A 139,998-nucleotide genomic window follows, 5' to 3' on the forward strand; every position below is an offset into this window, starting at 1 on the left:
AGACATTTGGGAAGATCCATTCAAAAATACATTGTGCTCAGTTAAAATTAACCATTTCATGCTGATAATTAAGGTTACCACAGAATAGATATTTGTATAATATTTACAGCAACAATAGAGGTTTTACAGAAGTTTAGAATGGAATACATGCCAGAAAAAAACTTGATAAGATATACCAACACATGATACAAAGAGTTATATAAACACTTTACAAATGGTTCATCATTAGCTTGTGAAGAATTTAAATATTCAACACTTTAAATTCAGTTTGGATTCAAAAATTAAAAAGGTTACTATGCTACATCACACCCTTGCCACAGTAAAGTATGGAATTACACTTTGTATTACGGATTATAAAGTCTGTGCAATTAAGAATTTCTACTGATTCTTTACCACAAATTGGATGTTATATCACTCTGGCTTATCCCCATTTTTGTCTCCATGCATGAGCACGGTTCTCAGAGTCACCCTGCCTGAGTCTCCCCAGATAGCCCCTTCAGACTTACTAGAGAGTGAGGAAGCTCGGAATAGTCTTCTAAGTGTGTACAGAGAACCACCTGAAAGTGTGTAGGCCCGTTTGTATAGTTGTCCTAGAGTGTGCGATGTGCAGCTGCAACTAATCCAAATCCCCGTTTCCATAACACCCTTCCATGTCCCAGCTGTGCAGGCGCCTATACCCAAGTTCCACTCCCCATCCCTCCCCGCCTGCCGCAGTGACTGCTGACATTTTCTTCACCTACATGTGGCCACACGTCACCCGCTGGGGTACAAAAGCAGATGCAGTGTTGCTAATGTTATTTTACAGTCTCACCTGTAGATCTCCTGAGAATTAAAAATCAGCCGTTTAATCTCTCTGCTCCTACCCTGCTGCTCTCCTTGCTTTGCGGAGGCCTGAGTTTCTGGCCCGGGTTATTTTCTTTCTCTCTGAAAATCTTCTTCTAACGTTTCTGTGCAAGGTAGCTCAGGGCTAACAATAAATTCCCTCCACCTTTGCTTACTGGAGGCGATCTTCACTTCTCTGCCTTTGAAGGGTAACTTCACAGGATGCACAGCTGTGGGCTGGTGGGTTTTCCCTGTCCACGCTGGAAACACCTCACTTCCCTCCCCTCTGCGGGCATCTTTGTGGAGAAGCCCAGCGCGCCCCTGGCTTTTGATCTACCTCTGGTTTCTGCCGGCACTTCCAGTTCATCCCGGCTCCACTGTACTTTGAAAATACCACGCCTGGTTGTGTTTTGGTTTTGGTTTCTGTTTTGACGTTTGTCCTGCCTGGTGCTCTCCGGCTGTGCCCTTCCTGGCTGTGTGGAGCGCTGTCTTGACACCAGTTTGGGGGGAAATTTCAGTCTATTGTTCCAAACATGTCTTCTGTTCCTTTCCACCGTCTCCTTCCCGCTGCCCCTGACGCGCAGGCCCCGCCTGGGTGACTGTCCCGGAGGCCTGGGGCGCGCTCCTTGTGTTTTTTATTTTCAGTTTTAGACCCTCAGCGCCACAGCGCGCCTTCCGCAGCCGGACACGCGCCCCTCCACGGCTCCCCCGGCCCCGGCCGGCCCCGCCCGCGCCCGCTGACCCCTGACCACCCGCCCTGCCCGGCGAGTTTCCACAGTTGCTTCCCATTCCTGGCCTGATCACTGCGGCATCCCGGCGTGTCCGGGTCTGGTGCTTTCTCTCTGTGTCTTCATCTCCCCGCTTGGCGCGCCGCGTGGCTGTCGCTGCGGAGCGGGGTGCGGGGTGCTGGGCAGGGCGCGGGGAGCCGGGGGAGCCGCTGTCCCCTGCCCGGCCTGGCCCCGCGTGGCCCCGGGCGGTTTTCTCCTCCTTCGAGGCCAGGGCGGGCCGGAGGCTGGAGGCGGGCGCCTCCCTGGCCAGGGGCGTGAGCCCGACCGCCCCGTGGACCCCGCGGGACGAGCTTCTCTTGCGTGCGCCGCGCGCCCCAGGAGCCTGGAGAGCTCCCTGCCCGGGCGCGGAGCCCAGGGCCGCTGCTGGGTCGGCTGGTGGCGCGGCCCTGGTGGACGGCACCACGACGGCACCACGACGGCACCACGACGGCGGGCGCCCCGCCTGGGCCCGGCGCCCCGGCTGCCCGCAGGCCGCGTCCAGCCGCCGCCGTCTCCACGGGTAAGTGGGGCCCGCGCCCGCCTCCCGCCCCCGCCCGGGCCGGCGTCGCGGGGCCCCTCTGGAAGGGTCGGGAAGGATCGGGGCGCTCCCCGGCCGCCCGGCTTCGGCCTGCGCGAGCTGGAGGGGTGCGGGGTGTCCACAGGAGGCCGCTCGCCGCGCGGGCGCCCCGGGACGTGGAGACGCTGACCCAGACTTGATGCGCCCCCGCCCTCCCCCCCCCCCCCGGGCTGCGTCCAGCTCTCCGGCCGCCGGGTCGTCCCCGCTGCCCCCCCAGGTGCTCGGCGCCCAGCCCGCGGCCGGGCTCGTGCAGACCCCCGGGCCGCGAGGCGAGCACGTGCGGCAGGTCACCTGGCCGCCCGCCCGGCCTTCCTGCCGGCGCCCCCGGCCGCACCCCGACTCCGCCAGGCGGTTTCGCGTCTTACCCCCCGCCCCAAGCCCCCGGCGCCATCTCCGCCCGGTCACCGTCCAGGCCGAGGGAAAACGGGCGCGACCCCTGCGCCCCGCAGCCACCCCCACGGGGTCCTTGCGGCCTGCAGGCCCCCGCGCCCCCCTTGTTGTGGCTCCTGTGCGGCGCCCCCTGTGCTCCCGTGCCCCCCCCCCGCGCCGGGGGCGCACCCATGGGGCGCCGGGCCCTGCGTGGCTGCCCCTGCGGCCAGACCCAGGGGTCCGCGCAAAGCCATTTTGGGGGGCCAGGGGGCTGCAGTCCGTCGGGTTCTGTGGCAAAGGGCCGTCCACAAATCCTCTTTCCGCGGCCCCTGGCGGGAGGAGCGCCCCCCGCGTGCCAGCCGGAGCCCCGAAGCTCGCGGGCCCCGGGAGCCGCCCGCTGCGCACAGGCCCCCGCCCGCGGGCTGTGACGAGACAGGCGGGGACCCCCGCCACTGGCCGCCGCTCACTCCGGCTGGCGCGGCAGGTGCGGGCGAGCGGGCAGGTGCGGGCAGGTGCGGGCAGGTGCGGGCGAGCAGGCAGGTGCGGGCAGGTGCGGGCAGGTGCGGGCAGGTGCGGGCAGGTGCGGGCAGGTGCGGGCGAGCGGGCCGGCCCACGCGGGACAGGCCTCCGGCCGCGCTGCAGCGGGGAGAGGGATGAGCTCCGCGGGGCAGAGCCCTGGGCAGCAATTAACGGCAACGTGCCCCGAAGAATTCCAGGCGCTTCCAGGAGCACGGAGGTGTGCGCAGCCGGGGTCCCCAGGGTGCTGTGGCAGGAAGGGGAGAAGCGGGCGGGGCGAAGCGGCGTCTTGCCCGGCTCGGGGCTGCTGGGCCCGGGCCCAGATGAAACCCACTCCCCCTCGGTGCAGCCAGGGAAAGCGCACCCCCGCACCCCCGCACCCCCGCACCCCACAGGCGCACCCACCTCCATAGACGCTGGCCCGGGGCACCCCGCCTGGTCTGCTGCTGCTCCCCTGCGGGTTTTCGGTGGTGAGGTCGGAAGGCCCGAAGGGAGGGACTGGCTTTGGCCTGGATGGGATGGAAGAGAAGCGTCCGGGAGAATAAAGCCAAATGCAGACGGACGCCCTGACCTTTGCGAGAAGGACGGACCTTCCCGCTCAAGTCCCTTCGGGCTGGAGAGATGTTCTATTGAGTTTCTGATACTTTAACGCAATGAAGCCTGAGCGATGCGCTCAAATGCACTTGGGTCGTACATTACATTTCCATATAATCTTGGGTCTGTTTCTGGACTTCCTGTTTTATTCCAGTGATCTGTCTATTTCTAATATGTTTATAACATTTATAATTTGTTTTATATCTGGTAGGGTAAGTCCCTCATCAACAACCTTCATTCTCAGAATTTCATTTGCTGTCCTTTTATGTGATTTATTCTTCCAGATGAGCTATAACGTAATTTTGCCACATTAAAAAAAGGCAGGGTGCTCTGAGGTTGCATGAAATTTAGAGCTTAGTTTGGAGAGAATTGATATCTTTAAATATGGAGTCCGCCTAACCAAGAGCAAGGAGTGATCTGTCATGATTTAAGTATTTTTTCATGAAAAAATACTAAATGTCCCCTGTATGCATTTGTTATTTTTGAAGGAAAAAAACGAAAGCAAGATGCCCATCCCCCAACCCTCTTACCTCTGGCAGCCTCAGTTTGTTATCAAAAGTCCATGACTTTAGGGCCTCCCTGGTGGCGCAAGGGGTTAAGCACCACACTATGAAGCAATCCACAGCCTCTGCAGCATGAGATCGATCCCCGGCTGGCCAGGGAGAAACCCACATGGCGCAGCAGACCTCTCCTGTCTCCCCGCTGCTCCCCTCAGCAGTGTATTTCAGTCAGTCTGCCTGTTCTGCTCCCCACTCTGTCTCTGGTGAATTCTCTTGCCCCCCCCCACATATCTGGACTGCACCCCAGCTCTTATATGCATAAACAAATAAATCTTTTTTTAAAAAAAAAAAGTCTATGACTTTATTTTTCTTCTGCTTTGACAGTTCATTCGAGCAGCCCCTCTACTCGTATTTGTGAAATCTCCTAGTATTTGCCTGGTTTTCTGTCTTACTTCACTTTGCACCCTTGAGTGTTTCCCAGCTCAAGGTTCGGGTGACTGGTTCTTTTCGGCCTTGAGAACTGTCCTGTTCTCTTCCTTGAGTAGGAAATTTGGGCTCCAGGTTCTTGCCATTTCTCCTGTGTTTCTCCAGTTTTGAGGTTTGGGGGAAGGCACTGCTGCCTCCAGACCCATTTCCTTTGTTTACTTTAACTAGGGAAGGTCTTAAAATCGGCACTGTAGTTAGAGCTACGGCTAAGGTAATCTTGGAAGACAAAGGCCACAGATTTGGTGGGTCTGGGTTGTAATTCTGGCTCCAAGGCTGAGCAGAGCCTGTTGATGTATATTGAAACTTTGGTGTGTTTTATGCTGAGGGTGAACTCCTTGGTCTTTGGGGATATTGCAGAGCATGGACAGTAGTTGACTGCGTGTTAGGGATATTAGTGGCTATTGGATTGGGAAGCTTCTAAATTGCTTATTGGACCTGTGAAAAATTCAGACAGATTTAATTCTAAATTTCTTTTTTTTTAAAGATTTATTTTTATTTATTTATACAAGCACTGGGTACAGTCAGGAGCGCGGGAGGGTGAGAGAATTCACCAGAGCCAGAGCGGGGAGCAGAGCAGGCAGAAGGACCGAAGTACACCACTGAGGGGAGCAGCGGGCGGCAGGAGAGGTCTGCGCACCATGTGGGACCCTCCTCCGGTGGCCGGGGAGCAGCCGGGGATCGAACCGGCGCTGCAGAGGCTGCGGGCAACTTCGCAACCCAGCGCTCAACCGCTGTGCCACCGGGGAGGCCCTAATTCTAAATTTCTGATTGGAAAAAAGATTGAATTGGTGGACAAAAGGAAAAAGAAATAGAGATGCCTTTTGGCTAATCCTAGGGAACTTTTAGTCAGTATTCTTAGATCATGGACAGTTCATTCTAGCAGTCCTACTCATATGTGAAATCTCTTAATATCTGTCTTTGGTTTTCTGGCTTACTTCGCTTTGTAACCTTGAGACTTTTCCAACTCAAGGTTTGGGTGACTGGTTAACATGTACTTGTTTGCATAAATTCAGTGTCACTCTCTCTCTGTGACAGGCTCTGTGACAGCCATGGTTGCATGGCTGCAGGTTTGAGTAGAGTGTCACAGGTGACATGAGACCACTTTCAGAAACTCAGGTTGATCTCAGAGGTAACAAAAGAAGATGCCTTGCTCACAAGCTGTCAGGTCTATCAGGAAAAGGGTTAAGATAAGTCACACCTTGGTGCTCCTGAAAAGTCCATGATATTTGGGGGGCCTCATGAAAAGGGGAATTTACCCAGACACACAGGTATGGAGCATGAAATCTGATGATACCTTAGCATAGCCCTGAGCCCTGAGTGGCCATTACAAGTTCAAGCTAGAACATCCAGCGCTATACTGAGCAACAGTGGCGAGAGTGTCCACCCTTGTTCCTAATCTTAGAGGGAAAGATTTCAGCTTTTCTTACTGAGTGCGCTATTGGCTGTGGGTTTGTCAAGGGTGGCCTGATTATGCTGAAGAACATTTCTCCTGTGTCTGTTTTGTTGAGGATTTTTATCATAAAACAATGTTGAATCTTGTCAAATGTTTTTTCTGCATGTATTGAGATGATTGCATGATTTTTGTGCTTTTTCTTGATACGGTGTACACATTCACTGATTCGTGGACGCTGAACCCTCCGTTCATCTCTAGAATGGATTCCCTTTGGTCACGATGTGTGATTCTTTTATTGGATTGTTGAATTTGGTTTGCTGCCATTGTGTTGAAGATTTTTATGTCTTCATTTATATCTTCATACATATATACATAGAGAGAGAGAGATCTTTGTCTGATTTCGGAATCAAGGTATGATGGCTTCATAAAATATGTGTGACGCTTTCCCTCCCTTTCAATTTTATGGAAGAATTTGAAAGTATCAGTTTTATTCTTCCTTGAAGTTTGGTGAAATTCACTAGTGAAGCTGTTCTGGTTTGGAGCTTTTGCTTTGGAAGAGGCTTTCGATTACTATTTCAATTTCCTTACTCATGATTGGTTTGTTCATTCTTTATATTTCTTCCTGATTCAGTTTTCAAATGTATGTGTCTAAAAATTTGTGCATTTTTTTTTAGATTGTCCAATTTGCTGCCATGTAGTGTACATAATAGTATCTTGTCTTTGTTTTTTTTTGAAGATTTATTTATTTATGCATACAAGAGCTGGGGCACAGGCCAGAGATGCTGGGGGTGAGAGGATTCACCAGAGACAGAGTGGGGAGCAGAACAGACAGATCGACTGAAATCCACTGCTGAGGGGAGCAGCAGGGAGACAGGAGAGGTCTGCTGCGCCATGTGGGTAGCTCCCTGGCTGGCTGGGGATTGAACTCATGCCTCAGTGGCTGCGGATTACTTGATAGTGTGATGCTTAACCTCTTGCACCACAAGAGAGGCCCCATAATAGTATCTTGTGATCCTCTGCATTTCTGTAGTATCTGTTCTAACTTCTCTTTAATTTCTGATTTTGTGTTTTCTCTTTTTCTTTGAGTCTTGTGAAAGTTTTGTCTATTTTGTCATTCTTTTCAAAGAACCAGCTCTTCATTTCATTTGCTCTGTTGAATTGTCCTTTTGAGCTCTTTTATTTCTGCTCTAATTCTTACTTTTCCTTCTATTGACTTTTGATTTCATTTTTCTTCTTTTTCTAGTTGATTTAAATATAAAGTAAGAATTTTTATTTGTGATTCTTCTTGTTTCCTGAGATAGGACTCTACTGCTATAAATTTCCCTCTTGGTACCATTTTGCTGTATGTATCCCATAAGCTCTGTTAAGTATTTTCATTTTTATTTGTCTGTTCTTAAATATTTCACCTTTGATGATCTCAGGAACCCAATAGTTGTTCAGTAATGTTATTTATTTTCCACAGATCTGTGCATTCCTCATTTTTCTTCTTTCTTTGATTTCTAGTTTCATATCAGTGTGATACAGAAATATATAATATATATTGATATAATTTCAATTCTAATAAATTTCTTGTAACTTGCTTTATTTCCCAACATTTTGTGGATCCTTGAGAAGGTCCTGTGAGCACTTAAAAAGAATGTGTGTTCTGTTGTTCTGTGTTGGGATACTCTGTAACTATGAAGTTCATCTCATTTAACTCATCATTTAAGGCCATTGCTTGCTTGTTGATTTTTCTATCTGGATGATCTGTCCATTGCTGTAAGTGGGTTGTTAAAATCACATCGTATTATTGTGTTGTCATCACTGTATTCCTAGAGGTCTGTTAATATTTGCTTTATGTGTTGTAGTGCGCCTCTGTTGGGTACTTATAAATTAAAAAATGTTATATCTTCTTGTTAATACCTTTAACAGTATATAATCCCGTCTTTGTCTCTTGTTACCATTATTGGCTGAAAGTCTACTCTATCTGATACATAAGTACAGTGGTTCTTGCCTTTAAAATTTTCCTTTGGTCAAAGTATGATTTTCTATCCCTTCATTTTAAGCCTTTTTTTTTTTTTTTCAACACAACCTAAGGAATATATTTGAACTGGTTGAAATTTTTTTTTTAAGATGTATTTATTTATGCATACAAGAGCTGGGGTACAGGCCAGAGACGAGGGGGGTGAGAGGATTCACCAGAGACAGAGTGGGGAGCAGAACAGGCAGACTGACTGAAACACACTGCTGAGGGGAGCAGCAGGCAAGACAGGAAAGGTCTGCTGCGCCATGTAGGTTTCTCTCTGGCTGGCCGGGGATCAAACTCATGCTGCAGAGGCTGCGGATTGCTTCATGGTGCCGTGTTTAACCCCTTGCGCCACCAGGGAGGCCCTGTCTTTTTCTTTTTTTTTTTTAAGTTGTCATATCTTAATAACAAATTAATGAACTTTTGGAAACAGCAGTGAATTGAGAAGTTGGTATTTAGTTTTAATTTTTCATTGTTTTAATTCATTGGAGTATTTTGTAGTGTGAATCTATGTATTCATAGACATATATTTTTTCTACTTCCAAGTACTTTAGTATATGTCTCCATAAATGCATATTATTGCATAATGAATATAATATCACACTTAAGATAAACAGTAACATCTTAATATTATCTAATATCCATGTTCAAATTATCCAGTTATCTCACAAATATCCTTTTTTTAACAAGCATACATTTTTATAGAAAGTAATTCTTATAAAGTCAATCAAAGTTACTGGAACCTACATTTACTTGGCAATCACTTTTCTCCTGAGATAGAGACTTACATATTATATTTGAAATATTAGAAACCTAAAATGAATTGGTCACATAATCCAGTATATATTTCACAAATATCTTCAAAGCCAAACAACTAAATCCCAAATAATATTTTCAGCCAAAGGACTATAAACATTTTCATTGTTAATCTTCAACTTCATAAGTGGACAACTTACCCCCTACACTCTATGGGTTTTATCTCAGATATCTAGGATTTTTATCTCAAATTCATAAATTTTATGCAAGTATATGTGAATACTTGTGTTTATTAAGTCCATCATTAGCCAACTTTTTGCCTTGTTTTTTAGCATATTCATTCTGATTATTAGGAAAGTGCCTCAAAATATTTTAAATATATCTTACCCTTCTCTAAATTCTTATCATGATCTAAATACAGATTTTAAAAATTGTCTTCAATAAATAATGCAAAAAGATAAAAGTATATTTTCCGGCAAAATGACCATTTCTTATATCCCCCGACCCTCTCTCCCCCACCCCCTCCTGCTCTCCTCAGACATCTCACTTAGGCTTAATGTTTGTCTGGGTCATTCTGGTTTGGTCCAGTGCATACCAGTCCCTGGAGTGCCTTCCATTTTGCTGGAAGTGGCAGCAGGACCATTTACACCTCCAGTCTGTCTCTGTGGCTCAATAGTATTTCACTGAAGACCACATCTCCTCTGTCCAACCCTCTTACCAGGGGCCACTCAAGGTGTTTCCCTGTCCTAACTATTATAAATAGTCCAGCAATAAACATTGTGGAGTATGTCAAGTATATCCATTGATGACTTCTTGTTCTTTAGAGAGATGCCCAAGAGTGGGAATGCTGGGTCATATGACGTTTCCATTTCTAATTTTTTTAAAGATGTATTTATTTATGCATACAAGAGCTGGGTATCGGCCAAAGGTGTGGGGGTGAGAGGACTTCCCAGAGACAGAGTAGGGAGCAGAACAGGTGGATGGACTGAAATCCACTGCTGAGGGGAGCAGCGGGGAGATGGGAGAGGTTGCTGTGCCCTGTGGGTCAGCTCCCTGGGATCCAACTTGTGCTGCAGTGGCTGTGGACAGCTTCCTAGCTGAGACTTAACCCCTTGCGCCACCAGGAGACCCTCCATGTCTAGTTTTTGAGGGTAATTCAGATTGCTTTCTTTGATGACTACACCAGTTCACATTCCAACCAAGACTGTGCTTGGCTTCTGCTTTCTCTGCATCCTCTCCAGCATGTCGTAGCACGTGCCACTCCCAAGAGTATGCGATGCTGTCTATTTGTCATCTATCTCCTTGGAAGTTGTGATTAACATTTTTCCGTGTCTAGTAGACAAGCCTGTTGGACTTGTGAATATCCTCATTGGTGAATTGTGTGTTCAACCCATTTATTAGCTGGATTGTCTTTCTATTGTTGAATTCTATGAGCTTGTTATGGATCCTGGATATTAACCCCTTGTCAGTTATATAGCGTGAGAACATTTTCTACCACCCTGTTGCATGTCTTTTTTAATTTACTTATATTTTCTTTCCTGCACAATAGCTTTTTAACTTGAGGTAATCCCAACTGTTTATTTTTGCTTTTATTTTTCTTGCCATAGGGGTCAAATCGCCAAAAACCCCTATGTCACTGACGTCATGGAACATCTCCCCAGTGTTTTCTTCTATGCATTTTATTGTTGTATGTCTTATATCTTGATCTTTAATCCATTTGGAAATTATTTTTATGCATGGAATTAGCGAGTGATGCGACGTCATTCTTTTATGTGTGGCCTTCCAGCTTTCCCAGCATGACTTATTAAAGAGTCTCTCCCTTCCCCATTGTATTGTCCTGGGTGCTTTCAAATATTGATATGTACGTGGGTTTATTTCTGGGCTTTCAACTCTGTCCCATTGATCCATGTGTCTATTTTTTCCTTGGATTTTAAGAACCCTCCCCCCCATGGCTAGCTGTGCCTCTAATTCAGTATATTAGTGACTTCTGTTTAAGTCCTCGGTGTCCTGAGGCCAGGAGTGGGGGAGTAGGGTTGACTGCAGAGAAAGCGAGAGTGTTATTTGGAGTCAGGTGAAGTATTCTGTCATGTGTGTGATGCTGGCTAGACATATATGCATTTACCACAAGTCACTCCTTTGCATAACTAACATTAGTGTGCTGTTATTTGTATATTAGACCTCAGTTAAGCAGAATTAGAAAGTAAAAAATTGTTGGTGCTTGGTGTTGTGATTGGAAATCAAGGTTGGGCTTCCCGAGTCCTCTTTCCGGATTGGAAATACAGTAGTTTGGAATCTGAATCCTAGCTCTGCTGCTTACTAGACAGAAGATGCTGGATTGGTCCACTGGTCCACAGTAGCTTTGAGACATAGTTTCCTTATTATAAAATGGGGCTGAAGTTGCCATGGTTGAGTGCGTAGCTGACAGGAAAGCTGCAGCACGCATCTGCTACCTGGGGCTACCCCAGAAGTGCTGCCCTCCCCAAGGATCTCTTACAGTCATTTCTGCTGCCCCCCATCATCCCTTACATCCTCTTGTCCCTTCCCCCTTAACCTCAGCTCTGCAGCATGTTTGTAAGTTTTGTTAGTTTTTATATTTTGCTTTGACAAAGTATCCGCTATGCTCATGTCCACTCTGTCCTTGTTGTTCTGACTGGCTTTATAATCCCCTGGAACTCCTTCCATCTTGTTCTAAATGATTCCGTTTCATCTTCCTTTGTGACAGAGCAGTGTCAGTGTGACTATACCAAATCTTCTTGATTCGGTCCCACTGATGGACATTCAGGCTGCTCCCGTGCCCTGGCTGTTCTGGATAGCGCTGCAGTGAGCTCTGTGCGGCATGTAGTTTTGTGCATTGGCGTTTTCATGTTGTTTGGACATGTGCCCAGGACTGGGGCTGCTGGGTCATAAGGTAGTTCATGTTTGTTTGTTTTTATTCCCACTGCCATCCCTCTGTCCCTGTGTCCTTGTCCCTTGCACCTCCCACTTAACCTCAGATCCTTAGGGTGTGTATTGATGTCCACTAGTTTTTGAAAGTGCTTTGCCTTGTCAAATAGCCTGCTCTGTGAATGTCCAGTGTGTTTTATCATTCTGATTTGCACATAATTCTATCAAATTCCTTCATTTTGGCAAAAAGTACTGCATTTCATCCTTTTCATGGCAGTATAATACTCCATGTTGTCTGTGTACAGCATCTCCATCCATCTATCTGAAGGAGATTTAGGCTGCTTCCACCTCCCAGCTATTCTAAATGCTGCTGTGGATAGTGTGGAGCATCCAGGGTCTGTTTTTTTTTGTTGTTGTTGTTGTTGTTGTTGTTGATAGAATCCAATTCTGTGGATCTATGCTGAAGAGCAGGATTGCCATGTGGTACGTTATTTCCATTTTTAATCTTTCAAGATGAATCCAGGTTGCACCAGTTCACATTCTCACCAACAGGGAACTAGGGTTCCTTTTTCTCTGCATTAGTAATTATTGTGTAACTATTTTCACCCATTCAGTAGGGTGTCCAAATTAATTGTTTTGTATTTTCTTTTGCTGTGTAGAAGTGTTTTTTTTTTTTTTTTAAGATTGATTTATTTACACATACAAGGGCTGGGGTACAGGCCAGAGGTGCGGGGGATGAGAGGACTCACCAGAGACAGAGTGGGGAACAGAGCAAGCAGATTGACTGAAACACACTGCCGAGGGGAGCAGTGGGGAGGCAGAAGAGGTCTGCTGTGCCATGTGGGTCAGCTCCCTGGCTGGGGATCGACTCATGCTGCAGAGGCTGTGGGTAGCTCCATAGTGCTGAGACTTAACCCCTTGCACCACCAGGGAGGCCCCTAGAAGTTTTTTTTTTTTTTTTTTAACTTGAGGTAACTGTTACTGTTTTTAATTCCCTTGTCATATTAGTTGAGTCACTAAAAATATCTTTTGTTGACACCATGGAATGGATCACCAATGTTTTCCTCTGTGTATTTTATTGTTGCAGGTCTTATATCTAAATATTTAATCCATTTGGAATGAATTTATTTTTGTATATGGAGTTATAGAGTGGTTGACCTTCATTCTTTTATGTATAGCCTTCCAGTTTTCCAACACAGTTTATTAACAAGACTCTCCTTTCCCCAGTATGTGGCTAGGACTGCTGTGTCAGGCTAGGTGCTAATAGGGATGTGGCTTCTCTTCTGGATTTTTTTTTCTATTCCACTGATCCATGTATCTATCTCTGTGCCAATAAAATAATTGTTAGTACTGTTGCTGTTGGTAAATTTGAAAGTCAGGTCACATGATGGCTCCTTTTTCTCTCTTTTGCTTTTCAAGACCTTTTGTGGTTCCATATAAATGTCAGATTTTGGGCCTCGGGTGGCACAAGGGGTTAAGACGCAACCTATGAAGCTGTCTGCAGTCACTGCAGCACGAGTTCGATTCCCAGCCAAGGAGCTGCCCACATGGCATGGCAGACCTTCCTGATTTGCCCGCTGCTCCCCTCAGCAGTGGATTTCAGTCAGTCTGCCTGTTCTGTTCCCCACTCTGTCTCTGGTGAGTCTTCTCCCCTCCATACACACATACCTCTGGCCTGTACCCCAGTCCTTGTATGTATAAATAAATAAATTTAAAAATAAATAAACAAATGTCAGATTTTCTGTCCATTTCCTTGAAACATGCTGCTGGTATTTTGATGGGAGTTGTATCACATTTACACAGTTCTTTAGGCAGGAGCCTCATCTTGATTGTATGGATTCCCCCATCCATGATCATAGACTGCCCTTCCATCTCTATATAAAAATGTCATAATTTTTTGATTTTACAATCTGCCATGTGGCTGTATTTATCTGTCGTATTTCCCCACACAATGGGGAAAGCTTGTTGGTGGAGTCTTTAAGATTTTCTATATATTATATCTTATCTACAAATAGCAATAGTTTCGTTTCTTCTTTTCCTATTTGGATTCCCTTTATTTTCTGTTTTTGCTTGATAGCTGTGCCCAAAACCTCTAACCCTGAGTGATATAGAGTGACAATGCCCTTGTCTTCTTCCTGATCTTAAGGGGAAATTTTTCTGTTTTCAACATCAAGTATTATGTTAACTGTTTGTTTAAAATGTGTGCCCTTCTTCTGTGAGATGGGTACTTCTGTTCCCATTGTGTTTTCATAAGAGGGTACGGAATCTAAATGAATTCTTTCTCTGCATCTATTATCATGTGAGTTTTATCTTTACTTTTGTTGGTATGATGTATCATCCTGACTTGTGTTTGTTAAACCATTCCTGCATCCCTGGGAGGAATCCCACTTGATCATGATGTGTAATCCTTGTGATATATTGTTGAATTCCATTTGCTAGTATTTTTGGTGAAGATTTTTTTATCAGTGTTCAAAAGGGATATTGATCTGTGATTTTCTTGTGCTGGCTTGAGCTGTTCTAGGTATCAGGGCAACATGGGCATGGAAATGTATTAGGGGGTGTTCCCTCTCCTTGTTGTTTCTTAACACATTTTGAAAAAGAACGTTAATTCTTGTTTAAGAGTTTGAAAATTCATTTGTAAAGCTGCGTTTGGTCCTGGGTCTTTGTTTCCATGAAGAACTTTTATTGCTGTTCTAATTTCTGTGCTTGTGATCCGTTTACCCAGTTCTTAGTTCTGTCCTGGGTTAGTCTTCACAAACCGTGTTCATGTAGGAATTTCCGTTTCTTCATGATTACCAAGTTTATTGCTTTATCATTGTTCGAGGCAACCTGTCATGGTCTTTAGCGTTTCTGTGCCAGCTGTGCTACTTCCCTCCCCTCCATTTCTAATTCTGTTCACTAATGTCTTCTCTCTTCTCTTGTTAGCCTGGGTAGAGGCTTTTTCTACTTTATCTTCTTGAAGATCTCTTAGTTTAGCTGGGGTTTCATTTAGTAGAGTCCTTTTGATTTCCGTTTATTTTTGCCTTTGTTTTTATTATTTCCTTCTTTGGAGGACATTTGGGGCTTGTCTCTCTTTTTCAAGTTGCATTAAGTATAATAACAGGTTATTTGGGGGGAATTTTCTCACTTCTTATCGTGGGTCTGTATTCCATAGATTCTGGTAGCTTGTGTCCTCATTTTCATTAGTTTTAAGGTTTTTTTTGTTTTGTTTTGTTTTAAGTTCCACTTTTATTCCATAGCCACTAAGCAGCATATTATTCAATCTCCATGTATGTGTTCCTTTTCCTGTTTGGTGGAGGTGGTGGTGGTGATGATGATGGTGTTGATTTGATTCCTAGCTTGATGGTCAAAGAGAGGGTACTTGATATGATTTCAGTCTTTGTAGTTTAATCAGCAGTGACTTGTTTCTCAACATATGGCCCATTCTTGACAATGTTCCATGTGCATTTGAAAAACGATGTGTATATGGTGGTTTTGAGGTGCAGTGTTCTGTAATGTTAGAGTTCTTTGTTGTAGCTATTCATTTAAGGCTATTGTATTCCTCTTTATTCTCTGTCTTGTTGATCTGTCCATAGTTGTAGGTGGAATATTTAAATCCCCTAATATTGGGCCTCCCCGGTGGTGCAGCGGCTGAGCGCTCGCTTGTGAAGCTGCCCGCAGCCTCTGTAGCGCCGGTTCGATCCCTGGCCACTGGGTGAGGGTCCCACATGGTGCACAGACCTCTCCTGCTGCCTGCTGCTCCCCCCAGCAGTGTACTTTGTCAGTCTGCCTGTTCTGTTCCCCGCTCTGGCTCTGGTGAATTCTCTCACCCTCCCGCGCTTCTGACTGAACCCAGTGCTTGTATAAAGAAATAAATAAATCTTTTAAAATAAATAAATAAATAAATCACCTAATATTGTTGTGTTGTTGACAATACTTCTTTAGTTTTGTTATTGTCTTCTGTATCTGGGTGCACCATCATTTTGATGCATATATATTTGTGAGGATAATTCTGCTTGTTGCATTAGGATCTTACTCAAAGTGTAATGACCATCTTTCTTACTAACTTTTTAAGTTGAGAGCCTATTTTATCTGATTGTGTATGTTCTTGTCTATTTTTTTTTTATTGCATTTTGCTTCTAGGACTGACTTCTAGCCTGTAACTCTTATCTAAGTTGGTAAGATGAGTTTCATGTAAACAACAGAAAGTTGGACTTCGTTTTCAAATCCATTTAGTCTCTCTATGCTGCCAGATTTGAACCTTTTACAGTTAAGATCATTATTGTAACATAGTGTGCCTAGCCATTTTGCTTTTTGCTATTTTTTTTTTTTTACTTTGTCTTGTCTTTTGATTTTTTGAGTTCTTCCTTTTATGTTTTGTTCAGGTTCCATTTCTGTTGTCTTTTTTTTTTTTTTAAGGATTTATTTATTGTGTAGAAGAACTGAGGTTTAGGCCAGAGGCGTGGGGGTTTTTGGAGAATTCACCAGAGACAGAGTGGGGAGCAGGGCAGGTGGATCTACTGAGACACACTGCTAACGGGAGCAGCGGGCGAGACAGGAGAGGTCTGCTGTGCCATATGTGGTTCAGCTCCCTGGCCGGGGATTGAACTCAGGCTGTAGAGGTGATGGAGCTGAGATTTAACCTCTAGGCCAGCAGGGAGGCCACCATTTCTGTTGTCTGTGTTACTTGTATTGACTTTTGTTTGATGAGTTTACTGAGTCTGTATATGATGGATAGTCTGTGTGACCCACTGGATCGTCTAGTCTCATTCATTCTACTGGGTTACACGGTTACTCTCCTCCTCCCTGTGATATAATTTAGGTGTCTGTTACCACTATATTTGTTGTTCTGTTGCTTTATAATAACCCTTTTAACACTTCTTTCATGTACAGCTTGGTGTTGACGAATTCTTTTAGTGTTTGCTTTTCAGTAAAGCTCCTTATGCTTCCTTATGCCTTGAATGTCAATCTTGGAGGATAATGATTCTAGGCTGGAAATCTTTTTCATTACATAATGCCCTTCTTGCTTGTAATTTTTCTACTGAAAAGTCCTCTAACAGTCTAATTGGTGTACCCTTTATAAAGGTTACCCATTTTCTACTTGATGTTGTTAATATTCTGTCCTATTCATTGGCTTTCAGCAGTGTTATTATCCTGTGTTGGTGTGTATCTGTATCTGTCAGGTATTATTTTGCTTGGAATTGCCTGGGCCTCTTGGATCATAACATCTGCTGTATTTCCAGGTTGAAATGGTTTCCAGCCATTATCTACTTCAATCACCCTTCTATACCTTTCTCTCCATCTTCTTTTCCTGGGTCCCCAAGATACAGATGCTACTTCTCCTTAGGTCATCCCAGGGGCTCTTGCACCATTTTCACAGTTTAATTCTTTTTCTCTCCGTTGTTCTATTTGTGTATTCTCTGACACTGTGCATTCTAACTCAGTGATCCTCTCACTTGCTTGTATTTGTGTGGTTTTGAGATCCTTTATTTTGTTTAATTCAGCTATTGTGTGTTTTAGATCTGTTACTTCTTAGTGTATCTTTGATGTTTGCCTGTGTCCCGATATGTAGTCAGTCCTGGAGAATGATCCATGTGCACTTGAGAAAAATGTGTACCAGATTTTTGGGGTGCAGTGTGCTATAGATGTCTGCTAAGCCCATGCGGTCTAGGTCCTTGTTCAGAGCTTTAGTGTCCCTGCTTATTTTTGTCTCGTTGATCTGTCCATTGTTGAGAGTGGGGTTAGGTCTATTACTTCTAACTGTAACTGTCTCATGTTGATCTTTATTTTGTTCCTGCTTTATACCACCCTTTTTAAAATTTAATGAGACTGTTATACCTGTTACCTTTAAGTTCCCTTCAGGTATATTCCACGGTTCTGCTGGATTGAAACTTAACTAGCTTGTTTTTTGTCTGTTTGTTTTTGTCTCCAGCATCTGCGATAAGTTATTCTGTCTCTTCACTTTCAGTTTTTATGGCTTTTGATTAGGATAAACCTACAAACTGCTCTCTTCACACCTGTTGAAGTGATAAGGGAACTGGCACTGGCATGGGGTAATGGTAGATAGGAACTGGGGTGGCAGACCCCACGAGTCACCTCCAGTGGGCCTCAGGGATTCCAGCTTCCTGCAGAGTTGTGTGGTGCCAACCGGCAGTGACCCCTCCACCAGGCCAGCGCCCGAGTCCAGGTTTCTTGTGTAGTCTCATGTCAGTGTCCGTATCTGGGCTGTGTGTGAGCACCAGGCACAGAGCCGGGCATGGGTTACAGTTTATTCAGCGTCACAAGCCGGGATTGGTTCTCTTTTCTTTAATATAGAGCCTTACCCAGGGTGTTCGCTCTTCTTGTTCACGGGTCCATAAACTCTGGTTAATCAGAGTATTCACTTGTTGTCTCAGTGTTAACCCTGGATGGGGCTGCCCGCTTTTTTAATATCTCAGCCTTCGGCTGCAAGTAGTAGCCTTGGCTATGAGGAGATGTTAGTGATCCAGCTTGGCTCTCCCTACCGGTTCCCCTGCACTGTTGTATACTGGGAGTTTCGGGTGCCAGCTGGTAATCGCCGCTCTGCACCCCTGCTCCTATAATCCTACAGTGCACCCTCCGTCCTGGACACCAGCTCCATGAACCCCTTTCTCTAGAGCAGGCTGGGTCTCTAAACGCTCCAATGTTGGCATGCTCCCCCAAGTCAACACCTGTAGGGGTTCCACACAGCAGGCACCCCTCCCTCTCATGGGGTATACTGCCCTAGCATCACTGTAAGCACAGTCAGGTAATGTTTTTCCTTCCCCTTCCCGCCGGACCGTTGGCCCTGAGGTACGCTGTGTTGTCCACGTGTCTTTCAGAAGTTCCTGACTTTGGCCACAGTTCTGTGAGTAGAAGGTGGAGCTGAGCCTGGTGTCCTCACTCTGCTGCCCTCTTGCTGGACTCCTGCATGCGTCTTTTTTCAGGCCTATACCATGTCGTTTTAAGTCTGGTACTTTAAAGTATAAAGTCAGGTAATGTGATGCTTTCATTTCTCTCCCTTTTTCTCGAGACTGCTTTTGTTATTTTAGGTCTTTTTTGTTTCCACATAAATTTCAGTATTTTTGTTCAATTTCTTTAAAGAATATTGTTGATATGTTGATGGCAACTCTCTTGCGTTTATATATTGTTTTAGTCATTTTTATTATATTGAGCCTCCTTATCTGTGATCGTGAGATGTTGTTCCATCCCCTTCTACCACTACTTAATTCCTTTAATAATGTCTTGCAGCGAGCTTCTTATAGGCAGCGTATATTCGTTTTTAAAAATCCATCCAGTCACGCTGAGCCTTTTGATAGGTTAGTACACGCCACTCATGTTTAGAGTCGTTACTGCTCTATGAGGGCCGGCTCGTGCCATTCCATCTTTGGTTTTCTTCTATTTATTGCCTTGCTCAATTTTTTGTGCACTTAATTTTTTTTTTCCAATTTAGATGGAAGCACTCCTTTTGGCACTTCCTGCAAGGGAGGCCTAGTGGGGTTTTCCTCGCCTTCCGCTTTGTCCAGAAAAGTCTTTACTTCGCCTTCGTGTCAGATACAGAGTTTTGCAAGATAAAGTATTCTTGACTGGAAGATTTTCTCTTCAGTGTTAGTGTTTTGGCAGAGCATGGCGCATAGCAAACACTCAGTGAGCCTGACATCGTGTTGCTCTCGGGTTTGCCTAGCAAAGTCCCGAGCAGCGCCTGGTGTGGCGTCTGTGCCCAGCAGTGCTGGCTGCTAGAGCCCTGGACACGCAGGGCACGAGCATCAAGCAGAACCAGGTCTGGGGCTTCGGAAGTGCTCAGCCTGCATTATGGCACGCGTAGTCACATGTCTCTGGGGCTTCCAGAAGCTCTGCAGCCATGGTAGCCACTCATAATGGCAATCTCACCTTTGACTTTCTCATGGTTTTAATTCCAATTGTTGTTTTGTCTAATTGTAATGGAAATGTGACCAGAACTTCCAGGGGAAAATTCAACAATACTAGTGAGAACCAGCTTCACTAGGTGACTGCTGACTTGGACTTGAGTCCATATAAACAAAGGCACACAATGATGTTAAAGGATCCTTGTATTATGATACTGCCACGGACTTAAAAAACAAAACATCCAGAAAGGGGTATTCCCAATGCCCTCAAAGGCCCTCGCTCCCTGTAGAGCTTCTGAGTGTGCCTCCACTTTGACCCATGCGTGTGGAGAGCCATCATGACGGGTTCCGCCATGTCAGCCTGGCGGTCCCATGGTAACCCCCTTCTGCTACATCCGGATCCTGTGTGCTCTGACTTAATTCATCTCTTGCTTTGTAAAGAAGTTTGTCAGGCATTAAGGTTAGGAGACAAAGTATCAATATCATTTTAGGAAGAATCAAATGAGCAAGAAGCAAGGCTGCAGGACGGGATTCTTCTAAATGTCACCAAGGTGTTCAACCAGCTTTGAAAAACTCCAAATGCAGAAGAAAACTTGTCAGAATCGCACAGAGTGAGGCATGCACAGAAGCAGAGTCTCAAAACTCACCTGAATTTAAACTCTTACAATAAAGATTTGGGTTCCAGAAAGTGCACTGAATTATACCAGGAAAAGCCCTTGCTTTGATCACCTGTGCATGAGCTGATTCTATATCCATATTAAAATTTTCTAGTTGAAAAAAGTGACACATAAATTTTACAAGTATACATTTTTATTTGAGGTATGTGGATACAAAACACATCCTTTCTTTTTTTTTTTTTTAAAGATTAATTTATTTATGAGCTGGGGTACAGGCCAGAGGTGCAGGAAGTGAGAGGATTCACCAGAGACAGAGTGGGGAACAGAACAGGCAGACTGACTGAGATACACTGCTGAGGGGAGCAGCGCGGAGACAGGAGAGGTCCGCTGCGCCATGTGGGTAGCTCCCTGGCCGGCCGGGGATCGAACTCGTGCTGCAGAGGCTGCGGATTGCTTCACAGTGTGGGCTTAACCCCTTGCACCACCAGGGAGGCCCCTGAATTCTTTCTTTTTTGTATGTAGGAAGAAAATCAGGATTCTGAACTTTTGCTATTCCAGCACACAAATGGGTTTTGTTGAGGGCTGCATCTTGTGGCATGAGCTGGGTTGTCACAGATACACGCAAGGATGCCTGTGCTCTCTGACCGCTGTCACTACTTAATAAAAGCGAAAGCCTTAAGGCAGATGATAAGCTGCTATTAAAACTTCAATGGATTGCTGAAACTATTATAAGTATATTCAAACCTATGTGAAAATAATGGAAATGTTTATGGTTGTAGATGGAAACAATTATAGAATTCTATATGGGGTAATTTCTCGATTGTACAATCAGCTATAATTTTATGGTAAAGGTTTATTGCTTTGTTATGATGTATTGTCATTTTGAATTTAACCTGTATTATCTGCTGATTTTTAGATTTCCAGTTACTAATTAAGGAAAGGCCTCTTCTCTTTTATGAAATGTGTTCGTTTTTGCACTAGATTCTTGTTCCTAGAGACAAGAATTAGCCTACCTTTTCCAGTGATGATTCTTTTTTTTTTTTAAAGAGCAGAAAACTTGAATTTTTCCTTAAAACTTTCAGTACCAGGAGCCAGACTTGTCCCTTATACCTCCCTGTGTCTTTAAGAGCCTCTGTGACTCTGACCTGCAGGTCTTTTTTTTTTTTTTTTTTTTTTTTTAAATACAAGACCTGGGGTACAGGCCAGAGATGTGGGAGGGTGAGAAGACTCACCAGAGACAGAGTGGGGAACAGAACAGGCAGACTGACTGAAATACACTGCTGAGGGGAGCAGCGGGGAGACCTGAGGGGTCTGCTGTGCCATGTGGGAATCTCCCTGGCTGGCTGGGAATCGAACCCACACTGCAGAGGCTGCAGACAGCTTCACAGTGCTGCGCTCAACCACCTGTGCCACCAGGGAGGCCCTCGGCCTGGAGGTCTTTATGGCTGATCTGCTGTGATGTGGAATAAAAGTGGTTTTGGTTTGAAATTAAGAAGAACATTACATAACAAATTACCCAAATGAGACCACAGTGAAGGCCCCTCAGACGCCAGGGACCCAGGACAGTCTGTCTTGAGAGCCGGCGGGATAACTGCCATCATGGGATCTGCCACCAAACGCCACTGGCCACTTGAGGAAGGACAGACACAGGGGGTGTCAATGTTGGGTAACACAGATGTGCCCAATGCGATGGGGCTTTAAAGGGCCTTTAGCTGTTTGTGTAAAGGGTCTTTAAGCCCTGTCGTGTTATCTTAAAATTTGGAATGGTTTGTTGTTTTCAAATTTTTGCTTAAAATGTCAAGCTTGGGGCCTCCCAGGTGGACCAGGGGTTAAGTCTTGCACTATCAAGCCATCACTAGCCACTGTGGCCTGAGTTTGATCCCAGGCCAGGGAGCTACCCACAGGGCACTGCAGACCTCTCCCGTCTCCCCGCTGCTCCCCTCAGCAGTATGTTTCAGTAGATCTGCCTGTTCTGCTCCCCACTCTGTCTCTGGGGGATCCTCTCACCCCCACACCTCTGGCCTGTACCCCAGCTCTTGCATGCATAAATAAATAAGAATAAATCGTTAAAAAAATGTCAAGCGTGCACAAATGGGTGAGGTTGTAACATACAGCATGGTGACGATACTGTGATTATATCTTGTTCATGTTGTCTCCTATATTAGAAAATTGCTAAGCGGGCAGGTCTTCTGCAAACTCATCAGAGAGAAAATGCTCCTGGGTGTGCTGATGGGTGTTCACAAGCTTCCTGGGGTGACCATTTCAACACACACACACACACACACACACACACACACACAGCAAGTCATTATGCGGTACTCCTAAATTAAAGCAATGTTAAATGTCAATTATATCTGAATTTTAAAATTTAAAGAGAATGACCCGGTGAACCCATCATCCACTGTCAAAACCAGCTCAGCGGCTCCTGATTTGCATCCTCCCCACCGGCGCCGTGGCCGGAGCGCTGGCTGCCAACACTTGACGGTACAACTGTCTTCAGAGACACACCATCAGGTTTTGAAGTCACCATGGGAGGATCTGTACCGTGGAAATTGGCAGAGTGCAAATGAAGGCCCTCCCCACCCCCATGGCTTCGGGGCGCAGGCCCAGCACCCCTCCCACCCGGGCTTGTTTCAAGGGCACATGCGAAAGGTTAGATTTCCTTAACGAGCGTGACCGTGATTCCCCTCTCACACTGGCCCGACACTGGTGCAACACCATCACGGCTGAGTTTCCCCACACACATCATTTTTTAAAAAAGTTGGTTTATTCAAATCAGATTTCCAAATAGGTCTACACTGTAGACATAAAACAGCACAACTGAAAATAGAATCTCACCACCTGGTTCCTTTAACAACCAAATTGTAAGGGGAGGATGAAAAAAGAGGGAGAAACGTACAAAAACCTACAAATTAAACAAGACTTAAGAGACATAAACCACAGGTAACATGTGGGTCCTATCCAGCCAGTACTCACATATACTTGCTTCCAAAAAGGTGGTTTTTGGTTTGTTGTTTTTTTTTTTTGCCATGGAAGATTGGGGTGTAGGCCCGGAGTGGGAGTGAGAGGGTGGGCAGAGCAGGTGGATTTACTGAAATACACTGAGGGGAGCAGCGGGGAGACAGGAGAGGTCTGCTGCGCCCTGTGGGTAGCTCCCTGGCGGGATTGAACTCAGGACATAGCAGTGAGGGCGCTGAGACTTCACCCCTAGGCTACCAGGGAGGCCCCTAAAAGCTTAATTGTTTTACCTTTCACGTGCTATTGATTTTTTCCCTCATCTTTACGGAGGTGCATTGACAACAAAGATGACATTTAAGGTGCATTTACGTGTCCAACTTACAGTTCTGATACACGAGTCTGTTGAGAGACAGTGGCACCATCGTGCTAATTAACGTGTCCATCTCTCAGTTACCCTTTATTTAGAACACCTGCCCTCTCAGTGAATTTCAAGTGCCCAGCACAGTATTAATTGGGCCGCACGGCTGTCCCTTCGATGGTGCGCCCTAGTTGATCATATAACTGAACCTTTGTACCTGGAGCCCAGCACACCCCGGGTGAGCTGCTGTCCACTCTGGCGGACGACCCTTCTGCTCTCTGCCCCCAGGAGCTGATTTTTAGATTCTGCTTCTAAGGGAGCTCATGCAGTGTTTGTCCTCGTTGGCCAGTTTATTTCACTTGGCATGATGTCACCCCGGTTTCTCCATGTCATAATGGCACGATGTCCTTCCTTCAGGGTTGAATGACGTTCCACGGGCGTGCCCAACGCGCTGTGCTCTCACTGCCCGATAGTCCCACGCGGACTCGGGTATGTCCACGTCGTCTGCGGCCAGCAGCCCCGTGTCCACGTCATCTGCGCCCCCACATCGGCTGGTGGCCCCCGACGCTGGCTGCTGCTGCTGGTCGGCACCCAAGGGGGGGTCAGCAGGCCCGGGGTGGCCCTGACTGCCCTGGGAAGGCCCGGCCCTGGGCAGGACTGTGCGCTGGCTCTGTGCGTGGCTGTGAGGTCCAGTCGGCTCAGTATTGTTCACGTTGGGTGTTTTGTTGATTTTGTCTGTATTTTGTACCCATTATTGAAATACTATTGACTTTTGCGTGTTGGTGTCATAAACCTATTCTTTCTTTACTGAATTTCTCATTTTTTAGCAACTGTTTTTCTGTGCATACTTTGCTTCTTCCACTCCAATTTTCAGCCATCTGTTTGCCTTCTTGTGTCTAGTTAACTTGGCCTGTATGTCCAATACAATGGTAAAGAATATGGTGAGGTGAGGCGAGGCGCCTGCCTCGCTCCTCACATCTAGTGGAAAACATTTCAAGGTTCCTCATAAAATAAAATGTTTGTTTTGGGATTAGATATACATGGATAGATATGGACATATATGGGGTTATATGTAGTTTTTTAATATATTAACATATTAATAAAGTAGCCATTTATGACTATTTTATTGGATTTATAAAAATATAAATGGGTATTTGGTTGTGGCGAGTACTTCTGTTTTGCTCATATTGAACCATCCTTGAATTTGTAGACTAAATTTCACCTGGGAAAAATATCTTTTTAAAAAATTTAGTAAAAAATTTAGTATTGGATTCTGTTTTAAAGTTTTTCATACTGCTATTCTATGCTGTGTAATTTGTTTTCAGATGCAATCTTTGGTATGTTTGAAAGTCAATAAAAATAATTTTGAAAATTTCCTTTGATTATACTTTGGTCTTCACTTAATGTCATTGACAGGTTCTTGGAAATGGTGACGTCATTGAAATAACATAGACTGAAGGCAGGTCCTGGTGTGACATCACTTTGCTCAACACAGGCCAATCGTGTGCTTTTTTTTCCCTCATCAATGTTGTAGCAGTACAATATTGGACAAAACAGCATTATTTGGAGGCATGCTGTATGCTGGGATAATTTAAGTAGTGTTGCGAAGATCTGATCTTTGAAGGGTTAGTGAGTGAGTTAGTTTCTCTAATGAAACTGTCAGGTCTGGTGCCTTTTTTCCTTCTTACAAAAAAACTTTAGGTAGAGTATATCTATGAAAACCTCGCAAATCATAGGTGTGTAGCTCTGTGAATTTTCTCAGATGGAAGCTATTTCTTTAATCAGCAATGAAATATATGTGTTTAATCAGCGTGCAGGTCAAGAAACAGACCCCCACTCACTGGTACCCAGAAGCCTCCCTTGTGCTTCCTCTAGTCACTAGCTCAGAGCCCGAGGTCACAGGCCCTCCATTTAAGAGCTGTAGATATTTTTTCCCTATGGCAACTGGTCTGCTTGTTGTTTTTTATCTCTCCAATTTTGATAAAGAGTATTTCAGGGGGGAAGGTACGTGCTTCTAGGTTTTCAAACTTTCTTGCATAGAACTATGCAAATCCATGCCTTAACATTGGATGGTGAGGCTTCTTCCTTTGACCTGTTTTCTCCCCTAGCCCTTTACAACTACAGGCCTCGGCTCTATCTCTATAGATGTTGCATCTACAAGGTCTACGTAGCAGGAAACTGACTGAATCCTTGTGTGTGAGAGCATTGTCTGCGTGCGTGTGTGCATGCGTGTGTGTGTGTGTGTGTGTGTGTGTGAGAGAGAGAGAGATAGATAGTCATACTGAGCTGTACTTTTCTGTCAGTCTAACTATCTGTTTATCTTGTGATCTAGGATCTGTGTGTATTTCACATGGCGAGGAGACTGGAAGGAGACAGCTACGAAAGACTTCGCATTCCTGATAAAAGAGAGAGTTGGCCAGCCCGTCCTGTTCCTCTCCTGCCTGCCCTGGGCTAAGACGTGATACCATCTCACAACCATGCCAGAGGAGCCAAGAGAATAACGGGGCCCTGGCCTTGCCATCATCCTAGGGGAGCGAGATACAAGCACCGAGTGGTGTCACTCCGGGGTCTGTCGTTTGCAGAACACATCCTAAGCTGAGACAGAGACTAAGGTAGGCAAAACCAGTATTCACAGTATATTCACAGTCTTAAATGTTTAAACACAGGAAAATTATCCTAGAGACACAAATTCCCCAACTCTAAAATAGGAACCTGGGTAGCAATTATTCACATTAAGTGGTTATTACAATGGTGTTTTTCGTGTAATCGTTCTTAGAGCATAATTTGCATAAATTATTCACAATGTTTTGTATTTAATTTATCTTTTTCATTTTTGGGCAGTGGGGGACAGATGGGGCCCGTCTTGTACAGAAGACAGGGTACAAGCTCATAGGGTTTCAAGGAGATTAAATGAGATCATTCATATCAAGGGCCTAGAATCAGGCCTGACCCATGGCAGGGGCCCGGGAGTGTGAATTATGCTAGTTTCATGCTAGTGTTCATAGAAAGTTGTGGTGTAAGCGCCTCACACCTGTGTGGCTCCTTGTTCTTTGCATTTCCGTAAGAACAGTCACCTCCTCCAGGAGGACCTCCCTCCCTGCCCACATAGCTCCCACTTCCCACCCCCCAATCTCTTCACTAGCTCAGGGACCTGGCCAACATCTGTGATTATTTATTTGGTAAAGAGGATAAGCCCTCAGAGAGCTGTGCCCTCACCAGCCACATGAGCAGGAAGACTTGAGGTGCCCCCAGAGCCGTTCTGAGCGGCCGCCCTGTGCCATCCGAGGGCTGTGCGGGGGAGCCACTTCTTTTGGTCAAAGTTTCCCACATTTAGGTACAAGTTAAGATGGATAAAAATTCTGACCAAATCTAGACCCTCTTTATACTGGGCTTCATTAGTACTTATTTATGGTATTTGGCCTAAACCCCTTTTAAAAGTGTGACACAAATTGTTACCTTTAGGAAAATGTCTTGCTTTTGAACATTGATGTGAAATTCAACTAAAATTTTAAAAACCAATGGCTTCTTACGGCAGAAAATTTAGGAGAAATTCTTAATGATTTTTTTGACTTCCTAAAGATTCTAGAATTTAGATTTCAAAGGAACCCTATAAAAGTTATGTTTGGTGGCAGGTCAAAGGGAAGCAGAAACGAAAATGTTCTTGGTAGAAAGGACGAATCCTAAGGGAGGAAAGGAACCTTCAGACACAACTGAGTGAATGGAGGGTCCCCTTGGCAAAGCCCTGACTGGCTGGGAAGACAGCACCACCTCCGCCCTCAGCAGGGGCCCAGAACAACCCCACCCCCACCCCAGCTGTGCAGGATTCCTCCTCAGGGCCTAGGTCATGGGCTGCTGGCAATGGGCATCCAGAAGAGAAATCGAGGGTACCTTTTTTTCTGTATCTTCCAAAGGGTCAATATCGTGTTGAGGTCAAGTAGCAGGCTTTGACTACACAAGTTTGAATGCTGTTTTCCTTGCCATGTCTGCTGGGTCAAGTTACTCTGGCCTCTCTATGCCTCCTTTTTCTCACTGGTAAAATGCAGCAACAGCTAAACTCTCTCATTGGTCAGTGAGCAGGACAGAGCAGGTGCTAGGCAGCTGACTTCATACACTCTTTAGAAGTTATCATGAGGGCTTGGCCACTTTTGAACAGGGAGGTGGAGGAGGAAACATTCTGGGGTATCATTTTCTTTGGTATAACTCCTCTGTGAGCTTGGAATTTGTTTTCTATTTTTGGATGGATGTGCATGAGGCTAGTGTTAGGGCAACTTGTGGCTTATTCAGAGAAGGCTCTAGAATTTCCGTGTAGGAAGAACATATATGCAGTAATCTTGGAAGAGATAATTAAGAGAAGATTCCAGAATTTCCATGTAGGAGGGGCATATAGGCAGCCATTTTGTAAGAGTTTATGTAGAGAAAGCTCCAGAATTTCCATGTAGGAGGGGCATATAGGCAGCCATCTTGTAAGAGTTTATGTAGAGAAGGTTCCAGAATTTCCATGTAGGAGGGGCATACAGTCAGCCATCTTGTAAGAGTTTATGTAGAGAAGGTTCCAGAATTTCCATGTAGGAGGGGCATATAGGCAGCCATCTTGTAAGAGTTTATGTAGAGAAGGTTCCAGAATTTCCATGTAGGAGGGGCATATAGGCAGCCATTTTGTAAGAGTTTATGTAGAGAAGGTTCCAGAATTTCCATGTAGGAGGGGCATATACGCAGCCATTTTGTAAGAGTTTATGTAGAGAAAGTTCCAGAATTTCCATGTAGGAGGGGCATATAGGCAGCCATCTTGTAAGAGTTTATGTAGAGAAGGTTCCAGAATTTCCATGTAGGAGGGGCATATAGGCAGCCATCTTGTAAGAGTTTATGTAGAGAAGGTTCCAGAATTTCCATGTAGGAGGGGCATATACGCAGCCATTTTGTAAGAGTTTATGTAGAGAAAGTTCCAGAATTTCCATGTAGGAGGGGCATACAGTCAGCCATCTTGGAAAAGATTATTCAGAGAAGAGGCTAATATATCTATAGGGGGTATGTAGGTACTGGTGACCATCTTGGAAGAAATTATTTAGAGGAGGTTCTAGAATATCAGTGTAGGAGGGGCATACAGGTGGCCATCTTGGAAAAGGGGCAGTGGACTGATGTTGAACCTTTATTTTCCGTTTGTAAAGCCTTTAGTTGATGATGGGTGTGTTCATGGTGGGTTGGTCTTACAGTTTAACTTGAAAGGTGGTACCCAGGTTTTAGGTGTGTTTATTTGGGATATTTGGGAGAATTATAAGATTTCACATAGGGACATGTATAGATTATGTCAATTTGGGGCATTTTATGTTAATTTGGGATGTTCCATAGCTAGCACACAATTTTTATGTGAACTGTATTTACTGCAGAGGAAGCTTTGTGAAGGGTTATAGAGATGGGGTATTTTTTACTTGCTCTGCCCTTTCTGGAGCTCATTTTGCTGAACTCTAGTGAGCGATGTATGCTGAATGATTAATTTGGCGGGGACTAATTAAATTTGGAAAATAGAACACCAGGTGGATGGGATGGGGGCAGAATTATCGAATCAACCTGATTAATATCCCCTTTGGCCTGTTTCAGAGGTTGCAGTGATGAACGTGGGTGGCAAACTAGTCTGTTCCCCTCCATCAAGGAAGTCACTCATTGGGTGACAGCAGTTTAAGGGATGAGCCTGGGGGTGACAGAGTAGGGAGCCCAACTGGACCTTTGATCCAAGCCACAGCCCATCCGGGCTTCATAAGATGGGGCCCGTTGATAATCACCCCTCCCCCAACGCGGCAGTAGTTTATCTGTATTTCATTATGAGCGGGGTTCGACATATCTCCCAATGTTTGTCTTTTTTTTTCCAAAGTAGACTACATGTTCATGTACTTCGCCTATTTTTGTGATGGGTTTGCTTAAGTTTCTTAAGAGTTCTTTGCTTATTAGGTAACCTAACAGTTGTTGCGTATTTGCATCCAGTTGCATCCCCCCCGCCCCACCCTGTTCATGTCTTGTGCTATATGTGATTTAAATTTATGTAGCCCTTCCCCAACCCCTTTTATGGCTTTTGAATCTTAGATCATGTTTAGAGAAGCTTGGTATAAACAAAGACTTCTTTTTTTATTTAAACATATGATTGAAAATCCAGTGTTCATTTTGTTACATGGAATGAGGTAGGGATCTGGGTTAAAATTATTCCCCAAATGGCTGTTTCAACACCATCTTTGTCTTTGATAGCTCTTGCTCCATTCCCATGCAGCCCCACCCACCCCCCCTGCTGTACTACAGAATGGACAAATGAGACTCTGAGATAAAAAGCATGCACGGATTTGACGTCTATAAACATGGGGAACCATTTCTTGAATAATTCACTTTCCCTGACTGATTTGAAACACTGTAATTGCCTCCATTCATAATGACTCCATAGCTTAAAGCTGGACCGAGAGCAAGAAATCCCGGCCTCTGTTACGGGATGACTGTGGGTGAATGGACGCACTGTGTGACAAGTCAAGGTGTGCGGTAGTAGGATCTCCAGATAGGACAAAAATGAGCAGAGTGTACGGTTCTTTGATGGGGCCAACTGGTTAACTATGGGACACTGGTTTGGGAGGACAAGAGGAGACTTTTTGTACCATCCAATTGTTTTCTCAGAACCCCAAAGATTAAGTCAACAAGAAATGTGGCAAGACTTTACACCCACTGTAACCTCGGGCCTTATCACGTCAACAAGGGGTCTGCCTCGGAAATTTTGACAGATAAAACAAGAAACAATGGGTGTTTGCAAATGGGCGAAGTCGCAAATAACCCACTGGAGTCACATTCTTTTGCTCACATTTAATTTTTATTTTGATTTTTTAATGCTGCACAAGACAATATTTATTTGTTTTATTTATTTCTTTTATTTCATTTCTTTAATTCTGTTTGCTGCTTTTATTTTTTTTACTGAAAGAGAGAGGGAACTTTTGTGGCCTTTTTCTTTTTCTTTTCCTTTTTGTCTGTAGGCCGCCTTAAGCTTTCTAAATTTGGAATATTTAAGCAAGCAGAAGGGAAAAGGGGGTTTTGCAAGATCACTCGGGGGAAAGGAAAGGTTGCTTTGTTAATCATGCCCTATGGTGGGTGATTAACTGCGTGTACAATTACGTTTCACTCTTAATTAATTGTGCTTAAGGCTCTAATTAAATTTGGGGTTCCCTTCTTAGAGCAGCTCGTACTGGCGCAGGTGCATGCGCTGGATGATGTCGCGGCAGTCATTGAACACGCGCCGGATGTTCTCAGTGTCCACGGCGCAGGTGAAGTGAGGATAGCAGTAGTGGCGCCCGTCTCCGCTGGCCGTGCTGATTCTCTGTGGCACAAACACGGGCACAAGGTCAGCCACCTCTCCGGGAACTTCCTATTCTAGTGGGCCCGTCTACCAGGGGCCTACCCGGGACTGGTGACCAGCCACCCGTGTTACATTAAGGGGCATAAAACTTTCACATGGACTATGGGTGAAAGAAAACTGAAGCACTGGATAGTTTAATCCCCAAAGTTAAAATCAGGGAATGCCCTGAGAGAGAGAGAGAGAACCCGACACAGTAAGCACTCACCAGGAATTCGTCGCGGATGAAGTACTTGGCCCGGGTCACGCGTGGGTCCTCTCCGGGCTCGGGAGTAGCTGCAAAGAACAGAAGATTTTGTTGATTAAGATAATTAACAGGCTAGAGCAAAGCTAGATGGCTGGCATCCTGGTACCCCTTAACTTTTGGGATTTCTTCATAAGTAAATAAGGGGGAATAAATTGGGATTGCTCTCCGTATGGGTCTTTTATGGCTTGGCAGTGGGGAGAATGGGAATTTCTAACAAAGGTGTGACCGCGTAGCACCTGTGAGCCGGGAGGTGTCCGAGTCAACGTGGGAGGTCATACTCACCATCCTCAGGAGTAGTGTAGCGAGCAAATTCTGGAAAGTAGTCCTCAATTTTCGATTTTCCAGCGAGGACTTTCTCAGCAAGCAGGTCTTGCTTGTTGAGGAAGAGAATCACAGAGATGGTGCGCAGCCATCTGCAGAAAGGGATGAAGGTTTAAGGCCCAGAAAAAGGCTCCATTCCTTCTGCAGGGCATTGAGATGCTTGCACAAAGACTTGCACAAGATTCTATTGTGCAGGCTGAGATTAGTGAGGGGAGGCAGGCCTGGGGGGCTGAGATCAGTGAAGGGGAGGCAGCCCGGGCTCTCTCCACACACCTGTTGTTCCAGATGCTCTTGAAGAGGTTCAGAGCCTCCTGCAGGCGGTTGGTCTGGTTGTCCTCCCGGATGACCATGTTGTAGCTGCTGCTGGCCACCACGAAGATGATGGCAGTCACATCTTCAGCAGAGGAAAGCAAAAGCAATGCACATTAAAAGGGATAGATACTGACCCTCAGCAATTAAGAAAGCAGAATGTTCTCAAGGAGCACAGAATGCCTGGGGTCCATACCATTGAAGCACTGGATCCACTTGCGGCGTTCATCGCGCTGGCCGCCCACATCGAACATGCTGTGGGAGAGAAGAGGGCCTGGTAAGTCCAAAGAACCGACTCTGGCCCACCCCTCTGTAAGCAGCAACTTTAACTTGTTTTTTAAATAAATGGAAGCCATCTACTTACTGGAAGTTGACTTTGTCCACCTGGAATTTGGTCTCAAAGATTCCAGAAGTCAGGACGCGGCAGCGGAGCAGGTCCTAAAATGAAACCTGGGTCAGTGGACCTCATGGAAACCAATGACATGTTAATAATCACCAACGGGGAGCAAGAAGCTTGACTATCTGACAAGGAGGGCCCCAGGTCCCCGCTGCGAGACCCACGCTCACCTGGTCGCTAGGCACATAGTCAGCCTGCTTGATGACATCAATCTTGTCCAGGAAGCTGGGAGGAAAGACAGACACATGGGGGTGTTCAGAGAGCTCAGGCCCAAGGCAAATTTTCTTTTTTAATGAAAATTCAAGATGACTGTTATCTGGGGGACTGGTGGGATCAAGAAACAGCAGCGGGCTGGACTCACAGGGGCCCTGGCCCGCAGGCTCAGCAGGGGACAGTGGGGGCTCTGTTCTTAATTTTAACCAAAAAGTTTAAAACTTTGAATTGTTTGGCTTTGCCTAAAATGGCAAGTCATTTTAAAATTATATACTTGGTGTCACTTCATGTGAAAAAACACACAGGCCCTCCCTGGTGGCGCAAGGGTTAAGACGCAACCTGAAGCTATCCCCCGCCAGGGAGCTGCCCACCCGCCAGGGAGCTGCCCACCCGGGCGCAGCAGACCCTCCTGTCTCCCCGCTGCTCCCCCCAGCAGTGGATCTCAGTCCGTCTGCCTGTTCTGCTCCCCGCTGTCTCTGGTGAGTCCTCTCACCCCCCACCTCTGGCCTGCACCCCAGCTCTTGTGTGCATGAATAAATACATCTTTCAAAAAAGAGAGACACACACAGAAAATGGTGGCCGTCGCAGCAGAGTCCCCGCCCCGCGGGGAGGGGCTGTTCCGCGGCTCCAGGGTGGGTGTCCCTTCCCTTCCTTCTACTTTTTAAGAATCTCACTCAGGGCCCAGAACAAAGGCGGCTGGCACGGAGGCCTCCCGCCCGGGCGGGCGGGCAGGAAGCGACACGCAGGCCCTTCCGCCCGCCGGGCCTGCTCCCTCCTGCCCGCGGGGCTGGGGCTGGGGTCCCCGGCCCCCCCCTCCCCGCGGCCCCCCTTGGCCCGGAGCACCCCTGCGCTCCCGGAGGCTGGGCCGGGCCCAGGAACTGAAAGTCGGGGCGGCCGGCGGGGGAGGGGCGGGCCGGCCGCCGAGGGGGAAGGGTCCCCCCAGGGCTCCCCCCGCGCGCCCCGCCCCCGCGCCGGGGACCCCGCCCTCCCGGCTGACATTACCGCGCGGCCAGAAATAGCTCCAGCCGCCCTGGCCGCCAGCGCGTTGCCATGGCAACAGAACCACAAGGCTATAAATAGCTCCTCAGCCCCAATCTTGCGAGAGCCGCCTGGAGCCCCGCCAGCCCGGCCCAGCGCGGCGGCCCGGCCCGGCCCGGCCCGGCCCGGCCCGGCCCAGCGCCCGCGGGCCCAGCCCGGCCCGGCCCGGCCCGGCCCGCGCGCCCGGCGGACATTTTAAAGGCCCGGCGCGCTCGGCGCGGCCCGGCCGGGAACTTTCCCCGCCCGGCGGGGCCATTTCTGAGCCGCGGGGCGGCACGTGGCCCCGCGGGGAACACCCCCTTTCCAGGGGCGGCCGGGCCGACACCCCGGGCGCCCCCCGGCCCGTACCTGCCCTTCTGACTCGGATCCAAACTACAGACCAAACAATTCCAGGATTTCCATTTGTTTGGCGTTGCTATAATTAGCGCTTCCAGCTTCCAGCCCGAACTTTGGAGAAAACCAGGGACTTCGCTGGACGGGCGGGGCGGCCCGGGCCGGCGAGGGGCTGTTTTTCTGCCCCTTGGGCCCGTCCAAGCGGGTCCAAGCGGGTCCAGGCACCGGGCCGCCCGGGGCGGGTGGGAGACGCTCGAGGCGCTTCCCGTGGCAGTGGCGGGGGGGACCCCGCGGTCCCCCCGACCCAGGCCGCGCCCGAGGACCTGCTCCCCGTCCTCCCTCCTGGCCTTCCACTTAGTTCCCACTGAAGTTCCCAGGCTTGGGGCGCCCCAGAACCCCGGGGGGACCCTGGCGGCCATGCGCCCCCGATCTGGACGAGCCAAGCCTGGCGGCCACTCAGGAGGAGGCGCCTTCGTCCTGGGGCTCCCCCGGCTCTCGCAGGACACTCAGCGCTGCCATGTCCCGGGGCGGGGCGGGGCGGGGGCTGCACATCTCCCCAGATGCTCGGGTCCATCGGGCTATTCCCTCCAGCTAATTAATGCTGAACCTCACACTTGGCTGCAAGTAATTATCGCTTTGCTCGCACAGGCGTCCCTTGTTTCTGTAAAATAATGTCGCTGCGCTCGAAGCGCAGTGAGGGCCTGAGCCAGCAAGTGACCCAGACCAGAACTTTCTAAGTGCAGGTGGGGTGGCGTCGAGGGAAGGAGCCCCCGGCCCCGACTTGGGGCGCCTGGGGACGGGGGTGGGGGGGCCGCGCGCGGGGCGCACTCACTACTGCGCGCAGTCGATCAGCTGGTACTCGTTGGAGCGCTCGTAGCAGGCGCGCACGCCCTCGTCCTCCCACAGAGCCTTGGCGTGCTCGTAGAATTCCTGCAGGGGAACACACGGGGGGGTCAGCGCCCCGCTGCCCCGCGCCCCGCGCCGCCCAGGCCCGGGCCCGCGCCCCCTGCGCCGGGCAGGGTGCGGATGCGGCCAGGGAGCCCGGGCAGCCCGGCCTCTCCGCGCGGCATGGGTCGCCCCTGCTCCTGCTGACGGGCCGGCTCTGGGTATCCCCCGCCCCTATTTTCCCCGGGGGTGCAGCGGAGCCGGGGAGGCCCGTGTCTTCCCCCAGAAGGTGCGGTGGCCCGCGCCCAGGAGGGACTCAGTGTGAGGGCACGGAATGTCACTTGTGAGCCTCAGGGGCGCCACATCCCGGCCATCGGGGGGGCTGTGATGGGCGCTGGCCAGAGGCCGCAGCAGGCCCGTGCGGGGCATCCGCGCCGGCGCCGGCGCCCGAAAGCATCTCGCTCTTTATGGAGCAGACCCGTGCGGGTCAGCAGCCTCAGGCTCGGCAACTAGGGCCGGCCAGGAGACCCACGACTTAGGATTTAGGTGAATTGTGGGGGCGCCTTCTCTTGGACTAACTGGGAACGTGGGTGGGGCAGGGAACCTGGCAGCTCCCCTTTTCCTGGGGACCACCCTGTCGCAGTTGCAGTGTGTGGCTGGGGTGCGGGCGCCCAGGGGTCTGCGAGGGCTGTTTCCCTCATCAGAGCTCCGATCGTAAGGACTGCAACGTCAGGGCGTGCTGTGGCTGTGGGAGGGTGCGCCAGGCCTGTGATTGTTTTGAAATTCTAAGGATCCTTCTAGAATGAGTGTCATCCTAAGAATGAATGTCACCAGAATGCACTCAACTCTGACACACATGCCTGGGCGAGTGTCCCTCCGCTCCTATGTGACACACAGGTGGGCGCTGAGCAAACCCGGTGGTGCCCCCTGTGCCATGGGGTCCCAGGGACCTGGCCCACCCACCCAGGGCTTAGCTTACGGGAGGGAAGTCAAAGTCGGGGACGTTCATCACGCTCAGGATGTAGTCCACTCTGAACTGGTTCTCAGGGTTTGCCAGCTCCACGGGGGGCACCAGGTTGCTCATGGCGGCCACAATGGTCTGCAAGCGACAGGGCAGAGAGGTGAGGGGCTGCCCTGGGGGAGGGGTGGGGGCGGGGAGGGGTGTGAGCACCTACTTCGATGGCCTCCTTCAGGTTGTTCTTGATGTCCTGCACTTTGGCGGCCTTCTCACTGCAGTGGGATGGAAAAGAAAAAGACCATATTGCATCACGTGGGCCAGCAGGGCCACTTTAGCCAAGTCTTGCCCACTAAAAGCATAGTATTCTGTTCTTGAAGGAGTTGTGGGTTCAGATCTGTGCAAATGGAGGTCCCTGAATCGGTTTCAGATCGTCACCGCCCCAGTGTGTACCAAAGGCACCTGGTGGGGGCGGAAAGGCATCGAGATCATGACGGAGACCACTGTACCGCAAGTGGGGCTCCCATGGGCGGAGGCCCCCAAACACCTGCTCCCTAAGAGGCTCCTCCTGGCCCTCATCAACATCCCTGTCTAGAGGGGGGGGGTACCTGATGAGGGGGCTGAGGGTTTGACCGAGGGCTTGGTCCCCAGGTGTCCTCACCCCCAGGGACCCCCATCATTGATGCTGCTGCAGGATCGTGATGGATCCCAGGGGGGCCTGTTATTTATCGCGTTGTCATACATGATTTATCTAAGCAGCTGTGTCTGCCCACCGAGGCACCACCCAGGGCACGGCGTCAGCAGTGACGACAGTGCTCCTGGCGGGTGATGTTAATATACAGGGCGCCCAGAGTGAATGGGAGTAAGGTTTTGCTCCCCAGTCTTTATGATCAGACTTGTGTTGGGAGGGGGCCCCTGTAAGTGGAGGTTAGAAGTTTCACTGTTTAATGCGGATTTGGACTTGGATGTAACAGGCTAGCCAGGGTCACCGGGACCCCCACACAATGCCTGCATCTGAATGCATCGATCAATGCTGTGCGTCTTTCAGAAGCAGTTCTCCTTAAAGAGGGGGCTGGGTTAGACTGCAGTGTGTATTTTTTGTATTTTTAGGGGATCACCTCTTGCTGGGGGTATAAACCCCGCTTTTGAGTGGGGAGGAATAACCGAAGTGCACCTACTGTGTGCTGGCCCTGGGAGGTGACAGCATGGTCACTGGGAAGTTAAGTGTTAACTCTCAAAGATGAGGAAACTGAGGCAGAACCCCTGAATCCTAGGCTGGGGGAGGGACAGTGCTTATCTCCTGTGTGCCACTGTTCAGAAATCTCATGAGACCCCCAGTTAGCGAGGCCTTCCTATGGTGGAGTCACCTAATCACGTAAGCGGCGGCAGAGAGCAAAACGGGACAGGACAGGACAGGACATTCAACGCGGGGGGGGGGGTTAATAGCAGGTACAGCTTCGGGGCAGTTAGTGGGGGACAGGGAGGAGGTGGGAAGGGGCTCAGGTGCACACCTGCCAATGGCTCTGCCCCCGCCCCCACCCCCCCCAACCTGGCATTTCCTTTTTCAATTATAATCGCTCTTATTGCCTGAGCATCTTATTCATTCGGGGGAGGGGGGGCAGTAGGGGGGGTGTGGCCCTTCATTTTCTGAATGTCACCAGATGTACTTGCCTCTGACATCTCATCTCATTCTTTGGGGTCAAACCTGCTTTAGGCAGATTTTTCAGACACTGCTTTTATATGGAGTGAGGCGTGAACAAGGTTTAGGGGTGCTGTTCTTGTCAGTGGTGAGCATGTAGTCATTTTAGGGTGGGGCCACTGGATGATACCATCCAGTGGAACCCCCTTGTAGCCTTTTAAGCAGCTTTGGGAGTCAGGAGAACCCTAGGAGCAGTTGGAGGGGGCATGCTGCAGCCCCCACATGTGGGCCTCACTTTCCTGCCTGGGCCAAAGCTGCCCCCCCCACACTACACTATAACACCCTGCTGACCCCTGGGGAGGGGTGGGGGGCTCTCCTGCTTTGTGGTGCAGAGCCAAAGCTCAAGTTTCTGGAAGTGGGGTCACGTACAGACTTGTCCCTACAGCCCACGGTCCGCTTGGACCTTCTACTTGTCTGTGGACGTGCACTTGGTGGCCCCTCCCGTTCCAGGGAGCTCAAAGTGACCCAAAATCCCATAGGGCAAACCCATGCCCATTCATTAAAAACAGGCTCCATTTCCAGGGGGGCAGAGAGCCAGGAACCTCTGCTTTGAAGGCCCCCCCAATAGTAAAATTAGATATGCCTGGGCATTAAATATCCAAATGCACACAGAGCAAGCGGCAGTCTCTCCAGAAATGAGGTTCTTTCAGTCAGTGTGGTATTCTGGTCCCGTGGTAGTAGGGTAATTGGAGCACTTCCAGGCTCAAAGACGGATATTTTGAGAACGTGTTCAGTTTTCATCTACGTATGTGAATAGGTGTGGGAGTAGATCAAGCATAAAACTGCTAAAATAGAAATCTGAAATCTAATTCGGGTGTGTAATACTAAAACATAAAATTCTTCCATTGAAGCAATTACTATGTAGATGGAGATATTATACTGGGGGCTGGCAGGTTTATCATCGTTTTTACTATCACTTAATGAATTTAACATTGATTGTGAGACTCAGAGACAATTCCTCATGTCTCTAACCCACTGAAAGCCAAAATATGTATCAATTGCGAGCGTCCTGATTGATGAGAAAATTGGAGCGGGGGCTGGAGACGCTCTTGGGACAGGGTAACCGCCCCATAGAGCAGCTGAGTGGGGCTCCCTGTTTAAAAGCCCCCCCCCGCCCCCGCCCCCGCCAGGCCTGACTAAGTAGTAGGAGAGGCTCTGTCCTACTAAGTTTCATTCCCTTCTACACCTTATCTTTGTGCTTTTGTGGGAAAAGACAGACAAAAGAAGAAAGACAGAAGACCAGAAGACAGACGCAGGATACAGGGACTGCTGAAACATGCAGAGAATTTTTATTTATCACATGTTAATAGTTGTATTTTACTTGTAGAACAGAGTCACAGAGAAAGGTGCAGGCAAGGTATTAGTAGGGCTCAAGGGTGTAGCACAGCATCTAGCACACAGTAGGTTGTTCGGTAAGGACTTGTCAGAGCTCTCAATATCTGCCAACTTTTGGTACAGTAGACTGTCAATCACTCACTTTACATAGATGCCTTTTTGGGATTGTCACACTACAGCTTTGCCAATTAGGGATTTTATTTTATTTTTGTTATTTTTTGGTTATTTTTTGTGGTTTTTTTGTGCTTTTTTTTTTTTTTTTTCACTTATCATTAAGAGGTTAGGTGGTAGGGCCCATCCCCCCTCCCCCGCAACAGAATAGTATTCTTGTTAGAAGTGCCTAGAAGGGGATCCAGCATGCAAAGTGTGATGGGACATAGCCGGGAAGATGAGAAACTGTAGCCATCATCATCTAGGGATAATACATTCTAAAAAAACAGATGAACAAACATGTGTCAGTCACTTTGTCCCGACCCCCAGATCCTTTGCCCCTCCCCTCCCCGGCCACAGAAGCTATTTCTCTGAGGTGCCCCAAGGCTAGGTCAGCCGGCTCTGCGTCCCCACGAGAATTAGATGCTCCCTCGCTGCATACTAAATATGCAAGCAGAGCCCCGCGGGTTACCTGCCATGCGTGTGTGCGTGCGTGTGATGGCGGCGGGGATGCAGGACGTGACCAAGAGAACAATCGGATCATAAATGGTGAAAACATGGCCGCCACTGTTCCTCTCCTACCCACTAGCTGGCATAAAATGCATGGGATTGGAATGACTGATAACAGACCAGCGGTTTTTCGAGATCATTCTTAATAATGACCTTCTGCGCGGTGCCGAGGCTTTTATCTGCCCACCTCAAAATTAAAAGAGGTGGCGCAGCAGCACCGCCACGAATAGAGGGAACCTTTTTCCCCTAAAAAGGTCTGAAATTTTAAAAATCAGACCAACCCCTGGGTGGACGGAATTTAGTAGATAGTTTTAAAAACAAGTAGCCGATTCAAATGGAAAACGGGGGGAAAACAGAAACCATATGGGAAAACATCAGTTCTCAAAACCCTAAGCTGATTGTCTATGCTCAGATCTATAACCCACCCCCCCTCAGCTGGACCTAATTACGCCTGCGGAATGCCCCCCGAGTGCCAGGCGGGCTCTGCTGCCCCGGGGTGCTGCCCTCACGGGTACCGAGATGGCTGCCGCCCTCCAGCGGGCCGGGCCCGGCCCGGCCTCGGCCCTCAGTTTCCCAGTATGCTCTTCATGTGTGTGTGTTTGTTAAAAAGTTGTTCTGTTTTTGAATGTGCCTACCCATCGCTGTTGCTCCTTGCAGCCTGCGGGTCCTCTTCGCCGCCCCTTTTAAAGAGAGATTGAAAGCTCACCTAATCTGCAAGGCACCGCGTTTCCACAAAAACCCCACACAGCCTCTCTACATTCCTGAACTAAGGGCCGCCATCCCGATCGCAGTCCTAGGCCCCTCTCCGGCTAGATCGGAATGTCCACGGAGACTGCAGCCGTCCAGGGAAGCGCCCGCAGCGCCGCCGCGGCGTCGGGGGCCCCTGGAGACGCAGGCCGGGCGCAGGAGGGACGGGTAATTATTTTCTTGCGCTTGCACTAAATGTACATGCATTAGGGAGCTACAGCGCCGATTTATCTCGCAATTCTTTGGAGACTATAGCAGCGCGTAAGGCTCTTAATTCTCCCAGACCTCAATCTTGGCAGTGGCGGGTCTGAACACACAAAGGCTTGGGCCGGGGTGACTTATGCCCGGGATTTCCTGGGGTGAGATGAAGGGCCTCTCCCTCCTCACACTCGGGGAGACGATCTAGAAAATGCTTATTTATAAAATAACTTGTCCCCACAAATTGCCATCCATTAAAACTGGGTTTGGACCGCCAGGCAGCAGCAGCATTAAAGGAAAGAATAAAACCCACTGCCACCAAGACCCCCAAGGCCTGGCTGTCCCAGGCAGGGCCCCACCTGCAGCGGGAGGCCCCGGCTGGCCAAGAGCGGGCCACGTGGTCTTGTAATTGATGAGCCATTTTGTAATTGACTTGTAATCGATTAGCGTAGCTCCATCAATGTTAATGGCACTTTTTTGTTGGGGCACTAAATGTCAGGAAGAGTTAGCTCAGAGTTAGGAACCTCCGCGTTTGACCTCTGTTATTTCTGAAGGTCAGATTAATATTACACGCTACTCTAAAAATGTAATCAGCACGGCAAGCTGCCGATAGTGAAGGCGGATTTAATAGCGCAGCCCAGCCTAACAAAGCGGCGTTTGCAGGGGGGTGAGGAGCAGGCCCGAGCCCCATAAAACACCCTTCTCGTGGATGGACGTCACACCGCTTGGTAGGGAATTCCTAGTTAGGAAGGAAACCACTTTTGTTGCAATACCGCAGTGAGGAAAAAGAAAAAAGGAGGCTCAGTGGACGAGATAAAAATAAGGCTTCCACACTCGCATGAAGAATTCCCCTGTATGCTACATCCACGGGCTAAATTTAACATCCTCCAGGCTACCTATGGCTTCCCCTACAAAGCCGGCACGCTGGGAAGGCAGCTTCCCCTTTTGAAAAAGAAAACAGAAAAGAGAAGCTCTGGTTTAAATGCCTCGTCTGCAGTGCAGACAGGATTCTCCGAAGTGAGCCATTCTCTAAAAATTAAAAAAATATTAGGGCAATCTGTCCGGTGATAGAACTTTCAATTATTTCAAGGCCGTCTTATCGCCCATCGGACAAGGCTAAGGTAAACAGCGGCTGCTGCATCCTTTTAAAAATGCTAGCAATGTCCAGTTTTAATCAAAATATTTATCTAGATAGAGGGTACGTGGTCCAATTATTTGAGCTTAACTGGCCTCATGAAGAAGCAATCCCACCAAATTACAGGGGGAGATATTATGCGGGATTTTTTTTTTTTAATTACCAATTCATAGAGTCAGCGTGGAGGCTTTTGTGTACTGACCTCTGGCCAACGGCCCTCTCTCAGTTGGTTGGAGCGGGCTTTAGGGAAGGGTGTGTCAGGAATTAGGGATTTCAGGATTGGTTTGTGACAGTTGAAGGTGACGGACTTAACAGCATATAGATGCCTGTTGAGCACAGGGAGGCCTTCAGAAAAGTGGTAAAATAGCCCGTGTCCTTCTGAATTCAAGGTTCAAGGGGAAAAAAAAAAAAAGGCATTCTAAACCAAAATGCCCATTTGTCTGGTGATGTCATCCTTTTCTCCCTCCCCCCTCCATCTAAGGAATTCTAGAATTTTCCATAAAGACTGCCTTTTAGTCACCCCCAAAAGGTGATTAAATCTGTACTCCCCTGGTGCTTACTAGGGGAGCGAGGTTTATCCCGGTGGTGTTGGGGGGGGGGGCTTAGGGAATGAAGCTGCACTCCCCTGCCTCAACAGCCCCCTCTCAAAAGGAAGGGACTGCCAAGGACTGCCCCGTTCCCAATCAACTCCAGGCGGGAGAATTCTTCATGGCAAGAGTGACCCCATGTGCGGCCCCGGCCCGAGCGGGCTCTCTCCGTCTTTCTGCCCCTTGCGGTATTTGTCTCCGGGCGCTGGCCCGAGGGCCTGCAAGGACTTTTCAAAGGCAAAAGTGCCCCTTGGCCTGGCCCGCAGGGCCAGCTCGGGTCTTGCCTCCACCTACAGGTTTCCTTTTTTGTTTTCTTTTTTTTAGGCAACACTATTGATTTTTTTTAAAAAAGGGAAACAATGATTTGCCCTTAATGTTAATTCCAAGGGGGGAAGTAAGGAATTATTAACAAGGGCCGCCTCTTGCAACTTCGCTTTAGGTGGGATTACGGAAAAACCGTCGCCCTGAGAGTTCCCAGCATCCTGCATTGGCGCATTGCGCTAGAATCTAGCGCAGGGTGGGGGACCCCTCTCTGCAGCGGTCAGCGTCCTCGCCTACAAAGGGGTGGCCAAGGCCGGTGTCAGCCATGTTGGAGACTCACTGCGGCAAACCTGTCACGGGGCCAACCAGGCGCTGATTTCCTAGGGAAGGGGGAGAGCTCGACAACGCAGGGGCATGATTATTTATCATTATTAGCTTCTGCACCAACGATTAAGAGCAGGGAGGGGGGAATCCCTAAAACGCTCTGCCCAGGGTTTTCTAGTATGTAAGCTGAAAAAGCTAAGTGAGAATTGGCTGCCCAGCCCCACACCCTACCTAAACTTCCTAAAGGTTAGTAAAAATGTGTGACCTCGCCCTTCACAGATTTGACACTTACTCTCCATTAAACCCATTAACATGCAGGATCCTCATTTGCTTCACGATGGTGCTTTTACCAGATTCTCCGGCACCTAGAAAATGAAAGTAAGTCTCAGGTTATGAGGAGGCATTGCACACACTTTGGGCAGGGAGAGGACTGTGTTCTCCATAGAAGCCACACGCAACAAACAAACAAAATAAGAGGCTTGCCATTTTCTTGGCCATTTCGACGCAGAGAAATGAAATAAAAAGTCCAGCTCTGGGTGGACCTGCAGCATTTCACCATCCGAATAACAAGAATGAAAGGTTTTGGTGTTTTGTTGGTGGTTTTGGTTCGCCCCCACCCCTTTGGGTTGTTTGAAAATTTGCAGGGTGGGGAAGCCAAGGGGCCCAGAAGGAATGACGCAATTTTTTTTTTTTGGGGGGGGGGGAGTTTGAAAATTGAAGCAAAAACCGTGAAACTGAATCCTTGGAACGTGACCATTCCCCGGGACAACGTCCCCATCAGTGTAGATGCCACATAATTCGTTGTTTGTCGGATGTTTCATGGTTAAGACACCCAGGATTCGCAAACAATGCCCAGCCGCAGTCTGCTCGTCCTGACGCAGCGCGCTCCCGCCCTCCCCCAGCCACAAAGACTGGATCCCGCGTTCACTCCCCCTAAAACTGCACCATTGCATGCGATCCACCCCCCCCCCTTCCCCCTGCAAATTGTATCCTTCTAAAGATAAATTCTCTCTGGATAGGACCACCACGTTTGCAGGGGAAAATGGAGACCATCAATTTTTCTGTCATCTTCTCGAAAAACACACTGTAATATCAAATGGGGCTGGAGAACCACCTTATTAACATGCAACTGTGAGAGTATGAGCAGGGCAAGATTTTCATCCTAAGGAAAAATATTCCTGGAAACCACTGATTTTTCAAATATCCCAAGCCCTTCCCCATTAAAGAAACACATGCCTCCATTTTAAATCACCTTTCATTTGTAAAAATACAGTTTATAGGAGAAACACATTTCCACCCGGCTAGAAGGAGGATTGCTTGATGGCTTTGGTTGGTGGTTTGTTTTTTTTTTTTTTAATTTCTTGTTTGCAAATGCACGGTCTCTCCCAGTAATCCCTGTGAAGTTTTTTTGCCCTCCTCCCACACAAACCCGTTTGGTTTTAACCCCCCCCTTTTTTTCTTTCTTTTTCACTTTTAATCTTTTTGTTTTACTGCCCAGATAGCAAAGCATTCCTCCTTCGCTTGCCTTTTCACGAGGCTGTGATCAATATCTGCAAAAGGTAAAATTAGTTTCCACAGAAACATTGATTTCAAAGCAAACACTCGATCTTAATGAACCTGACTCGTAAATTAAAATATTCAAGGCACTATTAAGAGATTCCAAGAGGAGACTACATGGTGCTCAGCAGACTTGCCAGTTTTCTTACTTCAGCAGTGGCAACATGTGGACCCCTCCCTTTTCCTGGCACCAGCAGGCCAGTGCCTCAGTTTCCTCATTTAGGAAATCAGAGAACGGGGCTGAAAAATTACTGCAAGAGCTTTTGTGGTGCTGTTGGTCACTCAATTTGTAAGGCCTTGGGGTACAAAGAAACCTTGGGGTATTGATTAGTCTCCTCTTGGCGGTTGGGGGGGGGAGCATTATTTGGCAAAGAAGGTGTCACTGACTTAGGCCCAGCGGTTGGGGCTGTCAAGAAATCCTGATAAATTGTAGAAATCCTGATAAATTGTAGCCAATTCGCACTCGAGCACCTGGGGCAGGTTAGCCACAGTGATGCAAGGTGTGTCAGAGTAACAGTCTCAAATTAAGTGGAGACTTTGTAATCACTGCACCAAAGGTGTTAAAAATTTAAGGTCTATTAGCAGCTCCCTTGTTTTCAGTGAGTGTGGAGCTGGCGAGGCAGCCTTCCTGGGGAGGCTTCTAGACTGTTCTAGGCTGATGCTTTGAAATCAAATTGGATGCATATTAATATTCACATAGCATAATTTTACTTTTGGAAGTTTGAGAGAAGACCACAGCATGATACCATGAGATTGTTTCAATTGCAAATACATAAGCACCCGAAAGACTTATTTTCACGTAATAATTTTCTGCTTTATATAAATCTGGACCCCGGAGAACAAAGACTTGACCCATCAGAAAACAAACAAAACAAAACAAACAAATAAACAAACAAAAAAACCGACACCACCAGAAGAAAAAAACCAGCCCTTTGCACGTTTATTCTTCATAATCGAGCTGTTTGGCTGGGATGTGACCGAGAGCGAGGTCTGCACCCGCCAATTCACAAATGAACTCCGAGGCCCACATCACCGAGGAAGTGGAAAACTTCCACGCTCATTAATGCTGGTGGAATTCCTGTCATCTCGACCCTTTCTTTTAGGTTACGTTTCTTTTCTTTTGTTTTTTCCCCAAAGCAGCACCTCAAAGGAAAAAAGGGGAGGGAAGGCCATCTCCTGAGAGTCCCCCCACGGCCCCCCCCTTTTTTTTTGGCCAAAGACGAAAAACCGCAATCAGAGGAGAAAACCCCAAACCAAACAACCAAATGTCACTTGACAAACAACTCATTAGTGTCTCCTCGGCGCCTTCCACCTGGAAAGAAAGTCTCCCCCGAGCGCCGCGCCCCCTCCCCCCGAGAGGACAAACACCGCCGCCGCCACGCCATTTCCAGACCAAGAAGCCATTTCCAGACAAATGTCATTTTCCAGCGCTATCTGCTCTGAATGTCCTTTTTTTCCCCTTTTTGCACAAAGCACCCCAGCGCGGCCGCCCGGCGGGGAGCGCGCGCCCGCGGCCTGTCGGGGGGCGCCCCGCGGGGGGGCCGCGGCCGCAGCGAATTCTCGTCTCTTTCGAGCGAGCTGCGCGTCTGGAGGGGAAAATAAGGTCATACTGTAAAAATGACGTGTCACTTGGCTCCCCCGGCGCTCGGCGCTCGGGCTCCGGGGCCCCGGCCCGGCCCCGCGCCCGGGTCCCCGGCCCGGCCCGGCCGCACCCCCGCGCCCGCCCGAGCGCCCCGACCGCGCCGCGGCGCGCGCCCCCCGCCCCGGCGCCACGACGGCCCGCGCCCCCCCCGCGGCGGCGCCCCCCGCCCCCCGCGGCGCCCCCCGGGCCCCGGCGCGGCCCCCCCGCGCCCCACGGAGGCGGGTCCCCGCGGCTTCCTGTCCCCGCGGCCTCGCGCGCCCGCCCGCCCGCCCGCCCGCCCGGCCCGGCCCGGCCCGGCCCGGCCGCCCCTCCCCCCGGCCGCGGCGGCGGGACGCGCCCCGGAGCCCCTCGCGCCCCGCGGGGCCCGCGGGCGGCCGGGCGCGGGGCGCGGGGCGGGGATGGGGGGCGGGCGGGCGGGCGGGCGCGGCGCCGAGGGCCCCGGGCGGGCCGGGCGGGCCGGGCCGGGCCGGCGGGCCGGCCCCGCCGCCCTTACCCAGCAGCAGCAGGCGGTGCGTGGCGCGGTAGACCTGCTTGTCCTTCTGCAGCTGCTTCTCGATCTTCTTGTTGGCCTCGCGCTGCGCCTTCTCCTCGTTGCGCTGGTCCTCGGTCTTGCTGTTCCCCAGGCAGCCCATGGCGGCGGCGGGGCGCGGCCGGGGCCGGGGCCGGGGCCGGGGCCGGGGCCGGGGCCGGGCGGGCGGGCGGGCGGCCTCTCGCGGGCCGGGGGCGCCGGGCGGGGGCGCGCGGCGGGCCGCGGGGCGCGCGGGGCGGGCGCTGGCGGTGGCGGTCGGGCCGGGGGCCGCGCGCCGCTCCCCGCCCCTCGAGCCGGAGCCGAGGGGGCCGCAGGCGCCGCCGGGCGAGGCGCGCGAGAGCAGGAGCCGCGGGAGCTGCTGGCGCCGCTGCCGCCGCCGCCGCTCTTATTGCCTCGGCCCGGGCCCCGCCGCCCCGACCCAAAAGCGCCGCGGCGGGCGGGGGAGGCGGGGGGCGGGCGCGGGGGCGGCGCGAGGAGGCGGCGGCCTGAGCCGCCGGGCGGCCGCGCCGGCGGGAGGGCGGCGCGGGGGGGCGCGCGCGGCCGGGCGGGGGTCCCCGCGCCCGCGCCGGCCCGGGCCGGCCCGGGGCGCCGCCCCCCGCCCCCGGCCGGGGCCCCCGCGGGCCGGGGGGGCGGCCCCGGCCGGGGCCGACCCCTCGCGCGGCGCCGACGCTCCACCCCCCGGCCGCGGCCCCCCCGGCGCCCCGGGGCCGGGTGGGCGGAAGGGGCGGGCGGCGCGGGGCGCGGGGCGCGGGGCGGGGGGCGCGGGCGCGGGCGGGGGGCGCGCGCGGGGGGCCGCGGGGGGGCGCGCGGCGGGGGCCCGCGCCCGCGCCCCAGCACACTCGCCCGGGCCGGGGGGGCGGCGGCGGCGGGCGGCGGCGGGCCCGGCTAGATGAGCCGCTCGGCGCGCCCCCGGCGCGGGGCGCCCGGGCCCGGGCCGCCGGCCCCGGGGCGCGCGCGGCCCCTGCGCCCGGCGCGGCCGCCCAGGTAGGAGAAGAAGGCGCAGCCGAGGAACACGCGGAAGCAGCAGGTCGCCCCGAACACGAAGCCGCAGCCGCGGCCCCGCTCGGCGCGCCGGCGCAGCAGCAGGCTGAGCGCCCACGAGGGGCCGCGCACCGAGAACACCAGCAGCACCACGAGCGGCAGCGGGGCGCTCAGCGCGCCGGCCTTGCGCGGCCCGGGCCGCCACACGACGCCCCCCACGCGCGGCGCGCGGTAGTAGTCGGCGTCGTCCTCGGAGCCCGAGTCCGCGCCCCACGCGGCCCAGGCCCTACTCGCGCCCGCGGCCCCGCCGGCGCCCCCCGCGGCGGCCCCGCCGGCGCCCCCCGCGCCGCCCTCGGCGGCGGCGTCGCTGGCGGCGGCGTCGGCGGCCCCCGGGGCGCGGGCGGCCCCCGGGGCGTCGGTTCCCGGCCCGCGCCGCGGCCGCTGCTGCTGCTGCCGCTGCTCCTGCGCCTTCTCGCGCCTCTCGCGCTTCTCGCGCCGGCGCCGCTCCTTGTCGCGCGCCTTCTCCTCCTTGCGCCGCTGCTCCCGCAGCCTCTTCTCCAGCTTCCTGCGCTCCTTGTCGGTCAGCAGCCGCTCGGGCTCGGGCGCCGGCGTCGGCGCGCTCTTCGCGGGGGGCGCGCTCTTCGCGGGGCTCCCGCTCGTCGCGGGGCTCCCGCTCGTCCCGGGGGTCCCGCTCTTCCGCGGCGCGGGCGGCGCGCTCGGCTCGGCCAGCGCCGCAGCCGCCGCCACAGCTTCGGCAGCCCCCTCGGCGGCAGCCGCCGGCGGCTTCTCGCTCCCCGCCGCGCGCGCTCGGATCCGCAGGGCCATCCTCAGCATGCTGGCGGGGCCGCCGCGGGGCGCCCTGCTGGCCCCCGGCCTCGGGCTGTCCGGCCCCCGTGCGCCCCGTGTCGGGGGCTCCGCGGCGATCCGCGCTGCGCCGGCCCGGCCCGCCGAGGGCGGCGGCCGCCGGGGACGGGGCGCCAAAAAGACGAGCCGACGGCAGAGGGGCGAGCGCGCACCAAAAAGCACCCGGCGACAGCGAGGAACCAAAAAGCCCCGAGAAATGTCAAACAACTCAAAAAAGAAAAGTGCCGCGGCGCGAAGGCTCGCGCGCGCCGCTCCCCGCAGGCGCTCGGCGTCGGGCTCGGGGCCCGCGCGGCCGCGGGGAAAAAGAGAAAAGAGCGGGTCGGGGCGCCCGGCGGCGCGGGGCAGGGCGCGCTGCCCCGGCCCGGCCCGGCCCGGCCCGGCCCGGCCCGGCCCGGCGGTGTCGCCCGCGCCGGGGACTCGCACGCCCGCGGAGCGCGGCCGGACTTACAGAGAGCGGGGCGCACCCGCGCGCGGCCGCCGCCCGCCGCCCCGCCGGGGTCCTGCAGCCGCGCCGCAGCCCGAGCCGGGGCCAGCGGGGAGCGGACAGCGCCGGGCCGGCCACCTGACGCAGCCCGCTCCGCGGTGCCGACGCGACTGAGAGTCCCCGCCGCGCGCCGCGCGCCTCACCCGCCGATGACGCCCGGCCCGAGCGGACCGGCCCACGGCGGCGGCCCCTATAAAGCGAAGGGGAAGCCGAAAAATCGGCCCGCCGGGGACGCGCCGGAGCGGGGCGCCGCGCACCCCGGGGGTGCGGGCCGATGTGCGGGCGGCGCGGGCGCGGCCGGGGGGCGCGGGGGGCGCCGCGTCGCGGGGCGCGGGGGCGCCCAAGGCGGGGGGCGCCCGACCCCGCCTCCCAGACCTGCCTCCCGATTTTCGGAGAGTGGTGTGGCCCTGGGCGGCGTGCAGAGCGTGCGCCGGCGCGGCCTCCCCGCCGCGCGCCTCTTACCTCCGGCTCCGGCCGGCGCGCGCGGGGACCCCCCCACCCGGCGGCGCGCGCCCGCGGCGGTAGGTGCCGGCGCGGGGCGGGCGGCGCAGCTGGAGCGGGGCGAGGGCGCGCGGCGCCGGCGGGGACACGCTACGCGGCGGCGGAGTCGGGGTGCCCGGCGTCCTCCGGGCCGGAGAGTGGCCGGCGGCGGCGGCGGGCGGGCGGCGGAGGCCCGGCCCGGGCGCCGCGGGGCTGCCCCTGCAACAGAGGGAAAAGTAGTTTATTGAACGTGAACTTGTTTGAGGTCCCAGTAAACACGCGCTCGCCGCGCGCGAGGATGCAGGAGAGAGCACGGGCGAGGCGGCGCCCCAAGTCCCCGCCGCTCGGCGTCCCGGACCTTGGTTGAGTGCCGGCTCGGGGCGACCCGGTCATTCATTCATTCATTCATTCATTCATTCATTCATTCAGTACGTGTTGGGGCCACACCGCCCACCTGTGCGCAGGTGAGCCGGGGCAGCGAGGCAAGGAGGCTAAGACATGGCCACTGCCTGGCGGGGAGCGGACCCCGCGGCCGAGGGAGGCGACAAGCCCCGCCGGGCGGCCCGTCCCGCGTCCCCCACTCCTGCACGACTCAAGAAAAGTTTGCGTGTTCTGATTAGTTTTGCTTTTTTGGAGGGGGCGCGCGCAGGAGGGAGAAAGCCCACCCGCCGGGAAGCCCCTGCCGGTCCCAGCGCCCCCGGGGGCCCCGGCGGGTGGGCTGCACCGTCTGGTCTTTGCAATGGCCAGTCGCTGCTGACCGTGCGGGGACAGCTGAAATCCCGCTTCCCCCGGCCGTGTCGGGCTAAGTGAGAAAACGTGTGACGTGAAGATCACCTATTATTTTTCTTGGCCCTTCCAGGTGCTCCTCTACCCCCATCCTACAAGGGCTCTCTACGGATCTGAAAGGACAACAGACAAAGTCACCAAAGAACACTTGGAGTGGCGAGCAGGAAGCCGCGCTGCCTGCCAGACCCTCCTGCAGCTGCTGCCCGCCTGGCTGTCCTCTCCCCGCGTCCCCTCCACGCGCGGGCCAAAGTATACCCTCTTTGGGGGAAGGAGAAAACTTCACAGGGACCGGTGCTGTGGGTTTCCAGTTCCCACCCAAGGAAAGCAGGCGACGCGGAGAAGGCCGGCAGCCCGCCTGCCAGGCCCACAGGGAGGCCACGGCGGGCCGCGGGGCGGCGGAGAGTGGCCCCCACGCGGGTGGGAACAGAAACTAGCTGAAGGCAGGGCCCAGCGGTCGCGCTCTCTGTACTAAATAAAAATGTCTCAGTGGAATTAGATTCTTCATTGATTGTCATTTTAAAAGACTGGTGCACGAGACTGTGGTGAGGCTCACTCTCCCACGGGGCCTTCCTTCTGCCGCCAATGTGGCCGCACACGAGCGGGTTGCATTTAAGACAAACAAGGTCAAGAGTCATTCCCACCACCTCGACACCGCACACCCCCATAGTGAGCATGACCAGGAGTCCTACTTCCGGGGTCCCTGCATTGACTCGCCCTTCTAGAGAGCTATGGCCCCCCAACTTTGAAGGGACTGAAGCAGTCCCATGTCACATACGGACACATGTTCCAAGCAAGGACAATTGGGACTATTGTCCTAGAAATGTATGAAGCAAGGTCAGGCTTTATTTCAACTTCCAACCTAGCAAGCAGGCCAGCCCTGAAGGTTTTATTTTTTTTCCCCGAAGTGTAGGTTTCACCTATATTTTTATTATGACCAAGCACGGATGGACAAATAAGACATTTACTTTGTAAATAGATGACAGCAGGTGGACCGAAGGGTGTACAGGTAAGCAAGCGACACTCGGGGCTCTGAAACACAAGCTCGTCTGTGGTCGGTTCTGCTTTCTGTTTTCACCCGACACAAAGTGAAAGATGAGATTTTACTTAATTGGCATGGGGAGCTGACACTGTCTACAGTTTTCGGTCTAGCACTTGACCTACATGGGCCTTAAAAGTTTAATTTTTAAAAAAAGGCTTTTGAACTTGGAGGCCGGGGCGTGTGACCTTTTTACAGGAATTAGTCATTTATTTTCATAGGCCATTACCTTTTCAGCACCTGGTCTGTGCCTTGAGAATGGAGCCATCCATTAGCATAATTCTTGGGACAGTCCAGACCAGTTTTCTAATGGAAGGGACCTCTCCTTGGGCCCAGGGGGAGAGGGAAGGGGTGGAGACTTGAGGCTGCAGACAGGGGCCCAGGACCAGTATGGTCCAGGTAGAAAAATAGCTCCGGGGGGGCGGGGGAGTGGGGGGTGGCAGAGGCTCAGGTGACTTGATTCACGCCAAGGCCAGCAAGTTGGGACAGTAACACACTCTTGAAACACCGGGTGACATGATGATACAACTTGGTTAAAGAAACGGCGCCTCATGCTCCACAGATAGATGCCCTCGCTGGGCTTCTTCCCAACAATGCGTACTTTACAACAAGGAATTTGCAATTCGGGGTGGCAGTGGGAAGCCTTATAAACGTCACATTTATGGGCAGGCGTGTTCCTGGCCTTTTCCTCTTCTGGAGAAAGAGCGTCTTATCTACTTTTAGAGGCACTAGACTCGCTACTAGCTTAGAATGCTGACAATATCATCAAGATGTCATTCAGATTTTCGAACACGAGTGTTCTCGGCCTTGCCTTAGTTGGGGTCAGTGCAAGAGCCCAGAGAGACTATGGTCAGAATTTTCTCTTAAAAGCCTAGGAGGTCCCTAGTAAAACAGTAACCTTAGCTGTGAGGTTTTAATAGCCATTGGTAACACTTCTAGAATGCTCCGCCTTTCAAGAACACCCTACACTTCAATTATATAGAATGACTGAAACAGCTCTTGAGTTTGAATGTGACTCAATGCAAATGAAGCCACTCTGGAAGCCATGCTGGATGCGCCCCACTGGGCACGGAGTGAGTGTGACCTCGACCTTGGCCAGAGAGAGGATGAAAGCAGGTTTTACTTTTTCTGTTCCTCATCCCAATGAATCCCTGATAAGAAGGTTCTGTTACTTAGGACTGTAAAAGTTCTGAAGAATCTAATATAGCCATCACCCAAGGCATTTTTTTTTTCTTGTCATATTCACTAGTTAGTAACTTCAGCCACCTAAACTTACATTCAAAACAAACCTGATTTGCAAATTAGGAGATACTTCCTATCAGAAGACTTGAGATCAAGGAATGAACTACAGGACCATATGAAATTCCCCTATTTAATTTCTCTCAATGGATGGAAAGATAATCTGTCATTCAGAACATACTCTCGTCCAGATAGAATGTGTGGGCAGGTGGGCTGATGGGTCTGGACCCAATGTCCTGAGTCAATGGCTTGGAGACACCAGCTAAGCATCTATTTAAAACCATAGCAGACAGAGCTGTCCTGACTCGGGATGGGGGGGTGGGGGTCCCATCCCTGAGAGGAGTTTCCCGTTTCCAGGGAGGCCCAGTCCCCAAGACCACTAGTGCCTTTCTCACACTATCCCCGGCACCCCCATGTGGGTGGGTGTGGACTTTTAACAAAGCCATCGTCTACCTTAAAGGGGAAAACGATCATAAAGAGACAGCACACACATCTCTGTTCCTTTTAAAACTTATGCCTAAATAACAGAATGCACCTGTTAGGCTGGGTTGAAGATTCTAGGTGGCCAGTTTGGATTGGGGGGCATGGTGACATCAGCCAATGGACCCACTCCCTGGAGATCTTAACTGGGTAACACCAACCACAGCAGCAGCAAAAAGATGGAAGATGGCCTGACTCCTGAGTGGGAATGTTGATGTCCCTAAACTTTTGCTTTCTTTGGGGAGGAAATCTGTGAAGACTAAGGTGATGGGAAAACTGCGGCTCAGAACTTGAAGCTTGGGCTCCAGGATGATGAATAATTCAAAGAGGGCTAGTTCAAGGACCTTCGCTTTTATTTACAAGGTCCCTCATTAAAAGGACGCCCTGATCCAATGTCTTACTGAAAAAAATAACGGGGGGAGAAAAGTTGGGGTAACCAAGAGCATGGCAGGGGTCCAAGCAGATCACCTGCGATCAAAGAAGCCCTTTAAAGGCTCATTTGAAAGATTTTAGTTTTTCGCTTTGTTTTCAATCCTTGGAATTTAGCCCCATACAATGAGTGGAGCGTTGAAGACTCAGAATGAATCAGGTAATAAGTTTCTCTCGGCTCAGCGTGGCTGGTGTGCATACACACGAGCAAAACAACTGCTGAGCAGAACTTCTCGTCTTAGGTTTTTACCTCATGCACCGACCAAGCAAACGGGGGTGACCATTTGCAAACAGCCTTGCAGTTGGTTACCAGCCCCGGCTCGGGACAGCTCAGTCGGGGCTCTGAGGGGCCACAGGCCCGTCTGCCGGTCGCCTCCGCAGCTGAAAGGCCCCTTCCAGGCCCACTCCCGTCTGCTGTTGGTAAACCCTGAATTAAGCAATTAATGTGACATAATTAGTCACACGTTTACTTCATCTAGAAATCTCGGTACCTTTCCGTCTTTCCGTGTTTGCCCACACGCACTGAGACTGAAGGGGGGAAACGTGTCACTACAGTTTGGCTCCACCTCTTTCCCTGGGTTTTTATTTGGAGGGGAGCACACCCTGGGGGCACATACAGCATGGCTTCTAGATGAGGGAGGGGCCTCCTGCATGCACGGGGCTCCCCTCCCGGCGCCCCTGCTCCTTCCTACTCAGCCTCCAGTGGGTCCAAAGGCAGCCGAGGGCCCGGCGCCTTCACCAACGCCCCCTGGCCTGTGAGCGGCCCGGCGGCACCGTGGCTTTCTCGGTCTTTGCTGACCTCTGGAAGTTCTGAGGGGGGAAACTATCCTGCCAAAGCATCGAGCATGTGCAAGCAGTCTGGGGCTCAGATGAAAAGGAGATGTTTTTACAAGCTGCAGACCTCGGCTCTGCCCACAGCCACGTCCCGGGCCTGCGGGCCGCCCAGCGCTGGGAAAACGGCCTCTGCCCGATTTCTTGAACATTCCTGTCTCTCGGTGGCTCTAGTCTCTCCTACCTTCTCAGATTACGCTCCTTTTGTGCTAATTACACCGAAAAAATGGAAAGAATGTCGCTGACTTTACAAAGAACACGAAGCAGGCTTGCTTTAAAGACTAAATATAGCCGCTTTCTTTCCTAAGGTAGGGAGCCAGCTTGCCAGCGCCCTGCACCGCGCCACCGCCGGCTGCAGAGCGCCTCGCAGCTCAGACCAGGCGACCCAGGTGACGCGGGCGCAGCTACTGGGGGGCAGATGAAAAAGGTGTGTGGCTTTGGGGGGCCATTTACATAAGCGAGAAGATCTGATTAATGAACTTTTTCCTCTCAGCCCTTAATTGTAAATTAAGACTCACCAAGGGTGGAGGCTAATTCAAGCTGCCGCGAGAAGAGGCAAGACCTGAAGCCGCCCACCTGTAGAAAGCAGCACCTGCCGCGCAGGTACGGACACAAGAGGAAGGAAGGAAGCCTGACTTCCCTGTCCCCCGCCCCCCCCCCCCAGTACAAGACATGGTCTTAGAGAGACAGAATTGGGGAATCCCGGGAGCCCAGCAAATTACAATTACACCCCCACCCCCACGAGCTCCCCTAAGGGGCAAGAGGTGAGCGGCAAGACCCCAGAATGATGCTTCTGAGGAACGGGAATCACCGACCTGCTCCTGTTGGGCTCAGGCTCTCGTGTGGCCCTCGTGGCCGAATTCTGAAGCCTGGCTCAGGTAACAGGTGGGGCCCATGGGTGCCCTGCTCGGCTCACACAGGGGGTGCCTCACTCACGTCCCCCCACCCACCATTGTGGGGACTCTGGAGCAGCCAGGAGCACAGACACAGAAGACCGAGTCTGCTTAGCTTGCCACAAAAAAACCAGCCTTGGGGGAGAGTGAAGTCACTGCTCCCTAAACACGAAACAAGAAAATCAAGACAGGCGTTGGAAGGCGGGAGAGAGAAAGCGGGAGTGGGGAGATCTAATCAGGGCCCAGCCCTTCTAGGTTTTAAAAGCAAACAGGTCCGTCCTATAATCTGCTGTTTGAGGATTTTAGCAACCGAAGCCAGCCCGGGATTCGAGGAAATGTGTCACCAAAATTGGTATTATTAGAGGAAGTGGCACAAAGCTAGAAATGCAGAGTCTAATCTCTAACATACTAATTACACCTATTTTTATCCCAGGGCTGCAGTGACCTAACACCAAGAAATAAAAACTCCAGCAACCTAGCCTTTCGCAGAGGCTGGAGCCCCGGGAAGGAGGGCCCCGGAGCAAAGGTCTCCCTGAGTCCCAGGAGCAACCAGGTGAGAAATCAGCAGTCACCTGTGAAGGTGGGAACTCGCCAGTGTAAGAGCGCCGTGGGGCTGGTGCGATGTCAGCAGGCCGGTGGGGGGGCACCCTGAACGTTACAGGCTGCCCTGGTCTGCAGAGGGCAGGGTGCTAGGCTGTGTTGTATCCAGCCTCGGTGGACACCAGAGCAACTTTCCTTGGTCCACACCGCCCCCTGCAACCCCAAAGACCCCAGAACCCTATCTTCTAGCAAGAGGGTGCAACGTGGCTGCTGGGTAGAGAGCTGGCTCTGATGGCGCCAGACCCCCCACTTTTTGGAGACTAGATGCTTCCCACTCACATGGGTGAAGGTGTCAGCTAACTCAAAGCTGCTTTGAAAAGCAGAGCAGTGGGGAAACTTAGAAAGTTGACAGGAAACTTAGCGGGGTGCCAAGGACATGTGCCTGTCAGAGCACATACTCAGAGCACCTACAGCCTCCAGGAGCCCTAACTGACCCCAAAGTCTGATCATGATGTCATCAGCCCACACCACAGGTGGCCCAGAGCAGGCAGACCTAAAGGTGTTGTCAGCCTCAAAAGCAAGTTGCACATGCCACTTTCTAGTCACCAAATCGGTACTTATTCGCAATCCATGCCTTCAGTGAGCTGCCTCGAGTTAGATGAGGGCAGAATGGGAAGAACACACTGCACCTAAGCCTGTGCTTCCTGGACACAACGTCTCCATCCGGGACATAAAATACCTGGATATTCACTTATCTCGTACATTCTTCAATCTGTTAAAGAAATGCATTTGCCTCAACCTGGCATAATACCCTGTCGGCTCGATCTGTGTAGATTTACTGAGGGTGCACAGGCAGAGAGGAAGAGCTGAGGAAAAGGAGGGGAAGAAGCACTGAGAAGACAGCTAAGGAGAGCACTACAGCAAAATTCAGTTTCTAAAATGGATGCCAAAGGTAGAAGCAATTTTGAGAGAAAGAACATACACGCGATTTCTAAAAACGCGTAAGGCAAGACGGCAAATGTGCAAGTGGAGGGAAAAAGCTCCTCGCAGCAGGCAGACCCCGGACAAAGAAAATCACACTAATTTCTGGTCCTCGAGTCCCCACGTACCCTGACAATTCTGTGAAATCACCCAGCGGACACTCTTCTCCTTTCAGAAACGCGACATCGATTTGTCCAGTGAAGCCCTGTGATTAGAATTCTGAGGTCTGCTTAATGGGACTACTAGTAAATCTAAGTCATCCATTCTTGATCCCCCAATCCTCAGTATGTGGTACACTGCTGAAAACACATTTTCAAAGTCCTGTGACTGTAACTAAAATAAAGGATGGAGGCCAAGGGTTCTGGGGGTTTGAACACATCAGCCGCTCTGCCCTGCCTGCACCCCGAAGAGAATGCAAGTGGGGCCGGCTAGAAACAGTATCTGGGGGTGACGTCGTGCTTTGCTCTTGGATGTTTGCAAAGAGAAGAAACGAGACCCCAAATCAGGAGGGGGTGTGTCAAGGAGTCCCCTGCCCCTGCCGACTTACCCCCTGGCAAGGTCAGGGGCAAGTCCTAGCCTGAGCAAGGAGAGAAGACGGATGCTCTAACCCCGGCGCGGAGGCTGTGGCAGGCAGCTTTTTCAAGAAACTGAATTGTGGACATTTTTCCTTTTGTGTAGAAGCAACACTTATTTCTCCCTGGCTGGAGCGAGCTGGCTGCCGCCTCAGACACAATGAAGGCAGGTGCTCGCCTGCCTCTCACTCCTAAGATGGCCGCCCGCACCAGCCAGCCCGACTCCAGATCCCTCTCCCCTGCCTGCGGGGACCAGCTGCGCTGCTCCTCCTCCCCACGCCGCTGCAGGGAGGGCCAGAGCCCCGCGCCCCGGCCGCCTGCCCTCCCGGCTTCTGGGCTGTGCCCTCCGATTCCTAAAAGTCAGTTCCCTGCGGGCCGTGCCGGGGTCGGCAGAGGCGGCCGGCCAGCGGCTCCTCAGATATTCAGGCGACCGGCCGGCTGTCCTGCCTTTTCAGGACTGAACTTTCGACCACATTGATTGGCTGCTTCAGTGTCAAGAAGACAAAAACTCAAGTCCAAAAGGTCACCAGAATGGGAAATTTGTGGGCGACAAACAGCCCTGTGAGCGCCTGGGAAGCTTCGTGTTTTCCCAGCAATGAAAACCCGAGTTTTCAGGTTCTGCTAAATGACTCAAAATTTGCCAGGCAAGGCCGCGCAGAAAGAATGGATTTTTAAAGGTTATATTGTTCTTATTTACTTGGCTTTGTCGCTGCCAGGAGGCGCTGGGGCCTCTGGTTAGCGCTCTATAAAATGTGAACAGCCTAAGTCAGGAAGCCTCTGATCTCCACCAGAGCAACGCCTGCCTGAGAACCCGCAGCGGGTCTCGGCCGGCTCAGCCCTCGTTACTCAAAGAACGAAATCCCCTCCTTGTCCAAAGTACCTGTTTATTTCTAAGAGGGGGGGACAGCCTCACCCGCTTTCCTCGTTCTGACATTAAGAAGGCACAGGCTCCTCGCATGAGCTGGCTCGGATCCCTCATAAGCCTCTACCTCTTATTTGTCTGTTTTTCCCTAAAACCACTCAGAAAGAAGGTCTCTCCACCCCTCAGGGTCGTCATCAGGCTCTCCCCGACACTGAACTGCCGGCTCCTCACGCTGTCTTTCAAGTGGCCAAGGACAAAGCGGGTTTCCACAGGTTTTTCGAGCATTTTCCGTGGGAATCAGCCCGATCACGGTGCCTCCACCTCGGTGGCAGGCAGAACCGCGGCAGCTACAGAAGGAATTTGCATCTCGGCTCGGCTGGCTGGAGGCTGCAGTTATTCTGGGGGAGAGAGAGCCTCTCCCTGCAGTAGCGGCTGGCGGTGCCAAGACCACTGACCCTCCCGGAAGATTCTGCGGAGGTTGCATTCTGCTTGTGAATCCTCTAGCTAAATGCCAGGAATAAAATGGTTGTTCTCAGTGTCCACAGTTCACCTGCCACGAAGTCGGCTGTGGTGCAGCCGCCCGCCTGTTACTGATCACCCAGATCAGGAGCCTCCGGCAGCGCGTGACAGCTAAGTGAGGGGGAAAGGACTCCCCCATAACAATCACGGATTGTTTGGGGGAAGGTGCCACAGAGGGGGCCTCTGAGGGGGGTAGTGCCCATGGGTGTCGGATCCCGGACCGAGGTGCTCGCAGACACCGCCAGAACAGACAGCATGTGACTCGGTCACGCACAGCAGCTCCACGGCAGGTGCCGTCACCCTCCGCCCGGGCCTCTGCGCCCAGGCCCTCCACACTGGCTGCACTGGCTGTCACGGGCAGTGGGGGAGGCAGGGAAGCAGGCATGGGCGTGGTCTGCGCACCTTCCTCCACGCCCTCCCTCCCTGAGGACCCACAGCTAACCTGGATGCTCTTTGCTGCTCTTTCCTCCCTTCCTGTCCCCAGGAGATGTCTCTCCTCAGCTGAGAGTCTAGGATTCGTGTTTATTTCTCTTCCAACGCTGCAGTTGGAACCCCAGGGCCATCTTTTGGGGGTGCGGCTACCCGTGGGGGTGCCTACTGTGGATTCAAGGCCTGAGGCTGCAACAGGCTGGGGGGAACAGGCCCCCCCCCCGATTCTCGGGCCCAGGCCTGCCTGGCGCTCCCTCCAGCTTAGAGGCCCTCAAATGACCACTCGCCCCGTGCCCCTGACCTGAGAGAAAACACCCTTTCAGCGACCGGGCGTGAGCTCCCAAATCTCCGCGGTTCGCCAGGCGTGGGGCAGAACACGGGCTCCGCGGCTGCCCAAAGGGAAGGGGCGAGCCAACACCGGCCCTGTGGCCTTTCCTAGTTGCCCTTCCCCTGGGCTGAGGGGCCAGGGGAGCCGGGACCGCTGGGTAGGACCCAGGCCGTGAGGTGGGGGCCATGGCGCCCTGGGCACATGCTCTGCCGGGGCTGGCGGCGCACATCTGTCAGAGGCCCCTCCCTCCCCTGCTGCAGGCCTCCTCTGTGAAAACCAAAAAACATCTTGTTCTTTCATCATAATTAAGGTGCTGTCAGGGAAATGGCATGGCTGCGGCTAGAACGGCCTCTCATCCCTCTTCTCTCATTTGCTAAAGTGGTCCTTTCTCTGCCTGAAATCAGGCCTTTGCTGATGGAAATTTCAGCTGAAAGCAGAGCGTTCTAAGACTCTGAACGGGGGAGGGGAGGAGTGTCACCCCCACCCAGGTCTCAGGGCCACAGCAGGGTCCTGGAGGCCAGGCCCCGCAGGGTCACCGCGGAGGCAGCGCGGCCGGGTTCTCCCCAAGCAGCGTCCGGGGGCAGGAGGGAGCTGTTTAGCAAGAGGTGAACAGTCTGTGGGGCTGGGAGATGAAACCCACGGCCTCACGTTCAGCGTCGCTGCGGGCTTAAGGCTTCGCCGGCGCGCGCGCGCGCGTGTGTGTGTGTGTGTGTGTGTGTGTGTGTGTGAGAGAGTGTGTGTGTACTGGAAACTACAACTCACGCATAATTAAATGCCCTCCTCCCTGGCCCAGCCTTGGCCACAGGCGCTCCTACCTGTCACAGGCACCGCGGGGCTGGGGGGTGGGGGGGCCTCAAGCGGCCTCACCCCTGTTTGGTGTAAATGTCCCTCTGACCCTGTTGGCGCTGCCCAGGCTTTCCGAAAGGAACATGTCAGGTGGGGCCCTATTCACGTGTATGAAAAACACGTTTGAAAAAGAAGTGTAGAAAAGAAGGACAAGGAAGGAGAGGGGAAAAAAAGGCGCCCACAGGCCTGGCGGCTGTGAGCTCCACGGTGGAAGCCAACATACGTTCAAACACCTATCATGCGAGGAATTCACAATATTCATCCCAGCCGTCAACCACTTAACATTTTAAGGAAATTCACATGTCAGGAGCTTTCAAAATTAGCCTAATTTCCTTTTCCTAAAGATCAGACCTGACGGAAAGCCCCATTCAGTTCCTCGGGGGCGCCTCCCCGGCAGGCTTAGGGCTTCCATGCAGCTAAGCTAATGCCTGGCTAGTCAGAAGGGCAGTCAGGCCTCCCTGGGCTGAATCATTAGTTGTTAATGAGCCTCCCAGTAACCCAAAGCCAAGGTGTGAAATCAACCCCGTGTCTCTAAGCTCCAGTCTTCCGAGGCCGTGAGGCTGTGGGGCTGTGGACCAACACTGCCAGCAACAAGGCTGTTTACACTGCTGGATTTTTTGCTGGCCTGACCTCTGCCTTCCAGCTCCCCAATCCCTCTGACTTTTGGGGGGCTTTTGTTTTTAAGAAAGCAAAGCAAGTGGAGAGCACCCAGGCCTTTTGTCTACTGTGAGTCCCTTGTGTGGTGGATCCCCAAGAAAAACATGGGGCTTGTTGGCCACTGGAGGAGGAAACACTCAGGTACCCTAACTCTGTGGCTCTGCTGGGTCCCCCCTCCCACCACTGCTGAGCAGAACCCACTACTGGTACCTGGGGAGCTGAGCCTGAGAGAACAGGGTGCTGGCTGGGACCACATCTCCCTTTAGAATGCTAATGTTATGGACAGACTCTACTATTAAAAAGGTGACTCTCTCAGCTGTGGGGCCTCACAGAGCTCTTTATTAAAATGTAAATGTCCCTTAAGGGCAGCCTCTAAGCCTTTGCCAGCTAACAGGATTAACTGAACAGAACACAGCCACCTGCAGGGAGGTGAGGGGCCTGGGGCCAAATCCCCACTTCTCAGACTTGCCAGAGGCTCATCCCTGAACCACCCAGAATGCAAAATTCAGGCACCTTCATTTCAGATTTCTTTGAAAGGGGGATCTGAAGCCAAGGCCTGAGTTCCAGCTGTGAGCCCTTCACCTTACTCAAGTTTTCTGAGCCTGGAGTCCTCATCTCCTGGAAATAATTTCTCTTAAGATGGAAAAAGCTTTCAAGATACACTTATAGAATGGTCTAGATGCAACAGAGGTGGTGTGTGTGTATGGGGGGTTGGGAGGGGAGGTAATTACACTTAACTAATTGACTTACAGAGGCAGCAACTTGTAATAAAGGATGTTTTCAAAGTAAATCGGGCAACTGATTTTTTCTAAGCTGGCAAATAGATTTCAATTTAAGACCTGACAGAGGATTTTCACTCACAATAATTTTTCATTCTAAGTGTAGAGTATTTTAATGTCACAAACAAGGAGAAGCCAAAAACTACATAATGCTATAGCTGTGCTTTTTTCTCATTAAGGAACAAAACCAATCTCTTATCTGGGAGAACCCTCAGTTCACTCATCTACACAAAAGCACCTCCCTTTTATCTCATATGAAAAAGTCTTTATTTGTATGCACACGCATTTAAAAAATATACAAAGGTCATGTGTCATGTACTGAGAATTACAGCCCTATATAAGACACTGTTCCAAGGGTAACAAATAGATTAAAAAGTATTTGCGAAAGGAAAATTGGAAATAAAACTCTGGGATGCAAAGTGTGCTTTTCTTTCTACAGTGAATGACTGCGAATTAATTATACTATTTGAATATCCACAGTCTCTGTGTATTATGTTAAGGAAAAAGAGGCTCAAAGCTCAGGATTTAAAATGGAGGACAGAAACTAAGATGGAGGGCCGCTCAGGACCTAAGATGGAGGACTAGAGAGAAGATGGAGGGCAGCTCGGTATCTAAGATGGAGTAGCAGAACTAAGATGGAGGGCAGCTCAGGACCCAAGATGGAGGTTAGAGCTAAGATGGAGGGCAGCTCAGGACCCAAGATGGAGGTTAGAGCTAAGATGGAGGGCAGCTCAGGACCCAAGATGGAGGTTAGAGCTAAGATGGAGGGCAGCTCAGGACCCAAGATGGAGGTTAGAGCTAAGATGGAGGGCAGCTCAGGACCTAAGATGGATGACAGCTCAGGATTAAAATGGAGGACTGAAGTTAAAATGGAGGGAAGCCTAGAAGCTAAGATGGAAGACTGAAGCTAAGCTGAAAGTAGTTTGCGATGTATCCTGACCTCTAGTTACAAACTACAAACACTTTCTCACCCTGCCCTCAGCACACAAACCTGAGACACACAGAGGATTCAGAGGTTAGATGGGAGAATTTGAGCCTCTCCTAGAAGAGACTTTTCAGTCCTGGAAGATTCTGGAAGACATACTTTGCCTCTACACGGAGCAGAAAAGAGAGAGCTGTTCTCTCCACCACCCCGGGCCACTGGAGTCCCTTCTAGAAGCCAATGACCCCCTTCGGGCTACACTTCCTGGAGACAGATGGAAATTGATGTGTTACCACCACGGGGCCACTCGGGGCCTACAAAAGACTCTATCACTGCTTTCAGGTATAGATTTTCAGCCTCACAGATAGCTGAATGATTGTGTCTGTCGACTCTCTAGACATGGTTGTTTGTTTTGACCCAAGCAGTTCCTTCTGGGTTTTCTGCAGCTTCATTATCAGAACTCACAATAATTTTATGTAAGCATTGATTTGACTGGTCAGCTAGGTTGGAGCCCTCACTTGTTGACTTTCTGGGTTTGTTTCGATTGTAAGACCCTCCAAGGGAGTAGCGATGTCTTATACCTCACACCTCCTTGCAGGGCACACAGGCATTCGGTACATGAATACTGAATGAATGAATTAGTAAATGAAAATGCCCAAGTGAAGGCAGACTCACCGACCCCGCAAGCATGTCATCCTTCTGCGAGCCTCAGCAGACACAGCGGCCACTGTGGGCTAAAGAGACGCTAGTAGAAAGGCAAGAGACAATTGTCTCTACAATTTAACCAAAAAGTTAACACTCATCAGAGAGGGAAAATGGGTGCCTATCCACCAAGAACTGGGCAGTATTCCATGCTCTTTGCCAAGCTGGACACGGCCTATGTATGAGGTAAACCTCACATGTGCCAGGTCGAAAGTTGGAAAAATTAATTTGTGACAACTGTTTTCATTTGGAACCATGGCTTGCCTTAATCAGGCGTGTCATTTTATGCTGAATTCCCATTAAACACTTCCCGACAACCTGTCTTTTTTGAACAGCCATGCCCTGCCCCCCAATTCCTAAATGCCACAGCAGGCCCTTTTTATGAACATATTTGTGGTGAGTCCCTTTCCTTGGCTATTAGAACAGCAATTGTTTTTCCCTCCACTGGCCCCCAATCCGCCATTTTTCAAAGTCTCAAAGCAATACAAATTTAGCTCAAATCAACCAGTAACCCGTTTCTACCTCTTGGGGCTTTGGGAGCATGTGGACATTTCCTGGTGGGGAGAAGCTAAACCCGAGAAACAGCTGAGGTGGGGTCCACTGAGCCGCCGCTTCGGCCTCTGTGGGCTGTGTGCTTTTTTTTTTTTTTTTTTAATAAAAAGGCCAAAACTTGGGAGAATGGGTCCCCCTGCAACAGAAGAGGGGACGGATGTTGTGCTCACTTGCGCTCATGGAGGAAGCAGAGGACACGGAGGCAGCTGATGGAATATTTTCCCCACCACCGCTAGGAAGCTGCAGGCTGGCTCTAGTGTTCTTTTGTATGGCCGGAGAGATTTGCATCTGGGTGTGATGTTCCCTCTCAGCCCCCCCAGCACTGAGCAATCAATCTTGTCCAGTGTCCCCTGCAGTGTTCCCCGCCCCCCTCGCCCTTCCTCACTGAATAGAATTGTCTCCCCTCTCTAATGAACATACCCAGGAGAATAAAAGTTGTTTTTCAGAAGTGGGGGAAGGAAGAAAGGAAGGGAGGAAGGAAGGGAAAAAAAAAAACCACAAAACAAAACAATGCCTACACTGCGGCTGGCCGGAGCCGAATTCTCGAATTCTCGAGGACACCGACCTGCCAGCACCGAGGGATTTCCTCGGCCTCTGAGATGGGCTTGTCACGGGGAGCGTGTGTGCTTCTAACTTTGGATTGGCTGCTTTGTTCTCAGTAATTAGTGAATCAAAGGACTCATGAAGATTTGATTTTTTTGATCAGGACAGAAAGGGCTACCGTGGGCAAGTTTCTTAAAACAAAACACCCCGTGGGTCGGGGCATGCGAGAACCCTTGGGAAATCAAGTTGGGCTGGAAGGGGGCTGATTACTAATAAAAAAAAAAAAAATCAGGGTCTCCCAGGTGGCGCAAGGGGTCGAGATGCAAACTACGAAGCTGTCCGCAGTCTCTGGCCAGGGAGCTACCCACAGGGCACGGCAGACCTCTCCTGTCTCCCCGCTGCTCCCCTCAGCAGTGTGCTTTGGTCAGTCTGCCTGTTCTGCTCCCCACTCTGTCTCTGGTGAGTCCTCTCACCCCCCACCTCCACCTCTGGCCTGTACCCCAGCTCTTTTATGCATGAATAAATAAATCTTAAAAAAAAAAAAACCCATTTCGGGTCAGGAGAGAAACATACAGGGGAGCAAAGAGGAGCAGGGCCGCGGGCCGCTCCCAAGACAGCGGTGGCGGGCGAGGTGTCTGTCCCTGGCAGCGCCCGCCTCCTGCCCTGCCAGTCCGGCCCGGCCGCTCCCGTAACCTGAGCCGCGCCTCCGGGACTGCAAGTTCCTAGAGGGCAGGAGCCCGGCGGGGCTGAGCGCTACCTTCTGCAAAGAAGATTTTTCTCCCTTCTTGTTTATCTTTTTCCCTTTTGTCTCTTCCCTCCTCCTCTCCCCTGTGCCTCTCCTCTCTCCTCTTCCCCTGTAAACGCTGTTTATCCCATCTCTGTATTTCTCTCTCCACCTTCTTTTCTCTCTTTCTACAATAAAGAACTGGGCGGGGGGGTTGGTTTTTCACGTCTGAGCTTCCGAGGATGTTCAGAGAAGAAACAGCAGAGAAAGGAATCCAGGGCTGGGCGCCCCACCCCAGCAAGGGGACCCAACAAGTAAGAGGTGTGGATGTGGGAGTCGGGGGGAGGCCGAATGGAGTCAGCTGGCACACACAGGTGCGCCCACAAAGCCGTAGGCACAGCCCGCGTGTACCTTTGTGGAAATACCCTTCCACCTGGGATGAAAAAGGAGGTGGCGCCGGGAGACAGGGAATGACAGCCAAGGGAGAGGCGGGGCTCCCCTGCGAAGCTACAAGGTCATCTCGACAACAAGGGAAGGATGGGGTGCAGGCCCCAGTCCTGGGGACCTGGCGACCGGGCCTCCTGCAGGACTCAGTGTGGTGCCCCTGAGGAAAAGGTCTGTGTGTGCCGAGGGGGGGAGAGACTGGCAGAGCCCTCCAAACAAACAGACCACAGCCCCCCAAAGCACAAAATGGCAGGGGGCCCCAGGACAGATGAAACCCAAGCTAAGACAACCCTGAAACGTGGGGCTTTTGCCAGAGTGGGCTCCCACATTTCAGCCAGACTCCTGCAAGCAGACACTGTCATTCCGAGCTCTCTGCTGACCTCTGGTGGGGCGGGAGCTCCACGGGCCCCCAGCCTGGGCTCCACCTGGACTCCCACCTGCCCTGGTCCCCAGCATCCAGAACCCCCTCCCTGGGTGCTGGGTGCTGTATGAAAATTGGGAAATGTGGGGCAGGAAAAAGGCAAGAAAAGCTTTAAAGAAGCCTGTAAGATATGAGAGAAACGCTGAATTAAGTGGTTAACTTAAAAAATTCTAATCGAGTGGGGAACTTTTCCCTCGTTGATATGGTTTACTCACGCCCCCCGGCTCTAAGAATAAAAGGGTGAGGGGAGACAAGGTGCCTGAGGAGGGGTGTGAACTCGGTTCCCCCCAGGCCTCTGAGCTGAGGCTCCTGGCTCCACAGCTGCAGCAGGAGGGCAGGGAGGCCGCAAGCGACAGCAGGGGTGGAACCAAGGAACTTGGTGCTGAGACCACGAGACCCGTGTCCCTCCACTGGAAAGGAGGTCTCGGGAGAGCAGGCCGGCCCCACGCCCAGAGTCAGGGTGGGACAGGGGGGATCCCACCCTCAGCAGGGCAGCCCTCACTACCCAGCATCCCCTCCGCCTGCTGTGAGCTCACAGCACTGAGGAGCAGGAAGGGGTTGAGGTGAGAAGAAAATGAAAACCAGCCTGAAACTTCAGAGACCCCAAATAACTCAGTGATGCTCCAGTGGCCGAGGCAGCCATCAGCGTCCTCCTCAGTTGGGGCCCTCTCTGCAAAAGGCACAGCGCATCCGCTCCCACCTCTACTCTTCTCAAATGCCAACTCCTCCAGGAAGCCTCCATGGGTTTTCCTGGTGGAAAAGGGACCTCTGCCCACCCATGGCCTCCTTCTCGACCTTGACTAGGGTAGGAAAGAAGACACCCCTCACCCCTGATTCCAGTGGGGAACTACCATGGGGACCCAGAAACGACTCACCAAAGGACAAGAGCAAGCCCTCCAATTCCCCTACAACCTGACACTTTGCAAGGGATACTTTAAAGAGGGTGGGGTGCAGGAGGGGGCAGGCATACCTATTCTAGTGGAACTTTTTACAAGAGAATTAAAGTTTTAAAGTGAGAAGGGGAGCCTCCTCATCTTTCAGATGCGGGAAATGGGACCTAAAAAGGAAAGCGATTTTGGGGTCCCAGGGCTGGCCCCCAGCAGAACAGGACTGGGGAGCGCAAGGTCTCCCCGGACAGAGGTGTTTTCTGAGTGCAGTCACTCGGGAGCAGGGGCAGTCTTTGTCTTCAGATGTCAATTGTTCAACAGAAAAACCTTCAGGACCCCCGGGGCCCCGGGGCGGGGGCTGGCCCTGGAGGAAGGCAGAGGGACGCGGGAGTTTTGCGGCTGCTTCCAACAGTAAAAGCCGAGCGCCACCTGCCAGCCAGCGCAGGGCAGCTGCTTGATTTTATTGTCTCCACTTCCCAGCCTGAGAGACTAGTTAGAGTCTTCCTTCTTTGCCCAAGGAAGGGGTATTTCCTGCTTAAAAATTGCCCCAAATAAGAATCTCATTGTTTTTAATCTCAGAGAGAGAAGAAAGGGAAGGGGAAGCTTTCTGCTGCCCTGTGCGGAGCTGCTCAGGGGCGGGCAAGTCTCCCGCCTTCTGGCAGCCCCTGGGGCGTCCCCTGGCCCCCCTCTTCTCCCTGGCAGGATGAAAGATGGGCCCCATTGTGAGCCCACCTGCAGCCAGAAGCCAGACCCTCCCCTCGGGGGAATCAAGTTCTGGGCAAGGAAAGAGAAAGCAAAGGGAGGTGTCGGCCCTCGAGTGCCAGGATGCGGGGGCTGCGACACTGACCGACACTGACCTCCGTCTCCACCTTGGGCCCTCCCTCAGGCTCCCTGAAGCCCAGCCCGTGGCAGACGCCCCTGGCCTTTTCTTGGACAAGCCACCGCCTTTAGTCCCTCCCTGAGCCTGGCAGGACCCCAGGCAGAGGCATCATGGGGTGGACCCTGGTCACCATGTTTAAGAATCAACCCTCCACCTTTTTGGGGTGTCACTTGGCAAATGCATGGAATCCCTGCATCCAGCACTAGGATCAACCAAGGTCGCAGGAATGAGGACCCCCAGCCCCGAAGCAGTGCTCTCTTTGCATTCCTCAGCCCTCCAGGAAGGCAGGGCTCCTCTACCCCCCATCAGACCCGACGCCCCCATCAGGCCGCTTTCCGAGGGTGTGCCAGAGCCATGGGGCCCCCAGGAAAACGTCCAGACTCCCACTTGGAGAGGGAACCTGCCTTCAAGTGTCCATCTTAAAACCAGGCCTGGCCGCTTGTCCGCAGAGAAAAGTGATCTAATGCGCTTCCCTTTCAGCAGTTAAAAAGGAAGAAATGAAATCACAAATGTTTCACTATCAACAGCCACTTGTTCTGGAAACCCAACCCCACAGAACTTCCCCCAGTGCCTGCCGTTTGTTTTGGGGTCCTGCCCTCAGCCTGAGTACGTCCTGGGAAGGCAGGCACACTTGGGCCCAGGCAAAGTGTCACAGGCCACACTCGCCAAGCACGTGTGGGTGACCTCGAGGACTGGGGGGGAGGGAGCTTGGGGAGCAGAACACGCTGTTGTCCGCTTTACATGTTCAAACTGGAATCGATCGACTACCGATGAGCGCCCTCCTCTGCCCCTGAACGGATGGGTGCCATCCATTTAAAACCCTGTGTCCATGGCTGGTGGGGGGTGGGGGGTGTTTTGTTTTGTTGTTTTTTCCTTCTACACTTTGCCATTAATTACAAGATCACAAATTCCACATTCTCTAAGGGAAAAAAAATTATATCGTTTTTAAAAATGACATTTGATGATTTGGTACATCTGAAAGTACCACCCAAAGGCCAGATGGGACAAAATTAGAAATGTTTGGGTGGCAGGCTTGTTCTATAATGGCGCCTTGGGAGAGAGGCTGGTGCCAGCCGGGGGCGGGGCTGCGGGGAGCCCCGTTTAAAATAAAATCACCATTTAGTCCTGCCCTGCTAAGACTTTGGATATGGGGCTCTGCCTAAGGGCAAGTCCCCACCAGGAAGCCCCTGGCTGTTCTGCTGGTGCCAGCCTCTTGCCCGAGGCCCACCTTTCTCAGCATGTCACTCAGAGGCTCTCCTCCCACTGGCCCCACCCCGGCGGCCCTGGAACGTCCTGCCTGGAAATAGGAGTTGCTGATGCTTATGGGGGCTCCCTCCGCACACAGGGCCCAGGACGAAGGGGCCCCAGCTAGCAGGCCCCCTGCCTGGCCTCCATGTGCACGCTAGCCACCAGAACCCCATTAATGTTTCATGGGACAAATGCAAAGTGGGGCTGCCATCCCGGAGCTATATATCACCAGCGCCATCTGAGAGCTAGTCCTTATTATCTGGGTCTCCTTCTCTACAAAGCAGAGTGAATTAATTTAGTGCATACCAGACAGGGGAGAATTCCCAGCCTGCTGCAGACAAAGGCCCCAAAAGGACCCCTAAGTGGTAGATGTGACCCCTTAAGGGTTAAGTCCCTCCAAGCCCTGATTTATCCCAGTCTACTGATTAGCCACGGGACGGACTGGGTTAATCAGAGACTAAGACAAATTCATTATTTACTTCCCTGGGATAATTCCCTTCCCTATTCTCTCTAGGATCATCTGGGTCACCTTCTTTTCAGAGATTTCTGGAAATTATTTCTGCCCAAGAGTGCCGGATCACCAGCGTTGGCTTAGCGGCTCTGAGTGGTTCTCGGCAAGACAGTCGACAACTTTGGGTCTGAAGAGAACTCTTTTCTAGGTGTTCGAGGAATGACATGTCTGCTGTCCCCCCGCCTGACATTGGCTGTGTAAGGGCAGAGTTTCTACCTGGGGACGGTCTGGCCCCTCAGGGGACACTTGGCCGTGACCAGAGACAGTTCCTGTGGTCACACTGTGCATGTGTGGTGAGAGCCATTTTGTGTGTGTGTATGTATGTGGTGTCTGTGTGCTTGTGTATGTGAAATGTTTATGTGTGCTTGTGCGTGCATTTGCATGTAGGTGACCGCACATATATTTTTGTTTTTATGTGTGGAATATTTGTATGTGTCTGCATATTTGTGTGATGTATCTGTATGTGTGGTGTTGTTCTATACATTTCTGTGTGTCTGTATATTTGTGTGTGGGGTATAATCATGTGTGATATTATCTGTATGTTTGTGTACTTGTGTGTGGTGTAACTGTGTGTGCATATGTGTTGGGGGATGTACTTGTGTGTAGGTGGGGTATTTATGTGTATTTGTGCTTGTGTGTGTTTGAAGGCACATATTTGTGTGTTTATATGTGAAATATTTGTACGTGCTTGCATAGTTGTGGGTGATGTAGCTGAATGTGTGGTGTGTTGTGTGTTTGTGTGCATATTTGCATGTATTTGTATATGTGTATGTATCTGTGTTTGGGTAGTGTGTGATATATTTGTATGTTTGTGTATTTGTGTGTGGTATAATTGTATGTGTGCATATTCGTGTGTGTGTGTGTATGTGGTGTGTCTACATATATTTGTGTGCTTGTGACACTACGCACATATTTGTGTGTTTAAACATACATTAAATATTTGACATATGCTCACATATTTGTGTGTGGTGTATTTGCACATGTATGGTGTGTTTGTTTCTGTGCATGCATGTGTACATGTTTGTGTATTTGTGTGCATGTGGTGTATTTGTATTTACATGTTTGTGTGTGGGGTGTATTTGTATGTGTTTGTGTATTTGTGTGGGGATGTATTTGTATGTGCTTGTGTTTGTACTTGTCATGTGGTGTGTGTATTTGCATATTTGTACATCTGGTGCATTTGCATGTGTTGGCATGTTTGTGTGCGTGTACGTGCGTGTGCACACCACCGGCATCTAGCAGGCAGAGGTCGTCTTACAGTGCACAGAACAGCCCCATAAGATGCCAGTAAAACTGGGTGGGGGAACCTCTTCATTAGACAGAGACCCCGATGTTCCTAAGGTGGCTGACGGAGAAGGCACCTAAAGGACCGCCTTGCCTCCAGCCTGGGGCCTACGGAGCCTGGTTCTGTCTTGGGGGGCAGGGGGGTGGTTTGGAGGGGACTCCCTTGTTCTCCCTCCAGCTTATCTACCAGCCAGGACACTGCACCTGCTTTTGCCTTATAGCGTCTCCCCATCTAGTGGCCACCTGAAAAATCAGCTCACCTGCACCAGCTCTGGGTCCTTCTATAGTCAGGCATTAAAACACCGGTACCTGGGTGGGGGACAGGGGGTGGACGGGCCCCTGAGTGATGCAGATGAGCTCTTAACAAGATAGTGAAGCCCCTTGCAGCCCCACAGACAGCAGCTGGGAGGATTAAGATGGACACACACTGTCCCCCACGAGCCCAGAGGCCAGCCTCAGGGGCCAATGGCAGGTGAGGCTGGACTGCTCATTGAAGGCCCCGCCGGCTCCCTGCCCAAACCAGTGGAAATGTAGGAGGCACCATTTAATGCCACAGGTAAAAAATGGCTACCATTTTGAAGGGCCTGTCCACGTGGGAGTGCTCCTACTTCCTGATGGTTTCCCTGAGTGGCCCAATCAGCCACTTTGACAATGGAAGGCAGCAGGTGCCAGGCCTACGGCCCCAAAAGGGGCACTGATTGGGCGCCTGCTCCCCTCCCCTGGGGTGCCCATGGTCTGGCTTCCCCTTGGCAGCGGCCTCGGCCTTTCACCCCAAAAGGCCCTGGCTACAAACTTACCTGAAAGCAGCTTCCCTGTAAAAAATTGTCAAGGTCATTGGCACATGAGCGATCAGTTCAAGAGGCAAAGCAGTTCCAGTGGGATGGAGGAGAGAGGTGCGGGGTCGGTGGGGGCGGGGGCGGGGGCAGGCTGGAGACCGCCGTGCCCAGGCCCTGGTTTCCCGCTTGCTGGGGCTGCCACCGGCACCCCAGAAAGCGGGTACAAGGCAGGTTCCTTCCATTGTCGACTCATTAGGGGACATGGCTAGTGCTCGCTCCGCTCTGCACACATGTGGGTGCCAGCACTGGGGACAACAGCCGCCTCATCATAATCCCGGCAGCGGGTAACAGTCGATCCCCTACACCTCTCTCCTCGCCCCAGACTGAATCATTTAGAAACATTCAGTGAGAGCTAAGGCTCAAGCTCTGCTGGCAGGGCCCCGTCAAGGCCTGTGAAGTCCCCTGGGGCGAGCGCATCGCTGCACAAGCCACAAGGGGTGTTCCCTGTGTGTGAGCACGAGGGAGGCGCAGCCTCCACCTCACCGCTGTCACGCAGCAGCCCCCCGCCGCGTGGGGAGCCCCACCGCCTGACTGGAGTGGGGGGCGTCTCCGCTCTGCGGCCTAGTCTCAACAGTCCATTCCTGAGCCGCCCCCAGCAAGCCCAGCACTCAGTTGTGTCCCTACCTGGCTGCGGTGCTCTCTGTCTTCAGCTCCGCCGGCCGCGTCGCCTTCTGGCTGTCGAAGGGAAAACTAAAGACAATCTTGTTTTTTTGTTGGCATGTGTGATGGCCCAGGACAACGCGCACGCAGGCCCCACAGCGTGGCTGGTTTAGAGAGAAGCACTCAGAGGAAGAGCGGGAGGTGGGGCGGGGCAGGAGGAGAGGGGACCCTCCCGGGATGACTCTAAGTCCTCTCCCGGCCGCGTCGCCCCCTCGGGTGTTTGGCACGGTGTCCTTTGTCTACCGCTTGGGATGGGCCTCGCTTTGTAAAATGTCTACCAAGAGTGTCTGGAGCTCAGGGCTGGAAAGACGGATGGGACTTTGAGAACTTAGCAGCAAGCAGACTCAGGGGAAACACAAAGACAAAACAGCCAGGAGAAGCGTCCTTGCAGCAGGGAAAGGTCAGAAGAAAAGTAAATTTCTAAATCAAAGGCGCCCACTGAGCAGGCACCTGTGTGTGCCAAGGCCTAGGTTAAGTTTCTCTCAATGACAAGAAGTAATTTCACTTCCAGGATCTGTCCCTCCTTTTTTACAGGAATTAAGGAAAACCGCAGCTCCTCCCTTCTCCTGTCTTCTGGCAATGCCCCTCCCTGCCTCGCAGCCCTGGGCTCCTGGGCCCACTCCAAGGCCACTTTGGGTCCCACTGTCTTCCTCAGCTTCACGAAGGCCCCAAGGGGTCTGCTAAAGTGAGTGCCCGCAGGCCTGAGTCTCTTACTCTGGGGGGCTCGGCCCAGAGGGGCTAGCCAGACTGACGGGAGCTTCTGGCTCTCCCCTGACTGTTTCAAAGGGTGGTGAAGACCCTGGCCTGCAGGTGGCCCAGACTCTCTCTGAGAAATTCAGTTGTACAATGGTAGGTGGCATGTCACCTTCCTTTAGGAACCCCAGGAGATACCAGGTAACTTTGGGGAGATCCCCACCTTGGCCAAGGCTACAGAAACCAAGAACCATAGAGAACGGTTTTCATCGGCCATTGTGCGTCTCCTGCAAATGACTGACGTCAGGCGTTCCAAGAACCACAATGGCAGGCCGGGGGTGAGGACTAAGTTTTCTTTGGAGGTGAAAATGATTCTAAAAAGAAGAGGCAGGGCGGGAGTGGGGAGCTTCAAATCTACTGAGCAGGTCACTGGCTTTAAAAAGGAAAGGAGGTTTTTCGTTTTTTAACTTAATATTCACCTTTCCATGAAAAGTCAAAGGTGATTTTTAAGATAATTCACTGATTCACTCAAGTACGAACTCGCCCAGACGAAAAGTGAGGAATACTTTTTTAAAATAACCCCTCTGTTCAGACTCTCAAGCAAGTGTTATTTGAATTGGATCATTAGATCCAGGCTTCTCACCAGTCGAGGACACGAGGACACTCGGACATTAGGAATGTGGGGAGCCGTGAATAAAAGCAACTGCATTTTGAGATTGTTATTACATTTAGTGAAAACCTAAGTGAAAGAGGAAAGTTCTAAGCCCTGCTAAAGAAAATGACCTGGGGGGATTTTTAAGACTTTAAAGGAAATCTACATTAAAAAAAAAATTCTAATGAACAGAGCAAGACGTTTGGCAGATGAGTTAAAGCAAAGGTGCAAACTGAATATCATGCAGCAAGGGCAGGTAGCTCAGAAGCGGGGCAGCTCACACCCCCTGCACCCTCCATGGTCATTTCTAGCCCAGGGCTGGCAGGACTTGGCTATAATTCTGAGAGCAGAAGCTCGCTGGACACCTGTCATTTGACAAGGGAGTTTAAGACCACAGAGTACACTTAGTAAATCATGCTTTACATTTAAATAATGCTTTAGAGCTTCTTACCACAGGCTTTAGGAAGCATTGTCAATTGTCAACTGAATTGGAAACTTTTGATTCCTTCACTTACCTGCAATCTTTGAGCAAAAGTCCCTGACATTTAGTCTCTGAGCTTTTGGCTGATTTGCCTATGAAGTGGGGTCCCATCATGTTTTTATTGCCCAAGTCTGTTTCAAAGAACACATGTCACTAGACAAAAAGCTTTTAAAAATCCAAGAATGTGCTATTATTTTTTTTAATGTGCCATTATTATGCATGATCATTACTATTACTGCTGATTAGTAACCCTGATGGCAGCCAGGCTCTCCTTCAAGTTAGGAGGGGACATGCAAAAATAGAGGGTGGTCGGTCTCCTCCTTTTCTTGATACCAGTTTGCCATTTTAAGCACATATACATATGAGAGAGAGAGTGTGTGTGTGTGTGTGTGTGTGTGTGTGTGTGTGTGCGGGGGGTGGAGGGCAAGTTATAAAAATTAACCTACCTGGATAGAAAAAAAAAATTTGGAGAGAAATCTAAGAGAAATTGGATTTTAAAAGGAAGAACTTGGACTTTGGGATCATGGAATACAGACGTTAAGGGAAAGCATCAAAAGTTCCTCTGGATTCTAAAAATGTTGTGGCCTAATAAGCCAAGCCCTTCCCACTGCACCAAGTGCTTGGTGGAGACATTTTGAATACGGGAAAATGGCCGTATTGGAAAAAAAAATAAAAAAGGCACCCCTGCAAGACGGGGCTCACTGCATCACTGTTGCACCTGGTGGCATAAATAAATCATCATGCAATTAATTGAGATGCACTGTGTAAATAAAGTGTCGCAGTAGAGTGGCCGCCATTACAGATAGTATTTGCATGCAGTTTCAGTAAATGCAGCACCTACAAAAAAATTCAAATCTAGCAGGTACCTCAGTTCTCCAAAAAAAAAAAAGGGGGGGGGGTAAAAAAGGGAATCGTACCCAATTAGGTTTCCAAAAACGAGCCTAAATCACCAAAATCATTGGAAAGGGCAACTGAAAACATGAAATCGTCTATTATTGGGGGGTGTTGAATAGGAAAAAGCTTTCAACTCTTTAGATATGAATCTATCTTCTTTTTACAATCCCCTGTAATGTGGCTAAGCCATTTGGGCAATAAAAACGGACAGGGTCCACACACATACAGTTTTAAAGCAGGAGATGAGGTGCAAGTCACAAAGTAGGGGCCACATCAAAGGAAGGTCATTTGATCTGCATTTTCAGTGAGAGGCCTGCTTGGATGTCTTGCTTTAGAAGCAATAAGACTAGAATGTCAGTGAGAAGGCTCACCCCAGAAAGGGGGGCGCTCTCATCCTACCTCCTCTCCCCTCCCCTGATCAGTAACTCAGACCCCCATGGGGTACCTCCCTTGTCAGTCTGGCAAAATGGAGCCAGCATGACAAACCGCACTGCACAGCAGTTTGCACACCTTCCGCCAGCCTGGCCTGGGGGTGCCAGCCTGCCTCCTTGTGGGTGCTGCCCCTGGTGTGATTGAGCACCCACAGCCTGGAGCAGGGCCAGGCTAAGGCCAGGTGGCCCCAGCAGATTTCCTTCTATTAACATCAACCACCCCCCCCCTTCCCAATGCAAAACAAGGGAAACTTCTAATATTCCTCACGCTTGGCCCCATAAGGTGACCTGAGGGGTCACCTTGGCATCATCTATGGTCAAACTGGACTATGCACCCGCCCCCCTCAACCTCCCCTTAAGTAGAGCACTCCAAACATGGAGTAAAGGTGACTTCGGTGGGACAAGCTTCATTTCACAAATGGGGAAACTGAGGCTCCAATAAGGAACGCTGCCCATGAGGGGTCAAGTGTGCTGTCACCAGCCTCTCCTGTCTGCTCCCAGTTGTCCCCTCCGCATCACAGAGCTCTGCGTGTGCTTGCAAGGGTGAAATGGGGCTCTGATGGCAAGCCCAGCTGTCTGCAGGCAGCAGTGCGCTGTCACTAAGGCCGAGGCTGGACAGTACTGGGACAGCTGCAATTTCAAGCTACCTCCCCTTTGCATGTTTTTTGGGGGAAAGGGTGATGTCATTATTTGCCTGGGTGGGCATCAATAAAATGACCATCACCCTTCAAAGTGTGATTGGTGAGAGACACATCACAATAGCACACAGTCACGTCCACAATAGCACGAGTCAGCACCAGCGCACAAGGCAAAAGAGCTCACCAGCAGATGTAGCACAGCCTTGGGGACTGTGATCTTAAAATCCCTCGAAAGGTCTTAGAGAATCAAATAAAGAAATTAAGATGGTGGGGTTTCACCTTGGAAATGTTCATCTAAGCCTCGCATCCAGCCCATCCCTGATTGTGGCTTTAATTAATCGTGGCTCAAGGACAAGGCCCTGGAGCTGAGCTGAGGAGCGCCTGGAGGGAGGGGAGGGGTGGGGGTGGGCGGGGGCAGGGCCAGGGAGGGTCTTGTTGGGGGGGGGGAGGGAGGAGGTCCTGGAGAGCCCCCCTGGAAGAGCCCTGTTAACATGATTAACGCGAGACCTTGAAAACAATGTTTGGGGGGGTATCCGAAGCCCCTTCGCGCAGGGTCTTACCTTTGAGCCTCTGCCCCCATCTAAAGCTGCTTGAAAAAATTCACATGCAGACGTTTACATTTCTCACAAGTCAGAGCCACGGTTTGAGCACATTTTGTGCACACACTTCAAATACACTGGAAGCATTTTTTAAAAATTTTTATTTTAATGGCATTTCCAACACCAAGATGGCACCCCACTCCCGAGGCACACCCCGCCTTCTGAGTCCAGCCCCTCCTCCCCTGCGCCCTGTGAAAGGGCAAGTGTCCGGCTTACCTCGGGTCTTGCCCAGGAAAAACAGGGTTTCAGCTCCCGAGCTCAGCCACGCCCACCCCCTGCGGCCTGGCCCGGCCCTCCGGGGTCTCGCCCCGCCGCCCCCCGCCCCCGCCCCCGCCAGGTGAGGGGTGTGTGTGCGGAGGACCCAGCTCGCAGCGCAGCCCCTGACGCCCCAGATACCTGCGTGTCTGGTTTTTCAAGCGTAAAGGCGGGAGGGTTTGGCGAGCGAATGAGAAGTGAGGAGACGCTTAGCGCAAAGGGAAAAAAGAGAGAAAGACACACAGAGACAAGGTTATGGAGGCCCGGAGGCGGCCCTCTCCCCGGGCCGGCGGCCCGCGCGGGTCCCCGCAGGTGCCCCCACCGTCTCCTCCGCGTGTGCGCGCGGCCCGCCGCGGAGCTCCGCGCCCAGGTCCGCCCGCGTGTGCGGCCACGGAAAGTTTTTGCCCGCGCTATGGCGCAAAACGCGAGGCAGCCGGTCGCCCGGCACGAGTACACAGTCGGCGGGTACACTGGGGGTGCCAGGGTCGGGAACTGGGGGACACTTGCGCATGTCATGCACCGGCCAACACAGAATATGGACACCGACACACCAACGACAAGCGGCCCGAGTCCAAGCAGCCGTGCCAGGCGAGGCGGGGGCGCGCCTCCCCCAACGACCCCAGCCCGCCGCGCCGACCAGCTCAGCCGAGGGAACCCCGGGGCCCCTCCCCGGCAGCTCCTGGCTCACCTGAAGCCCCTGCCTTTCTGGCCGAGACCCGCCCCACGACTGGGGGGCGTCTCACGGTGGCGGGCGCTGGCTTTTCGGGCCGGAAACGACCCTCAGTGTCGCACGGCACCACTTTTCTCCCTGGAGGGCACATACTTCGACCACCCGAGCCCACCCCGGGCCCCCTCCCCGGCCCCGGGGCAAAGTTGGGGGCCCTGCTGGAACTTTCTAGCGAGCTCTTCCCGCCTTCCGGGACCCCCTCCTCCCGCCGCCGGGCCCCGGACCCTGCGGGCAGCCCGGCCACCCCTGCCGGCCCCGCGGCCCTGCCGCCCGCGGGCGGCGCCCCCCGCGTTACCTAGAAGCAGCAGGCGGTGCGTACACATGTAACCCATCTTCTCGCTCTGGAGCTGCTTGTCGATGAGCTTGCTGCGTTTCTTCTCGGCGCGCCTCTGAGCTCGCATCTCCATGGCCTCCTGGCGCATCTGGCGGCGCTTCTCCGCCAGGGGCACCTTCTTGGCCTTGGGGCTGGCCGCGGCTCGGGGCTGGGGGCTCTCGGATCGGGCCTCGCCGCGGCCGAAGCAGCCCCCGAAGGCTTGCAAGAGGAAGTTGCGGAGCAAGTTGCGCCGGGGCTTGCGGCGCCGGCGGCCCCTGCGGGACAGCAGCCAGCGGTGGCAGCCGGAGGTGCCATCGTCGGACTCGGCGCCGCTGCTGTCGCTGCCGACCGAGCCCTCCTCGTCGTCGCGGCGGCCGCGGCCGCGCTCGGCCCTGTCCCGCCAGGCGTGCGCGCGAGCAGGCTGCGGAGTAGGCGGGTCGGCAACCTGGATCTCGGGGCTGGGGGGCCGCAGGAAGCGGCTCTTCGGCCGGGCTCCGGAGGCTGGGGCGGCCGGCGCTCTGGGGGCGGCCCCGGCGTCAGGCGCGGCTGGGGCTTTCGGGGCGGCCCCGGCGTCAGGCTCGGCTGGGGCGCCGGGGGCTGGCCCGGCGTCAGGCTCGGCTGGGGCTTTCGGGGGGTCCCCGGCGTCAGGCTCGGCTGGGGCTTTCGGGGGGTCCCCGGCGTCAGGCTCGGCTGGGGCTTTCGGGGCGGCCCCGGCGTCAGGCTCGGCTGGGGCTTTCGGGGGGTCCCCGGCGTCAGGCTCGGCTGGGGCTTTCGGGGTGGCCCCGGCGTCAGGCTCGGCTGGGGCGCTGGGGGCTGGCCCGGCGTCAGGCTCGGCTGGGGCTTTCGGGGCGGCCCCGGAGTCAGGCTCGGCTGGGGCGCTGGGGGCTGGCCCGGCGTCAGGCTCGGCTGGGGCTTTCGGGGCGGCCCCGGCGTCAGGCTCGGCTGGGGCTTTCGGGGCGGCCCCGGCGTCAGGCTCGGCTGGGGCTTTCGGGGCTGCCCCGGCGTCAGGCTCGGCTGGGGCTTTCGGGGCTGCCCCGGCGTCAGGCTCGGCTGGGGCGCCGGGGGCTGGCCCGGCGTCTGGCTCGGCTGGGGCGCCGGGGGCTGGCCCGGCGTCAGGCTCGGCTGGGGCGGCAGGGGCTGCCCCGGCGTCAGGCGCGGCCCCAGCGGCAGCGGCCCCGGCAGCAGCGGCTCCGTCCCCCGGAGAGGGGACTTGTCCTCCCTCCGCAGCCGCGGCGGCTGAGCCTCCTTCCATCTCGGCTGCTTCTCCCTCAACTGGGGGTCTCTCTCCCTCTGCTCGCTCTCTCTTAACTGGGGCTCGGGAGACCTCGATGGGCGGGTCGTCAAGCGCGATTGGGGGGCTGTCCATGTTGACGGGAGCGTCGTCGACCCCAATGGGGGCGCTGCCAATCTCGAGCGAGGGTCCGGAGATCTCCATCGGGGGGCTGTCGCCCGCGAAATGTGGAGGAGATCTGACAGCCTCTCGGGATGGGCTGCCGATGGCGCCTGGGACCCAGAGGGGGGGCTCGTTCGCGGCGGGAGCGAGGAGGACCGCACTCGAGACCGCGACTGCCGCGAACTGGCCACCACCGTCGATTTGTGGGATAGCTGGGGGGAGCCCGGGGGGTGGGCTATCATCCCCTCGGGCTGCTCCATCAAACTCAAATGGCATAGCCTCCTCAGGGGAAGGGCTGCCGCCTCCTCGGAAGCCTGCGTTGGCGGGTCTGAGGTCTCCCAGCTCCTCTGGAGCAGTGTTGAAGACCCCAGCACCTGGGCCGCCCGGTGCCAGGTCTGAGACCTGCAGCAGAGGCTGGCTGCAGCCTCCCTGGGCAGGCTGCTGCTCAAACTCGAAGGGCATAGCTTCTTCTGGTGGAGGGCTGTAGCTTCCCAGGCTGGGTATGGCATCACCGGGGGCTCCGGGCTCCATGAGCGCTGCGCCGAAGGCCTCAAGGCCTGCATGGGCCCCAGTGGCATCTCCAGGCTGCTCCGGGGTAGGCCAGAAGCCTCCCAAGCTGGGCTGCTCAACCTCGAAGGGCATGGCTTCCTCAGGAGGTGGGCTGTAGCCTCTACAGACTCTGGCATCCTCGAAGGCCTGCTCGCGGCCTTGGAAGTTGGGCCTGGAGACCTCTGAGGGTCCACAGGCCTCGCCTTCAGTCTCGATGGGGATGGGCTCGACGCCAGGCGGTTCGGTCTCCATCTCTTCGGCTGGGCTAGGCCCAGCACCGGGGGCAGCTGCCCCTGGGGCCTCCAATGGTGGTTGCTCGGGCTGCTCCCCGAGTTCAGGGGGGCTATTGCGTTGTCCTGACATATTATTGCCGTCGAGGCAGTAGCGCATGCCCATAACACGGTGGCGGACTTTTAAAATAAACTGGGGGCCCCGTAAGACGGAGCACCCAACCGAACTAGGGTCAAAAAAATTATTTAGAGAAAAAAAAAAAAAAAAAACCAAAGTCCCAGGTTCTCCAACCTCGGTTTCCAACCCTCCTGAGGGTTGCAGGGTTCAGGGCCTCAAACCCTAGACCGTGGCAGAAGCAGTTCTATTGTCGCTGGTGGAGTCTCGGCTCCCTCGTGGCCACTTTTTATCCCTTCAGGCTGGCCCTTGCCCCCCCCACCCCCTGGCCTGCCCTGTCCCTCCTCTCTCCCTCTCTCTCCCTCTCTCTGTGCTCCAGGCCAGCCCCGCCTGCTTGGATCTGAGGAGCGTGCCGATTCGGTCCGAAAATCGCTCGCAGTGTTCTCTCTCTGCCACCAGGGGACGCCGGCTCGGGGGCCGAGGCGGCTCCCGGAGCCGGCTCCTGGCGCCGGCAGCCCCGGACTTTGGGTAAGGGGGCTGATGAGCGCAGGCCTTGCAGGGACGCGTTTTGGCTCCTTCCACTCCTCTCCCTGACTGATTTGGAGTGTTTCGCCTCTCTTCTCCCCTGGCCAGAGAGAGAGAGCGAGAGAGCTCTCCTGCGTTGCGGGACACGTGACGCAAGACGTGGGCCCCCGGCGGCGGCTGGAGCGCAGGAGCTGAAACCCTCCCTCCCAGACCCAACTGACACTCCCGGGGGGAGGGGGGACTGCAGGAGGGTTTCATCACCCCAGGATACCCCCGAACCCCTGGAAACCACCCCCACGCCAGCAGCCTCGGATTTGAGCCCCAAGTCCAGCACGCAAGGCTTCTGGGAAGGGGGTGCGGGCGCGCGCAGCGATGCGACAGGTGGTCGTGCGCCCACCGGCGGGCAGACGGATGGCGAGGGGCTGAGAGTGTGCGCACACGCTTGTTTTTAAAATGCCTTGGGGTACTTTGCGCGGCTTCTGCAGCCTTTGCTTGCCGGCTTGCCGAGCTCGGTTTCCAGGAAGCACTTCTATGTCCTCTACCCCCACCACACTCTGGGGGTCTCCGCAGTATCCTCGGGCGGAGCAGGCAGGGTCTCCCCCCATTATGTGGCTGATGATGCTGGGGATTGAGAGGGTCTCGGGCGCGTAGCAGGGCGCTGTTCTAAGTGATAGCTGCCGCGGCACGAAACGTGGGGTGCGGGATGCACTCCGGGACCCTATGGAGCGCAGGCCTCAGAGTCCTGTGGGTCCCGCCATTCTGGGGAAGGGCTTAAAGGGCATTTTGGTTGAGATTTGAGTTGGGTTTAGGATGGTCTTGGAGGCTGCGCTACCCTGTGCTCCCCGAACCCAAAGACACAGACCGAGCCGTGCGGGCAGCCGCGGCGAGCGATGTGCGCCGTGGGCGCCCGCAGCAGGGTCGGCGGCAGGGTCGGCGGCCGGCGCCCCTCCTTCCTCTCCAGCCCCCCGCAGCCCCTCTCCGCCCCTTATGGCTCTCCCTGGATCGCCGCTTCACTTTCCCGGTGCTGGAGCCGCCGAGGCGGCACTAAGCCCGGCCAGAACCCGCGGTCGCCGCGCCGCTCCCGGTGCCGTAGCGCGGGGGTCTCGGGCCGGCGGGTAAACACGAGGGGCGGGGGGCTCGGCGCGCACGCCCGCTCCGCTCCGGGGCTGGGGGCTGCAGGCGGACTGGAGCCGGGGCGGGGGCGGGGTTGCCGCGGGCGGATCACGTAAGACCCCGCACCGCGGCATCCAGCCCGTCTCCCCAGCGGGGTGCCGAGGACCCGCGAGCCCCGCGTGGGAGGCAGCCGGGCGGGGAGTGGGCGGGTGGTCTCTCGGCCGGCGGGGTCCCGGGGGAGAGGATCGAGCGCGCGTGACTCCAGGCGCCCTGCGGCAAGCGGGCGCCCCGCTCGGATCGCGGTGTCTGCGAGGCGCGGGCGGGCGAACCGCGCAGGGTCTCGGCTCACGGAGTCGGGCGCATCCCTCTGAGGACGAGGACGGAGCGGCCGCGGGCACCAGCGCTCCTGCACCCGCGTCCTCCCATCCGCAGGGCTGCGGGCGGCGGAAAGCTGACCCAGGGCGACCCTGCGAAGGCCTGGGCACCCCCAAAGGCATATCAGCTCAGCTGCACGGCCCACCCACTCCCCAATGCCAACACCAAACTTCAGCTCAAACTTTGGCCAACCGCCCCCGCGCCCGAGGCCGCAGCCCCTCCACCCGCCAACCGGGTCCCCACCTTCAACTTTCTGCCCTCAGGCCCCAGCTCTGGGTCAGCCATTGGGTTGGGGTCACGCCCATCAAGGCTGCCTGGCGAATGAGTGGGGGGCGTCGGGCCGGAACCGGATGTGGGTGGGAGGTCCCATGGGGGGCGCCGCGTTGGAACGGCCGAAGAGATCGTGCTGGGTGGACGTGGGCGGGCGCGTGGCCGCCGGGCCTGGGCCGCCATGGGGTCGCCGGCGCCCGCCGAGGGCGCACTCCTGGCGCGCGGCCGCAGAGGCCGGGCAGGGTGCGGGGCCCGCAGGGGCGAGGCGAGGCGAGGCGAGGCGAGGCGAAGGAAGATGCCCAGGGCGTGGAGGCCGAGGGCCCCGATGCGAGGAGCAGCCCGAGAGGGGTGAGGGGTTGGGGCCTCGGGGAGACTGAGCTCTGCCCGAGGGGAAGGTCGGTGGACGGCGGGCCTGAGCCGGGGGCTGCCCCCACGGGGTCCCCGCAGGGACGATCGCGCGCCAGGCCTCGCGCGCAGCCCACGTGGGCTCTTTCCCAGGGCTGGTCATCGCGGGCGCGTGTGGGGTCTCCAGGCTCCGCGGCCTCGACCCCTTTGTCAGCATCTTGCTGGCACCTCGGCCCCTGGCAGGAGAGCACGTGATGGGGGGACAGGCGGGGTGGGACATCGCCCCCCGGAGAGCTGAGGCGGCAGAGAGATGAGGAGGGATGTCCGGTTGGGGGGACTCCGGGCCCGAAGGAGAAGACGGGCTTCCCAGTGGGGCGCCGGGGGAGTGGGGCGAGAGCTCGGGGGCGCGGAGGGCCCTGGAGGACGGTTCCGGGGCTCTCCGGGTAGGAAACGGAGGTGTTGGTCTTTTCTGCTTTTGGTCCCGCAAGTGAGGATGTGAGCCCCGTGTGAGGAAGGGGGAGCCCGTGGGGGGCCGTGCTGATGAGGAGGCGCGGGAAGGCGGGAGAGGGTCCCAGAGGACCCTCCGGGGGCTCCCGAGCTGGAGGGACACTGAGGCTGGAGGTGCCAGCTCCCGGGTGGGGCGGCTCGGGGGGAGCCAGTTTGGTTTGGGCATGGCAGGGTGAGGGAAGATGGGCCCCCTGGAGGTTTCACGGCCGGCTACCGCGGAGAAGGGGTCTGAAGTTCAGAAAGATGTAAAGCCCTCGAAGGTAAAGTGACGGTCGCCCTTCTGAGAACACGAGGTCACTTGAGAGGAAGCCCCCGAGGCTGACAGAATCGTGGACAGCTGGGCCAGTGCAGCGGAGAAGAGGAGGCGAGAGAGCCAAGGGGCTGACCAGGCCCCGTGGGAGCACCCTGGGGGGCACTCCCGAAGGTGGGGTCTCCGGCCCCAGCACCGGGACACCTGTGCAGGTGAGTGTGTGTGGTCACACCTGTGCACTGCAGGGTGCTTGGCAGTATCCCTGGCCTCTACCCACTAGATGCCAGTAGTACCCCCTTATTGCAGCAACCAAAATTGCCTCTAGGCTTTGCCAGATGTCCTCGCGGAAGCCAACTAGCGCTGGTTGGAACCAGTGTTGAGGCTGAGCATGCACCCTGAGCCTCAGGAAGGGTCCCCTTCTTTCAAAGGTAAATTAGGACCAGGAAGAAGTGCCAGCCTTTAGCTGCCATGTTCTTCTGGTCCACTTTGGTGTTTTTTTCCCTATAGTGACTGGTCACTAGAACCTGAAAGCCCCCAATCCCTTGGATGAGTGGGGTCTCAAAATGGAAGCCCCATCACAGACCAGCAGAAAAGGAGAAAGGACCTAGAAGCACGGCCGGCGGTCTGAAGAGCCAACTAACATGGATGGGCAGAGAAAGCAGGTATGGCCAGAGCTGGGGGTGATTGGCCTGTGGGTCGTCGGGGGCCCTTGGGGCTGGGGGAAGGGCCCAGCGCTGGTGATTGCGCTGGCTCAGGACGGAGCGTGGCCTTGGCCTGGTTGGAGGTGACCGGTGATGGGAGCCTGCCCGGTGCAGGCCTCCCCACACTGGGGGTGCGGTTTTTAGGGCCTGCCATTATAATTCGGAGGAGCAAAGAGGCTTGAGCACAGGTGCCCGCTCTAGTTGATTTCTCGCAGAGAAAGAGGACGTGTTGGTGGCGTGCAGAAGTGGGGGCGGGAAAGTCAGTCAGGGCTTGTGCAGCTTAGGAAGAGGCAACCAGAGGCTGGCTGGGGGCTCAAAGAAGGCAGAGCTGGGGGGACAGGCCCGCTCCCGGGGAGTGGGCCCACCCGGGGAAGGCCTCGAGGGGGCTGGTCCAGCAGCCCAGGAAAGGGGTGACTGTTAAGTACAAATGAAGGTCTCTTGGAGATGGTGCCTGCTCTAGGGGGGTGGCTTCCCTGCCCTGGAGAGCTGAGGGGTGGGCAGAGCACTGTGGCTCAGCACCTGCATTCCTCAGGAGGGCAGCGCCCCCAGACCACGGGACCCTAGTCACAGGCAGCTGTTCTTTTGTAAACAAGTAACCCCCCGAGGAGGGACGGCTTTTCTTCCCTGTTGACCCTTCTGACACCCTGGCCTCAGGCAGGGAACGTGCCTCTCCCACACTGCCCTGCGTGGCTCCCGCCATGCCAGGGCCGTACCCCTGCACCCCTTAGGATGCTCCCAGCTACGTGTGCCCACCTGTTGCTAAAGCACCAGTCTGGCCAGGTGCCAAGTAGCCGCCCGTCAGCTTTTTCTTAGTCCACCTGGTATCCAAGAAAGAGCAGAGGAGGGGCCCAGGGGTGGGGGGGGGGTGCACAGAGGGATGGGAGCAGAGGCCGGGTCCTCTCTGGCAGCATGTCCCCTGCCTGGGGCGGGGCGGGGGGCAGAGGCGCCTTCGCGCAGCCCCTCCTGTCGTGGTTGGTAGTGGGTTTCTTTCAAACGAGGAAAATGATTTAACCAGTTGTACGGAAAGGCAGAAAGGAGAAAACACAAGAGGAGGCTTCAGGTACCCGCTCCGCGCGTGCCCCCAAAGCAGTGCTCGGTCGGTGCCACTCAACAGCGAGGGGTTTTGGAGCCGTTCAATTAATTACTGCCGAGACGCTGCTCCAGCCTTTACCTTCCGGCGTCTCCTCTGCCAGCCTTGGCCGGTGGAGGCAGCAGCAGCCTCTGCAGAGGGTCTGCGTGACTAGACTGTCTCAGGCAAATGTCAAGGAAGGAGAAGCCTCAGGTGGATGGCGGGGTGGGAGCACGCTGGTCAAACGCGCGCTCTTCCCAGAGCCACCCAGGCCCTCCTGGGACCAGGCCCCCCGCGGGCCTGCCCCGAGTATTTGGTGGGTGCACTGCCCCCTCTGACAGCCCATGCTGGTGTGGGGGCCTGGGTGGGGCTGCTGACGCAGCAGGCTTTTGGGGGGCCGTGTGCCTACTCTAGGAGAGATGAGCAGCGCCATGGGGGGGGGTCTGCGGGGGCAGAGTGGGCTGTCGAGGGCAAGAGAAAATCCTGGAAGATAATTTGGCTTTAGTGGAAGTTCTGTGTAAAATTTCGGTAATTCATGGTGGAAATTCCAGGAGCCCTGGGGGCTTCTGGGCCACATAATTTGAATTTAAGGGAAATGGTATATTTCACCTTCTCACACAACCTCAATTACCCAGAGCGAATTTTCCTAATGACATCTAATTGAGACAGCAACATAAGCCAGGCACTCAGACCAGCTCTGGCCTGGGGGAGGAGAAACGTGCGCCTGCTGCGGTGGCTGTGCCCCTCGCCCCCAAGTGGGAGAGGCGGGGCCTCCGCCTGCACTGAAGCCCCGGGCTCAGGATTTGAATTCTAAAAGCTCTCTAGTTCCAGTCTTTGGCTTGGTTGCAGCCGTGGGGAGGGCAGCCGCACTGCTGTGGGAGGGGCACGCCTGGCCTGCAAGGGCGGAGCAGGTCAGCGCCCTTGGGCAGCCCACTGGACCCTGCTGGCGGCCCTCCGCCACCTCTGGGCCTCCCAGGTGCTCCTCCCAATGCCCACGCCGGCCCCCGCGCGTCCTCGCCCTTCAGCTCTCGGGGATTTAAAGTCTGTCTTGGAGTGTCCCCGAAACTCTCTCTCCCCAAGTCACTCAACGGCCGGGACACTTGGGCAGTGACTTCGGTCACCTAATCCTGCCCCTATTCTTGCTGCTGTTCTCGCCTCCTACGTCTTTGTCTTTTTCTGTGGTCCCCAAAATGTGCTTTTCCTTTCTTCCTCAAATGTTCCCCCACATTGCGGCCACCACTCGCCCTCCGTTCAGTCAGATCTTCCTCTGGCCTGCCTGACAGCCCTGCCCCGGCCACCCGCTCGCCCTCAGTAAGCCCTGCAACAGGTGGCCGCCTGCCCTGCGCCGCACACCCGCCTGGGGCGAGCCGAGGCCAGGGCTGCACACGGCCTTCTCTGTCCTGGGGAAGGGCCAGGAGGGGCAAACACAAAAGGGAGATTTTAAAACTGGGAAAACCATTGGTAAAATTCACCTTCTCTCTATCCTCGAAATAGATAAAGGAAAAGTTAAAGACAAAACTGCTAGGTTAAATAATTTGTCAGACACCCCCCCCCCCAGCCCGTTTAACTTTTGCCTCGCTTACCCCATGCGTTCTACAGTGGAGGCAAAATCAGTTTGGGGGGAGTACAGAAAAATCTCGACTGTTTCAAGGCCCCGCCCTGCAGGGAAAGACGCGTATAGAGATACACCTGCGCTGTCTGGAGCTATAGCTGTGCTACGAAAATTTCGTGGGAGAGGAGCAATTAAGTAAAAGTGGTCTGACAGCGCTCCCGGGGGGGGGGGGGTGGGGGGGGGTGGGGGGGGTGGGGAGCGATAATGAGGAAGCTGGCCTGTGCCGACACCTGGGCCTGAGTCACCTCGACTTGTGCTGATAATAAGCCCAGCCTTGGGGGGCCACCGGCAGGCTGTCAGTCTGCCCCCCAGTGCTGCTGCGTCACTGGCTGTGGGCCTCAGCGTGAGGCTGCTGCCACTGCCCCCCCAAGCTTGTTTTCAGACCCCAGGAGCAGAGAGGTGGGGGGGGGGGACTCGACACAGGCCTGGGTCAGCGCACCGGTGCCTGCTCTTGGGCAGTGGAGCTTTTCTTTCTTGAATTCGCCTCTCTAAACCCTTTTTCCCTCCGATTCAGAACAGATTTGACCACATCCAAATAAGATAAACACAAAACAGATTTCTTCACAACTGGTGTTTTTTATTTGATTAACTGCTGACCACATGTTTGGCTCCACCAGGGTTAAAGTCACTGATGGGTGGCTCTAGCGCCTGACAGTCCTCAGTGCCCTCTATCAGGGACTCCGCGTTCCTTGTGAAGAAACTGAGGCAGAGAGCTTCCGGTGTCAGGTCTGGCCCCAGGCCGCCGGGCAAGGCAGGGCCCCCAGAGACCCTCTCTCTGCATTCTGCCTATCTCCGAGCCTCCAGATTTAGGAAACAGCCCCTGATATAGAAGCCCCAGAGTGGGCCGGGGGACCCCACCCCTCCTGCTGGAACATGGGGATTAAAGATGTAATTTGAGCGTCTCATCCCTTTGCTGGGCCATTTTTTTTAACAGCAGGGCTGCACTTTTTCTGGCTTGTGAATGACATCACCCACCTCTGAAGCTTGATTTGATTTTAGTGATTTGTTTTTTGCTATAGGTCACCTTTGCTAAGAGACAGACTTGCCCCAACACCGTGGTTCCCGCTCAGTTTCCTCTCAATAGTTTCCTTCTGCATGAAGAGCCGTGATAATGCAGATAAATGAAGCAAAATCCAGGCAGGTTATTATTATTATTATTTTTTTTTTTTTAAAAAAGCCCTCATTCTTAACAAGCACTGGCTTCTGCTTTCTTTGTTAAACCTATTGCAGCTGCTAAATGAGGGCTAAAGCCTCAACTGGGGGAGAGGAGCTTCTCGTGCATTAAAAAAAACCTTAAAGCCCCCAGTGCTTGCATTGTGATAAACGGCGATTAAAAGTCCTGTTTGCCAAACTTGAAGCCACCCAGGCCAGGGGACACCACACGGCAGCTGAACTCTGCCGCATCCTTTTCCAGCTCAAAAAGTTCACTTAGAAGAGCAGCTTTGTCCAAGAAAAAGCCGATTTCCAGTAAGCAACTGAGTAACACGGGAAAGGGAAAAGTCCTCAATTCTGGCGCACACCAACACATTTAACCAGCTTCGTCTTGCTCCTCTGCATGTGGCTGTTGTAGCTGGCTGACAATTCACCTCTGTGCCAACTGGCTGTAAAGTCTGCTTTTGGGGGAGCATTTCCTCACCCCACCTAGGATGGGCAAGTGGACCCATTCAGATGCTAACTAGCCTCAGTGCAGCAGGGGAACAAAGGGCCAGTGGGGCGGCCAGCGCCTTGGGATGCTTGGAGAACTTGCCAGAAGCCAGAGCCTCAGGTAGAAAGGGCTTGAAGCTTCTCTGAGGCAAACAACACCCCCCCCACCCCCTGGCGGGGCTGGGCGAGCCTGGGGGCTGGCGATTCCCTCCTCAGTTGTTTTCTATGGTCCTTAATGGTCCATCTACCCTTGCGCAGGTGGGGGAGGGGCAGGGGGTGGGGTGCTGAGTGGAGGGGGCAGGTTTTCCTAATCAGGTAGTTTGTGTGCGGGTCGGGAAGATGGCTAACTCTTTGTTCCCGGATCCTCCCCACCCCCCCCAGGAGCCAGCCGCCTCCTGGGTGGTGGCTGGGGGCGGCGGGGCACTGAGGACAAGGGCTTTTGGGTTCTTTTTCTTCTCTTACATATTCATCCTGAAACAAGGCAGCCTGCTAGTTTCTCTAGTGAAAACCCCAGATCTGAGGAAAGTCAGTCCCCCAGGCTTGCCCATCCTTGAGGGTCGCTCTGGCACTGAAAAGCACCTCAAAAGCCAACCAAAAACCTGGCTTCTCTGCCTCTTCCCTGGAGACGGCTCACTTAGTAAACTCAGGTTGCCAAGATGCCACCAAAGAAAAACACGAGGCGCGGGGCATAGAGGGGCAGGCCACCGTTTGGGGGAGCGGACACTTGGGCTGGGGCTTGTGCTCCCCAAGGCAAGCACCGGCTTGGAGCCGTCGCGGGCCCTGGGGACCTCCCCAGCACTGGGGGTGGGGGGGCAGGTGAGCAGGCACCCAGCTGTGCTTGGTCAGCTGGCAGCTGCGCATAACTAAGTTCTGGGGTGCTGCGCCCCTCTCCCTGGGAAGCGGGGAGGAAGCCCTTTCCAAGGGGGTCCTTCCTCCTTCCCTTAGCGCTCTAAGACCCGACCTGTGTTTCCGTTTCAGCCTCAAAACGCTTCACTTTTCCCGCAAAACATTCTCAGCGAAATAGCTTGAACCTGGCGCGAAACACAGACGCGTGCACGCGGACAGAGCCGCTTCCACATCGGGTGAGGTTTTGTGACCACATTTCACTTCTCAGCCTTTTTGCCCCGGGCTGGGCGCGAAGGGCACACTTTACCCAGCAGTACCGACCGCGCTGTTTTTGTGCAGCGACACCCGCGGTTTCGCCTCCAGGGTAGATTCCAAACTTCGCCACCGCCGAGCTGACATGGCCGGTGCGCGCCCGGCCTCCCCTCCCGAGGCTGCTGGCGCCGCCAGCCCCTGCCCCCTCGCGACCGATCGCCCAAGGACTCGCGTCGGGTCCAGCTCTTTTCCCCAGCCGCGCCGGTGCCGTGCCCTTTGGAGACGCATTTTAGGGTGCCCTTGTGATAGACGCGACCCCGTCTCTAGCCTGTTCCCGGGTCCTCTTTACCTTGGCGCGCGCGAGCACCTCGCGGACCTCTTCGCCCCTCTCCGCCGCCCGCCGGACCTTGCGCGAGCGGCGCGGGACGTCTCCGGCCAAGCTGCACCCCGCGCCGCCGGCAAACCGGCTTCGCCAAAAGGTTGGCGATGCCCCGACGTGACCAAGCACGCGCCACCTCCCCGGTAGCCCACAGGGGCACCCCCCGAGACTCGCGTACCTCCTCTGAACGCCCTGCGAGCGTGGAGGGCTCGTGAGGAACGTCTGGCTTGCCGGAGAGGTCGGCGCCGAGGCGCGCGGGCAGGTGCGCGCGCTCTGTGCGGCGATCTGCCGGCCCGCGGGCGCGGGAGGCGGGCGCGGGGAGGCGGGCGGCGGCGGCGGCCCGGCGCGGCGCACAGGCTCGGGGCCCGGGCGCCAGATCCCGCGGCTCCACCTTGGCCGCGCCAGGGACCTGGGCTCCGGGCTCGGAGCGGTTTAAGTGCTGCGCGCGCGCGCGCGTGCCTCTCCCGGAGCCAGCGGCCGCCGAGGTCTCGCCCAATCCCAGTCGGGTTCCTCTCCGCGCCTCGCCAGTGTCCTGCGGCGCGGCCGCTCTGCCCCGTGAAAGTTGGCGAGCGCACCGCCGCGCCGCTGTCGGCGCCCGCCAAGGCCTGAGACTCCCTCTCTGGGAAGGAAGAAAAGTGCGTGAAACAAGTGACTTACCCGGGCAGCTGGGGAGCGCGGGTCACAATCCGGGGCGCCTCCGGAGGCCGTCGCGCCGCCCCGACACCAGCGCGGGCCTCGGGTCGCCTCCAGCGGGCGCGCGGAGCGCACCGCCGTCCAGCACACCTTCGGCCCCCTGAGTGTCCCCGGAACCCTGGGAAGATTTGGGGCGCCCTTCCCGGCGTTCCGAGCCCTTCCTCCCGCCGCCCCGCACCCGCGCCCGGGACCCGCGCCCGCGCCCGCACCGACCCCGGCCGCGGGGCTCGCGCGCCAGCCTACCTGGTCCAAAGAAAACAAGGAGAACCTGGAAGCCGTCGTCGGCCATTAGTGACGACGGATGGGGATGGGTCCCCTCTTGGGGGACTCCGGGGACGGGTCGCGGCGGGTGGGCTTCCTGGGCCTGCAGCGGCGCTGCTGCTGCTGCTGCTGCTTCTCCGCCTTGGGGCGCGCTGCCTCTTCGGGGTCCCGCGGGTCCCTGTCCTCGGGCCGGGGCTCCTCCCCCTCGGCGGGGCTGCGGGGCTGCGCGCGGCGCGGGGAGGCGTCGGGGCTCCGCAGCCTCAGCGCGTGCAGGCGCTCGCTGAGGGACTGGCCGAAGCTGGGGCGCGGGGGCGCCGCGGGGCCGCGCTCGTCCTCGGGCTCGGTCTCGGGCTCGGTGGTGGGGGCGGTCTCGGTCTCGGTCTCCGACTCGATCTCGGACTCGGACTCGGACTCGGTCTCCGTCTCGTAGCCGAACTCGTCCTCGTAGTCGAGGCAGCCGGGCAGGGGCGGCGCGCGGGCGGCCGGCTCGTGCCCGTGCTCCAGCTCGCGGTCGGGCTCGGGGGACTCGGGGGGCTCGGGGGCCGCCTGGGCGCCGGCGCGGTGGTGGGCGTTGAGGAAGCCCCGGCGCTGCTGGGCGCGCTGCTGGGCGCGGGCGCTGGAGGTGGCGAGGGCGCGGAGCAGCGCGATGGAGCAGGACAGCCAGAGGAGCGCGGTGGCCGCGCGGCGGCCGATGGGCGGGCACAGGTCGTTGTAGTTGTGGCGAGCTCGGCGCCACTGCTGAGCCCGGGACCTGCGATCCATGCTCCTGGGGCTCGCCCCTGGCTCTGCGGAGAGCGGCTCCGCCGCGCGCCCAACTTCCCGAGCTCCGGCTCGGCTGCCTCCGAGGGAGACGGAGAGGAGCGTCTCCTCGGGGCGCCCCTCGAAGTCTCAGGCTGCAGCCCAAGACCCGGGAGAGGTGCCTCCGCGGTCCTCTCGCCAGGGAGAGGGCAGAGGAGACTGAGGAGCCCGCGCCGGCGGCGCTTCTGCAAAGTTGCGCGCCCAGACTTCTGCGGGGCGTGCGCGGCGGGGGGCGGCGGGGGGCGTGCGCGGCGGGGGGCGGGGGGGGGGGCGGGCCGCGCGCGCGGGTGCGGGCCGGGCGCAGGCCCGAGTGGGCCGGCAGGTGGCAGGAGGGAACCTTGTTTGCAAGGATTTGGCGAAGCGCAGGGCGGGGGCCGGCGGGCCGGAGCCGGGTGCGGGCTCTGCCCTCGGACGCCGGCTGGTTCCGAGCGGCCGGGCCGGCCCGGGGCTGGCGCGGAGATGGCTGAGGGCAGGCGGGGGTGCGATGCCCACGGACACGGGGTCTGAGCCCGAGGGCCGGTGACCCCGCCGGACATTTACCAAGGCCTGGTAGTTTGGGGATGGTCACCCCGGGGCGCGTTAATCACAAAACCACCTTCGTGGCGCCCGTGCCCGCGGCCGCTGACCGCAGCCCCCCACAGCCCCCCGCGCGGGCTGATCTCCGCAGGGCCGTGCCCTGAAGGGCCCGCCGCGGGGTGGGGGGAAAGACCCACCGCCGCCCCTCCAGGTCCAGCTGAGCCCCGGCGGGGGCCAGAGGGCGCCGGGGAGACGCTGCCTCTGGGGGGCGCCTCAGGGCGGCCAGCCGGCGAGATCCCTGGACGCCCGAGCTGGTTTGCGGAGAGATTTTCAGCACATTTCATTTATTCCACTGCCGAGGCGCTCGGGCCGCCCAGCTCTGCGCCAGGTGCGGAACGTCGAGTCTGGCGGGGAAGGGGGGGTCCTGCCTTGGGGAAGGGACTCTTGGGGTCAGTCCACCCCGACCAGGCACCGACAGCCCGAGCCCTCGGGCCTCTCCGGCTCGGGTCCAGATGCCCCGCGGGGGAAGGGGATCTCTCGGCCCAGAAGCGCCGCTGGCTGTGTCCTCCTGGAGGGGTCCCCTGGAGCCCTCCTGGGGGGGCGGGGGGGGGGTTTCGGGCGTGCTCAGTCCTGTGTGGCCGGGCTGCTTCCTCCCATGGGTCCCCTCCTGCCCCGGGCAGTGTGGGGCGCGAGCCTGAGCCGAGCCCCTGCGAGTGGGACAGGCCGCTTCACTCGGGACACATCCAGGCTGGGGTGTTCTTTGTCTTTGTCAACACAGCAGCACTGGAAGACCCCCTGTGCCCCTGCTTTCCCTCCCTGGTGGTGCGTGGGGGGCCCTCCAGCCCGTCCGGGGCTCTCGCTCAGCGCCTGGAACTCAGTGAGAGTCTAGCAACTGCTTTGGGTGTGTTGAGGTTTTCTACCTCTTAGTTTGGATGTTCTGGAATGTTCCTGACCTAGCTGCTTGGCTTGGCTGTGTCTGTCCTGAGTCTGGTGTGCTTGGAGTTAGTTTCTAGCGTGGAAACACTGACTTGGCCCGTCCCTGAGGACACATGTGCCTCCCGCCTGTGCCGCAGAAACCAGAAAGGCCTCACTGCGCCACTGGAGCTGCGCGGCCCCAGCCATCCCGTGGGTCCTCTTGGGGGCGCTGGGTGGGGCCCTTGGAGCTGTAGGTCTCAAACCCTGATCTCAGCCCCCACCAAGGGGCAGGGGATCCTAAGGGTTCTGCTCACATGGACCCACCTGCCTTGTTTCTGTCAGTCCGCACAGCCCGTGGCAGCGTGTGGCCCGTGAAAATGTCTTCCAGGTGGCTTTCAGGGCACGTTGGGGCAGAGGCCAGGGCCGTGGCGTGCCCCCTCGGTGGAGACTAATGTCGCCCTCCGCAACAGGGCGGGCTGTGATTCCTGAGCATCCATAAGAGAGCACTTCATTCCTCAGGAGTGCTTGTGCCTGTGATGGAGGTGGCAGCCCAGAGCTGGTCCACGGGCACAGACGCACCGAGATTGCCTGCATTATTAAAAAATGTGCATTACATAATACGTATTTTTGGACTGGATTCTGCATTAGTAATACGCTTTCTTTGCAAGATGCATTTTAATCAGCAAACAAACATTGAAGAAAACACTGCATTTAACAGCCTCGGCCATGTCTCGTCACAAATACATTTCGGGGTGCTTTCTACAGGCTGCGGGAGGGGCACGCTGAAGTTCCATCTCTTGCTCAGAGCGGAGGCCGAGCAAATGGATCTGTGCAGAAAATGCTCTTTAAAATGCATTATGTGCATGATTTTAAAAAGTGATTGCTGCAGAGTGAATTTCAAAAAGGAGCAAGCGGGTGATGAACGACCTCGGTTGCTACCAGGCTGAGGAGCAAGGGGCTCTGTCTGTCTGCCGGTAAATAAAGCGCAGCCATAGATCACCTGCGGGCGCGGGCCCGACCTGGGGACGGGCCACACATCACGCGACAGGTTCTGCTTTGGAGGAATCGTGAAGAATATTGTCGTCAGCCCCTTAAAGGATCATCCTGTGAAGGAGGCGTGAAGACGTGTTTTCTGTGTCTCCCGAGGGTGAAACTGGAAGCTCTGGGTGCCCATTACAGCCTGGCTGTGGGGGGAAGGGTCCTGGGGGTGGGGGTCTCTTGCGAGGTGGAAGGGGCTGGGGTGGAGGGCGATGTTGAATCAGAGGACAGATGACCCCTCTGTGGACATGTCTTCCACTGAACTCTGGGGCCGGAGAGGTAGCACGTGACGCCCCCAGAGTCCTTGGCAGCCCAGGGCCTGGTGCCGTGGACGTGCTGTGCTGGGCGTGCCCCCCACTCTCCCTGCCCCTGTTTGAAACGCATCTGAAGTGCAAATGGTGCAGTGCCGGGAAGGAACGTCTGGGTGGCAGTTGTCGGACACGAGGGAACAGGTGTCCCCGGGCCTGTGTGCAGGCATCCCGGCCAGGGCAGGGCTGCCAGGCGCCTTGCTCCACACCCCGCTTGTTGAGGCAAAGAAATGGGTCAAGTCTGTCTATTAATTACAGTCTTCTCCCTGCCTGGAGCTGTCTTGGAAATTAAAATTGAAACAGCCTATTTAGCGACTGCGCCGCGAGTCACTGCGGTGACAGAGATGGCTCCCGGGCTCGTGGGGAGGTGGGATGCCACCAGCACCGTGCCAGCCCAAAATGCCCACATCCCAACAGCGGAGTGCCGGCGCCTGCTCGCTGGCGAGCCCCGCGCCGGGGTGCTCCGGGGTGCTAGCTGCCGCGGGCAGAGCACAGCTTCTCACACAGGCGGGTTCCCACCCACTCGGACTTGGGGGTTTGCCTTGGCTGTTTTCAAAGCCCATAAGAGTTGCTTTCCACATGTTCCTGGGTGCCCACCTGGTGCCCAGCCCTGTGCTGGTGGCTTTGGGGGGACAGGTGAGGCCCCGAGCCCTCCAGGGCCTGCCAGGGTGGCTGTCGTGGACCCCAGTGACACCACCACGTTTTCCAGGAAGAGACACTAGATGAAAGATGGACGCGGTTCCGCCAGGCGAGGGGGCAGAATCTCTCTAGAACATATTTTTTGGACAATCAGTGGAAAGGACTATTTCTGGAGATGGAGAGCTTTTCAGGCTTTCCTTTGGGTAGAAATGAACGCGGGAGCTTGAAGTGCTCCCCACCCCTTACTGCGGCAATCAGCCAGAAAGGCTCAGACCCCCTGGGAAGCTGGCCTGGGCCCTCGGCGCCCCGGAGAGGCCGGCACAGCGCAGGCTCGTCTGGCTTCTCCAGACGCCGCTGGCCGTGATTCCGCGCCTCCGGGCGCTGCTCTTACAGGAGACGTGGCGAGAACCCCGGCTCCTGGTTTTGTCATGGAGGGGGGGGGGGGGGATGGCCATCCAGAGCTAAAAGCAAACAATGGGGGAAATAATCATCTTTTTGACATGGCTGGATTCCGTCCAGGCCATTGTTGGGATTACAATGCTCTATTTGTGCCCTTTTCAGGGGCGACGGGAGCGGAAACGGGCCATATGCCTGCGCACCGGGCTGCTCGGAGCTGTCTCCGGAACGGCCTCTCCTTTCCCTCTGCCTCGTGAAGCCCGCATCACGCGCTGCCCGCCTTCCCACGCACCTGCCGCCGCCGCCCGAGCCCCTCTGCCCTTCCCGCCCCCTCGCCGCGAGGAGCTGCGGGGCTCCCAGCAGGAAGTGCCCGGGGACTCGCGGGGACTCCGCGTGGCTGGGGCCCAGGCCCACACTGCCCTCCCCCACTAGCCCCAGCGCCTGGCTTGCCGGCCGTCCTCGGTGGACGCTGGCCGCTCGCTGTGGACGTTGGGCCAGGTGCAGTCTGCGTGCCCAGCCCCGCCTTACACTTTAGCTCGACGGGCTTGCTCTGTGGCCAGCTGATGTCCCACTGCGCGCACAGAGGCGAGGGGGGCTAGACTCAGCCGCACGCCCCTCCCCTGGGGGCTGAGGGAGGCACTTGCGTGGTAGAGGGCCGCCCCACCATCGGCAGTGGCCCTGGCCCATGGCCGCAGCCTCTGCCCGACTCCCCCGGTCACCCCACCATTTCCTCTACCACCAGCCCTGACCGCGCTTCAGAGTGGCTTTTGCCTCATCTGCAGAGGAGCTGGCTCGCCCGCAGGCTGGAGGCGGCTGCAGGCCCCAAGGGGAGAGATCAGCCTGTCACATTCACCGGGAGTGCGCCTTGGTGCTAAAGAGGACGTGAGGGCATTTGTTTATTGTTTGTATTTGGCTTGGTTTTTCAAAAGGCAGTGAGCCTCAGCCTGCCCCGTGATGGTGGTGAAGATCAGGAGGCAGGGAGGTGGTGAGGTTGGGAACGCCCCAGTAGGCAGCAAGAGCCTAACAACACGGAGAGGGGCTTGTCTGTGTGCATTTCCAGTTCTCTCTTAATGGCTTCTTGATAGAAGGTCCCAGCAGCCATCGTTTGAGCTGCAGAAGTGCACGGAGTCCCTGCTAGGGGCCATACACTTGGGGGGCCCGGGAATGTGAGGGTGAGGTGAATCAGACATTTCTCCATTTAGTGCATTCGGGGCGGGGTGGATCTGGAAATAACACGTCATCACATTAAGGAAGGGGGTTGTTACAACACTAGCTAAGGACACTAGAAAAGAAATCTGGGGTTTCCCTGGTGGTGCAAGGGGTTAAGATGCAACCTGTGAAGCTGTCTGCAGCCTCTGCAGCACAAGTTCAATCACCGTCCAGGGAGCTACCCACACGGCGCAGCAGACCTCTCCTGTCTCCCCGCTGCTCCCCTCAGCAGTGGATTTCAGTCAGTCTGCCTGTTCTGCTCCCCGCTCTGTCTCTGGTGAATCCTCTCACCCCCTGCACCTCTGGCCTGTACCCCAGTTCTTGTGTGCATAAATAAATCTCAAAAAAAAATCTTTTTTTAAGCATGTTCAGCAGAGGAAGGTGCCCCACCCAACATGAGCATGGCGCGGGGTACAGTCCCTGCACACTTGAGCTGTGAGTGGAGGGTGAGCTGGCACGGCACGGCAGGGCAGGGCAGGGCACCGAGAGCAGGCCTCGCGTGTCCACAGGTCCCCGGCGGGAAGGGCGAAGGGGCTGGGGGCCATCCCCACAGGCAGGGCGGACCCTGGGGGCAGCCAGTGGCGGGAGCTGGGCCGGAGGAGCCGCGCTGGTTCTTGAGACACGTGAGCGTGGCGGTGGTGAAGAGCTGGCGGTGTTGGCTAGAGGCTGACGAGCGTGGTGGGCGCAGCCCGGCCCTGGGGGTGAGTGGGTGAGGGTGGCGAGCAGCCTCGGCTGTGCGGGGGGAGAGTGGGTAGGGCCGGGGGGTGCTGCGGAGCCTGCGCGCTCTGACAAGGCGGGTGGGGCCGGGAGGACAGGGTCATGTCCTGGCCTTGAGGCCCCCTGGCAGAGGCCTCCGCTGGGCAGAGATGTCAGAGTCTTGAGCTGGTGGAGGGAGACAAACCCTGCGGACGGGGGTCCCAGAGAGGAGGACCCCTTTCCAGCCCCCGTCATGGGGGTCATCCCGGGGGTCAAGCTTATCCACTCGTGGTGCCACTGAGGAAATGGACGCTGGGGGTGGGGGGCGCTCACGAGGGGCAGGCCCGGCCGGAGCCCGAGTTCCCTAGTCCCAGTTGGGTCCCTTTTTGACCCACCCGCGAGGAGCCGCCGGGGCGGGCCGCGAGCCCGGGCTCAGCTGTCGGCTCTCTGTATCGGGTCTATTTTTTGTCAGCGCCCCAACGGGCAGTTCACAGCTTCACGTTCTTGTCCTCATCGCTTTAGAGCTGACATTCCGCCGGCTCCTTATTAAAGAAAGAGCAAAGCAAGAGCTGGCCGGAGTGGTGGGAAGCTCGAAATAGAAGCGCACCAAGCCCTGAATAGTCGCGCTTGGCCGGGCCCCCGCCGCAGCCGGGAAGGACTTGGCCAGGGGCCGCTGAGAGAATTCGGTGACACTCTCCTTTTCTGCTGGTTGTTCAAAAAGCCGGCCAGCTCCGAGAGCACCGTTTTCACTGTGAGCCAGTCCTCAGGCTGGGGAGGCGGTGCGAGAGCGGCAAGGCCTCGGGGCCGTGGGGATGTCGCTGTGGAACCTGGGCGCCGCCCCCGCGCTCCCCGCTGCTCCTTTGAGAAACGTGATGTCTGTCTGATCACACGTGGGACGTGGGGCCTGGCCGTGGCGTTCACAGCGCCATGGGGGAGGCCGCCAGCCCACGAGGTCTCCAGCCCCTCGGCCCGCACAGGAGGTGCCTGAGACCCCAAGTGCCACCTGCAGCCTCTTCACAGACAGCAAGGCTCAGAGGCTCTCTTATATGCCCTCCCCTGGTCGTCACCCCACCTTTGTGGCCAGAACAGAGGACGGCCACTTTGCCTGCTCCCACTGGGGCCCTGTCCCTGAGTCCATGGCCACGGGGCTCGCTCCAGGGTTTGGGCAGTGGCCTGGCTAGGTCGGGTCGGCATGGAGCTCGGCTCAGCTGTCCCCACAACAAGGCCACCAGTGTGTCCCCTGCTTCCCACCTGCTCCCCCAGTCCCACCGGCCGGGAAACTGCCAGCGAGCCCAGACCCCCCCCCCACCCCGAGCTGGGACTGGGGCGCAGGCCTTTTTCCTGCGGGGCCGTGGCTGTGGCCTCCTCATTCTTTAATCCATCAAGGAAAAACGTTGAACTTGAGTGAAATGCATGTTGGGGATTTGCCGCCAAGGGGTGTCTGGGGAGTCAGGAGAGGCCGAGGGGGCCGCTTCCTCCCAGTGCTCCACGAGGGTGGCTGAGGGCTTTCAGGGACAGTGTCCTTGATGCCGCTGCCACTGGGCCACTGCGAGCCCCGGCGCCCAGGGCCCCCATCCTGGGCGCCGGCCACGGGAGGCCTCCCTGCGCCAGAGCCAGGCGTTTAAATTGGGAGCGGCCGCAATGCAGGGAATGCGCTGAGCTTTGAAATCAGGGCCCATCCCCCGGCGCACCCGCTGGCTGCTGGCACAGATGAGCCAGCCATCCCGAGGAGGGGGTGCAGGAGGACACCCGGCCTCCGCCATGCTAACGGCCATGCTATTAATAACGCTTGCTTGGATGCTGGAGTGAAATAAGTGAAACAGTTCACATGAATGTATTATTTTTCTCCCTGAGTAATTTCCCGTGTCCGACTAGCTTTAAGCACGTGTGGGGTGAGAACACGCGCTAAGTCGGGGGGTGCCTGCGTGGGGTTTGCTTGTCTGTGTTACTTTCCGAAGTCACCTTGAAAACGAGCAGAGAAGCGCGAACTCCGGGGAAAGAAACGGAGAACTCCCCGGGCCTCTCCGGAGCGCCGGGCCCGGGCACCCCCCACTCCCGCGCTGGCCGCCCTCGAGAGCTAGAACGGACTGAGGAGAGAAGGCCGGGTCCAGCGGGTGACTGGCCATTTTTAGAAAGAACGTGCTGGAAACTGAGCTCCAGCGTGCCCTAGACATTAGAGAAAATGACAGCCCCTGAGAAATACCGAGCTCAACGTCGCCCATTTCCGCCTTGCGCCCCGATAACTGGGCTCGGCCGGTTCCGGCAGCCGCTTTCTTTATGTAACGGGCTGGGTTTAGGAGGACTGTTGTACCAGCAGCCGTCGGCTTCTGGCTAAAATCGGACGGCGCCGCCCGCGTCCCCCGGGATCCTTCCCCGCGTGCGGCCGACCCCTCGGGAGGTGGCACGGGTGCACCTGCCGTGCCGGGCGGCACATTCTTGGCTCGCCGGACGACAGACATGTCCCGGCAGAGAGGACACGGGGATTTGAGCCTGGTGTTGAGAGCAACTTTTAGCTGAGGATTGTAGGGCGGAGGCTGATTCCAGCCAACTTGAGCCTTTGAGCTTCAACAGGACTGAATTACTTGGGCATATTTTCTTTCCATGACATTTGCCTTCTAATAATAAATCGGCAGATGCAGTCGCGCTGGCCCGTCTGTACCGTGACCCTCGCTGGCTCCCAGGGAGACGGGGCCCTGCCCTTGGCCTCGACCGCTGCTCCCCACGCCATCTCCCCGGTGCGCCTCAGGGCCCCTTTTGATGAGAGACCCTCACTCTGGGCCCTTTGAGGGGCTGGGGTCTTCTCTCCCCTGGGGCTCTCTGTTCTTGATCGGGTGCCAGAAAGCGCCAGGGAAGAGCCTCTGCCTGAACACGCGGGCTCAGACGTGTGGGCAAGTCCTGTTCCTCACGGTCAGGAGCAGGCGTGGGCCCAGGGCGCAGGGCGGGCGGCGGCTCTGGTCGCTGCGGGCAGAGAGGGGGCGCAGCTTCCAGGAGATGATGTTACTGGCTGTGTTCCTTCTTCTGGGGCCTGGAGGGTCACAGGGGTTCACTGGAGTATTTTTAAATAGTCAGTTTTTAAAAGAACGAGCTCAGATGTCTCTGAGGGCCGGCGGACGTGTGGCCGTGCTGTGCTGATGGGCGCCCCCCGGGCTTTGCCCGCCTCCTATTTTGTACAAATCAAGAATTGGGGGAGAGTTCGAGCATAGCCTGGGCCATCAGCACATACTTGCCGACTCTTCTTTCCGCGTGTGTATTTTTAAACTTGTTGTCATGGGAGTCTCCAAGCACACTGAGGTGAGGAGGCCCAGGGCCCCCGCGCAGCTGCCATTCTCGTCCCCTGGCCGCCCCCCTGCTCTTGGGAGTCTTCAAGCAAATCCCAGTGTCCCCGTGGCCCCCCACTCTCTGGCATTCTTCTGGGGCTGGGCGCTGCCCTCTCCCCGCAGACTGCGCGTGGGCCACTGACCTCGCGTTCCCTTCCCTTCCCACGAGGTTGGCCTGGGGTGAGGGTCCTGGGCTCCTGTGAGCCCCCGGGGTCTCCTCACACCACCACCCGCTTCTTGCCTTGGCAGCCCCAGTGGGGACAGAGTCGCCCCAGGCCCTGAAGGGAGCGGACGCGCTGTCCGTGCGGCCGGGTGCATGGCCCCAGGCCCCTTGAGAGGAATGTTTGGAACATGAGTGCCCAAATTGGGGTGGCCAGTTGTCGCCGTCCGTGTGGGCAGCTTCTGCTGCGCCAGCTGCCGCCTGTTGGCGCTGTATTAATAGCAGGCCCGAGGGGCCACGGGGTCGGGCGCCAGGAGCGGGCGGGACAGCTGCGCACGCCGCCGGCATGTGCTCCCCGCCGGCCCCACGGCCCCTCCGCTCGCCAGGCCCCGCTCCCGCCCGCCTTCTCCTAGTAGGGTCAGGAGTGGCTCTGCTGCAGCCTTCGGCTTTGACGGGGAGCCAAATTAAGAGCAGGGGACGGCCGGGAGGCCCAGTGTTCTGGGTCAGCTTACGCACTTTCTGGAAGCACAGGCCCGAGGGGCCAAGTGAGGCAGAGGTATTCAAGCAGGTGTTGGATTCTATATGCCAGGGCCGGACAGATATTTTTAAATGTCACAGGCCAAATGGAAATTCAGCTGGCATCCCGACAGAGGGTGGGGGTTCAGAGGGCCCCTCCATGACTAGATATGGGCAGGAAAGCGGGGAGCGTCTGTGACGGGGGTGGGGGGAAGGACAGTCCAGTCGAGGGGTCATTTGAGTAAGCGCAGGTGTCAGCGGGTGGGCCAGAGGGGCAGGGGCTGGCGGACAGCGAGGAGATGCCCACAGGCCTGGAGTGGGGCGGTCCTCAGAGCAGGGTCGAATCAGGGGGTCAGGCCCCCTGGTTTTGGTGTCAAAGTGCATCCGAGCCCCACCCTCAGTGCCCACCACCCACCATGGCTTCCCTGCGCCCCGGGGCAATGGGCCCTGACGCAGGCAGGGTCAAGCCTGACGAGCCGTGCCTGCTGCTCAGCAGGCGCGGCTCTCATCACGCGTGTGGGGACCTTGTGGACAGCCGCCATTGTGGAGCAGGGGTGGAAACCAGCCCCCCCAACCCCACCCAGAGCTGGGTCTGCGTCTGCCACACACAGTGTCCTTTTAAAGTCAAGCATATTGTCGCCGCCATGTTTCCATATTAGGAGACTCAGTCCGAGGGCTTGGAGACGTCACTTCTCTGGGAGCCTCTGGCCGCCCAGGCATGCCCTTGGCCTGTCCTCAGGCGGCAAAGGTGAGCGGCGGCTGCCCCCTGTCGGCCAACCACAGGCCCGCCGTGGCGCCTGCTGCCACCTGGCCTGTCATTCACCCTGCGTGGGCCTGGCCTCTGCAGGCATCTGCACTTGCTCTCGCTGAGCCGAAGTGGAGCTATTATTACTCCAGGGCGTGAGGGTCATCAGAGTTAGCCACCCAGTGGGACTTGGCCATGACTGGTCTGGAGGCCTGGGCTCGTAGAGAGTACCCAGCGGCCTGGTCTAGGCACCGGGAGGTGTGTGTGTGGCGGGGAGCCCAGGCTTCTACCAGCGCCTCCCTGGGCTCCTCCAGGTGGCCCCTTAGTAACCTGAAAACAACGCCACCGGTTAGGGCGTTACTATGGCAACACCAACATCTGTGCAGCCCTGGGCCCTGGGCCCCTCAGCCACACTGGATGGAGCTTAGCAAGGGCCGAGGTCAGGGCAGGCCCCAAACACCTGGGCTTGGAGCCTGAGCACAGGGAAGGAGGAGAGGGGAGGCGGGTGGGGGCTTTTCCTGGGGCTCTGGGCTGGCTGCGGGCAGCCCTGGAGTTAATTCCTATTCCTATGCGGAACCCGCCTTGTCCTGGGGGCCCATACTCTCTCCTGACTGTCTAGGGCCCTGGGAGAAGCCATGGCCATGGGGGCTGAGGCTGTACCTCAGGGCCACCTATGGGGCCCAGGGGGGCCTCCTTCTTGGAAGAGTGAGAGGCCTCCCCGCGGGCCTCCTGGGAGCTCAGGGAGGGTGGTCACCACAGCCTGCCCGGCTCAGGCTGGTCAGCCGCCGCCCCCTCGCCTGCTTCCTCCACACCTCATGTGCCTGCCACACCCCAGATGTCAGGGCCACGTGAATTCATTGGCTCTTAATGGCGGCCTTTGGGGAAACTGAGGCACAGAGCGGCCAGATAACTTGTCCGAGCTTGCACAGCTGCCCATGGGGAGCTGGGATTAAACTCAGGCTGGGTTGAGCTCTGGGCCCATGGTCCAGGCCACTGCCCTCTGTGGCGCTTGGGAGAGGAGGGCTCAGGGTGGCTGAGCCGGAGCCTCTGGGCAGCAGGTCAGGGGCTTGGGGAGCACCACCCCCTCCAGGTCGCCTGCTCCCACCAAAGTGGGGGTGTTGGAGGCGGGGGAGCAGAAGGGAGACTGACGGGTCCAGGTGCGGCCGGGGGGTGCCTCAGTGCAGGGCTATGGGAGCGAGCAGCGCTGGCCGCTTAGAGGGGTGCAGGCCACCGCCCAGCGGGCTCTGAGCCAGGGTCGCAGGGGATGGCGGGTCTGCTTCCTGCAGTGCCCTGGCTTTGGGAGGCGCTCCCTCTGAGGCCTCTTCCTCGGCAGTATAGAGAAGGGTCCCTGGTACCCTCAGACTTTTGGGGTCCAGGCTGGAGCACGTAGGGCCTCTGGGCAAGGCGGCGTTGGGGGGTTGGCTGGGTCCCCTTGGGAAGAAAATGGATCCTCTGACCTGACCTGGATTTTCTTGGTTTTGTTTTTGGACAGCGCGGAAGGCGAGCGTGTGAGGGCGGGTGTGCTGCCACCTGCCCATCCCCGGGAGGACAGCGGGCCAGCCGGCTGGATGGGCAGGTCTCCTGGAGTGTCCCAGGTCTCTGCAGGGGCACCCCCACCTCGCTCCTCTGGGGACCCGTGTCCGGGGCCCCACCTCCTCACCACTAGATGGCGCAGCTGCAGCGGTCATGCTGCCGGTGCCCGGGGCCCTTGCCCCAGAGAACCGGGGGTGGGCGACGGCCACCCCGCGCCCCAGATAGGACAGTGGTGCCACCTGCATGGGCCGCCCCCGACCTGTGCCAGCGGGGTGCAGCGACGACGGCTCACCCCAGCTCAGCCGCCCTGCTCTGCCGCAGTCCCTGGGCCTGCTCCCCAGACGGCGGGAGGCGCTCAGGGAGGGCGCGGGCAGCAGGCCCTCGCACGCCCTGTCCTCGCCAGCTGAGGCCCCCCTCAAGGCCCACGCTGGGCCGGTGATTTGTCTCATCCAGTGAGGCCTTGGAGATTGGGCTCCAAGCCCATTTTGTGAACAGCTCGATCTCCCCGGTCAAGAAAGAAAGGGGCCACATTTTCAAAACCGTGACGACTTCCCTCTTCAGTCAGCCGACGGCTGTCCGTAAACACACCAACTGCTGCTGTGGCCGCTGCAGTTAAGACATCACCTGCGTGTGACCTTGGGGTAGAGTGTGTGTGCGCGAGTGTGCGCGCCGCATGTTTATCCTGTTCGCACGTCCCTCACTTTCCTCTCTCTTCCTCCCTCAGCCTGTCTGCGCTCTGGTGTCCGCAGAGCCTCCGGCCGGGTGTCCCGGGAGCCCGCCACGGCCTCGCTACTGTCATTTTCTTGACTGGAAGTTCCTGGTGCTTCGGCCTCTTCTCCGTGGGAGAGCCGTGCCTCACGCCCGGCTCCGCCTGGCTTCCTCTGGCCTGTCCGCGCCCACCAGGGTCGAGTCACGTCCAGCTTTGAACGAAGGCCCGGCAGGTGGCTTCTCAGGACACTGGATTCCACCCTGGGCTCCTTTAAGGCGGCCTGATTAATTCATGATGGCGCCCCAGGCGCCCGCCCAGGCCAGAGGATTTACTGTACCTGTCCACGCGGCCGCGCCAGGAGATGGCGGCACCTCCAGGCCATCTGTCACAAGAAGACTGCTGAGGGAGCGCCCACGAGCCCACACAGTGCGCTGCTGTCCAGCGAGGGAGCTGAGGGCAAGGTGCCCGTCCGCCCCCCGCTGCCCGTCCTGGCCTGAGGCCCCGCCCCGAGCAGCCTCTCCCTCTGGGCATGAAGAATCGGGTGCCCATCAGCCTGCTGCCCCCAGAACCAGCCTGTGGCCCGTCCAGAGGCCCATGGTGCCCAAGGGCCGCAACAGGCAGGGCTTCTCCGTCCTGCAGCCCCCGAGTCAGGCCTCAGCTCACAGACTGCCCTCGCGCACAGAGCCCCTCCATCCTGCCCGTGGCGCAGACCAAAGCGGCAGCAGGACCTCGGCGAGAAGCCTGTGGCTGCGACAACCCCAGTGTCCCCACCCTCTAGCCTCTGCGGCTGGCCCCTGGGCCTGCCCTCCCCCCTGGGGGTCTTTCTGGAGAGTGGCTTCCCACTGGGCCTCCCCCCGGAGCCCCCCCCATCCCTTTGGTGGGTGACGAAGCTGCAACCCACCCTCCTCGAGACTGTGACTTCCCAGGGTGAGGGCCAGCGCTCTCCGGCGGTTATCACCTCTCGGGCCTGTCCCCACGGGCGACACTGTCGGCGCCTAATAAACGTGTGTGGCTCCAGCAGGCAGACGCGTATTTCTTTGCATTGGCGCACCCGCCCCCCCACCTTCCCCTTTGCTGCTGCGGTGGGGGAAGCTGGCTACCCCCTCCACCCCACACCAAGCCGGGGTCCCACCCTGTTACTCCTTGCTGTGCTCTCACGCCCGTGCCCCCCACCCCGACCCACCGGGTGATCCCAGAGAGCAGGCCTGGCCGGGCGGGCGAGGCATTGAAAGATGGACACTTCGGGGCCTGAACAGGGCTGCTGAGGCACAGGGCGGCTTCTTGATGGTTCCTGGGGGTCTGAGTGAGAGGGTGGGAGGCGCCCAGAGCTGGGCCACCCTCTGCCCACCGCACACACACGTCGCAGCGGCGTTACACAGATTCCCCACGCTACCTGTTGCTCTTTCTTTTTCCCTCTATTTTTTTGAGGGGGAGGGTGAATGGTTGGGTCTGCCCCCCTTTTATCCTGCTCCCCCCTTAGCTTCAGTGCTGCTGGCGATGGGAAGCGGCAGCTGGTTTCTGGGACCTGCAGCTCATGTCCCGCGCTGGGAAGCGCCGCTGTCCTGGCCGCACCATCCCTCGGCCCCTCGGTCCTGACTCTCCTCTTGCACCTGGGTTGCGTTCCTTGGGTGGACGCCTGAGGGTGGAACTGCTGGGTCCTGCAGAGGCGGGGGTGAGAGGATCCCCCCGAGACAGAGTGGGGAGCTGAACAGGCAGACTGACGAAATCCACTGCTGAGGGGAGCAGCAGGAGTCAGGAGAGGTCTGCCGCACCCTGCGGGTCACTCCCTGGCTGGGGATTGAACCCCGGCTGTGCCCGTAGCTTCACAGTGCTGTGCTTACCCTTGTGCCACGTGGGAGGCCCACGTCTTTGGTTTTTTAAGGTAAATCCGGATCATTTTCCTTCACAGTTGCCCCAGTTCACGCCCCCAGGGCCGCCTGCCCTCGGGGCCTGAGGAGGGCCACCTAGGACCGCGGCCACTCTGCCTTCCGGGTGTCCACAGTGAACTGTGGGTCTTACCTGCTGCCCATTTATTAACCGGGCGGTTCTATAGTTCAGTTGCATTTTTAAATGTCTTGGGCGTGCCCCTCCGGCGTCGGCTGTGTCAGCGCAGGGGGTGGGTGTGCTCTCCCGTCTGCTCGAGCGCTTTTTACTTGCCTTTCGCCATGAGAGCGCTTCACGTGGGCCACTCGCAATTTATTTTTGTTTTTATTTCCCGTGCCAAAGGGGTCAAGTCTCCGAAAACATCTTTATCGCTGAGGTCAGGGGATATATAGCTGCTGTTTCCTTCTGTGTATTCTATTTCAAGCCGTGGACTTAGAGCTTTATAACTTACAGACTAAATCTTGACTCCACTTGGATTTTATTTTTGTGTAGAGCGTGGCCCAGGCTGGCGCTTGCGCGGGACCGGCCGCCCTTCCCGGCAGCGAGACCCGCTCGCCTGTGGCCCGCTGCTTTGTCATGCGGTAGGTGCTGCTGGGTGATGGGTTTTATTTCTGGGTTTTCGATTCTGTTCCATTGATCCATGTATCTGCCTTTGTGCCAGTATCATATTGTTTTCGGCGCTGTCCTTTGAGTGAAATCTGAGGCCTGCGCCTCTCTCCCTTTTTCTCAGATTTGCTTTCTCTAGTCAACCTCTATTGGCTCCGTATAAATTTCAAAATTTTTCTTTAAGTTCTTTGAAAACTATTGCTGGTGCTTGCTGGGGATGGCGTTAGAGGTCTGTGTCCTCTGGGCCGCGCCGCCGGGACGCTCCTGCCATCGCTCGCGCTAGGGCCGGCGGTCACGGCCGCTGCTCCGCGCGGGCTCTTGGGCCTGCTCCGTCGGGCCAGTTGGAGGGATTAATTGTTTTTGAAGCAATTACACATGGATTTATTGCTTCTTTTTGCTTCTTGTTTGTATATAAAAATGCAACAGATTTTGATAGTTGACTTTGGACCTGCCACTTTGCTTTGCTTTAAAAACACTTTTTTTCTTCCGCTGTTTTTTTTCGGTGTCATCTTCGGGGTTTTCTAAATATAGCGCCGTCGTCTGCAATGGCGATCGCTGTGCTTCCCCTTTCTGACCTGGAGTCCCTTTGTCTCCTGCGTCTGTCTGAGCGCTCTGGCCAAAACCTCCACGGCCAGCAGAAGGGGCGACAGCGCCGTCCTCGGCCTGCGCTGGATCCTGGGGAAGCTTCCGGCCTTTGGCCCCAGGGCCGGCTGGCTGTTAGCCTCTGGCGTGCGCTCTCTTCCACATCGAGGAGGGGCCTCTTCCTCCCCTCTTGCTCGGCGTCTTTATCACTAGTGGGTGCTGGATCTTACCACATACTTTCCCTGTACCTGTCGATACTATCGTTTGGTTTCTGTCTTTCCTCTTTGCTGGCAGTGTATGACAGTGACTGATTTGCGCGTATTGAGCCATCCTTGCACCCCTTGGCTAAATGCCGCTTGATCGTGGCGTATGATCCTGTTGACTGTTACTTGCTAGTATTCTGTGGAAAACTTTCGTGTCGTGTGTCAGGGATGTGGTGCTACTTATTTTTTTTCTTGCGGTTTGGTTTTTAAGGTAATGTTGGCATCATACAAGGTGTCGGGGACCATCCTTCCTTGTTGTGTGGTTAAAAACTATTTAGCAAGGGGGGGGGGAGGCATTAGTTCATCTTTTAATGTCTGATAGAATTCTTTTGTAAAGCAGCTTGTCCTGGACCTTTGCTTTTCCGAAAGATTTTGATTTCCATGTTCATCACCAGTTTGTTCAGTTCCTGTTTTTCTTCCTAGGTTGGTCTTGGTAGATTTAGAATTTTATACCTTTCTTCAAGGTTACCAAGTGTATCGGCATGCAGTGGTCCACAGTCCCCCAAGGGTCTTCTGTGTTTCTCTGCTGTCTGTAGTGACTGCGCCTCTTTCATTTGTGACTCTGTTTAGTAATGATTTCTCCTTTTTTTGTTAGCCTAGCTAGAGAGTTTCCTTCTCAAAGAACCAAGTGTTAATTTCTTTTTCTTTTTTCTTTTTTTTTTTTTGTATAGCCTTTTTGGGCTCTATTTCATTTCTTCCCATCCTTATTTCAAGTATTTCCTTCCTTGTGCTAACTTTGGGTCTTTTTCGTTCCTCCTCTTTGAGTTGCTTTAGAGGCGATATTAGGTTGTTTGAGATTTTTCTTGCTTTTTAATATTGGTCTGTATTGCAGTTATCTTCTCCCTTAGTACCACTTTTGTTGCATCCCAGAGATCCTGGTAACATCTATCATTTCTGTTCATCACAAGGTTGTTTTTTTTTTTTTTTTAAAGATTTATTTTTATTTATTTATACATGCACTGGGCACAGTCAGAAGCGCGGGAGGGTGAGAGAATTCACAGAGCCAGAGCGGGGAGCAGAGCAGGCAGAAGGACCGAAGGACACTGCTGAGGGGAGCAGCGGACGGCAGGAGAGGTCTTGCGCCATGTGGGACCCTCCTCCGGTGGCCGGGGAGCAGCCGGGGATCGAACCGGCGCTGCAGAGGCCGCGGGCAGCTTCGCAACCCAGCGCTCAACCACTGCGCCACCGGGGAGGCCCCCATCACAAGGTTTTTCTTTTTTCAATTTTTGCTTTAATAGTCCTCTTTTATTCAATTGCTGTTAAGCAACATGTTGTTTATTCTCCATGTAGTCATAGTTTTTCCTTTTTATGGTGTTGCAGTCAGAGATGGTACTAGGTATAATTTTGATCTTTGTGGTTTTATTGACAGTTGACTTGTGTCCCAAAATATGATCTATTCTTGAAAATGTTCTATGTGCACTTGAAAAAAAAAATCATGTAGTGGTTTTGTGCAGAATGTTCTGTAGATGCCTTTTAGGCCTATTAATCTAGCTCCTCACTTAAAGCTGCCGTTCCCTTATTTATCCTTGTTTTGTTGAGCTGTCCTTTACTGTAAGTAGGTTAGTAAGCTTCCCGAATATTACTGTGTTGTTATCAACATATCTGCAGCTCTGTTACCAACTGCTGGGGTACGTCAGTATTCCATCATTTGGTACGTATGTATTTATGAATGTTAATTCTTCTCGTTGTAACAGACCCTTAATCAGAAAAGTGTTGTTCATTATCTCTTACTTACTACTTTTCATAATTGTAAGTATTTGATCAGATATAAGTCTAGCTGTTCCTGATATTTTGTGGTTGCCATGTGCTTGTATAACTGTCTTATAGCCTTTAACTCTTTGTCTGTATTGGTCTTTGTTAGTAAGGTGAGTTTCTGATGAATGGCAGGTCGAACTTTGTTTTGAAATCCATTCAGCCACTCTTTACCCTTTGACTGACTAGTTTAGGCCATTGCATTTAAAGTGATTATTGAGATATAAATGCTTATTTCTATTTCATGTTTACAGTTTTGTCTTTTTTTTTTTTTTAGGGCTTTCAATTATGCTTTTAGTTCCAGTTCAGTTGTCTTATGTGTTATTTCCATTATTTTTTTGCTTGAGGGTTTTACTGAGGTTAGTATATAATGGGCTCTTCTTTATCTTGCTGGATAGAGGATTCTGGGCAGGACATTTTTTTCTTTAAATATCTCTTTCTTGTCCCTTTGTGCTTGTAATGTTTCTGCTGAAAAGTCTGCTGACAGTCTGACTGGTGTCCCCTTATAGGTTATTCTTTTTTCTCTTCATACTTTTAATGTCTGTCCTTGTCAAAGGCTCTTGACATATTATAATAATAACGTGTCTGTCTGTCTGATATTATTTTGTTTAGAACACTTTGGGCCTTTGGGTGATGGTGTCTGCTTTATTTCCCAGATTGATATGGTTCTTACCAATTATTTCTTTAAATAATATTTCTGTACTTTTCTCCCTCTGGGACCCCATGGTATGAATGCTATTTCCTTTAGATTATCCCAGTGGGCTCTTAGTTTCATTTTTAAATTTTTTCCCCCTTTCTTGTTCTGTGTGTTCTCACATGTTGTGCCTTGGCGTTCATTAGTTCTCTCCACTGCTTGCATTTATCTGCTATTGAGGCTCTCTGCTGTATTTTTTAATTTGATTATAGCATATTTTAGATCCATGACTTCTAAGTGTAATTGTCTCATAATTTCTTGATCTTTATTCTGTTCCTCTTTTATAAGGCATCCATTTGATGGTTTTGTGTGTTTTTTTAGCTCATTGACCAGTGTTACGCTCGTTACCTTGAACTCTTTACTCCTCTGCTCTGCCTTTCTCGTTACCTTGAACTCTTTACTCCTCTGCTCTGCCTTTCTGCTCGGTGGAGACCCGTCCCCTGTGTTCTCTCTTCTCCAGCATTTGAGGAGGCTGAGTGAGTCATCATTCCGGATCAGGGCAGGTGTATGGTCAGGCAGTGGCTTCTTGGTTCCGTCCTGGGCTCTGCAGCGCACAGGAGAAGGGACACCCCCGTGGCAGTGCGCGTGCCCAACTCCCCGGTGCTGGCTTCCGCACTGTTGTTCTCCATGAGAGGAACCAGACACATGGTGGAAAGAGCCTGCCCCCGCCCCGGCCAGGACTGCGGTGCGTGCCTGAGCGTGGGGGAAGCAGGTAGGTGGGAGGCGGCCAGGACAGCAGGACGCAGGAGCCGCTTGGCTGGCAGGTGGGTGATGTGAATCACCAAGGAAGTGGACGCAGGGTGGGGGGACAATCTTGTACATGACCCACACAGATGCCCCCTCAGGAGGGGGCACGGAGCTGCCCGTCTCTTAACTCTGGCGTTCCTGGGGTGGCTCCCAAAGGGAACAGCGCTTAAAGGAGGGAAGAGTGAACTGACTGTCAGAAACTGGGGCACCACTCTCAGCCTGGTGACTGAGACATGGGGTGTGGAGGAGACCAAGGAGGCACCTTCACGCCCGCAGCCCTCCAGGCCCGAGTACACACCAGACAACCCAAAGGGAGAGCCCACCAAGTGCGCACACGTACCCCCCACAGGTTTTCAAAAGCCAGGGACTTCTGAGGAGCTGAGGCCTGATGACTAAGGTGGTGTTGGGGCAGGAACCTGGACGGTAGGGGGGGGGGGCGGGGGTGGTAAGCCCGAATAGCGGGCAGAGCTCAGGAATGAGGCATCGTTAATTCATCGCCTGACCCATGTCCACGTCCAGCGAGAGACGCCAGCGCTGGCACAGGAGTGACTGGCCTTTGTGGCTCTACAGCCGTCGAGGTGAAGCCTCCTAACATCTCGGCCGTGCCCAGGCACCTCCTGCGCAGCCTGCAGGCTCCACGTGGGCCTGGCTCTGCCTAGCTGCTGAGCCCTGCATCCCGCCGGAGGAGGTGGCAGCCCCGGGTGAGGGGGCACATGGGCTGCACGTGCCGTGTGGAAGTCTCCTTGGCTGGCACGGAAGGCACGCAGCGGGGCCATCAGGGAGGGTGCTGCTCTGATTTTGGGGCTTGAGTGGGGTGTGGTGGTGGCCTTCACCCCAGGGCCATCTTGAGGAAGGACCAGGCCTTCGGAGGCCGGAACCACCCGCTGTAGAGCCTCCCGGCCGGCCGGCAAGCTGCTGGCAGTGGTTTCCACAAGTTGAAGAAAACCCAGAGTGTACTTGGCAGAAGGAGACCCAGGGAGGCCCCGCCTGCCCAGAAATACCTCCCCCACACTCCCTGGCATCCTCCACTTTCTCAAAAGGCAGGATGTTCTCGTAATCTGAGGTGAGCTGGGACGGGTGCCATTCTGGAGACAAACGATGTGCCCGCACTGGGGTTCGCCCCGCGAGCCGGGGCCATCTGCGCCTGGCCTCTCACATCGGGCTGTGATGTCTGGGCCTGCTGTCCAGGGCAGGAAGGCTGGCCCTGCTTCCCGGGGCCCCAGCAGTGGGGATCTGGCAGTGGGTGGTGGTGGTGGGGGGGAACAAGGGCACCCGCCTCCGCTCCTCTGGGACCAGCTTCCTTTTGGGAGAAGACCTGGGGAGGTCAGGGAAGTAGATAGGAAGCAGGAACATCACGGCACCATCACCTGCTGGCTCACTGCCCATCCCTCCCTGCAGTCTGAAAGCTGTGCACCCACTGAGAGGCACAGACTCAGGAGACTGTGGACATGGACCTGTCCACCTGGAGCTGAGAGTCTAAAATGGCCTATGGCCCAGAGGCCTATGGCTCCAGAGGGAGCATGGAGGACTTCCTGGAGGAGGTGGCATGTAGGAAGAATGAGGAGACAACCAGGCTGAAGAAAGTGGGGTGGTGCCGGGGGGAAGGCAGTGCAGGGTGAGCAGGAAAGCCTTGATCCTGCAGCCCCTCCAGCCTCCCACAGCCCCGGCTGGAACATTACTGAAGGGCCCTGACTAGTCCTGCAAGTATCTCACACAAATGACAGTCCAGTTTGCATTCTGGAAAGTTCTTTCTAGAATGCCATTTGAGGCCAGAACAGGAGGGTGGAGTTGCCCCTGGGGAGGTGAAGCCCCAGAACCTGGGAGAAGGTGGCAGGGGGAGCAAAGAAGAGGGCGTCAGAGGGGCACAGGGGTGACGGTGGGGCAGTGCAGGGTGCTTCGGGGTCTCCCCCATTTGTAAAATACTGGCTATTGGCCAAGTTCCTCTGAGCGTGGGGTCCCCAGAGCTAATGTAGACTTGAGCCACCGAGAAGGGGTCCCTTATGCCCACCTGGCTCTCAGCACAGCGACCTTTTCTCATTGGTGAAACAAGCAGCCTCCGCCGCAGCCCACGGCCACTGCCCTGGTGCCCTTTCTGCAAGGGTGACTCACCAAAATTAATGTTCATTTGATTTTTACTATAAATTAGACCGCCCATAACTTCTGCATCACAGCGGAGGGGAGAGGCTGGGGCGGGCCTTGGTCACTGGGGCCGGAGCGCTGAGTCATCGCTTCTGCCTGTGCTGGCCGGTGGCCACTGGCCAGCGTGGCCTAATGGATGCGTCTCCCCACCCGACGGAGGGGAGACGCCCCTCCCCCGAGAGGAGGAGGGCAGAGGCAGGGCGCGCTGGCGCTCATGGGCCGCCGGAGCAGGGGGGACAGATGTGGAAGGAAAAGCAAAACTAAAAGCCCCACCAGACTTTTCAAGCACTCAGGGCCCAGGCCCGGGCGCCGCTGGCCTGAGGGCGCCAGGCAGGTCCTGGGTCGTCACAAGCACGTCCCGCCGCGGGGCATGGGTGACAGGAAGCGAGGCAGCAGCTGGTCAGCGGGCGACACAGCTCGCGCAAAGGCCCTGTGGGAGCGGGACTGGGGCACAGGCAGGCAGCGGCCCTCGGAGTCGGGGCTGCAGGGGGTGGCCTGGGCTCTGAGGAGCTGAGCTGTCCCCTGAGAACTGGGGGCAGGGAGGACAGGACCGTGAGGTCTGCATCCCTGGGACAGTGTATGGACCAGGACAGGGGAGCCAGGGCCGACACCGGGGGTTCAGCCCCATGCAGTCCCAACGGGCCTGCGGGGTGAGGGGCCTGCGGAGGCCCTGACCCGCCCAGGGAGGCCGATGGGGCGAGGGGTTGGGTCCTTTCTCCCCTGCCCCCCGAAAACCAGTGCTCCTTCACCCACAGACCCCAGGCGGAGACTCACCCCACCCGGTGCCGGGGCCCTGAGATCACCCAGTTTGCTGAAACCTCCAGCGGGGTGTCCAGCCGGAGGCCCAGCGCCATCAGGCAGATGCGCTGAACTAAACCCAAAGCCCAAGCACAACCCCCCCAGCCCTGGGGTCCGGCCCCCCGGAGCGGAGCGGGCGCAGGGAAGCCCAGGGGCCAGCCGGGGAGAGAGGACCCCAGGCCGCGGGCCGGCGAGGCCGGCGCTTCCCCACAGCCCTCCCGCGGGACCCGCCTGCAGCCAGAGGACACTGGTCGGGCCCGCTCTGTGGACGGGAGTGGGGCGCCCTGCAGCACCTGCACCCCTGGGCGGTGCTCCCTTCCCAGGGCTGGTTGGGCCCGGGCGGCGCGGCGACGGGAGGCGGAGGCGCCTCGTGGCCGGGGCGCAGCGGCGAGGGGCGCCCCCGAGGCAGCCGCTGCACCCCCGCGTCTCCACGTGTTTTCTCCTGGTGAGAGGAATTGGGTAATTTTTTATTTTTCATTCTTATGCTCTTCTGCGCCATTTAACTTTCTGAAGGAACAGTGTGGCTGTGTCGTTGTCATGATCAGGGAAGAGGAGCTGTTCTCATTCTGTAAAAATGAAAAAGGGGTTCGGCCCCGTCTCTGGAAACCCGTGTCTGCGGGAGGCAGAGCCCCGCACCCCGCTGTGGGACAGAGACGGACGCCGGACGCCGTGCTGGGGAGCCCCTGGCCCCGGGGCCCGCCCCTGGACGGCGCGACGCCCCGCGGCGTCCCCGCGGAGTTGGGGTGCGCCACGTGCGGCACGGTGGCCTGGGCGCTGGCGGCCGCAGCCGTGGCCTCGCCTCACGCTGGGGCCACGCCCGGGGGCCTGGGCCTGGCGAGACGCCGCAGCCCCTGCCCCCCGCGGGCGCCGAGCCGCCCCCCCCCACGCGCCCGTGGACCCGGGCGTCCGGCCAGGCCAGGCCGGGGGCGCGCGGCCTCGGGCCCCGGGGGTGGACGGCACCGGCGCAGGGCCCGGCTCGCGGGGCCGGGGGTGCAGCGCCCCGCAGTGACGCGGGCAGCTCTGTTCCCCAAAGCGGGGCGCACACGGGGGCCCCCGTAGGGCTTGTAACAGCCCCCCCCCCACGTGAGAGTGAGGCGCCCCGGGGCTGCGACTGCAGAGCCGGAAGATGAACCTTCAGCTGAGGAAGATGGAGCCGGTTTGGGAAACTCAGTATCTCCCCTCCCGGCCGGGGCTTTCCAAAGCCCGTCAGTCACGGGGGGCGCCCCGCCAGCTGCTCCTGCGCCCCGCCGGGGGCCGCTCCGTCGGGACAGAGGGAAAGTCGAAAGCCACCCTTTGGGGCGCAAGTCCCCGGGTCTGGACCTCCCCGGCCCAGCCGCCGAGCCCTGGGGAGGGACCTGGGACGCGCGTGCGGGCAGCCGAGGCCCCCGCCGGGGCCGGGCCGGTGGCCCAGGGAGGGGTCACGCCCGCGGGGGTGTCCGGAGCTCGCCCACCTGTGTTCACAGACTCACCCCCAACACCACACCCCGCCCCCTGCGTCCTGGGCGGGCTGGGGGCGGAGGCGGGACACCCCCTGCATCCGCTTTTGTGTGTTTTGATGTTTGAACCAGAAGTGCGTGCGCTGCACAATATACAGAATTAAATTTCCCTTGAAAATAAGACCCATGCCCTGTGCTGACTTGCTCTAACAACAGCCGGGGAAGGGCTGACCAGCCCCACCAAACACCCAAGTGTGCGGCCTTGAGGGGATCCCACCGCCCTGGACCTGGAGTCTGTCATTTCCAGTCCCGGGGCGCCTGGCTTGCTGGTCCGCGCTGACTCCGCTGTCCTCCGCGGCTCGTCCTGGGCCAACACGGCTCCGAAGCCCGTCTCCTTGGTGCCCTCTCTTCTCAGCGAGGAGGGGCGGGTGTGGCTGGACCCCTGGGGGGCCGTCATGCTGAGAAGCAGGGCAGGTTCCCACGGGCGTTTCCTCCGTGGCTGGTGATCCAGATTCTTCCACTCACGCGGCAGCATAAAAGCTCCGTTCCAAGTCTTTTATGTAGGAAGCAAGGGCAGAGCGACGCTCGGGAACCAGCAGCACAGCTAAGCCTGCAGGTGGGCAGCAGCTCCAGAGCTGGGGGCTGCTGGCTGAGGTTGGGGCACACAGCTCTGCACATGGCTGCCCCTCGCCCTGGCAGTCCACTTCATGCTCTGTGGCCCGGCCTCTGGGTCTCCCGGCTCGAGGAGAGGGGAAACAAAGAGGCATTTGCAGGGAGCTTTCAAATACTCTGCTGAACAGCAGATTCGAGTGTAGTGTGATAAGGTGAATGGGGGGGTCTCCACAAAGCACACCATGGACGGTCCGTCCACGTCCATACAGTGGCCACGAACCTGTCCATTATGTCAATTATGTCTTAAGTGCAACAAATCCGAAGTGGATCAGGGAGGCTAATGAGTGTTGGCTGGATCAACACTGGCCTGCAGCCCCTTCTCAGGCCACGGAGACAGCGCCTGGAGGGGGGGCGGTGCTGTGCCTGGCGGGGGGCTGTGCCAGGGGCCTAAGGGCCGGCTGGCAGACCAGATTGCGGTGCTGCTCCCGGGGCTGCTTCTCCAGGTCACAGTCCAGAAGCGCGTGGTGGTCCCAGTGGGGAGGGCAGAGCATTGTCCCGCTGGGGCGCAGCACCCAGCAGTGGGCTCATCTGCCCACGGCCTTGGTGTTAGCCCAGGTACAGCGTCCTCAGGGCACCGCCCCAATTCCTGGTCCTTCCGTTCAACTTCCATTTAGGCTGTGGGCCTTGAGCTTGGGGAAGTCACTGGAGTCTCTGGTCTGTGAAGATGTTTCTGGAAGGTCCTTCTGAGGTTTTAAGACAAACCTAAAGACAGTGCAGGAGGCTCGGGAGACAGAAGAGATGTGAATCAACTTTGCTTCTGGGACCCACCTACAGCTCTCCTGGGGATGCTCATGGTGTCGGCGTACCCCCGATCTTGTGGGGAAAGGGCTGTGTGGACCCTGTTCTTAATAGGACAGTGACTTCGCAGGTGCACATTTGGGTCAGGGTGGGGAAGTTGTACCACCTTTGGGTGCTGTCCTTTGGACACTCGCTGTGGGTGGGCACTCACCCCGTGTGTGACAGTAGATGGGGGGTTGGGACTCCCCCCAGCAGGAGCCGGCAGCCAGGACGCTCCTATCCCCGCCAGCAGCCTCTGTGCAGACGTCACCCCGGCCCTTCTCCTGGTAGCACCCACACCACAGGGTGCGAGTGGCGCGGGGCGCCGTCCCTGCCGTCCACAGTGGTTGCTCGAAGCAAGTGAAGTGGCCAGTCTGTGTGTGGAAGACAGCTGGAGGCCGGAACGTCCCTTGGGTGCGCCTAACGTGTAGGGAGCGCTCTCTTAGTTTCCTGCTCAAGTCAAAGTGCCAGAACATGCCTGCTGCGAAGCTGGGGCTCAACAAATGCCACTGGACGAAGGGAACCCCAGCGGACGAAGGGAACCCCAGCCGACCCCGGCCGAACCCCAGCACACGAGGCCAGGGCAGGACTGCGCCGGAGATGCCCTGCCTGCAGGCTCTAAGGCCACGCCCGGCTCATGGGAGCGTCCAGGCGCAGAGGAGGTGACCAGGGCGGGTGCAGGCCGCCTGCCCCCGCCCCCTCATGCCGGCGTCCCCGAGGAAGGAGCCTGGAGATGGAAGCTGGCGGCCACCTCCTCGGTGGAGGGCGCCGCGTGGGCGAAGGTGGGCGGCGGCTTGCGGGGCTGGGGCCCCGGGGTGTGAGCTGAGAGACGGCCATCTCGTGCATCGGAGTCTACTGACGGCGGTGGCGGGTGGATGGGAACGGGTCTAACAAGACAGTAATTATCCAGGCCGGGCCGCCAGGCTGTGATGGCGGCGCTAATGGAAATCAGGAGAGGCTGGGTGGGTGAGATGAGAGGCCAGTGCGGGGATCCATCTCAGCCTGTTCCCCTCCTTTACTCCAAAGTGGGGGCAGCGTGGAAAGACGCCCGGGGATCAGTGCTGGCGCCTCCTGACTCAGCTGGGCAGAAGGGAAGGATCGATTATTTCCACTGATCAAGCACTTTTGGGTCTGGTGAACCCCCCCCCTCCCAGAATCCCCTCCTCTGTCTTTTGAAAAGGGCTTGGTCGGGAGGTTGTCCAGGAGAGGACAGGCAGGAGGTGGCTGCAAAGACCCCAGTGTCGGCCCTGAGCCGGCCTGAGGGGCCTGGAGGCCATGGCCAGGGAGGTGAAGGCCCGGATCCTCTTCCGAGCTCTGCTGCCCTGCTGCTTGCTCGCAGGTAAGCTGTGCCGCCGTCCAGAGTGAGGAAGGGCCGCCCGCCCTCCACCGTGCAGGCTTCCCAGAGCCCCAGCCTTCTTGACCGCCCCCCCCCCCACGGGGCCTTGCAGCCTGGCTGTCCGTTTTCATAAGGCCGCAGGGGAGATGAGGCTGGACTGCACAGACCAAACTCCCTGGCCTGGAAGCCCCCCACCCCCATTTTCTGCAAACCCCCTCAGGCTCCCAGTGAGAGATTTAGGGCCACAGTGGTGGGTACTGAGGGGGCCACGCTGCCACATGTGTCCCGGGTCTCGGGTCGCCTCCCGTCTGGCACCTCTCTGGGGCTCTGAGTCGCCCCAGGGCTGGGGCTGTGAGAGGAAAACCCTCACTGCTCACCCCACTCCAGCCTGCAGGTTCAGCCTGGGGCTACAGGCCTCCCTCTCCAGGCAGCGGATGGGCGAACTTGCCGACTTGAGCATTTTCTCCTCGCTGTGTGTGTGAGTGGGGAGTGGCGGACTTGGCCGCCGCTATACTACACCGACCTTAAAACACAGGCTCCCGGGCCCCACCCCAGGCCTGTGGGTCTGAGTCTAGGGGCGTAAGATCTTAAAATGCCCCCGCAAGCCAGCCGGGTACACTGGCCTAGGGGTGATTCCGAGTGGATTCTTCAGACCAGACAGAGGTGAAGTTGAGGGCTGAGCAACCAGCTTGATCTGCATGGGGGGTTCCCTCCACCTGGAGACGGGCTCTCCAGCCAACTGGAGGCTGTAATCCCACGGGAAAGTGAGCTGACTTTCCAGAGGAGGATCTGGAGAATTCGAGCAAGAAGCACGTAGGTTTGAAATAGCTGGATAACAAACAAAATTTCATTGCATCCATGGCTCATAAATGCTCTCCTCTGTGGGGGCACACAGCTTAAAAGCAGGCACTCTGATTAATCTGAGCCGTATTAATGCTTCGGGGCACTCCCCACCCATGCCTGAACCTTCATCCTTCCTTCCTCTAGAAAATCATAAAGTTGTCCCTTTGCAAAAATGCATTTCAGCGCTGGCTTGCCAGGAAGAGCCCCGTAGCTGGCAGAATCAATTCGGGTGCCCTTTTTCTTTTTTAAGTCCACTTTTCGAAATCAGATGCATTCTTTCCAGCTCACTGGAAATGCTAATTTTTTTTCCATCCCATTTCAGAGTTACATTGTGTGTGGCTGGGCGGATGACACTCGGCACAATAGCACTTCCGCAGGGCTGAGGAGGAGCAGGGGCCCAATCAGCGGGGAAGTCAGGGAAATGGTTAATTTCAAAGGCAGGCAACTGATTGGGGAGAAGAATCTATAGAATTATTTATTTCTTTAAAAAAAAAAAAAGCCCTGAAATTTCAAAAACCACTTGGAAAGAACAAGCATGTAATCCCGGCAGGTTGATTTTCAAGACCTTCTTAATGAGACTTGGGCGCACGCCCCCCTCGCCCCTGCCCGTTGCGGCTCCGTGGCGGGGCCCCGCCCGCTCACGCCTTCCTCCTTCAGCTATCTTGTTCAGGTACAATGGGTTCTCGGTTGTCTACCTGGTTCTGCTGCTGCTGATCCCGCTCTTCCCCGCGCCCTCGGCCAGCTCCATGCGAGGTAGGCGCCGGGCGGAGGCCCCCATGAGGACGCCCCAGCTCCCAGCCCTCTCAATGGCAGCCCTTCCGCCTGTTGCCCTGAGCCAGAGTTTCCCCAGCACCGTCTGGGAATCAATAGCAAAAACTTCGGGGCGCCTCGTCTTACAAAGCCATGGAGGCGGGACACGCCCTGTGGTGAGCGTCCTGCAGTGGACGGGCCCGGTCGAGTCGCGCGCTGTCTGGCGCCGGGGCGACCTGTGCTGTCAGTGGGCGCGCGGATCAACTGTGCGGTTCTCTGAATGAGGAACTGGTCCCCAGATCTGGGGTGTTACAGGCCAACAAGTAGTAAAAACCATGAGAGAGGAGACAGCCACTGTTTATTTCATCCAGAAAGGGCACTCAGGAGCAGCTAGCTGCCAGCTCCTCCTCACACAAGGCACACGCTCGGACCCCGGCACAGAGCTGGACAGACCAGTCGCAGCTCCTGGACTCCTGCACCTGCTCTGTCTAGCCTGGTGGCTCTCAGGGCACTCAGGATCAGGATGACCCCAGTTCGCTAGGGCCTCCTCATAGCTGGGCCTTGACAGAGCTGGCTTTCTGGTCCGCCGGCATCTCTTCCGGGGAGGGGACCCAGCGGGAGAGAGACCTGCTGGGTTCTGGGCACTGGCCTGTACCTGGGATTCTCCAGCTTGACGCCACCTGGCTGCGCAGCAAGTGCCGGGGACCTGGGCCGGGCTGGTGGCAAATGGGTCCCATTTGGAGGAGTAGGGTGCTAGGAAGCAGGCGGAAGGGGAGCCCTTTCATGTCTCCCTGAAGCACCCAAGAAAGCCGACCCCAGTTAGAGACCCCCCATGACCCAGTGACCTGGGCTCTCCTTCTGGGGACAGTGTGGACTCCCTGACCCCTGCCTCCCCCTCCAGGATGCACCAAGCACCTCCTGCGAGCCGTGTGGGTGACCAGCACCTTCTTCCTCCTGCTGCAGGCGGCCCTGCAGATCGCCTTCCGCGCCTCGCCGCCTGCCGGTAACTGCTCCACCTGCCCCTCGCCATGGCTTAGCCCCCAAGACCCGGTCTGGTCCGACACAGAGCGCCTTCCTAGGAGCTCGGCACTGTGCACCGGCTCTGGGGGGCCGAAGGGTGGGGGAGGATGTGCTGGGGGCCCTAGAGCAGGGGCGGCCACCGAAGGCAGCGCCAGGCCTGGCTTGCCAGCTGAGAATGGTTTTTACATTTTTAAAGGGCTGGAAAAAGCATTAAAAGAAGAAGAAGATTTCTTTTGACACACGGAAATGATTTATGGGAACTGAAATCTGAATTTCCTGTAATGCCTTCTTGGCACATGGCCACACCCACTTGCGTGTGCGTGCATGCGTGTGTGTGTGTGTGTGTGTGTGTGTGTGTGTGTGTGTGTGTCTGGAGATGCTTTCTGGCTGGAATGGCTAGAGCTTTGCAGACACAGTTTGGTAAGCCCTGGTCTGAAGCATCAGCAGACTTCCAGAGCGTTCCGCAGAGTCCCAGGAGTTGTGCGCGCAGCAGGGCCTGGGCACTGTTCTGGAAGGCCCAGAGATTTCATCAAGATCTCAAAGGGCCCAGGTCCCCCAAACACAGGACACCCAGTTACACTGGGATTCCACACCAACAACAAGCACGTAGGACAAGCGTGTCCCAAATACGTCACGGAACAGACCTGCGCTAAAACAATTACCGATTACGTATCTGAAACGCCCCGTAACTGGGTGTTTTAGCTGCTACTGAAGACAGAGAGAGACCAGCTCCTCGAGGCCCCCACTCTGTGGCCCCCCCTCCCTCCCCCTCCCCCAGGGGCTCCCCTTCTCCACTTGGACTCCCCTGGAGCCCCTCCCCCTGGTGCCACTTGAGCCAGAAAGTGGTCTTGTCGGGTTACCTTGATTTCCTCTAGGTTGACTTTTGGTATCTTTATGGCTCTTTTCTGATCACTAGAAACCCAAGCTCATCACAAAGATTAAGACGCGGGTAATAAATTAGGGGGAGTACCCGGATCTGGCCACAGGAGTCAGGGCTTCTCCTGAGCCCCCCGCCTCACTGCGCACGCCTGCCCTGTGCCCCAGCGCCGGCACCCCTGCCCACAGGCCAAGCTAGCGCCTCCCTCTTCCCCCAGCCTGTGGCTCGGTGGATGGCTGTGGCGGACCCCACACCCCGCGCCGTGTCACGAAGGGTGACGCCGATTACGGAAATCTAGTTTTTCGTTCACTTTTCTTGTAATCAGAGTAATCCACGTGCGTGCTTTAAACCCAAAGGGCTCTGTGCTTCACCCCTTCGCCTGGCACCCCCAAACCCCTGCTCCGATCTTTGTCACCTCATGCTTGTGGCTGTTTCTGCCACACCTGCCTGGGACATGCACCCCTGACCCTTCACTGAGGTGACAAAGCCTCCTCGGCCCACAGGCTCCTCGGCCCACCCCTCCCTGCCGGGTGCTTCCTGGCCTGTGGCAGGGCCTGGCCCCCAGCCTCTGCAGGGAGAGGGTCGGGAAGCTTCCCCACCTGCCGGGCACCAGGCAGACGTGTGGACAGAGGCCTCCCGCCTCCTGTGGAGAGCCAAAGGCTCCTACTCCTTTCCACAAGGGCCTGGGAGACTAGCTGGCGGCTAGCTCACCCTGGGCCGCCAAGTGTCAGGCGCGGCACCGCCCAAGGGAGAGCGCCGCCCGCCCACGGCTCAGAGCCCATCTCTCCCACAGGCGCCCTCTGGGAGGAGGTCCTGGAGCACCTCGGGATCATTAGGTGAGGTGGCCTGGGAACAAGGTGGGCGGCTACTGGGTGCATGCAGACCCCCCCCCCCATGAGAAGCTCTGGGGGCTCAGAGCCAGGCCTCTGGACACACAAAGAGGCAGGCCTATTCTCCCCAGTGGACCCGACCCCAGGTAAGAGGCAGGCCCCCGGGCACAGGCATGAGAGGAGGCGGGCGAGGGTCTTGAGGGGTCAGCCGGGCATGGGCGTCGACTCAGCGGGGCTTGATCTAGGCCCTTCTCATAAATAGAGCCAGGAAATCTCACCCATGTGGTCTCAGCACAGCCAGGCCGAGGTGGGAGCAGGAGTAGAGGGCCGGAGCTAGCGGGGCCGGGGCCTCTGTGGGCCGTGCGCTGGGGCCCCGGGACCTGCCTCTAGTCCCTGGGGACTTGGCTGAGCAGTGACAGCATCTTGGTGACAAATCCTGCTGCTGGTGCTTGTTTGCCCAGTAACTCTCCCCACACCCTGGGGCGGGTTCTGTGACCTCCCAACCTCGTCGCGGGGTCACAGGTGAGGGCATTGAGGCCCAGGGAGGCCAGCGGGCGAGCGGAGCCTCCGAGAGCAGAAGGGACGGCCGCGGCTCCGGAGGAGACCTGGGGGGTGGAGTGCTGGGACGCGGGGCCACACTGGCCCCACAAAGGCTGTGCTGCCTCCCACAGGTTCAGCCGCGTGGATGCCGGGAACATCGTGCGCCTCCTGGCCCCGGACATCGGGGTGGCCGTGGTGGGCGTCTCCATCGCCAGGCTGAGCCACAAGCTGACGAAGTTCCGGCCCACGGCACCAGCCTCCTCCTACGTGACGGGGCTGGAAGACCAAGAGGAGGACGGAGAGGCAGAGAGGGCAGAGGTGGGTGCCAGCGGGTGTGGGCGCCACGGCCACCCGGGACGCCAGGCCACGGCCGCAGGGCATGGGAGGAAGGAGGACGCGAGAGCTTCTGAGTTCTGAAATCCTCTTTGGGGTCATTGCTGCAGCCCCTGGTCGGGCTGGTGGGCTGTGGGACCCTCCCTCGTGGGAAGAACAGCCCCAGGCGGCGGCTTGGGGTTGTGGGTGTCCCAGCTCTGGACAGTGTCCAGTCTGAAACAGCAGCTCAGCGAACGCTTTGAGGAAGGCAAGGGAGGGCTGTCGGGACTGAGAGCTGGGGACCGAGGAGGGCTGCTGAGTCACCCCAGTCGCCCGGGGAACCAGCTGTGCGGAGAGAGGGTCAGGCCACCTCAGGCCTCATTTGCTCAGGGCTGGGATTTGATCCCCAGGAGCCTGGCTCTGGCCCGGGATCTGCTAGGCTCTGTGGGCCCTTCGGGGGGCCACCCCCTGTCTGGGCTCGACGTTTTGCTGATGAGGGTGTCCTTGATTCCAAGTGGGGTGGGTCTCCAGACACCAAAGCAAGAGCAGGAAAATGCACTGGCATGTTTTACTCCCAACTCTTCCAGGAGCCAGAGAGCGACTCCGAGGACGACCTCATCAGCTCGTGCTCCGATGACAGCGAGGCAGAGGCTGAGGGGTCCGGCAAGGGTTTCATGCTCAAAGTCACCGCCTTTGCATCGAGCTTGAAAGCCGTCATGGTGCCCTTCCTCCCCACCACCCGGAAGGTCGTGGTGACCCTTCTCCTGGGCTTGGCAGGTACCCAGCAGGTGGCCAAGGTGAAGCCAGGGCGGGGACTGCGGGAGGTGGACAGGCCCTGAGCAGGGCCGGCGGCAGGAAGGCGGCAGTTCACCGGGGTCACTCAAGCGGAAGAGGCTAGCGGTGGCGGCGCCAAGGCCGGGTCCTCCTGGGCAGCAGAGGTCCAGCTGAGGATCGGGCAGTGAGTGCCCCGGAGCAGAGAGGCAATACAGACGACGCTGAGCTAGAGGGGTGACCCCGGGAGCCAAGCCCTGTCCTCCCTGCCCTGCCGCCCAGGGGCTGCCAGCTTTCCCAGGGCTGGGTCCGCGTGGCCGGGGCTCCAGGCCGGGCTGCAGTTACGTGGTGGGCTTGTCTCCCTAGGGATGGTCTCGCCTTCCGTGACCTCAGCTGTGTACTTCGGGGCCTTTCTGGGCCTGGGCTCCTGGTGGGCGTGCCGCCGGCACCTGAGCACGCCCGTCTTCAGCACGCTCTGCGTCTTCATGGCCATCTTCACGGCCGGCCACCTGGGAAACCTGTACCTCTACCAGCTCCCCTTCCTTCAGATCCTCGTGCCCCCAGGAGACATTTATGCCAGGTACAGGCCCGACCAGCCCCGCCGCATGGAGGCGAGACGCACTAGGCTCCTTGGCAGGTGCTGTTCTGAAGGATGCACCACCCCCCGAGGCTGGCTCCAGGCTAGCCAAGCCCTCTCCTCCCGATATTCTCCTGACATGCGGGAAAGACTGGAGGTGACAGGGCAACCGCCCCATGCCCGGGAGTGCAGTGAGGCTGCGGTGGCGGGGCCCAGGTCCGAGTCCTCGCCGACCCCGCCGCCCTCCACCTTGGGGGCTGCTGTCATCCACTCACCCTGCCTGGCCCTTTACGAAGATCCTGTCACGGCCCACGCCCTGGCCAGGTGCTGGGGACATGGGGAGGGCCAGGGAAGAGGGTCTGGATGAGCGCCTTGCACCTGCACTGGCTTCTGGCGCAGGACGAACGTGCTCACCCTGGGCTCAGGCGCCAAGGGCAATGCCAGGACGCACAGGGTCTCGCGTCTGACGGGGAGACAGAAAACCAGTGGGCGTGACGAGCCCCTAGCAGGGAAAGGGCAGGGGCCAAGGGAATACCCAGGGGAGGCCCTGAAGCTGGCCCTTGGGAAGAGGTGCTGGCTCAGGCAGAGGAGAGGGTCCACGCTTGCCTTCACTCTGCCGCCACCCCCACCCCTCCAGTAAGGACTGTCTGTGCAGAGCAGGCTGGGGGGAGGTTCTTGGACGGCAGCCCAGGTGACCCCTGGCTGGCGCCCTGCACGCAGGCTGCTGGGGATGACCGCGCTCATCAGGACCAATCACACAGAGGCCTGGAGGCTGCACCTGCACCCGGGCCTAAGCTGGCCAGACATCGTGAGCCCGCTCGTGCTGCTGCTGTCCTACTACACACTGGTCCTCCTGGGGCAGCACTGGACCCCACAGCCCGGGGTAAGTGCCCCTACCCCTCCAGAGGAAAACAAACTGGTGGGCGACTTACTGCAGCACGAGTGACTGACAGGTGGCAGCTTCTCAGCCTCTCCTCTGGGCGACAGACCGACCCTGAGGGTGTCAGTGGGTAAGGAGACACGAGAGTGGCCCCAGAAGGTTTGAGGGTCACGGAGGGACCGAGGCAGCCAACTGCGTCCACTCAGCTCCCAGGGTGGACGGGTGGGAGGGGCGGGCGAGCGCAGGGGGCTGTGAGGCTGGACAGCCGCTCCGCAGGAGGTGCTCGCAGGGTGGGGGCGGGTGCTGCAGCCCCTTCCGGCCCGGCGCTGGAGCAGGGCTCTGTGAGGAGACAGTCCTCCGCCACCATGCAAGGCGGCAGCCCCAGCTATGCGGCTGGCGAGCACTTGAAATGTGGCTCGTGTGGCTGAGGAACAGATGTTTCGTTTTACTTAATTAAAATGAAAATTTAAAAACACACTTGACTCAGTTATTGGAAAACTTTAATGGTTGTTTGGAGCAACTTGGGCACGTGGATCTGGGTCTTCCACTTTACGTTTTATGAAACCTAAATACCGATGAAGCACTTCTGAGGAAAACTTAGCGTCCAGACTGCGATGTGCAGAGCGCGCCATACAGGCTGGGCTGGGCGCGCCCCCAGGCCAGGGACACAGGCGGCCGCGGCTACGCGCCCCATGGCCGAGATGGACGTCGGGTGTTTCACTGCCTGCGTCCGCCCAGAGCAGGCAGCAGAGCTCTGGTTTGGGGGACAGAATTGCTCGCTGGTCTGGAGACCCCAGAAGCAGGTTTCTGGGGGGTCGCGTGGCCTCAGTGGTAACCACTCCGGCACGCGTCGCCTGTGCAGGCTTCCAGGCGCTCCCAGTGGGGCTGCTGGGTGGCTGGGCTTGACACGCCGTGTCTTCCTCCACACAAAGGAGTCGCTGGAGGTGTTCTCCGTGGGGTCATCCAGCAGAGGCGAGGACCTGGAGCTGCGCTCTGTGCTGTGCACCCCGGGCAGTGAGGTAGGGCCCCCGACACCCTGGACACGTGCCCCGCCCTTCTCAGGCCGGCGCGGGTAAGGGCGGGTGGGGGGTGGCTGCGAGAGGCAGCAAACGCAAGCAGGGCCTCCTCCGGGCGGGGCTGTGCATCATCCACCTCATTCGAGACGTGAGGAACCCGAGGCGGAGGGAAGGGTCACCCATGCCGGCTACCCCCGGATCAGGAGGTAAAGCTGGAATTCAGGCCGAGGCAGGGCCTGTGCTGTGCACCGGAGGTGGGGGGGTTGGGGGGGGAGGCGGGAAGTCTGCAGAAAAGTGAGCCAAGGCGGAGCTGGAGCAAACCGCGCAACAGCCCACCCTCGACGGTGTATGGCCCACCCCAGCCTGCCTGGCCTGCGCGCGTGGGGGCCCCGGGGCCAGCGTGATGCCGGTACCACCCGTGCTGGGCTGACCTGCCTGGTGAGACATGGCAGTTGGCCAGCTTGGCGCGGGCTCCCGGGGCAGTGGGGACTGTTTGGCAGGTGCCACCCGCACATTGGGGGTGCTGGGGGGGGCGCCTAGGCCCCCAGAAGCAAATAACTTGCCCAAGGTCACAAACTCAGCTTCCCTGAGCCCTGATGAGACGCTGTCCGTCTTGGGAAAAACCGTCTGTGTGAAAAATGATCCACACTCGCAGCTGCGGGGAGGCTCTGCCCCCGCTCACCTTGGCAGGATGGGCCCATCCTTTATCTCAAGCTTTCTGCGCAGAGCTGGTGACAGCAGCGAGGTCAGGCCCAAAGCAGCCCCTGAAGGGCCTGTAGCACATGGAGAGGGATGAGCGCCGGCTCGGCGTCCGGGCTGCCGACAAGCCCCGGGTGTGGCTCCTGCTCACGGCCGCTCCGGCCTGGCCCTGCCTGCGTCCTGGCGCCGTGGACACCATGGTGGCTTTGGAGCCACCCACCCGACGGCGGGTCCTGGGCACCAGGATGCCCCTGAGTTCTGCTCTCCCCCCGCCGCCCCCCAGTCCCACCACGGTGCTCTGGGCCAGGGCAGAGTAGGTAACAGCTTCCTACGGGCGCGCCCTGTTTTGAATCGCGCAGATGGCTCCAGCAGGAGGGGAGACGGGGATGCACACAGACCGCAGCTGAACTCGACTCATTCCCCCCCCGCATTAAGCCAGGCTAAACCGAAACTGCTTTAGACCTGCCTGGCGGCACCACATGGCATGGAGAGCTTCAGGAAAGAGATCTACTGAGTTAGTGAAAATACGGAAAACCAAACCCCAACCCCAAAGCCAACCACAGCAGCCTGTCCCCTCTGCAGAGGGGCAAGAGCCCAAGGTCCTTCCCCCTCACGGACAGGCCCCCGGCCCCGTTCGCCCAAAGCAGCACCTGGTGCATGACGTGTGATGGACCAGACACGCGGCCCGTCCCCAGGTCGGGGCCCGCGCCCGCGCCCGCAGGTGATCTACGGCTGCGCTTTATTCACCGGCAGACAGACAGAGCCCCTTGCTCCTCAGCCTGGTAGCAACCGAGGTCGTTCATCACCCGCTTGCTCCTTTTTGAAATTCACCGAGCAGCGGGCATCTCTTTAAAGTCATGCACGTAATGCATTTTAAAGAGCATTTTCTGCACAGATCCATTTGCTCGGCCTCGGCTCCGTGCGCGAGATGGAAGGGTGCTGGGGCGGCCCCCCGGCAGTCTGTTTGGAATGTATGTGCTGAGACGGGTGTGTGGCTCCGGCCCCACCAGCTCAAGGTGGGGCTGAATGATGACTCCATGCCCGCCCCGGGCGTGGGGTGGAGATGGCCTCTGTCCTCCAGCGCTTGCCACCCAGCGTGCTGCGGGCGGGCCGCTGCAGCGGGACCGAGGAGCAGCAGCCCCTTTGGTCCCGGAAGATGGAAGCCGGACACAACGGGGGGTCACATTGCTGCTCCATTCAAGAATGTGAGTGAAACCGGTTGATTCCAAGACTTCTTGGAGAAAGAGTCTGGCTTGACGGTGGCTCGGGTCTCTGCAGAGGGCAGGTGGCTGGTGGGGAGTCCATTCCTGGGACCCTCCAGGCCAAGGAGCGATGGTTGGTAGCTCTCAGCACCGTGAGGAGGAGCCAGATGTCCTAAAGATCTCAGACTTAGCCGCCACCCGAGCAGCCTCAGGACGTGTCCCCAGTCCTGGCTTCTGGAATGTCCCATGTCAGGAATCGCCATCACGCTGTCAAATCTCGCGAGTCCTCGCCCTTGCCTCCAGCCATGGCTGGTCCGCCATGGAGGCTTCTGCATCGTCCGTGCCCCCTTCCGCTCCCCTCCCCAACTCACCCTGCAGTCTGCCGCCACCCCAGTCTGTCCACACCCTTCGTCTACAGCTCCAGACCACTGCCCGGTGACGGCTCCCTGGGCTCCCCTCCGTGGAGCCCCCCCCCCCAGGCAGGCTGGGACCTGCTCACGCAGGGAGCCCCCATGTCTCCCTCCGCCCTCCACTCAGCTCGCACCCTCTCCCGGAAGCCCCCCCGCTTCTGCACCGTCGTGCCCCGCAGTGGCGTGCGGTTGTGGGATTGTTCTTGTGCACAGGGGTGTGTGTGCTGTGGGCGTCTGAGCACGTGAGCACGCGCGTTGCCTGTCTCTGACAGCCCCTCCCCTGGCCTGATGCCGCAAGGGGTGCAGCGGGCTCAGGGCATTGTGCGGTGCTGCAGCACTCGAAGGAGTGGACGTGAGACCGTTGGGGGGGTGCTCAGACGTGCCGTACAGACCGCAGCGGGTGATGGCTGGAGGGGCTGCTGGTGCAGGGGGCTCAGGCTTCTTATTCCAGAAGCACCACCTGCAGGAGGCGGGGCAGGAGGCAGGGAAGTTATCGCGGCACCTGCTAAGGACAAGTGCAGGAAGGAGGGAAAGGCACACCGGGCAGATGTGGGCCCCAAGGAGGCTTCGTGGCCACCACAGCCCCCACAGGAGCGAGACCCCGCTCCGTTGGGGCTCCGTGACTTTTGCACAACTTGTCCCCAGAAAGTGGACTGGAGCAGGAAGTGAGCGGACACTCCGCTCCCCGCTGCTCCTCTGTGGTCTCGGGCGCATCTCAGGCGTCCCGGACAACCCCAGCAGCCGCCTCCTTTGCAGGTGACACCCTTCCCGTGTGGGAGCTGGCAGGACCTCCCCCTTCTGCGAGACAAGGACCACAGGGGGCAGAGCTCAGGCCTGGACTCAGGAGCATTCCTGGTGCCCAAGAGGAGGAGGACTTCTTCAGGTAGGAGACCCACTCGCCCCCTGGACCCCCCCCCCCCCCGAGCCCCCAGCCCCCAGCATGAAGCCCAGGATTCCCAAGACGACAGCCTGAGGGGAGGATAGGCAACTGGGCCCTGCAGGACCAGGCTCTGCTGAAGGTGGGGGGGCCGGGCCCGGGGTGCCACCACGCTGCCCAGGTGCACCTCCCAGCCACCCCGGGAGGTCGGGTTACACCGCACGCTCTTGGGGAGTCTTTGAACAAGAAAAATCTGGGGAGAGGTGGCTTGAAGCCCATGAGCTTCTGTCCCAGTTTGGCAACTTCCGGGATGATGATAACGGTGAGAAGAGTAACTTCTGGTGAGAAGAGTAACTTCTCACTTGCGCGAGCCTCCAGACAGGTAGCAGGCCCCTCCCAGGCTGCAGTGAGCCTCCCAGTTGGTATCCGCACCGAGCTCCTTCCCCGAGGGAGAGGACTGCAGCGACGCAGGCCCCGGCCCGCAGGAAGCCACGTGGGGTGACAAACCCACACTCACCCCGCATGTTGGGGCAGCGGCGCTCCTGCTTAGCACCAGCGGCTTTTGGGACTGGATCCCTCCTGGGGGGCTTGGCAGTCCCCCTGAGCCCCCTACCTGATGCCAAGTAGCACCCCTGGCCCCCTCGGGAACAGCCACCTGTCCCCCGGATTGAGGAGCACCTCGTGGGCCCCACCTTGGCAGAAGGGCCCGCACCCTGCGTCCCCACTGCGCCTGGGGCCAGGCTGGGGCAGCACCCGGCTTCCCGCCTGGTGTCCGTGCAGCCAGCTATGTCTGAACCCCCGGGGGACAGGGCTGAGGCCACCACCTCTTAGTGATCCCTACGAGGCAGGCATCCAGCAGGCGCCTAGCAATGGCTTCCCGCACGAGGGCCTGCGCCACAGGAGGGAATTCCTGCAGCAGCACTGGGCTCCTTTACTCTGGAGACAGCCAAGGAGATTCCCTGAGGCTGGAGGGAGCGCGCCTGAGCACACAGTTGGCCCCAAGGGCTGGGAGGGCACCGTGGGACCCAGACAGGCTCAGGCAAGGCTCCCATGACTGCCAGCACCTCTGCCTGCAGGCGACACGGCCACGCGCGAGGAGTCAGGGTCCGGGGGCTTGTGCCCAATCATCATGCGGCACAGCTACGCCCCGGCGCTCATCACCATGATGGTGAGTCCTGGGCAGCCTGTGGGGGGCCAGGGCCGCACCTTGGGGAGCAGAGAGGTTCCTGGGGGAAGCCTTGCTCAGGTTCTGGACCCTGGCAGGCTTGTGTTTACCTGCACCCCCGACTCCGGTCGTCACTGCCTGGCCACGCGGTCTCTGGGACAGCTCAGCCTGCGTTTTAGGAGAAAGGGCGTCTTGGGCCCCAGCACTGGCAACGGCAGCTCAAAGGGGGGCGCCCCTGGCACCCATGATGAGAACTCCCCCCAGCAGGGGGTGCGGAGCAGAGGGTGAGGGCAGGAGGGCGGCTGGAGTGACCTCGCAGAGGGCCTGGGGGGAGGGGCCCTCACCCGTGCGGGCCTCCCGCGCCTCGGCTAGCGCTGAGGCCGGACGCCAGAGGACGGGGCCGGGACCGCCGAGCCACAGCTCCCGCGCAGAATGGAGCTCTGGCTTTGGCCAAAATACCTTTTACTCGTCTTTAAATCCGAAGGGACTTAGAGGGGCCAAATGAGAGTGCGCCCTTTGGGGGCCTGTTTACCTGCCCTTAATACGGGGTGACGGCTCCTGGCAGGGAAATGGGGGGGAATCTGAAGAGGCCGCCCCAGGAGGCTCGCCTCGCCACAGGTGTGGAGCATCACCCATGTCAGCTGGCTGGGCCTGGTCCTGCTGCTCTGGGCCTGCGCCATCTGGATGGCCCGAGACCACCGGCGCCTGGCCATGAAGAGCGCGCCCTGCCTGGTGGGCTACGCCAACGTCCTGGTCCTTCTCAACTTCATCGTGGGGCTCCGCCTGTCCTCAGAGGAGCTGTTCCCAGGTGTCCCCGAGTGGCTCCTGGCCGACCTGGACCTCAAGATCTACCCCCAGCCAAGTCTTCACCTGGGGATCAAGGCAGGGTCGCAGCTCTTCTGTGTCCCGGGGCGGGGGGCGGGCTTCAGATTCCTCCTCTGCTAGATGAGGGCAGCATGACACCCCACACCTATGTCCTCGGGTTCCCTAGGGCATGGCGTGGGTGAGGCGAGCCAGGTGCACCCCTGCCCGGCCCCCTCCCAGTGCCCCTTCCCCCGAGCCACTGCACGAAACGGACGCCTGCCCGCCACCCCCCCGCCCCCCCAGCCCCGCAGCCCCGGAGTCAGGACGGAGAGTCGTGAGCGCGGGAGGCTGCAGAGAGGCGGTGAGGTCATCGCTTGTTTTCCACTGCAGAGTCTCTATGCGTTTTTGTTTTGGCTGCTGCTGCGGCAGCAGGTCCTGGAGAGGCAGATGCTGACAGAGGTGAAGGAAGAGGCGCCGAAGGAAGAGGCGCCGCAGGAAGAGGTCGAGGAAGCCAGTGGTGAGGGCCCTAGGTGACCGGCCTCCTGCTCCGGGAGCCTCACGGATATTTACGAGCATATTTTCAAGCCACCCCTTTCTCCCAGCAACCCCAGTTCTCAGGGGGAGGCAAAGAGCCCCAGGGCCCATGTTCCAGGTTTGCCTTCAAGTGCCACCCTCCCCACATAGCTCTCGAAGGTCACACAGGTGGTGCCAGGAGTCCAGGCGGCCCCCGGACGCTCAAGGTGGGGTCCAAGGACACCCGCCACTCAGAGGGCTCAGGAGTGCGCCCGGAGGGGCCAGGGCGCGTCCCCTTTCAAGCCTGTACATCTCTGAGCCTCTCTGACTGGCACTGTGTTCAGGATCTGGGAGGAGCCGGGGAGCAGAGCGCCAAACCCGGCGCTCTGACTGCCCTCCCTGCCTCCCTGCAGCACCCAGCAGTGCCCTGGCAGGTCTCCTGGGCTCCTTCCTCAAGGGTCTCCTGGTCAAGTACTGGATCTTCATCTGTGCAACCATGTTTTTCGTCGTCAGCTTCGACGGCAAGGTGGCGGTGTACAAGATCATCTACATCTTCCTCTTTCTGTCCTGGGTGGCCTTGTACCAGGTGAACCCAAAATCCACGTCTGCGCTGCCTCCTCCCGCACCCCTATCCCCGCCCTGCCGGCCCTGCCACTCGCGTTTGGACGTGAGGCCCTATCCAGGCCTGGGGTCCGGTGGTGCCTCCACCAGCGCTGTCTCTGCGTAGGGGAGCACGGGTCACTGCTGCAGTCCTGCAGCCTAGCATCTGACCCGAGTCCCAGAGTCCCAGCACACACGCAGGCAGGGTGGACACGTATTTCTGGACCAGAGCAGCCACAGGGAGGGAGGGAGGAAAAAAAGCCCGCGGAGGGTGGGGAAGAGCCCAGGGGCCGCGGGTTAGGTAACAAGGAGCCAAGCCAGGAGTCTCGGTTCAATTTCAAAGAGCACCCCACCCCCCACACCAGACCAGAGAGACGGCGAGGTCCAAGCCTGGTGACTTCAGCCTTCAGGCCCTCCCCAGCCTGACGCCCTTAGCACTTGCATCCCAGTACGCAGCACACGGGGCCTGGAAAAACAGACCTAAGCAGCTTGTGTGCACCGGTGGGGGTGGCGGGCTGATGCGCAGGCAGGCTGCCATGCTCCTCCACCCTCCTGCCTTCCAGGGGGCCTCTCGCGGCCTGAGGGACTGTGGAGGCCTGGAGGCCACCACCAGGGCCCATTTGCACTGACCAATAGGTACACAGCCCAGTCCTCACCAGGTGTCTCCACCTTCCCTGCCCATCGCCAGAGTCACAGCCCCACGCGTGGAGGAAGTGTGTGCAAAAGAGATGGAGGGGGAGATTGATTTCCAATACCACCCAAATGGGTCAATAAACAGACTCGACTCCCAAGCCAGGGGCTCCAGGCGCCCCAGGCAGTGACTGCCAGGCCCTGAACTTTGCTTTTCTGCAGCAACCCAGCTAACACAGACTCTGGCTTCACTCTGGTGTCACATAAAAACTGTCTTAGACCCTTCCAGAAGAATGAGCTTGGGTGCTGGCCAGCAAGGATTTCTGTTGGAAAAAGCAATTTTGCACAAGGAGCTCTTCCTTCCAAATTCTCCCCTGGCCCTTTTACTTGTAGTCGCTGCTGTTTCTCCAATGGCTGCAGTGCGTCTCACCAGGGACGTGTCTGAATTGCAGATGCACTATGACTCATGGAGAAGGATCCTGAAGTTCTTCTGGATGGCCATGGTCTCTTACTCAATGGTGGTCCTCGTCGCTATCTACACTTACCAGTTTCAAATTGTTGCTGGATTTTTCAACCAAACCCTGGGGCTCAGTGAAGAGGGGTAAGAGCTGGCTTCTGGAGCTGGTGGGTGGGTGCGCATGCAGGTGCAGGGAGATTTACCAAAGGCCCCGATTCTGCCAGGACTCAGGGCTCCTGGGGTCAGAGCAGATGTGCTATCACGTGGAAAGCAGCCCTGGCTTCCCAGAGGAGACTTGCAGAGGAGACAGCAGTTACTCACCATGGCCTGGGTTTGCCAAAGTAGCTGCTTAGGACACCCTGCAGGGTGCTGCTTCAGGCCTCTGGTGCATGTGAGAGAAAGCAGCTTTTCTAGATGGTTCCATGCTATGTGGGCACCTCTGCAACACTCCCAGCTCCTCAGGGCCGAGGGAGAGGCCTCTGTCAGTTCTAAGGCCTCCAGGTCAGAGCCCGAGTCCAGGGCAGAGGGACCCATCCAGACTCTGGCTTTGTCAGAACCCCGAGTCTAGGCACGTGAAATCCCAGGGTGTCCTCACCCCCACCTCTGGGTCACAGCCCCCTCGACTTCAGCTGCCAGTGTGAGCTTAGGCCAAGAGCACACGTCCCAAATGCCAGGGCTTCTTCAACCCACAAGCACGCTGAGCGAGGAAGACCTGAGGCCCCACGCAGCCACACCCACACCACAGGGCCCCTCAAGATGGGAGCCTGTGTGCCCAGGCCTTCAGGGCTCCCCCAACCTCTTCCAGGCTCCGAGACGTGGGCCTGGAACGGTTTGACACGGTGGAGCTGTTTGCTAAGATCCTGCTGCCCGCGACCTTCCTGCTGGCCTGCATCCTTCAGCTACACTACTTCAATGAGGACTTCCTGAGGACCACCAGTCTCCTTAACAGCCCCGAGAGGTGGAAGGACTCGGCTGACAGGTACGGCTGACCGCTGGCATCCGGAGAGGCTGCTGGTAGACCTGGAAGAGAGGCTCAGCTCAGGCGTGGGAATCAGATGGACTTCCTGTTGGCTGAATGTCCACCCGAGCTGGTGGGGAGAGTTGGAGCCTGTGTCTTTGCAGGGCCCACGCACAGGAAGGGGCCTTCCTTTCCCACCAGGGGCCTCCAGCTGCCAAGGGGCTGAGCGGCCCTTTGGTATTTTTGCTGGGGGAGTCGGGCACCAGCCACGTGCAGCGTCTGCAGGCTCTGCCTGCAGGATCGCCTGCACCTCCCATCGCCTGCACTTCACCATTCTGTGCTCACTGCATCCAGACACTGACTGCAAAACCTGCTTTTAAAGGTTTCCTCATCTTTAGACTGAGTCACTCCTCAGTAGGCATATTTCGCAGAATTCTTCTGAAAGGTGGTGGCCTGCCAGAGCAGCTCATTTTCTTACTAAGAAAAATTAACCCAGAGGCTGCGGTCTTCCTAAGGCCCAACTCTGTTTTCCAGATCAAACTGTGCCATCATTCCACATTCCAGCACGTTCTATGAAAAAGCACGCCAATACCACAGCTTAATTCTTTTTTCAGGGATTGTAAAATATTACTTTTTTTTTGGTCACATTGTGTGGTTTGTTTTTTGGTTTTTACTCAGCTTTGTGGGAACCCAGGTGGACGGGAGTGCTCTCAGGAGGGGGGTCTCCACACCCATGCAGGGGCTCTCCCCCCACTCACTGCCCCAGTAACATGCTCAGAAATATGTCAAACCAAAGAGGTCCCTGCTGCAGAGCCAGGAGAAAACCTGGGGGGAATGTTCTGTGTTGAGGCCAGCAGGGCCCCATCAGGTCAGCTCATAGAAGCGGGATGAGGGGGAAGGTTTCCAGCGCGGCAGACAAGGTTTGGGGCCCAGTTGCCATGGTAACATAATAGGCGCACCAGCCCCCACTGCATCTCCAACTAAGTGCCCTGTGATCTGTATCCCCCAGCAACACGGTGGAAACCCATGTGCGGCTGCTGTCAGACATGTGAGTCTCTCCTCTGCTGTAAATCCTCCTGCCGGGGCCTCTCCTTGGGGCCTCGCCCTGCGTTGGGGGCGCCAGCTCCACCTACGCTCGCTCAGGTGCCTGGTCCTGTGCATTCAAGTGTTACTCTCATTCTTTACAAAACTCCAGCCCCGGGTGAGGGCACTGGGGGCTGGTCAGACAAATCAGGGTCTGCCCCTAGCCACCCCCCACCCAACCCCCCCACCCCGCGCTGCGGCCGGCGGCACTGCATATACAGACATGGAGTAAGCGTCAGGGCAGAGCCCAAGCCGTGGGCAGAGCAGCCGCCATCTGTCTGAGGAGACCATGTAGGCACTCCCTTAAAAGCCAGCCCCCCAAGGACACCGCGACGCTGGGAGCGGTGGGGCATACGCGGTGGGCACCAGCTGCTTCACGCGCACCCGCTCGACCTTCTCAGTGACTGACTACGTGCAGGCGTTGTCCAGCCAATACAGTAGATGGGGAAACTATTAAAAATCAATTTGAGAGACTGATGTTGAACTAAATCCAGTAGAAAATGAAGGCTTTTGTAAACAGGAGAGGGGCTTTCTCTCTCTCTCCCCTTCCGTTTCAGGCTTAAGGTCACACTTCGTAAACTTCGGAAGAGGTAAGAAGTAAACAGGAAGGAGAATGTGTTCTTCCCGCTGGATTGCTGGGGCCTGTGGGGCCCCAAGAACGTGCGAAAAGCGTAACTGACTCCAAGCGTGTAGGAGACGGGCCGGCGGGCCGTGCCGCCGGGGTCCGGGGTCCCGTCTATGGCCGTCTGTCCTCGCACGCGGCCTAGTTCGCTCTCAGGCTCCGACCAAGCCCGCCCCCCGCCGCGTGCTGCCCGCCACACTCTGCCTTTGGTTTTTAGCGCAGGACCCAGCGGGGAAAAGGCAGGTGAGGACTCTGTGGACAGAGCAGACAGTCCCGCGCAGGGAGACGAGGCGCCGGTGGTGGAGGACGAGGCGCCGGAGGGAAGCGTGCCAGCAGGTGAGAGGCGCCGCTGTCCCCTGCCCCTCGCAGGCTGGGGCCGCGTGCAGGCGCCACCAAGAACCCTGGGCCTTCCGGGCCTTCCGGCAGCTGATTCACTAGGAAAAGGAAATCCATCCAGGCGGCTGAGCTGCCTCCACAGTCCCAGCAAGCTCTCTCGCAGTTCACCTCCGGGGCCAGCCCTCGAGGCCAGCCCGCCGTCCCAGGGGTGCGGCCTGCCTTCAGTCCCGCTTTATTTCCAGGCCAGCGGGGAGCCAGACCACATTTGTCGGACCTGTGAACTCAGAGTTTAATTCTGATAGCAGCTGAGCTGATGGCGGCCCCTGCATTTTCAAGAAAAACCTACTTCACAAGCTGAAAGTAACAGCAGTCCCTCGGCCTGCTTTGCTCTCTTGGGAAACCTGTGGTGTGCGTTTGATTCAGCTTGTGGTTGGGACCGAAAGAAACGCAGGCTGCCTAGGCACACCACGAGGGCTTAATACACTCTAGTTTCTTTCATTTGAGCAAACTGTCATCTTTCTCAGATGCCAAGGGCACATTAGACACCGCCCGGACGTTGGGGACACTTTGCCTCCTCTGGGGCAGTTAGATTGGGTTTGATTCACCTGCCTCCTCTGCTGGGCGCTGCTGGGCGCTGCTGGGCACAGCGCTCAGTACCAACAAGAGACAGACCATCAGTGTCTCTCCTTTCAAGAAATTCACCCGTGGGAGCAGAGACCTGCAAACTGGCCTGGGACAAGGCCAGCACTCCCTGTGGTTTTGGAGGTAAAGCCACACATCTCTGCTGCCCTCCTGCCGCAGAAGGAGCTTTGAGTCTTACGACAGATACCCTGTGGCCGCAATGTCGAAGATGCTTGCTCTGTGGCCCCTTAGGGAGACACAGAGCCAAGCCCTGGTCTAGAGGGGGAGGACAGTAACAGACACCTGAGACATGGGCGAACCATGCTCTGAGAGCAGGCACAGGACCTGAGGCACAGACGGGGGCGGAGGGCTTGGCGTGGGGAGGGGCGGGGAATGGGCTCTAAGTATTTGCTATTATTGGAAAACAGCAATTTTTAAAAAGAAAAATCAACCCCTTCCTAGTTTTCTCGACGTTCTGGCTTCCTCTCAACTACCCAGGGCCTCATGTTGTTTTCAACAAGAAACCAGACCCTCCCGAATCGCTGGGGGCCAGCAGTTAAAGCCTCTCTCTTCTTCCCAGACGAGAAAATTCGTGATTGGGATTTGGTGATAGACAAGCTGACCGCTGGTTTTCTGAAGCTTCTAGAAATAGTTAATGGAACTCAGGTACTTCTATGGCGCATTCTGGAAATACATGTCGTCAAGCTGGTGTCCCCCGTGATCATCTGGTTCACGCTGCAGGAGGTAGTGTTTCAGGGGCCGGGGGCCTGCACGCTGGGGTGACTGTGAGCGGGGTCCGAGGCCCTGCGCTGACCTCCTGTTGAAGGTGCAGTGGGCATGTCCGGCTCCCTTCGCCCTCTGACGCGGGTGGTGCCCGTACACCACACTCTCCGTTCAGGTTTCCCTGATGAACTCCCTGTTCTACGTCTGCTGGGTGGCAGCCCTGCCCTACTCCACGCTGCGCCCCTACGCGTCCCACTTCTGCACCGTGTGGGCGTGCGTGATGGTGATCTGTAAGATGATGTACCAGCTGAAATCCGTCGTGCCCGCCTCCTACTCGTCCAACTGCACCGAGGTGAGCTCTGCGTGGGGGGAAGCCTCTCCCAGCTACAGGGAGATCCCAGGGCAGATGCAGACACGGGCTCAGCCTCCCCGGTGACTGCCTTGGTGGGGTCTTCTGGAAGGAGAGCTGATGAATGGACATTAAAACACATGGGTCTGGAAAAGACTGTGCAGGACAATCTGCCATTTTTTAAGATGAAACCATTGAGGCCCAGGAGGGAGGCCAGAAGGATGCCTCCAAGACCCACATTGCACCCACTTAGTCACTCAGCAAACACTGATGGGGCCCTTGCTCTGTGCCAGGCAGGGAGGGCACGTGGGGAGACCCTGAAGATGAGGCTCCAGAGGGACAGACTCTGGAAGGTAAACAGGAGACCTGGTTGGAGGTGCTGGAACGCTGTGAAGGGGTGGAGGAGACGGTCAGGTCCTTGGGGACCAGGGGAGGTCCATAGGGACAGAGGCTTACACTCCAGGGAGGGGCTGGGAAGGGGCAGTACGTGGCGGTTGGCCCAAACTGCAGGAGATTCTGGAAGGACCTCTGCTAGGGCCAGGCATAGAAGTGGGAGGACTGGGGAGATTCTTGGAGCCCAGGACTCTGATGGCACAAGGGCCCACCCACAAGGGCTGCTGTGAGGCCTGCTGAGGGCCGCGGGGGTGGTCCGATGGTAAGGGGAAGCACCCCCACCAGGCATTCCAGTTTTAACTTGGGGAGGAAGACAGTTGGTAGGATCATGGCGGCGAAGACTCAAGGCACTGAAAGGAAACTGAGACTGAGGGAGGCACAGGGGCCGGGGCCTTTCCCAGGCAGCCCTGCAGCTCCAATCATTTACGAGGCTCACAGGTGGGACAGACACACCACCAAGCCCCCTCCACCCACATGTCATTTCTGTCTCTAAGGTGTGGCCAGGAAACAGCGGGCCCTCGGGGGCCCGGCTTGCTGAGGGGCTGAGCCCCTCCCCGCAGCTGGTGGACCCGGCCGAGTGGCTCGGAGGACTGAGGAAGTGCGACGGTGCAGTGCTGCCCTGCCTGAAGGTAGGAGGGCGAGTGGCGTGGCCCGTGGGTGCAGACAGGCAGTGGCAGAGCCTCGAGAGCCTGCAGGATCTGAGTGCCGGGGACCCTTGGACAAAGCCTGGCACTCACCCGGCATCCAATGAGCTTAGCACCCCCTTCCCTTCCAGGGGAACATTATATTAAGTAATTGCTTTAGAGGCCAAGTCATCTATTACCAAGAATGAACCTGGCTCAGTCACTTGGAATGTTTTGCCCAGAGAGGTTTCTGGGGCAGCTCGGAAGCCAGGAGTGAGTCAGGACAGAGATGACATTAAAGGCAGAAGTGAAAATTAAACAACTCAGCCCAAATCGAAGCCCAAGTGGAAGCCAGCCTAGCCTGTACGAGTGCGAATTGGGGGGAGGGGGGTGAACTGCACCCCTTCCCAGGCATCAGAAGGGGATCATTTCTCGGGGTCCTCTTTCCGTCAGACTTATAGTTTATGGAGGGCAGGAGGCCCCACTTTCCGGGATCAGACCACAGAGGACAGGCAGGAACAGAGCGAGAGCGCATCTCAGGGCACTCGGCCGGGCTCATCACGTCTTGATGGGAGCAGGTGCAGCGGCAGCGACAGCAGGCGCAGAGGGGGACGGGGCTCACACGCCACCTCCACTCCTGCCAGCTGAGTCCCCAGACATCAGTCTAGAACCAACAGGGTCAATACTAAGTCAAAGGAGGCACTG

At 56.4% G+C, this 139,998-nt stretch overlaps 2 protein-coding genes across 7 annotated transcripts; both read right to left on the bottom strand.

Annotated features, from left to right (window-relative positions):
- Window positions 1–29,995: 29,995 nt before the first annotated feature.
- GNAS (GNAS complex locus) lies at window positions 29,996–80,117 on the bottom strand (the record flags this gene model as incomplete). 6 transcript variants are annotated; one of them, XM_084246438.1, is made up of 14 exons in its annotated part: window positions 29,996–30,781; window positions 31,026–31,093; window positions 31,347–31,477; window positions 31,659–31,779; window positions 31,891–31,949; window positions 32,059–32,132; window positions 32,262–32,316; window positions 34,508–34,605; window positions 35,540–35,659; window positions 35,736–35,790; window positions 39,845–39,889; window positions 42,754–42,826; window positions 77,485–78,156; window positions 78,598–80,117. In XM_084246438.1, 14 exons carry the CDS (start codon window positions 79,838–79,840, stop codon window positions 30,635–30,637), a joined length of 2,961 nt encoding a protein of 986 aa, XP_084102564.1. In that variant the 3' UTR covers window positions 29,996–30,634. The 6 variants fall into 6 exon arrangements, with proteins under 6 accessions (XP_084102564.1, XP_084102563.1, XP_084102561.1 ...); XM_084246437.1 differs by having other exon boundaries at window positions 77,485–78,020; window positions 78,387–80,117; XM_084246435.1 differs by having other exon boundaries at window positions 77,485–78,020; window positions 78,255–80,117.
- A 10,541-nt stretch (window positions 80,118–90,658) lies between these two features.
- Window positions 90,659–91,393, bottom strand: LOC311179702 (neuroendocrine secretory protein 55-like; the record flags this gene model as incomplete). Its single annotated transcript, XM_084247121.1, has 1 exon — window positions 90,659–91,393. The coding sequence occupies one exon, from the start codon at window positions 91,391–91,393 to the stop codon at window positions 90,659–90,661; it is 735 nt and encodes a 244-aa protein (XP_084103247.1).
- Between the last annotated feature and the right edge of the window lie 48,605 nt (window positions 91,394–139,998).

Source organism: Talpa europaea, assembly GCF_964194135.1.
Source record: "Talpa europaea genome assembly, chromosome: 11".
Lineage (NCBI taxonomy): Eukaryota > Metazoa > Chordata > Mammalia > Eulipotyphla > Talpidae > Talpa > Talpa europaea.